The sequence below is a fragment of the Myxine glutinosa genome, chromosome 7, assembly GCF_964187855.1.
Source record: "Myxine glutinosa chromosome 7, kmMyxGlut1.1, whole genome shotgun sequence".
In the NCBI taxonomy this organism is placed as follows: domain Eukaryota; kingdom Metazoa; phylum Chordata; class Myxini; order Myxiniformes; family Myxinidae; genus Myxine; species Myxine glutinosa.
In genome coordinates this window covers 166,071,897-166,216,075 of record NC_136267.1, presented here as the reverse complement: position 1 = coordinate 166,216,075, position 144,179 = coordinate 166,071,897, and the positions used below count along the sequence as shown (strand labels likewise).

The window sequence follows — 144,179 nt, the reverse complement described above, 5'->3', positions numbered from 1 at the left end:
GCGCAGCATCGATGTCATTCACACACTTGTCATACATCCCGTCACGATAGAAGACGAGGGCAGCTACACATGTGAGACAGATGGTGATTGCACAGAGGCAAGGCTCCTCGTGGAACCTGCTGATTGAGGAGCGATACCCAGATGCTTTGTGGACATGCTTAGCCAAACTGCACTATGCAAAAAAATGTCATGTTTTGCTCTCAAAGTACGCATGTACAATATTTATATGAATGAACACTGAAGTCAGGAAGAAAAAAGCAATATGTCCTATCTAGTCTGTAATGGCAACAATAAAAGGTTATTATGGTTTTACTTCCTTTGAGGTTTTACTTCCTTTGAAGAAAAGTCATATTGTTCATATTGAAAAGATATTTTGTTCACTACAGAAGTCGATGCTCATGGAAGAGCCAGATAATGGTATTATGCAAGTAAGCATACCGACAATGAAATAAAGAATAGGCAGATACGGAATGTACAGATAATGTTACCGAGAACTGAAAATGTCGCAGGTATGGTATGTATGGCACTTGACCTAAAGAAACAATGTCAAAAGATACAAACTTAAGGTTTTGTACCAACCTTTGTGTGACTCACAACACAGAAAGTAGATGTCTTACAAATGTATAATTATATATTCATACAGCACAATACATATGACTGGCAAAACTAGATGGACAGAGCCCACTGAAGCATTGTCACCTAACATTTGGTCTGACAAGTTAATAAATTGATTTAGTCATGTTGCTAGGGATGGCAGGCTATATTTGAGGTATCTGCACTTGCCTCTGAACTGTCCAGTCTGGGTGTAAATGTCTGCCCAGCTATAAACTTTCATTCTGGTGTTTCACATCAAAGGCGACGCATCAATGTGTGTGCCATTCCTACGATGGAAGTTAAACTGGGCATCCCATCTCCAAGCATTGGTTTGTGGACGTTAAAGATCACATGGTGCCGGTCGTGAAGAGTAGCTGTCGCCAGCATGGTGAACAAATTCCAAATTCCAAATTCCAGCATACTCAGCCTGGGAAGCCTTGCCAAGAATCGGCTTCAGCAGAACCCACACACTGTATGGAGTATGGGTCTAGTCATGCTGCTTCAATGAAATGTAATACTTTTCGGTCTGGATGGTTCACGAGAGATCCATATTTCAGTCCGAAACATGTACTCAGGCTTCTGTAACAGGAATCTGGCCTTTGCTTAACCATGAGACGTTCGCTGGACTATCCCCACAGCCTATATATACTGTATATATACATACATATATATATATATATAGATATATATATATATCATAGTATAGGTACCGGGCATTGCATTTTGAAAAAACTACATTTTAGGTGGGTTTTTTTCTATTTTTTTCTATTATATATGTTTTACACTTCCCTACACCCACAAAAGAATGGGATCAGGGATCATTTTATATTACCTTTCATATAGATACAAAGGCTTAGGCACTAATTAATGAGTGATTTTAAAATACATAAATAAATAAAAAATGCAACTTTTTTTTTTTAAAACTTTTTTTTTTCGGCAAAAACACTCCCGGCACTCACTAATGGACCTCTGAAAGTTTGACAAATTTCCGTTCAGCCACCTCTCAGGAAAATGGCGACACAGACACAGACAGACACACAAATGGCTCTCATTAAGTCTACCTGTAGCGGTACTTGGCATTTTTCACTCTTTATGGTGACTGTTGCACAGTGTATTTTTTGTGGGAGCCTAAAACACTTCCCAAAACCCACTGAGGAGTGTGATTGGGGATCATTTAATATCACCACAAAGGCTAAGGCATTAATTATAATGATTAAAAAAAAAAATCAACTTTTTTTCAATTTTTTTTTTTTTTCTTTGCCAAAACACTCCGCATCACTCATTGACGAACCTCTGAATGTTTGACAAAGATCCGTTTAGCCATCTCTGAGAAAAATGGCGCTACAAGAAACTTGGTAAGTGAACACACCCCAGATTTATAACATGGCGATGAGGATAAACAACTGGACTTTGAGGGTGGGGTTGGGGTTGGGAGGAAGGAGTGAGGGGAATTGTGTGGGTGTGATTCCTGAGGGAGGGGAGTGGCAGAAGGAGTGAGGGGAAAGCTGGGGTGGGGTGAGAGGAGTCAGGAGGGAGGGTGGGTGGTGTCGTGGAACAATTTGTGTACATAAACCAAGTCATGCCCACTCATTGAATACTTGTAAAATTTAATAACACTGGAAATTGAATAACCTTGTTTAAGGCGAATTTCAGTAAACAAATGAAAAAAACAGTAAGACATTTTTGAATTATTGACGTGCATAAACATCATTGTTCATAAACAGCTGTCAATCATCGGGTAACAGGTAAAAAAAAAAAGCCTCGGTAATTTGGAAAACATGTTGATAGAGCAAAACGTCAGAAATCGGGTGTTATTGAGTTTATTTTGCTTTGAAACTCACAAGGAGAAACAACAAACTTTTCCAAAGCGTACCCAATTGATATAAATTAACCAATTACTTTAAAAACAGCCACAAGGATAAAGACTTAAAGTAAAACACCAAAGCTTGTACCGTACTCTACACTACTTGCTGGAAAGGTGCGTTTTAACGTCATACGTTCGAGAAAGAGGCTGAATTTATTTTTCCACATTTCAAAGGCGGACGGACAGTATTCTGCGCCACCAATCAAAAGGATCACATTATTTGGAATTATTTTCTGATTCACCTGATTGATCAAACTTTGGCCGATCGATTTACTTACTGCATATGAACGTTGTTCGGAACGGAATCCCTTTGTAACCCGGGGACACACTGCACAGTATTTTGTATAAAACTTGCTTTTCACACAACCAGACGAGCATAAAACGCTTCATTTTATATCTGTCAATAGCTTATCGAATGAACCCACAGTAGCTCATCGTTCATTTAAAAAGGACAGGATGCTTTGCCGTTCAATTCACCAATCCATTGGACAGGGATTTAAAATGTATCGATTCACAGCGACTTAATAACATCAATATCGGGCACGGCACTTATCGGGTATCAACTTTGTGTGCGCACAATGCACTATAACGTCATTATTTATCACTGTATAATCAAAATTGGCATATTTTTTCTTTTAAATCGGTTGTCGTCAAATTTCCTATCCTGCACTACTATATATATATATATATATATATATATATATATATATATATATATATATATATATATATATATATATATATATACAGTCATGTGAAAAAGTAAATACATCCCATGTAAAGTTTTGACTTTTTCAACATACAGCTATTTGATCTTCATTTCAACAATATTGATAGATAAAGGTGATATAATATAACAAATATCATGAAACATTTACATTTTGTAGTCCATTGTATAATTTAAATAAACATAAATGCAAATTTCGCATGTGGAAAAAGTAATACACCCCGATATTTATCACTACTTCAAATACCTAAAATTAGAATAAGGTGCACCAGCTCAGGTACAAATGATTAGAACATCGTTAGAGAGGATCTTGGAGGAACCTGTCTTATTTAAACCTCAGACATTTAGTTTGGTTTGCTCTTTGTTGTTGAAGTGTGCGGCGTCACCATGCCTAGATCAAAAGAGCTCTCTGAGGCCTTCAGAAAGAAGGTTATAGATGCCTACGAGTCTGGGAAGGGATTTTAAAAGATATCCAAACAATTTGAAATCAATCATTCGACTGTCCGGAAGATAATCTACAAGTGGAGAATATTCCACACAACTGCCAACTTGTTCAGGCCAGGCCGCCCCAGCAAGTTCAGCCCGAGAGCAGACCGCAAGATGCTGAAAGAAGTCTTTAAGAACCCCAGAAAGTAATCACGGGACCTACAGGTATCTCTTGCCACTGTTGATGTCAAAGTGCATGAGGCTACCATTAGAAAGAGGCTGCACAAATTTGATCGACATGGGAGGTGTGCCAGGAGGAAACCTTTGCTGTCCAGAAAGAACATCAGGGCAAGACTAAAGTTTACCAATGAACACCTAGGCAAAGACCAGCACTTCTGGAACAATGTGCTCTGGACAGATGAGTCAAAGGTAGAGCTATTTGGCCACAGTACCAGAAGACATGTTTGGCGAAAACCAAAGACAGCATTTGACCACAAGAACCTGATACCAACTGTAAAGCATGGTGGTGGAAATATTATGGTTTGGGGCAGCTTTGCTGCATCAGGGCCTGGGCAACTCACCATCATATAATCCACTATGAAATCTTCATTGCACCAGAGCGTGCTTGAGGATAATGTGAGGCCATCTGTCGGAAAGTCGAAGCTCAACCGAAGGTGGACCTTGCAACATGACAATGACCCTAAACATACCAGTAAATCCACCAAGGAATGGCTGAAAAGAAAGAAATGGAGGGTTCTGGAATGGCCAAGTCAAAGCCCGGATCTAAATCCCATCAAAATGTTGTGGGGGGATTTGAAACGAGCTGTGCATGCAAGAAATCCCTCAAACATCGCACAGGTGAAAGAATTCTGCATGGAGTAGTGGGAAAAAATTTCTCCCAGTCGATGTCAGAGACTGGTAGACAGTTATAAGAAACGCCTACTTGAGGTTGTTTCTGCCAAAGGGGGCAATAGCACCTGTTTGAGTCAAGGGTGTACTTACTTTTTCCACATGCAAAATTTGCATTTATGTTTATTTAAATTATACAATGCACTACAAAATGTAAATGTTTCACGATATTTGTTATATTATATCACCTTTATCTATCAATATTGTTCAAATGAAGATCAAATAGCTGTATGCTGAAATATGTTGAAAAAGTCAAAACTTTACATGGGGTGTACTTACTTTTTCACGTGACTGTATATATATATGTATATATATATTTTTATATATATATATATATATATATATATATATATATATATATATATATATATATATTGTTGCGGTTTTGCCATAAAGTCAAACCCCCTATAGTTAATTGCAAGACAACATGTCGCCTGCAGTGGTTATTTATTTCTTATTGAATGTAAAGATTAGCCCCCTCTCCATTGTGTAATAATCGAGACCAAATATGCGTTGATTTAGGCAGGATTTCAAACCTCGGTGTGGTTGAGGGAAGACATTTGAATGTACAGGAAGGCGTGGCCAAAGGCACAGGCCATGTGACCAACAAACGGCAAAGGACACGTCACCAGCAAGCGACCACTGGGTTGTGAAACCTCCCTGTATGAAAGAGGGAAGAAGGAATGAAACCTTCCTAGGGGGAGGAAGGATGAATGGCCGCATGTGACCAACCTCAGCCAATGGGAGGCTGTGGAACATTCTGGAAGCTTTTCGGGTCTGATAAACCCCCCTCCCCCCACCCATCGCATTTTCCCCCTCTTGCTTCGCCGACGCCCCTCTTGCTTCGACGACGCTCCTCTCGTTTCGCCGCCGCCCCTCTCGTTTTGCCGACGCCCCTCACAGCTCTGACTTCGCCGACGCCCTTGGTCTCTTCACTGACCTGCAATTGTTGATCTCACTCTGATCCGGCCTCCTTCTCTGACCTGCAAGCGGACATGCTGTCTTTGCATTGACCTCTCCCACGATTTTTTTTTTTTTTTTTTTTTTTTGTATACAAGATCGAGGCTCGTGAAAGAGCGAACATTAATCACACAGAAAGACAAACAGACACACAAAACAAATAACATCGGGAGCGGTAGACAAGATGGGGAGAGAGGGGGAAGGACACAAACACAACATTTGAGAGCAGGGACCGAGAGACATGGAGACATCGAGAGAACTGTGGGAGGGAGAGGGCTTTGGGGGGAAGGCATGGGAAGGGGGGGGGGTGGGAGAGGTATAAAACATATGGACACTGCCAAGACTTCCAGGAAAGAAGTTGGAATTTCAAACAAGGTGGATCTGGGGTGAATTAGTGGGGGTAGAAAAGATCAAGGTTTTGGATGGGGGAAGATAAGAGATGGTGGTGAACAGCTGTTTTGAAGACCTGGAGGGAGGAGTGTGATTGAAGTGAGTGTGGGAGTTTGTTCCAGAGGCGGGAGAAAAGAGGAATGAAAGAGTGAAGGTGAGCAGAGAGCCGAGATTTCGGCAGTTTAACCATCAGAGGGTGGCTGGCAGATCTTGTGCGACCTGTAGGAATATTTGGGGGACAGAGCACAGAGAGAGCTGGGGGAGCAAGGCCGGAGAGGAGTCGGTAGAAGACAGAAAGACCACCTACCTGCCTGCGGTGAGTGAGTGAAAGGCCCTCAGAGATAGCTTCATCGCGGGAGATTCCAATGATTCTGAAAGCTTTGGATTCAACAGCGTGAAGCCGAGCCAGGTGTGAGGCAGGAGCACCAGCCCATAGGGGAGAACAGTATTCCATTGAGCTGCGGATGAAAGCCTTGTATGTGGTGAGGAGCTCAGGTGTGCCTAGGAAGGACTTCGCACGATGGAGGATGCCCAGTCGGCGACTGGCTTTGGAGGCCAGCTTGGAAATGTGGTTTTCCCCAGAAAGATCATGGCAGATGGTGAGACCCAAAAGCTTGAGCGACAGAACTTCTTGGAGAGGATTGTTGAGAAAGTAGATGGGAGGGTTGTCCAGTCGATCTTTTCGGAGAGACATAGTAAGAGTGTGAGATTTGTCAGGATTGAAAGACATGTTCCACATGTTTGACCAGTCTGTGATTTTGTCCAGGTCTTCAGAGAGTGAGGAGGCTGCAGACTGCCGATCTGAGGGAAGAGGAATGGAGCGGTAGAGAGAGGAGTCATCAGCAAAGAGATACAGAGGATTTTCCAGAGAGTCGGAGAGATCATTGATAAAGACCAGAAAAAGCACAGGGCCCAGCACACTGCCTTGGGGAACTCCAGCCTGAACGGGAAGGGGAAATGAGAGAAATCCATTCAGGGCCACACGTTGACTACGACCAGAGAGGAAGTCCGCAAGCCATGCATGGAGATTTCCATGGATACCATAGGAGGAGAGTTTGGTGAGCAGAGCTGGGTGCCAGACCGTATCGAAGGCATGTGATATGTCAAGGGAGACAGCTCTGATTTCCTGTTTGGCATTGAGGACCTCCATCCATTGTTGAGACAGCAGAAGCAGCATGTCCAGAGTAGAGTGACCTGGTCTGAAACCAAATTGATGATCAGAGATCAAGCCATTGGAGAAGAGGAAAGATTTCATATCCGAAGCAATGATGGATTCCATGACTTTGCTGATAATTGGGAGCAGGCTGATTGGTCTGTAGTTGCAAGGATCTGTTTTTGCACCTTTTTTGTGTAAAGCGGTAATGTTTGCTGATTTCCAGGATGCTGGCAGATGACCTTGAGCAAAAGATAGGGTGAAAAGAACAGAGAGAGGGTGAGATAGAGCGGCAGAGCAGGATTTTAGGACCCGTGGGCTGATGCCATCTGGTCCAGTTGCAGAATCAGAGTCGAGGTTTGACAAAAACTCCTCCACCTTGTCAGGAGAGAAGGTCACAGAGTCCAGGAGCAGTTTGGTTCGACTGGGAAAGGTGGGAACAGAGAGAGATGGGTTTGGGACTAAGGATTTTGAGGCAAACACAGAGTTGAGGCATTCGGCTTTGTCACGTGCGATGTCAACTGTGTGGCCATTTGAGGTAAGGGAGGGGATGGAGGGGGAACAAACACCAGAAACGGATTTGACCAGACGCCACCAGGATTTGGAGGAAGGAGACAGGTTTGAGAGTTCATTCTTGAGTGAGGAGAGATAGTGCTTCCTGGCACTCCTGAGGGTAGACACACACTTGTTCCGAGCTTGGTGGAAGGAACTGAGATTTCCTTCAGTTGGATTAGCCTTCCAAGAGGCAAAGGCAAGTTGTTTCAGGGCAACTGCCTCACCACAAGATTCAGTGTACCATGGACGGGAGGAAGGGTAAGACAACTGAAGGCGAGATGGGATAAATCTGTGCATGAGAGAGATCAGTTTGCTTTGGAAGAATTCCCAGGAAGAATTGATGTCAGAGGCAGTGGAGATGGGAGACCAATCCAGACGATTGATGGCTGCTTGAAGACCGTCCCAGTTGGCCTGAGTGAAATGCCAGACTCGTCGACGCTGAGGAGGCTCTCTGAGAATGGCCAGAGAGATGTCCACTTTGACAAGCACATGATCAGAAGAACCGATTGGAGCAGAAGAAGAGCAGCAGACATTAGCAGGGAAGTTTGTCATAACCAAGTCTAGAAGAGAAGATACTCCATTGGCTGAGATCCGGGTCGGGAAATTGACAGATTGTGTCAATCCCAGTGAGTCACAGAAGTCCTTTGCTGAGGTGCCATGACTGGTGAGAGAGGAACCCACACCAAACCAGGTGGCATGATGACAATTGAAGTCACCACATATGAGGAAGAGAGAGTTGGGATGAGTGGATAGAAGTTGGTCCATGTTGTCAGACAGTGAAATGTAGATGGAGTCATCACTGTTTGGGGGACGGTACAGCACACATATGAACAAAAGGTGGGAGCGGAGAGGAAGCCGTAGCCAGAGGTACTCCTGGGGGTGAGGAGGAGAGAGGGCAGTGCAAGGAGAGTGAGGAAGAGAGTTTTTGATAAAGATAGCCACCCCACCACCAGGCCGAGGCTCAGGTCTATCATACCGGAGGAGGGAGTAACCAGGAAGAGATATTAAGGAATCAGAGACATCTTGAAGGAGGAAAGTCTCTGTTAAGCAGATCAAGTCTGGATTGTCAGAAGCAACCTGTATGGAGAGATCAGTCAGGTTTGAGCGAAGGCCCCGGATGTTTGAGGTCCATACCATTAATGAAGAGAGAGGGGGAGCATCGGTTACAGGACAGGGGAGGGGAGGAGTAGGGTAAGATGAAGGATGAGAGGGGGAGGTAGGGAGAGCAGTTGTTAGTGTGTCAGCGATTGCAGAAGAGTTCCAAGAAAGGGAAGGATGAGGAGGATGAAAGGTTTGAAGGTGAAGGGATGAGGCACAGTGAGGGGTTGTTTGAGGGGGGGCAGAGGACAGAAGAAGGTTGGGGGGGGTGGAGGTATGAGATAGAAGGGAGACGAAGTGGGGAGGAGGCAGCTTTGAGGAGGAGGGGAGAGGAGGGAGAATTGGAGAGGAATGGTATGGGGGGAGATTTGAATGGGAGGGGTTGGGGGGGAGTTTTGAAGGGGAGGAGTGAGGGGGGAGTTTAGGAGGGGAAGGGCAAGGGGGGAGTTCAGGAGTGGAAGGGCAAGGGGGGAGTTCAGGAGTGGAGGGGTAGGGGGGGAGTTTAAGAGTGGCGGGGCAAGGGGGGAGTTTAGGAGTGTAGGTGCAAGGGGAGGGATTTGGATGGGAGGGGCAAGAGGGGAGTTTAGAAAGTGGATGATTAATGAAAGACGAACATTGAAAACAAATTGGGTTTGTTGTGATTTTCAAGTTAGCAATCCGGTTCAGAATGATGGAGGAGGGATGGAATGAATGTGAATTTAGACCATGTAGTGAGGGAGACGTATAAGATATTGAATTTCTTTTTTTTGAGGTGGAATGAGTTGGAGAGGAAATTGAGAAAAGCCTTTTAAATCGGAAGAAAAACAGCGTGTTGTAAAATACCACTGAGTAAAACACTGAAGGGGAAAGGTTATACATATTTAAATAATATTTAAACAGAACCGTGAACAATCTTATGTGCACAAAAATACCAAAGGGGGGAGAGCCGAGAGGGACCACCACGAGTCACGTGAAGGGCAAACGGTGGATGGCAAGGAGTTAATCAAGAGTCGAGATTCGATTCTGCTCGAAGCTGGCTGAAAGGTGTGGTGGGGGCTCATAGCATGGAGAACTAGGGGAGTATTGTACCCCCACATGGGGGGTGTGGTGGTGTGACCATTACCCACAATGGGGGGCCCATGAGCACTAGTTTTGGGGGATAGCATTGTTAGGCCCATGGAGGGGATAGCATTGTTAGGCCCATGGAGGGGATAGCATTGTTAGGCGCATGGAGGGGCTAGCAATGGTTGCCTCCATGGGGGCACCGAAGTACTAGCTGAGGGAGGGCTAGAATAATTGTTAGGGATCTAGAGAGACCATAGGGACCGAGATTTAAGTAGTGACCATGAACTATGGAGGGGACGTAGAGAGTTTAGTGGTTGTCAACAAATGGTGTGCGTAGTTTAAAGGGACGACGAGGGAAGCATGAGTTATAGGGGAAATCAGTTAGATAGATGATGCTGTGTGTGTGAGTATGAAATGGAATTGTGTTGTGGTGTGGAAATAATTGGTGTGGAATGCATGGTGTGAAAATAATTGGTGTGGAATACATGTTGCGAAGGATTCAAATGGGGGTTTGGGAGGGGGGACCCATTCATGGAGGCCCGGGTGCTTAATGTAGAGTTAGATAGAGGGTGTAGGTAAATTACAACTGATATTGACACCTGTGGTGCTGATGGTAGAATGTAGTGTTTTGTGAGGTGCAGGAGGCAGTGGAATGGCTGGGCGTGTGGTTTATTGCTGGATAGTTAGCTGAGGCACCCTGCCGGTCACTGGGAGCTCGTTGGCCAGCTAAGGCCGTAGGTAGGCTCAGGGAGCCAGTTAGGTTAGTGTATGAGTGGGGCCCGAGGATCCAGGGAAAGGACTCGGGTTACCCAAATGCCAAGGTGGGCATCAGTTGGGAAGTGCCAAGGAGGGCCTTCCCCAGATAGGTTAGGGTGAGGAGTAGGCGAGCTCGGGAGACAGCACTGGTGGACGAGGGGTGCAAGCAGGTAAACCTGCTGGTGAAGCCACACGACCCAGCCCCGAAATTGTGCAAGGGCACAGATAGAAAAATCGTGGGGTGAGACCCAAATTCGGAAGGCACCACAGTGTGGGCAATGGGAACTGGTTTTTAGAACCGCATAGTTTAAAGATGCCAATTGGCAGGGCAAGACCCCGGGGAGATTAAATGTGTAATGATGTTAGTGTAGTTAGGATTTTGTGAAGACCCCCCTTCACACCATCCACAACCAGCCACAAGGGGGTGAATTTTGCACCACGGGGGTCAATGTTTGATTGGTGAGATACATCACGACGTGGGTATAAAACATTGTGTTCATTTCACCTTTCCTTTCTGTGAGAACCTGGGGGAGTTGAGGACAAATTTGGTATAAAGAGGGGACATGGGAGACAAGACGTAGAGACGAATTGTAAATACAAGGAGGGCTAGGGTAGTGTAGTTAATGGTGGGGGTACGTACGGTAGGGCTGGGCTCGAGTTCACTCTGCCAGTGTTCCTCTCACCCGCTTCTGTTGCCTTTGTTTTGCGTGTGCCACCATGCCCTTTCCTTGTGCTCGTTGTGCTTTCTCTTCCTCCCCGATCCAGGACCATCAAGAGGACTCACCTTGCCGCCGCAGCATCTTGCTGCCATCCATCACTCACTCCCATCATCCCATCACTCACCCATTATGGACCACTAGCTCTGTGGCCACACGCATTTCCATTGTTGCACCTCCTGGCTGCACCATCGTCTTGCTACATGGACCACCTGTTGGGTGGCATTGCCTCCACACATGGATCTCCTGTTGGGTGGCATTGACGCCACACATGGATCACCTGTTGGGTGGCATTGATGCCACACATGGATCACCTGTTGGGTGGCATTGACGCCACACATGGATCACCTGTTGGGTGGCATTGACGCCACACATGGATCACCTGTTGGGTGGCATTGATGCCATACATTTGGGGCACGTGTCGAGTGGCCCTGTTCATGAATGAAAAGTGCTCCATGTGTGCAATTATGAAGAATTAGATGGCCCTGATCTTGAAATGGCCTGTACACTGGTCAGGGCCAGCCAGTTTTGTTAGCCAGCCGACCAAGGCAAGAAGCCACAAGATGATGCCAGCAACAAGTCCTGCATTCTTTATTCCTTGAGTCCAGGTCCTGGGTCATAGTTTTTGTAAATAAATTATGTGTGGTGTAAAATGTAAAAATGTTGCCCACCGGTTATGTGTTTAGTTTCAAAATTCCGGCAATACGCGAACAGTATAAGGTTGTGGGTGTGAATCTGTTAGGTAGTTTCTCAACGCATTAGGAGGGACATATTTAGTTTGAAAATGTACATTTAAATGTTTGTTTTTTTAAAGAAAAAAATGTCACACACATTGGGATTAGAGTTTAAAATGTTAGGGGAATCACATCTACATGTCACACTAATAGTAATGTTTAAATGAATGCCAGCTCACCTTAGCCGCTCCATGTGGACAACTCGGGTCGAGTCTCGGTGAGAGGAGGGGGGTAGTGTTGCGGTTTTGCCTTAAAGGCAAACCCCCTATAGTTAATTGCATGACAACATGTAGCCTGCAGTAGTTAGTTATTTCTTATTGAATGTAAAGATTAGCTCCCTTTCCATTGTGTAATAATCGAGACCAAATATGCGTTGATTTAGGCAGGATTTCAAACCTCGGTGTGGTTGAGGGAAGACAGTTGAATGTGCAGGAAGGCGTGGCCAAAAGCACAGGCCATATGACCAACAAACGGCAAAGGACACGTCACCAGCAAGCGACCAATGGGTTGTGAAACCTCCCCGAATGAAAGAGGGAAGGACGAATGAAGCCTTCCTAAGGGGAGGAAGGATGAATGCCCGCACGTGACCAACCTCAACAAATGGGAGGCTGTGGAATGTTCTGGAAGCTTTTTGGGTCTGATAAAACCCCTGCCCATCACATTTTCCCCCTCTTGCTTCTCCGACGCCACTCTTGCTTCGCCGACGCTCCTTTCATTTCGCCGACGCCCCTCTCAGCTCTGACTTCGCCGACGCCCTTTGTCTCTTCACCGACCTGCAAGTGTTGATCTCGCTCTGATCCGGCCGCCTTGTCTGACCTGCAAGCGAACTCGCTCTCTTGGCGTTGACCTCCCACGATTCTGCTCGAAGCTGGCTGTCCAAAGTGTTGGTACATCTTTCTTGGGCAGTAATTCATTCGAGCTGAAACTCGTCCAACCTGTGCTTCAACCTGTCGTTCGTGCTGACTTCGAGGCGGTGGTTCGTCTTTCGGACCTTACTTCACCCAGGCTGCACGTCCGGATCAAACTGCGCATTGCGCACAACAAGCGGCCACCCTCGAGTCAGTCCCTGCACGTACATCGGTACGACATTAACCGGTATGTGTGTGTGTGTGTGTGTGTGTGTGTGTGTGTTGTGTGTGTGTGTGTGTGTGTGTGTGTGTGTGTGTGTGTGTGTGTGTGTGTGTGTGTGTGCCTGTTGGGTTTATAAAGGTAAGGAATTGATGAGGTTGCATCTTCGTCTCTTTTTCTCTGGGGTTAGACTTGGGGTTTGGGCGAAGGGGTTGATGACTTGGGATTTGTGAGGTAAAGATTGTCGTGAGTACCATTGTCGGATGTCACTTGAAGTCATATTGCCAGATGCTCTGTGGGTACCAGCTGCTATACAATAGGCCGAGACACACAAACGTTTTAACAAATTGAAATCAAATTTATCTCCGATAATTTCAGGAGGATATACGAGTACAATTTTAGTGATGGAATAATTGGGTGAAGTATTGAATAATTATATTGGATCGATTCTTTCAACTATACAGGACAAACAAGACGGAAGGATTCTCAAAACTTGATGAACTCACAGCCAACCCCCCATGGCGTCATGGAACTTTGGCCTGACATGTAACTGGTAAAAGAGTGGGAGTGTGCGGATGGAGAAGATGTTCCGTTAGCGACGCAGAAGCCTGAGCTGTGCAGTGTGACAGAGCCTGTCCTTGTATGGCTATTTAGGACAACCCTGTGCACTTTCTGGGAACGCAGCCAGAACCACAGCTGCTATGTTAGCCAAAGCAGGCGAGACCACTCATCGATTTGCAAAACGTGGAGAAACAAAATAATCATGTGGGATTCAACGTTAATATTAAAATGGAAAACAAATCGTTTGATGTGTGTGTGTGTGTGTGTGTGTGTGTGTGTGTGTGTGTGTGTGTGTGTGTGTGTGTGTCAATATATATACACATACAGTATATATACATATATACAGTGCCTATAGAAAGTCTACAACCCCCTTTCAAATTTTCACCTTTTGTTTCCTTATAGCCTGGAGTTGAAAATTAAATCATACTTTTTTCCCCTTTATTTACACATCGTAACCCACAACTTCCAAGTGGAAAACAAATCCTACAAATTTCAGAAAATTAATTAAAAATACAAAACTAGAATATCTAGGTTGCGTAAGTGGCTAACCTCCTGAGTTAATACTTGGTGGAAGCATCTTTAGCAGCAATTACAGTTGTGAGTCTGTTGGGATAGGTTTCTCCCCCAACTTTTCACACCTTGATTGGGAAATATTTGCCCATTCTTTTGTACAAAACTGTTCAAGCTCAGTCAAGTTGCGTGGGGAGTGTTGATGGACAGCAATCTACAAGTCGTGCCACGGATTTTCAATTGGATTTAGGTCGGCGCTCTGACTGGGCTACTCAATGACATTTATCTTTTTGTTCCTTAGCCAATCCAATGTAGCTTTGGCTGTGTGCCTCGGGTCGTTGTTGTGAAAGGTGAACTGTTTTTTGTTTTTTTGTATATAACATCGAGGCTCCTGAAAGAGCTAACATTAATCACACAAAAAGTCAAACCGACACATAAAACACATAATAAGGGGAGCGGTAGACAAGATGGTGAGAGAGGGGGAAGGACACAAACAACATTTGAGAGCAGAGACATCGAGAGAAATGTGGAAGGGAGAGGGCTTGGGGGGAGGTGGGAGAGGTATACAACATATGGACACTGCAAGGACTTCCAGGAAATAAATTGGAATTTCAAAAAAGTGTATCTGGGGTGAATTAGCGGGGGTAGAAAAGATCAAGGTTTTGGATGAGGGAAGATAAGAGATGGTTGTGAACAGCTGTTTTAAAGACCTGGAGGGAGGAGTGGGATTGAAGGGAGGGGGGGAGTTTGTTCCAGGGGTGGGAGAAAAGGGGAATGAAAGAGCGAAGGTGAGCAGAGAGCCTAGATTTTGGCAGTTTAACCACAAGAGGGTCGCTGGTAGATCTTGTGCGACCTGTAGGAATATTTGGGGAACAGAGCACAGAGAGAGCTTGGGGGGGGGGGGGGGGGAAGGCCGGAGAGGAGTCGGTAGAAGACAGAAAGACCACCAACCTGCCTGCGGTGAGTGAGTTAAAGGCCCTCGGCGTTAGCTTCAACGCAGGAGATTCCAATGATTCTGAAAGCTTTGGTTTCAGCAGTGTGAAGCCGAGCTAGGTGTGAGGCAGGAGCACCAGCCCAAAGGGGGGAACAGTATTCCATTGAGCTGCGGATGAAAGCCTTGTATGTGGTGAGGAGCTCAGGTGTGCCAAGGAAGGACTTCGCACGACGGAGGATGCCCAGCCGGCGACTGGCTTTGGAGACCAGCTTGGAAATGTGGTTTTCCCAAGAAAGATCATGAGACCCAAAAGCTTGAGCGACAGAACTTCTTGGAGAGGATTGTTGAGAAAGTAGATGGGAGGGTTTTCCAGTCTGTCTTTTCGGAGAGACATAGTAAGAGTGTGAGATTTGTCCGGATTGAAAGACATGTTCCACTTGTGATTTGTGTTCCACTTGTGATTCCACAAACACCAGTTTGTGATGTTATCCAGGTCTGCAGAGAGTGAGGAGGCTGCAGACTGCCGATCTGAGGGATGAGGTATGGAGCGGCAGAGAGTGGAGTCATCAGCAAAGAGATAGAGGGGATTTTTTCAGAGAGTCAGAGAGATCATTGATGAAGACCAGAAATAGCACAGGACCCAGAACACTACCTTGGGGAACTCCAGCCACAACAGGAAGGGGAGGTGAGAGAAATCCATTCAGGGCCACACGTTGCTTATGATCAGAGAGGAAGTTCGCAAGCCATGAGTGGAGATTTCCATGGATACTATAGGAGGAGAGTTTGGTGAGCAGAGCTGGGTGCCAGACTGTAATCGAAGGCACGTGATATGTCAAGGGAGACAGCTCTGATTTCATGTTTGGCATTGAGAACCTCCATCCATTGTTGAGACAGCAGAAGCAACATGTCCAGAGTAGAATGACCTGGTCTGAATCCAAATTGATGATCAGACATCAAGCCATTGGAGAAGAGGAAGGATTTGATATCCGAATTTCCGTTCCAATTTCAGCTTTCTTGCAGAGGGTGTCCGGTTTTTCTGTAGGATTTTTCTGTATTTTGCTCCATCCATTTTCCCTTCTATCCTGACAAGTGCCCCAGTCCCTGATGATGAAAAACATCCCCATAACATGATGCTGCCACGACCATGCTTCACAGTAGGCATGGTGTTCTTTGGATGATGTGCTGTTCGGTTTACGCAAAACGTAATATTTTGAATTGAGGCCAAAAAGTTCCATCAGACCATAAAACTTTTTGCCACATAGCTTCAGAATCTCCAAAGTGTTTTTTTTTCATACCTCAAACCGGACTCAAGCAAGTTAGGTTTTTTTGAGGAATGGCTTCCTTCTTGCCACTCTACCATTTACGCTAGATATGTGGAGTGCTTGGAATATTGTCACATGCACTCAGTGACCAGTCTTTGCCACAAAGGCCTGTAGCTCTTTCAAAGTTGCCATTGGCCACTTGGTGGCCTCTCTGATCAGTCTCCTCCTTGCTTGGTTCATCCAGTTTGGAGGGACGGCCCAATCTAAGCAAGGTTGGTGGTACCATACACCTTCCACTTCTAAATGATTGTCTTGACTGTGCTCCAAGGGATGTTCAAGGCCTTTGAATTTTTTTATAGCCATCCCTGATCTGTGCCTTTCCACAACTTTATCCCGGAGGTCTTTTGAAAGCTCCTTGGTGATCATGGTTGAGTCTTTGCTGCGAAATACAATATCCTGAAGAAGAAACCTACTGGAATAGCTGATTTTATTCTGAAATAATCAGAATCACTACCATTTAACACAGGTGGAGGACAATTAACTTGGTGTGCTATTTTGAAGGTGACTGTTTACACCTGAGCTAATTTACAATTGCTATAATGAGGGGGGTGGACACTTATCCAACCAGGATAAACTAGTTTTGCATTTTTAATTACTTTTCCGAAATTTGTAGAATTTATTTTTCACTTGTGGGTTACGATGTGTAAATAAAGGTGGAAAAAGTCTGATTTAATGCATTTTAATTCCAGCCTATAAGCCAATAAAAGGTAAAAACGTTCTATAGGCACTGTGTGTGTGTGTGTGTGTGTGTGTGTGTGTGTGTGTGTGTGTGTGTGTGTGTGTGTGTGTGTGTGTGTGTGTGTGTGTGTGTGTGTGTGTGTGTGTGTGTGTGTATATATATATATATATATATATTTATTTTTTTGTATACTGAATCGAAGCTCGAGAAAGAGCTAACATTTACTTCACAAACAAATCAACCAGACAAACAAAATATATAAAAAGAGGGAGCGGAAGACAAGATGGGGAGAGAAGGGGAAGCACACAAACACAACATTTGAAGGAGATGTAAGGTAGGGAGGGGGGTTGGGGGGAGGAGGCATGGGAAGGGGGGGGGAGGGAGAAGTATAAAACACAAGGACACCAAGGACTTCCAGGACAGAACTTGGTATTTCAAAAAAGTGGAATTGGAGTGAAATTAGCGGGGGTAGAAAAGATCAAGGTTTTGGATGGGGGAAGATAAGAGATGGTGGTGAACAGCTGTTTTAAAGACCTGGAGGGTGGAGTGGGATTGAAGAGAGTGAGGGAGTTTGTTCCAGAGGTGGGAGAAAAGAGGAATGAAGGAGTGATGGTGAGCAGAGAGTCTTGATTTTGGCAGTTTAACCACAAGAGGGTTGCAGGCAGATCTTGTGCGACCTGTAGGAATATTTGCGGGACAGAGCCCAGAGAGAGCTGGGGGGGCAAGGCCAGAGAGGAGTCGGTAGAAGACGGAAAGACCACCAACCTGCCTGCGGTGAGTGAGTGAGAAGCCCTTGGAGTTAGCTTCATCGCGGGAGATTCCAATGATTCTGAATGCTTTGGTTTCAACAGCATGAAGACGAGCTAGGTGTGAGGCAGGAGCACCAGCCCAGAGGGGAGAGCAGTATTCCATTGAGCTGCAGATGAAAGCCTTGTATGTGGTGAGGAGCTCAGGTGTGCGAAGGAAGGACTTCACACAACGGAGGATGCCCAGTCGGCGACTGGCTTTGGAGGCCAGATTTGAAATGTGGTTTTCCCAGGAAAGATCATGGCAGATAGTGAGACCCAAAAGCTTGAGTGACAGAACTTCTTGGAGAGGATTATTCAGAAAGTGGATGGGAGGGTTGTCCAGTCGGTCTTTTCGGAGAGACATCGTAAGAGTGTGAGATTTGTCAGGATTGAAAGACATGTTCCACTTGTTTGCCCAGTCTGTGATTTTGTCCAGGTCTGCAGAGAGTGAGGAGGCTGCAGACTGCCGATCTGAGGGATGAAGAATGGAGCGACAGAGAGTAGAGTCATCAGCAAAGAGATAGAGAGGATTTTCAAGAGAGTCAGAGAGATCATTGATGAAGACCAGAAAAAGCACAGGACCCAGAACACTGCCTTGGGGAACTCCAGCCTGAACAGGAAGAGGAGATGCGAGAAACCCATTCAGGGCCACACGTTGACTACAACTAGAGAGGGAGTCCGCCAGCCATGCATGGAGATTTCCATGGATACCAAAAGAGGAGAGTTTGTTGAGCAGAGCGGGGTGCCAGACCGTATCAAAGGCACGTGATATGTCAAGGGAGACTGCTCTAATTTCCTGTTTGGCATTGAGGACCTCCATCCATTGTTGAGAAAGCAGAAGCAGCATGTCCAGAGTACAGTGACCAGGTCTGAAACCAAATTGATGATCAGAGATCAAGCCATTGGAGAAGAGGAAAGATTTCATATCTGAAGCAATGATGGATTCCTTGACTTTGCTGATATTTGGGAGAAGGCTGATTGGTCTGTAGTTGCTGGGATCTGTTTTTGCACCTTTTTTGTGCAAAGCGGTGATGTTCGCAGATTTCCAAGCAGATGGAAGGTGACCTTGGGCAAAAGAGAGGGTGAAGAGAACAGAGAGAGGGAGTGATAGAGCGGAAGAACAGGATTTTAGGACCCGTGGGCTGATGCCGTCAGGTCCAGTTGCAGAATCAGAGTCGAGGGTTGACAGAAACTTTTCCACCTTGTCAGGAGGAAAGGACACAGAGTCCAGGAGCAGCTGAGTTCGACTGGGTACGGTGGGTACAGAGAGGGATGGGTTTGGGACACAAGATTTAGAGGCAAACACAGAGTTGAGGCATTCAGCTTTTTCATGTGAGGAATCAGCCATGTGGGCATTTGAGGTGAGGGAGGGATGGAGGGGGAACAAACACCAGAAACAGATTTGACCAGACGCCACCAGGATTTGGAAGAGGGAGACAGATAAGAGAGTTCGGTCCTGAGAATGGAGAGATATTGTTTCCTGGCTCTCCTGAGGGTGGACACACACTTGTTTCGGGCTTTGTGAAAGGAAATGAAATTTCCTTCCGTTGGATTTGCTTTCCAGGAGATGAAAGCAAGTTGTTTCTGGGCAATAGCCTCACCACAAGATTCCGTGTACCATGGACGGGAGGAAGGGTATGACAACTGAAGACGAGATGGGATAAATCTGTGCATGAGAGAGAGCAATTTACTTTGGAAGAATTCCCAGGATGAGTTGATGTCAGAGGCGGTAGAGATGGGAGACCAGTCCAGATGATTGATGGCTGCTTCAAGACCGTGCCAGTTGGCCTGAGTGAAATGCCAGACTCGTCGACGCTGAGGAGGCTCTCTGAGAATGGTCAGAGAGATGTCCACTTTAACAAGCACATGATCAGAAGAGCCGATTGGAGCAGAAGAAGAGCAGCATACATTTTCAGGGAAGTTAGTCATAACCAAGTCTAGAAGAGAAGATGCTCCGTTGACTGAGATTCGGGTCGGGAAATTGACAGATTGTGTCAGTCCCAGTGAGTCGCAGAAATCTTTTGCTGAAGAGCCATGGCTGGTTAGAGAGGTACCCACACCCAGCCAACTGGCATGGTGACAGTTGAAATCACCACATATGAGGAAGAGAGAGAGTTGGGATGGGTAGATAGAAGTTGGTCCATATTCTCAGACAGCGAGATGTAGATGGAGTCATCACTGTTTGGTGGACGGTACAACACACATATGAACAAAAGGTGGGAGCGAAGGGGAAGCCGTAGCCAAAGGTATTTCTGGGGGTGAGGTGGAGAGAGGGCAGTGCAGGGCGAGTGAGGAAGAGAGTTTTTTTTATAAAGATGGCAACCCCACCTCCAGGACGAGGCTCATGTCTATCATACCAGAGGAGGGAGTAACCTGGGAGAGATGCCAAGGAATCAGAGACATCATGAAGGAGGAAAGTTTCTGTTAAGCAGATCACGTCTGGTTTGTCAGAAGCAACCTGTATGGAGAAATCAGTCAAGTTTGAGTGAAGGCCCCGGATGTTTGAGGACCATATTGTTAAGGAAGAGTAAGGGGGAGCATCGGATATAGAACAGGGGGGGGGGGGGTGCGGTAGGGTAAGATGTGGAAGAGGAGGAAGAGGTAGGGAGAGCTGTTGAAGGTGTGTCAGAGATTTCAGAATAGCTTGGAGAAAGGGAAGAATGGGGCAGACAAAAGGTTTGATGGTGATTGGGTGAGGCGCAGTGAGGTGTTATTTGAGGAGGGGGAAGAGTGAGGCAGAAGGTTGAGGGAGATGAAGGTGAAAGTTGGAAGGGGGAAGAAGCGGGGAGGACGCTTTGAGGAGGAGGGGTGAGAGGGGAGTCTAGGAGGGGAGGAGCGAGGGAGAGTCTCGGAGGGGAGGGGTGTGGGGGGAGTTTAGGAGGGAAGGGGCAAGGGGGGAGATTTGAAAGGGATGGGTGATGGGGAGGATTTGGAGGGGAGGGGCAAGGGGGAAGATTTTAAAGAGATGGGTGATGGGGATGATTTGGAGCGGAGGGGCAAGGGGGTAGATTTAGAGGGGAGGGGTGATGGGGAAGTTTTGGAGGGAAGTGGTGATGGAGAAGATTTGGAGGGGAGGGGCAAGGGGGAATATTTGAAAGTGATGGGGAAGATTTGGAGGGAAGGGGCAAGGGGGAATATTTGAAAGAGATGGGTGATGGGGAAGATTTGGAGGGGAGGGGCAAGGGGGTAGATTTGGAGGGGAGGGGTGATGGGGAAGTTTTGAAGGGGAGGGGTGATGGGGAAGATTTGGAGGGAAGGGGTAATGGGGAAGTTTTGGAGGGAAGGGGTGATGGGGAAGATTTGGAGGGGAGGGGTGAGATTGGATTTTGAAAAGTCTACGATTAATGGGAAACGAACATTTATTGCAAAATGAGTTTCTTGAGACATTCGAGTCAAAAATACGTTTGAGGACACTGAAGGATGGGTGGAGTGCTGGAGAGTTTAGGGAATGAATGAAAGATGCACTATAAGAGATGGAATTTTTTTTTGGAGTGAATAGATTTGGTGAGCAAGTCGAAAGTATCCTTTTATAGAAGAAGAAGAAGAAAAAGGTGTTATAGAATACGACAGAATACAGTTCTTCAGGGGACAGATTAAACATTTTTTAACAACGTGATCACGTGATCACAAACAACGTGGTCGAAGAACAAACGAACAAATAAGAACGAACAAACGGATAAGACCAGAGAAGGAAAATATTTTTTTTGGTTTTTTTTTTAGGAGATTTTAAAACAAGGAAGTATGGGGGTGAAAAGACCGGGAAAACCAGAGACCGAAAGTAATTGCTGCGCGATCGAAGAACCGCTGAGACAAAAACAAAGCATCAAGCCAAGGTCGGACACGGTAGCCTACTAGTACTACACTAGGCCTCAGAATACGCGACACCAAAGAACCGACGATTCTGTACACAGGTATGAAAAACCAACACCGAGAATCCTATTAAAGACACCCCAATAGGTACATACACCAAAAGAAAGATACAGTTTCGACAAAAACACAATTGTGAAAAATTACTTAACTTCGAAAGCGTGGTAGCAGGGCAGCTTTGAATAGACGTGACCTCCAATCTTGCGCATGCGCAGTCCATCGGGTGGGGGGGGGGGGGGGAATCGTGAAATATAAATTGTGAAACACGTGAAAAACTAAGTACACCCCATGTAAAGTTTTGACTTTTTCAACATATTTCAACATACAGCTATTTGATCTTAATTTCTACAATATTGATAGATAAAGGTGATATAATATAACAAATATCATGAAACATTTACATTTTGTAGTCCATTGTATAATTTAAACAAACATAAATGCAAATTTCGCATGTGGAAAAAGTAGGTACACCCCCTACATTTATCACTACTTCAAATACCTAAAATTAGAATCAGGTGCACCAGCTCAGGTGCAAATGATTAGAACATCGTGAGAGAGGATCTTGGAGGAACCTGTCTCATTTGAACCTCAGACATTTAGTTTGGTTGGCTCTTTTTTTTCTTTTTTTTTTTTGTATACAAGATCGAGGCTCGTGAAAGAGCGAACATTAATCACACAGAAAGACAAACAGACACACAAAACAAATAACATCGGGAGCGGTAGACAAGATGGGGAGAGAGGGGGAAGGACACAAACACAACATTTGAGAGCAGGGACCGAGAGACATGGAGACATCGAGAGAACTGTGGAAGGGAGAGGGCTTTGGTGGGGAGGCATGGGAAGGGGGGGGGGGGTGGGAGAGGTATAAAACATATGGACACTGCCAAGACTTCCAGGAAAGAAGTTGGAATTTCAAACAAGGTGGATCTGGGGTGAATTAGTGGGGGTAGAAAACATCAAGGTTTTGGATGGGGGAAGATAAGAGATGGTGGTGAACAGCTGTTTTGAAGACCTGGAGGGAGGAGAGTGATTGAAGTGAGTGTGGGAGTTTGTTCCAGAGGCGGGAGAAAAGAGGAATGAAAGAGTGAAGGTGAGCAGAGAGCCGAGATTTCGGCAGTTTAACCATCAGAGGGTGGCTGGCAGATCTTGTGCGACCTGTAGGAATATTTGGGGGACAGAGCACAGAGAGAGCTGGGGGAGCAAGGCCGGAGAGGAGTCGGTAGAAGACAGAAAGACCACCTACCTGCCTGCGGTGAGTGAGTGAAAGGTCCTCAGAGATAGCTTCATCGCGGGAGATTCCAATGATTCTGAAAGCTTTGGATTCAACAGCGTGAAGCCGAGCCAGGTGTGAGGCAGGAGCACCAGCCCATAGGGGAGAACAGTATTCCATTGAGCTGCGGATGAAAGCCTTGTATGTGGTGAGCAGCTCAGGTGTGCCTAGGAAGGACTTCGCACGACGGAGGATGCCCAGTCGGCGACTGGCTTTGGAGGCCAGCATGGAAATGTGGTTTTCCCAAGAAAGATCATGGCAGATGGTGAGACCCAAAAGCTTGAGCGACAGAACTTCTTGGAGAGGATTGTTGAGAAAGTATATGGGAGGGTTGTCCAGTCGATCTTTTCGGAGAGACATAGTAAGAGTGTGAGATTTGTCAGGATTGAAAGACATGTTCCACATGTTTGACCAGTCTGTGATTTTGTCCAGGTCTTCAGAGAGTGAGGAGGCTGCAGACTGCCGATCTGAGGGAAGAGGAATGGAGCGGCAGAGAGTGGAGTCATCAGCAAAGAGATACAGAGGATTTTCCAGAGAGTCGGAGAGATCATTGATAAAGACCAGAAAAAGCACAGGGCCCAGCACACTGCCTTGGGGAACTCCAGCCTGAACGGGAAGGGGAGATGAGAGAAATCCATTCAGGGCCACACGTTGACTACGACCAGAGAGGAAGTCTGCAAGCCATGCATGGAGATTTCCATGGATACCATAGGAGGAGAGTTTGGTGAGCAGAGCTGGGTGCCAGACCGTATCGAAGGCACGTGATATGTCAAGGGAGACAGCTCTGATTTCCTGTTTGGCATTGAGGACCTCCATCCATTGTTGAGACAGCAGAAGCAGCATGTCCAGAGTAGCGTGACCTGGTCTGAAACTAAATTTTTTTTTTTTTTTTTTTTTTTTTTGTATACAAGGTCGAGGCTCGTGAAAGAGCGAACATTAATCACACAGAAAGACAAACCGACACATAAAACATATAACATAGGGAGCGGTAGACAAGATGGGGAGAGAGGGGGAAGGACACAAACACAACATTTGAGAGCAGGGACCGAGAGACATGGAGACATCGAGAGATCTGAGAGAGGGCGAGGGCTTTGGGGGGGGGGGCGTGGGAAGGGGGCGGTGGGAGAGGTATAAAACATATGGACACTGCCAGGACTTCCAGGAAAGAAGTTGGAATTTCAAACAAGGTGGATCTGGGGTGAATTAGCGGGGGTAGAAAAGATCAAGGTTTTGGATGGGGGAAGATAAGAGATGGTGGTGAACAGCTGTTTTAAAGACCTGGAGGGAGGAGTGGGATTGAAGGGAGTGAGGGAGTTTGTTCCAGAGGCGGGAGAAAAGAGGAATGAAAGAGTGAAGGTGAGCAGAGAGCCGAGATTTCGGCAGTTTAACCATCAGAGGGTTGCTGGCAGATCTTGTGCGACCTGCAGGAATATTTGGGGGACAGAGCACAGAGAGAGCTGGGGGTGCAAGGCCGGAGAGGAGTCGGTAGAAGACAGAAAGACCACCTACCTGCCTGCGGTGAGTGAGTGAAAGGCCCTCAGAGATAGCTTCATCGCGGGAGATTCCAATAATTCTGAAAGCTTTGGTTTCAACAGCGTGAAGCCGAGCTAGGTGTGAGGCAGGAGCACCGGCCCATAGGGGAGAACAGTATTCCATTGAGCTGCGGATGAAAGCCTTGTATGTGGTGAGGAGCTCAGGTTGATGATCAATCAACCTCAGGATCAATTGATGATCAGAGATCAAGCCATTGGAGAAGAGGAAAGATTTAAGTTGAAGTTGTTGAGTTGAAGCTCAACCGAAGATGGACCTTTGTTGTTGAAGTGTGCGGCGTCACCATGCCTAGATCAAAAGAGCTCTCTGAGGCCTTCATAAAGAAGGTTATAGATGCCTACGAGTCTGGGAGGGGATTTAAAAAGATCTCCAAACAATTTGAAATCAATCATTCGTCTGTCTGGAAGATCATCTACAAGTGGAGAAGAATCCAAACAACTGCCATCTTGTTCAGGCCAGGCCGCCCCAGCAAGTTCAGCCCGAGAGCAGACCGCGAGATGCTGAAAGAAGTCTTTAAGAACCCCAGAATGTCATTATGGGACCTACAGGTAGCTCTTGCGACTGTTGATGTCAAAGTGCACGAGTCTACCATTAGAAAGAGGCTGCACAAATTTGATCCACATGGGAGGTGTGCCAGGAGGAAACCGTTGCTGTCCAGAAAGAACATCAGGGCAAGACTAAAGTTTGCCAATGAACACCTAGGCAAAGACCAGCACTTCTGGAACAATGTGCTCTGGACAGATGAGTCAAAGGTAGAGCTATTTGGCCACAGTACCAGAAGACATGTTTTGCGAAAACCAAAGACAGCATTTGACCACAAGAACCTGATACCAACTGTAAAGCATGGTGGTGGAAATATTATGGTTTGGGGCAGCTTTGCTGCATCAGGGCCTGGGCAGCTCACCATCATATAATCGACTATGAATTCTTCATTGTACCAGAGGGTGCTTGAGGATAATGTGAGGCCATCTGTTGGAAAGTTGAAGCTCAACCGAAGATGGACCTTGCAACATGACAATGACCCGAAACATACCAGTAAATCCACCAAGGAATGGCTGAAAATAAAGAAATGGAGGGTTCTGGAATGGCGAAGTCAAAGCCCGGATCTAAATCCCATTGAGATGTTGTGAGGGGTTTTGAAACGAGCTGTGCATGCAAGAACCCCCTCAAACATCGCACAGCTGAAAGAATTCTGCATGGAGGAGTGGGCAAAAATTTCTCCCAGTCGATGTCAGAGACTGGTAGACAGTTATAAGAAACGCCTACTTGAGGTTGTGTTACGTGGTCCCCTCGGTGAATACCTGGTCTCGGTGACCCCCGGACCGTGAGAGGAACTTCGCCAGAAAGCTGTATTATATATGCGCTTTCGCCACGCAATCCATATGAATTTCACCCAAGAGACAACTGTTGTTCAAGGATATATTTCAATGGTAATGATACCATACAATTTCAATGATACAACCACGGAGATTTTCCCCGAGCAATCAACAATACACAACCATCACCAATTCCCAACCCACAATCAATTCCCTATGATTAAGATGGCCATCTTATATACGTGTGTCCCGGTGAGTACTCACGACACCCTTTTGGTCTCGGTCCCGCACAATGTCTCTGGGCCCCTCCTGACCAAGATGATGGTCGGCGTCGCCGCACTCGGGCGGTTGAACGAACCCCGGGTGGACGTGTTTCCACCGGGCAGGTATCGTACCCGGCACCCCGGCTACAGCCCCTCGCGGCCACGCGAAGCGGGGACGGGAAAGCAAGCCACAGGCCCCCACGCCGCTTGCCAGGCGTGTTAGGCCCCAACGGGCGACGCGTACGCGTCTTTTTAGACGGTGTCGCGCACGGCGCCAAACGCTGGGTCGGTGCACGGCCACACGACAGTTTGCCGTCCACCGGGCAGGTATCCGTCCCGGTAACTCCTCTCGCCAGACAGGCTCGGGAACGCCGCTTTTCCACACGGCTCAATCAATCCCACCTTTCGTCGGTGCGGGGCGAGGAAGAAGAAACCTCGTCCTTTTTCCTCGTGTCTTTTCCTTCCGTTTCCGGTCACTTCCGTTTCCGGCCACTTTTTCAGAAGGGCTCCTGACCCTCCAACCACAACAACTACACAACAACTTAATATACTGCACACGGATAAGCAAAGACCTGAATGGTAATTCACATACATTCACATAAATATGTAACACTCCCCCCCTTCAAGAAAGAAAGTTTGAACCCAGCGAAAACTTTCTTTGCCGGCCAATTTGGAGAAACAAACCAGATAACTCAACCCCCCCCACATTATCAGTTCCCCCCGGGCACAGTTATCACTTAAAAATAAAGCAACCAAAATTTCACCACAACCCCTCCAGATTACTCACTCTGGACTAAGCACCAGCCACGACATTGTCCCTGCCAAATCACACTCCATCTCATGACCCTCTGACTTTGACCGTCAGTTTCTTGTGAATGAAGGTTAAGGGGTTGATCAAAGATCCAAAGTTAAGCCACTCGATAGCACTTTTTCCGGGAGGCCAAGCCGAGTATTCACTACATGGATGCCTTTAGGAATGTGGAGTTCACGGTTAGTCCATGCAGGAAAGTTCTCTACATGGGCGCCTTGAGGAACGTGGAGTTCACGGTTAGTCCGTGCATGAAAGTTCACTACCTGGACGCCTTTAGGAACGGCGTTCACGGTTAATCCGTGTAGGAATCTTGGCTCGGCGGCTCCGCCGCATTCAGTGCTTCAACTTCTCAGAACTTCCCTAATACTTAGGGTGGGACCACTTGTCCCTGTAGTCCCATGAATAGCGGTCTCCTTCTCGGCCACTACTTTGCCAATCCTTCCTTCGGGAGCGGCCGTAACTCAGGGAGCCTCCATAATAATATTGATTGCGGCCACCACCAAAACTACCGCCCAGTTGTCCTCTCCTGTAGACCTCTCGACGTCTATGAAATGCCTTCCCTACTGTTATGGTCCGACCCTCCAAATCCTTGCCATTCCAATTCTTCTCTGCCTCTCTGGCGTCTTTTGTGCTGGCAAACGTGACAAAGCCGAACCCTCTTGACTGTTGCGTTTCCCAGTCTCTTACCAACCGCACTTCCACCAGCGGCCCATATCTGTTGAAGACAGAGGTCAGAACTTCTTCCTCTGTTTTGAAGTTCAGTCCCCCTACAAATAACTTGGCACTTTTGTCGCCATCCCGAGCTGGTGTGGCGTTATTTTCCCTGCTGGGCTCTTTACCAACCCTCAGGTTACCATAAACTTGACCCCCGGCCAAATCATTCCCGATAACCACAGATACACCCTCTACAGGAAGCGTGGCTTGTAAACCGACGGTGACCGGTCCTGACACCAAATCGGACTCCAAATGGATGACATGAAGGGGAGCACTAACACCGCCCCCGATCCCCTGTAAACGAACACTATCCCCCGTTGCCGTCTCCTCGGAACATGGCAAAATGCCTTCAAGCATTAAAGATTGATGTGCCCCTGTGTCCCTCAATATCCTAACCGGTTTCCGGTTAGTCGAGGCTCCATCCCGTGACACAAACCCCTCTGAAATAAATGGTTGGTAACCCTTTTGATGGCGATTTCTCACAATGGCCATTGCGTTTGGAGTCGTAGTAGTCGGACTCCGCTCTGGGTCTTCGCTTTTCATGCGGTAACAACTGGACATCAAGTGTCCAGGTTTCTTGCAAAAAGCGCAAGTAGGCCCGGAGGAAAAACTCGTGGTCTGCCTCGGGCCCCCCGAACTATAAGTTTGTCTTGGGCCCGCCTCGCTCTGATTTCGAACAGGTGGGGTATCATAGTTGTCCCCATAATCATCTCGAGGCCGCCGCCATGTATGGTCGTTCTCCGCACCTGCTGTTCCCCACCTCCCCTGCGGAGATCTAGGCGAGGAGTTAGGTTCGTGGACCCCTATTCGGTGGGTTAAGGCATAATCATCTGCCATGGTGGCTGCGTCCCACAACTTTGGTACCTTCTTTTCCTGCAGGTACACTTTGATGTCCTCGTGGACACACTGCTGGAATTCCTCCACCAGGATCAAGTCCCGCAATGTCTCGAAGTCTTTCCCGACTCCTTTTGACTCACACCACCGATCAAACATGTTTTCTTTCACTCTGGCAAACTCCACATGGGTCTCACTCTCCCTCTTCCTGGCATTCCTGAATTTTTGCCTGTAAGCTTCCGGAACCAACTCATACGCTTTGAGGATGTGCGTCTTCAGTACCTCATAATCTGCACATTGGTCCATTGGTAGCGCCGAATAAATTTCCTGAGCTTTCCCCACCAGCACACTTTGCACGAGTATGGTCCAGGCCTCCTCCGGCCAGTTTAATTGTCGAGCCACTTTCTCAAAGTGTGGAAAAAATTTCGCGACTTCTTTTTCACTGAACGGTGGAACCAGCCTCACATGTCTGCCCACATCCCAGGTTTTCTGGTTAGGTGTCGACCCCGTCAGCAAGGGTGGTGCCTCTCCCCGTTCTCTCATTAACTCCAGCTCCTTGAATTTGATTTCTTGCTGAAGCTCCATGTCACGTTCCTTTAATTCCCTTTCCGCTTTTCTCTCCTCTGCTTCGAGGTCCCTTGCAGCTCTCCTCTCCTCCGCTTTTCTCCCTTCTAACCTTTCTTGGAGTTCTCTTTCCACTCTCCTTTCCTCTGCTTGTTTCTCTTCTCTCCTCTCTTCTGCTTTCCTTTCCTCTTCTGATCTTTCCTTTTCTGCTTTCCTTTCTTCTTCTGCTAACCTTTCCTGGAGTTCTCTTTCCACTCTCCTTTCCTCTGCTTGTTTCGCTTCTCTCCTCGCTTCTGCTTTCCTTTCCTCTTCTTTTAACCTTTCCTGGAGTTCTCGTTCCACTCTCCTTTCCTCTGCTTGTTTCTCTTCTCTCCTCTCTTCTGCTTTCCTTTCTTCTTCTTTAATCCGTTCCTGGCTCCGTAATTGCAACTCCAGTTTCCGGAGCTCAACGTCTTCTGGTTCTTCGGGTAGCCACTCCCAGGCTAACTCGTCCCATGTTCCTAATCCCACCAAAGATTCTATCACCGTGGCCTGCAACTCTGCCTTCCTCAAATTAGTTCGGACCTCCAAGTTAAAATGTTTGGCCAATTTCAAGAGGTCCGACTTTAGCAACGCTCGGAACTGTGCCTCACTCGGGGTTACCACAAAGTTCTGTGCCACAAACGCCATGGTGCCTATCGTTAACACCTGTTAACCTTCACCCAAGACTTTACCCCAATTTCTCCAAAAAAAAATTACCAATTAATAATTAATTAATAAATTTTAATTAATAAAAAATTATTATTTTATTATGTTATACAATTTTAAATCCCGGACGTAGACCCAATTGCGAAACCGCAAATCGTAATTTGGACGAGCCCCCAATTCTGTTACGTGGTCCCCTCGGTGAATACCTGGTCTCGGTGACCCCCGGACCGTGAGAGGAACTTCGCCAGAAAGCTGTATTATATATGCGCTTTCGCCACGCAATCCATATGAATTTCACCCAAGAGACAACTGTTGTTCAAGGATATATTTCAATGGTAATGATACCATACAATTTCAATGATACAACCACGGAGATTTTCCCCGAGCAATCAACAATACACAACCATCACCAATTCCCAACCCACAATCAATTCCCTATGATTAAGATGGCCATCTTATATACGTGTGTCCCGGTGAGTACTCACGACACCCTTTTGGTCTCGGTCCCGCACAATGTCTCTGGGCCCCTCCTGACCAAGATGATGGTCGGCGTCGCCGCACTCGGGCGGTTGAACGAACCCCGGGTGGACGTGTTTCCACCGGGCAGGTATCGTACCCGGCACCCCGGCTACAGCCCCTCGCGGCCACGCGAAGCGGGGACGGCAAAGCAAGCCACAGGCCCCACGCCGCTTGCCAGGCGTGTTAGGCCCCAACGGGCGACCCGTACGCGTCTTTTTAGACGGTGTCGCGCACGGCGCCAAACGCTGGGTCGGTGCACGGCCACACGACAGTTTGCCGTCCACCGGGCAGGTACCCGTCCCGGTAACTCCTCTCGCCAGACAGGCTCGGGAACGCCGCTTTTCCACACGGCTCAATCAATCCCACCTTTCGTCGGTGCGGGGCGAGGAAGAAGAAACCTCGTCCTTTTTCCTCGTGTCTTTTCCTTCCGTTTCCGGTCACTTCCGTTTCCGGCCACTTTTTCAGAAGGGCTCCTGACCCTCCAACCACAACAACTACACAACAACTTAATATACTGCACACGGATAAGCAAAGACCTGAATGGTAATTCACATACATTCACATAAATATGTAACAGTTGTTTCTGCCAAAGGGGGCAATACCACCTATTAGAGCCAAGGGTGTACTTACTTTTTCCACAAAAGGAAATGGCATCTCTGTTAATTTTTTGTTGAATAAATTATTGCAAAGTCAACTTGTCATTGTTGTTTGTTCAATTAGATCACCTTTATCTATAGATACTGTTTAAATGAAGATCAAATATTGATATGTCCACATATGTTGAAAAGATTTTAAAAAACATTTCATGGGGTGTACTTACTTTTTCCACAGGCGAAATTTGCATTTATGTTTATTTAAATTATACAATGGACGAGAAAATGTAAATGTTTCATGATATTTGTTATATTATATCACCTTTATCTATCAATATTGTTGAAATGAAGATCAAATAGCTGTATGTTGAAATATGTTGAAAAAGTCAAAACTTTACATGGGGTGTAATTTTTCACATGACTGTATGTCAATATATATCTATATTATAAAACAGGAGTGTCTGTCTGTCTGGCTGTCCGTCCATCCCCAAACTACTATCTCAGTTTGGGGGCTAGTCCTGCCAAACCTCCTGTGGGACGTTTTGGGGTCCCAACGGATGTTGTAAGGGAGGTAGGGGAATTTCATAAATTCCTCAATAAAATTATGATATTTAAAATTGACTCTATACGAACCTGCCCCGAATCCGGGAAGTGAACACATGACGAAAATGAGCTGGTTTGATATTATCTCAATGCAATCGTCATTTAACACAGTATTTTGTTATAGTATCAATTTAGGATTGGAATGATGCTGTTTGGAATTGAGTGAATACAATTATTATTTTGAATTCCCAACCGTACAGAACTCCTACATATCTGGATGTAACGTCAGCATGGATTTAAATATTTGTTTATGTAACGAGTGGTTGTAAAATTTATTTTTTATACTAATGCTATTTAATTTGTGATTGGAGTTATGTTGTTTGGAATGAACATAGAGATGTTGAGTTCAAATGAATGAGGAAATGACGTGAGGGTTTATACTTTCTAACCATGACATTCGCAGATTCGCCATTGACTGGGTATAGAGCCATTCAAACAGGTACGTTTTATTGTGCAAGTCTTTCACGAACATGCTGTCCATGTCTGACGTGCGACTGAAGGTGGCACAGGAATGTGGAATTTATTGGTTCCATGTCAGCATTCTCCGTTTCTGCATTGTTTGTTTGCTTTCGGCTCCCCACCCCTCCGTAGCACGGGTACCTCGCGAGTATATCAATATATTGTCGTGTGACTGCTCTCAGTTAACACCGGGAGAGTCACGGAGGGCAATCGTGTGTTACTCCGAGGCATTCAGTTCAAATGCGGATTTTTATACACAGGGGAAGAAAGGGAAGGGAAAACCGAAAACCTGTTGCGATCGCCGGCAGATCCTGAACCTGCGAAAAATAAACTCAAACAAACGGGTTTATATGTATAACAAGTACAAAAAGTTTTAATTAAAACAAAAGCCGCGTCGATGTTACACAATGCCTAGATGCAGCTGTGCCTATAACGTCGATGTTATAGGCACAGGACATTCCTATTGATTCGATTACTTGATGTTATTTTTGTGCAAAGTGAAAATATATCTCGGCAATTTCCCGTGTGTGGCGACGAATTTTTAATATATCTCGGCATTTTCCCATCTGTTATTTCAGGCGGTGTATAACTGACCATGCCGCGATTTTAAAAAATTATATCTCGGCAATTTCCCGTATGTGGCGACACGTGAACGAAGCTATGCTCCTCTCTCCACATTATTGTGACGACGTATAAATTAAATATTTCATCGTGACGATTGTCATCAAATGGACGAATTTTTAATATATCTCGGCATTTTCCCATCTGTTATTTCGGGCGGTGTATGACTGACCATGCCGCGATTTAAAAAAATTAATATCTCAATGGACTTGAAGTTACAGGCCTTTGAGAATTCATTTCGTTCTACAAAGGGCAACTTTCATCGGATTTTCTTCCCATTTTCTTTCAACCGAGTCTAAAACTATGTTAGCGACTGTGAAAAATGAAATGATATATCGAATTTGATTTGAAATAAAACTGTGTGAGAGAGGAAGACACCACGGGCCTACAAAACAGGCCTCAAAGCTATGCGAGTTAATAAAATGGTGGATATTTGTTTATATGAAGCCTCTCCCAGAATGGGTGGAGCTATGGTTCCCAGAATGGGTGGAGCTTTGAGGTTTTGTCTTCTCTGCAAGAACAAGAAGAAGAAGAAGAACAACAACAACAGCAGAGAGCACTCTATTAGCAGCGTCTGCGACGCGGCTAAAAAGAAACAGATTTATTAAAACGGATGCCGATACCAAGAAAACGCGACGGTAAACTAAGTTTCTAAATGGGATGTCCCCAACACCAGACTTGAACACAGACGAAGGGAAGAATAACCTGGAACATAATGGTGAGTTTTATCATGGCACTTAGCTCAACTTGGCCATGCATCTCGCCTGAATTCTTCCAGGCCCTGGCGTGCAGTCTCGACATGGCTCTGGTGTTGGTGGGAAACCGCTCGTCGGTTGGCGCGCGCACACGTGCGCAAAGCCAGGCCTCGCTGCACGGTCCGCTCACTCCCTGCCCGGTGCGCGAAGTGAACGAGCAGGCATGCGATTCGCTTTTCCACATGCGCCTGTCTTCGTCGTCCTTGCGCGTCAAACTCCTGGCTGCGATGAAGCCTTCCTCGTGAACAAAGGACCACCGTCAGAGCAAAGAGCCAAGAGTAGAACCAAGAAGCGAGAGAGGTGAGGGGCAAGAGGAAGGCGTGAGGGCAAGACGAAAGCTTGAGGGGCAAGAAGAAGAGAGAAAATGTCGGTCCGAGTCTCTTTTATTGATCGTATCGTGCCTCCCTACCAATGCCCGCAGGCCAACGCTACATTGTTCAGTTTTCCACCAATCCACACGCAGTCTGCCCTGGTGATGCAGTCCTACTCGCCCTTCCCTCTACCAACCAGCGAGTTGCTTCTTACCCCAGCCTTCCTGTTGGTCAACTCCCGCCCAATCACTGTCCTTCTGGGCATGTCTTCGGCCTGCTCGACCTTCGTGGTGATGTAGATGGTGGTGTCCTATCGGCAGTGCTCAGAACTGGCTTCCGGTTGGTTTTATTGTTATTTCCTGTAGTTAATGGGCATTTCCTTCATGACTGTCTATCGTGCGGTGCCAAAAGAGATAAAGGATAAATCACATAGGGAACGACGAACAGGGAATTACTTAACCTATATAGATGTATATATATATATATATATGTATATATATATATATATATATATATATATATATATATATATATATATATATATATATATATATATATATATATTGTTACGGTTTTGAAAGTGTAAATATAACATCATTAAAGGTTAACGGTTTGCCCCCACAGTTAGTCCACAAGCAACACGTAGGCCCCTTAGAACATTAGTTATGTCATAGTATGTGTGAGGATAAGGCCATTTCCACTGGTGATACCTGCGTTGTGTAAATAAATAATAAGCTTAGGTCCTTTCATTTTGGGGCCACCCTCCAATCTACCTCGTTGGGCAGCATCCATCCCGCGCCCCGATTCGGCTAATCCACCTCGTTTGCCAGCAGCGTTCGCTGCCCTTGGTTTCGCTCGAAACCAGTCAAATGCCATGAGGTTGGCCTGGAAAGGGGGAGGAGCGCGAGGACGAGGTGTGGCCACATCAAGCAGCATGTCAGAAGGCAGAAACGGTAAGGGCAACAACCAACCAGGGCTCGGTGGGCATGGCTTAAGAGGGCGTGGTAAGGGTGCATTTAGCAAGTGCTGGAAGGTTCGCTGAAAAGGCTATATAAGCGCGCGCACAAAGCCCTTGAACAGGACTGGCACGATTTGCGCATGTAAAAGGACTGAGAGCTGTAAAGGACTCGTTGGGAGAGGGCTTTGTGAAAGGACTGTCGAGGACTCGCATGTTTGGGCTTGCGCATGGTAAAGGATTCGTTGAAGGAGAACTTGCAGAGGATACGCGCTATGTATAAGGACGGTGCTAAAAGGACTTCTGCAGGAGAGGCGCTTTGCCAGTGGGAGCGCATATAAAGGGAGTATTGGGAGCGCATATAAAGCCGGGTCATCTATTACGTATGTGGCCGTAACCGCAAGTATAACCGCCAAGCCCGGTTCATCTATTACGTACGCGATCGTGGTCACAAGTAACTGCCCAGCCAGTCTTACCTTTCGATCCGCACCAACGACACGCGGAGAGCTTCTGCCGCCCTGACCATCTGCTTCACGGTGCGAGTCGGGGACCGGAGCGGACTGCCTGGACATCATCCCTGGACCATCAACCTGACCATCTACAACCCCGTGTGAGTGTGTCTGAGTGTGAAATGGGCCCATGTCCTGGGATAAGTATAAGACTGTATAAGCTGCACTGTGTGTTCTTCTTCTCCTTCCTGTACAAATTGTAAATAAACCAATCTGTTGTTCCTGTCTTTCCTAATTCGACCGTATCAGTGATTTCCTCCATTGGGTAAGCGTGGCACGATCAGAACCGCTCGGATCGGGTTTAGTCCTTGTTAACGGCCTGGGTCACGGTTCACTATCGCTCGGCGTTTCCACCTATAACCATGATTCGGGCGGGGTTTATTTTCTTGCTTCCTGGGCGGCGTTGGTACTTAGGTAATAGGAATTCGGCCTACCACCCTATTCAACGCCGTCCGGAAGGAACGTCATAGCCCCGGATCCCGTCGGCTAGTAAAAGACAAGGGGACTAATCCCCCCTTGGTAAGGGGAAAGGCCGACCAGGAGATCCGCAACAATATATATATATATATATATATATATATATATATATTGTTACAGACGCGGTTTTGGATGTTAGTTTACCGAGCGGTTTGGTATGACCGCGTCTGCACAGTTTACCCGATTCCACTCGAACGTTGACTAAGTCGCGATATGCTAGATCAATGAAGGAAAGGACACAACGGCTGGGTTAGATGACACGACACCAGGGGTACAGTTCTCAAGACCTCCGGAGGAGGTTATAATATTTGTATGCGGAACGTTTAGATTACAAGGACAAGAGATACAGCATAGGAAGGTAGGCACTTAGACACACTTATCTTATTCCCGACAGACCACAGATAAACGGGACAAGACTGACTCACACAGGGATTGATGGCAAGGAAGGGCAGGTAGTCGATGGACAGCACAAGGTGCACCTTGGCTTAGGGACAGGATAGCGCGGTCCAAAAGATGCAGGGAGGTATCGTCGCGCTGGAGGTGGTGTCTGGTTCTCTTCAGGCTGGGGGCGCATCTTACGTCACGTCCGGTAAGTGGCTGCGTATATCCAGCGGGGAGTGACACGCCCTCGGCTCGTTAGCTCCGCCCCAGATGGAATCGGCCCGCCGCTTCTTATTGGGTGCGGGGGGTTACCGGGCTCCGCCCTTGACGAGGAGCTGACAGGGAGCCCCTATTTGGTAACCCCGTCGAGCACATGGGCAATGGCGGCTAACCAAGCCGGAGTGAGGATGCACACTCCCCGCGTGCTGTTGTTGTAGTTGTTGTTGTTGTAGTAGTTTCATGAGGAAGATGGGAGGAGGTATGGGGAGGTCCTAAACTCACTATTGGTGCCATACAATCACATTCTGGTGCAACGAAGAGTCAGAATTAATGGAAACGAGTCCTTAACTGACATAGACTAAGAATAACTAGCAAGATGTCCTATAGTTGTCTACGTGAGATGCGGGGAACCTGGGCACGACAGTTAATGGGGGAAAAAGGGGAAGGTCGGTTCTACAGAGTGTTGTTTACAGACAATGGGACTAGGGAATGGGGGATTGGGGATAGTTGGGGAGTATTGGGGAAATAGGGGAATATTTACAAGCGGATATGGATGGAGGCCAAATCCCATATCCGCAACAATATATATATATATATATATATATATATATATATATATATATATATATATATGTATATATATATATATATATATATATATATATATATATATTGCTACGGTTTTGAGATTGGCACATTGAAGTCATTAAAGGTTAAAGGGTTGCCCCCCATAGTTAGTCACACGAGCAACATAGGCCCTTTGTAGTATAGTTATGTCTTAGTATGTGTAAGAATAGGCCATTTCCCCTCTTCGTGCCTGCGTTGTGTAAAGACAGGAAAATAGGCTTTACTTGCCACCGATTTCCCAGCCACCCTAGCCTCGACCAGTTTGTTAAGCATTGGCTGCCCACTAGTCGAGTAACACGAGGTAGGCCTGAGAAGGAGGAGCGCGGGGTCGGGGTGGGTGGCGTTGAGATCGGAGCGGCAGAGGCGATGACGGTAAGAGCCACCAGCCAATCAGGGCTCTAGCGGCATGGCGTGAGAGGGCGTGGTGATGCGCGTCTGGTGAGTTCGAGAAGGTTCGCGGGGCGTGCCTATATAAGTCGCTGCGCAAAGCCCTTGAAAGGACTCGCACGCCAGGACTCACAGAGGAGAGAGAAAGGATTCGGACTTGCAAGATAAGCGCGTTGTTTGGCGAACTTGCGGAGTATACGCGCGTTGTTTAAGGACTTGCGCAGCGAGAGAGAAGAAGAGGCGTTGAACTGTGCCAAGTACGCAGGCACAGCGAGACGCGCCGGTAACGCTTATTGCGCTTTCCAGCCACGCGAGTAAGCGCGACCATAGCCGCAAGTGAATAACCGCCAGCTGCGTCAAAGTCCGCTCCCTACCAATTCGCCCCATGATAACTCGCTCCATTCAGACGACACGCGGAGAGCTCCTGCCTTCACCTACTCCAAAGGACGTGCCGGGGACCGGAGAGAACTACACGAGAGCCATCCCTGGGCGAGCTGGTGAACATCGTCCTGCCATCTACAATCCCCGTGTGAGTGTGTGTGTGAGACGGACCCGTGTCCTTGGGATTAAGTATAAGACTGTTTTAAGGATTGCTCTGTGTCTCTGTTTCTTCTACCATTGTACATTGTAAATAATAATAATTAAACCTGTTATTCCTTTGCTTTCCAATTTGATCGCCTTTGTGATTTCTCCATTGACTAAGCGTGGTACGAATAAGAACCGCTTGAATCGGGGTCTAGTAAGTGATAACGGCGCAGATCGCGTGTACGCAACCGCTCGGCATATCAACACACGTGGTTCGTGCAGGGCTTATCACCTCGCTTCAGGGCAGAGCGAGTATTTAGGTAATAGCGAATTTGGTCCTGATACCCTATTTCGTGCTGTCCGGAATGGACGTCATAGGTCCCGGGTCGCGCCAGGTCAGTCAAAGACAAGGGGACTAATCCCCCCTTGGTAAGGGTAGAAGGCTGGCGACAGATCCGCAACAATATATATATGTATATTTTGACAACACCAAAAAAAATATTCAGTTTATATAAAATATATACTGTGCAGTTATGCACAAATATAATACGCATGCGCACACACACATACACACACACGCAGACACACAGACGGACAGACAGACAGACACACACACACATGGATGTGGACACTTTGAGAACCTGGGAAGGCTCTGTTCAACATTTTGAAACCCACAATATGGAGACCACACCCAACGATACACACACACACACACTCACACACACCCACTTCATCAGTTGATAGTTGGCAAAGGCGAACTAGCAGTAGTTGGAGGCAAATAAAGAATCTTTGGGATGCAGACTTGGAAGAGATTTGCCTCCCACAGCTAGCGGATCACTTTGACCTTCGTGAAGTTTCAGTTGATAAACCTGTCGTTCGCATTGTCCTCTAACGCAGAACAACGCAATATTCATCAATGCATTGATAGACCTGTATCTCCATAGCAAAGTTTATTTCAATTCAGGACATGCTAGCAATGGATGCAATGCACGAATAAAGAGAGAAACTTTCGGCGAAGTTTGCTTTATTTCCATGGGGTTGCATACTGAAGGTATATGATCCACACATGGTGGTGGTGGTGGTGGTGGTCCACACATGATTGAGTATTTCGATTCATTTTGCCACCACTCCACCGCCATGACCTATCCCAGTTTATTCTTGGCTTTTACAAAACCTCGTTCGATGAGCTAAGAATAGCACACATAAGCTCCTTGGTTGAAACATAGAAACACGTAAACATATTTGCTTTAATGACTGAGTAATAGAGGACCAGCGCCGACTTCATAAAGAACAAGGTGACACCTCGCAGCGTGACATCCACCTGTGCGGAGCCCTCTGGAGCACCTGGCGCGGCTTTCGCCATGAGGAGCACGCAGCGGGCGACCTTGAACATCGCCGTGAGGGACACGACCCCAGGACCTCCGACTTACCGCAACCCGTTGTCTTCCGACTACCTGGGTCAGCCGATGGTGCTGCACTTCGCGAGCTCTGCCTTCGCCAGGCTGTGTTTGGGCCTGCGCCCCCACTTCTCCTGGACGTTCAGCCACTTCGACCGTTACTTCGCACCGAGTAGCGAGCCCTGGCATGTTCCCCCAGGACCCACACCCAACTCGGACTTCACGGTCGAGTACCTGGACGACTCGGACGTCGAAGACTCCGATTGTGAGATGACGGACTGCGTCGTCGAGTTTGGTGATTCCAACAGTGAGTCGGAACTCTCGGACACAGAAAACCCTCGGGACCATCTTGATACCTGGTGCGACTCTAGTGAGACTTATGGAGAACCTTCATGTGATCCCTCCACCCAGGATCTGAGCACGGAAGAGCTGAGACATGGAAATGAACATGACGATGGTGTTGAAGACGACAATAAAGAGAGTTATTCTGATGATGATGATGATGATGATTATGATGATTATGATGATTATAATGATGAGCCAATAGAAATAACGGCTCTTCAGACCGTACTGAAAAAGCCGTGCATCTCCGAAGATCGACATGTCTCCGAAAAAGCCCGGACAGAAGCGCATCTTATGGTGACCTCAACGGAAGTGTAATCATTGGAGAAAAATCCAATTGGATCTCAAGGCAGGACAGCTCAGGAACGAGGACTTACATCAGTGAAGCAGCGCTCATGGTGAGCGCTACCAATGACTACTGTTCGAACTTGTGTCTCGATCTCGGACGCTCGGACAGCCAAAGTCCAAGACAGCAGGCTGTGGTACGCTAGTGTGTACAAAATGCTGCAGCCAAGATCACTAGGTGTGTGTACCCAGTGGTGCGTTCGGTGGGTTCATTATATACCATTATGCATCATACAATGAGTATGAGGTTAAATAGTCAGCATTATATGACATGACTGAGAAGTCAATGTATGACAAAAAAAAAAAAGATTGAGGCTTTTATTTTAATAACACAGATGTGAAAGAACAGAGTGATTCATATATATATATATATATATACATACATACATATATATATATATATATATATATATATATATATATATATATATATACTATATATATGTATATATATATATATATATATATATATATATATATATATATATATTATATATATATATATATATATATATATATATATATGAATATATAGAAATATATATAGAAATATATTATATATTATATATTATATATATATATATGTAAATATATATATGTAAATTATATATATATATGTAAATATATATATATATATATGTAAATATATAAATGTAAATATATATATATATATATATATATATAAAAATAATTATATATATATAAATAATTATATATATATATTCCCTAACGTGCAGAGATGTTGCACCTGTAAATATTCCTTGCATCCAATGTACTTGTGACCTTTGTGTGTATATAAAAGCATAGTTTGTGATTATGCATTTTAAAAATTGTTAAATGCACAATTTTGTTAATTGTAAATAATAATTTAGCACTAAGTATTGCTGTAGCTAGGTGGAAACCTATGTTTGCAAAATTATTATTAATGGGAAACAATGTGTTGTTGCCTAGAGGTATGCATACTCACCTCTAAGCTGTCTCGCCTGGTTGCAAATCTCAGCCCAAACTATAAACTACCATCCCGGTGTTTTACCGGCATGAAAGTGTGTTCCGCCCCTCGGATGGACGTTAAACAGGCGTCCCGTCTGCCAGCATTAGTTGGTGCACGTTAAAGATCCCATGGTGTCCTTCACGAAGAGTAGGCGAGGTATCACCGGCACCATAGACAAGTTATAAATTACTGCCCTAACCAACAGAGGGCACTGCATCAGAAGCACATCCACGCTTGTTGTTGTTGTTGTTGTTTTCGTATGCAGTCTGTGGCTGCTGGTTGCATTATTTTTTTGGCTGTGCCGCTGATGCAGTGCCCCTGTTACCAGTAAGCTAGTACTCTTTTTGCCCACCTCAAAAGGATGACAGGCTGACTCAACCCACCTGGTGTTATTTCAATTGCACAGCAGGGGCTCAAACTCAAGACCTATTTTTGTCTTTGTCTTTGTATAAAGAATCGAGGCTCGTGTAAAAGCTAAAAACTCCACCTTCATGTGTAAGGGCTTCACCTTAACCTTGAAGCCCACAACAGGCTTCTCAGCTGCGCTCTCAGCCAATGATGCTGCACCGCAGCCTTGCGCTGAGTACGAATAATTGAATGTGTTGTTTTCTCGAGGTGGAGTTTATCATTTCATTATACCACTAATCATGTTTGTTTGCTTTTTTTCCACCAAAATTGCCACGTGTTATATCCGTTGTGGAATCATGGAGGACTGGAATAACAAGTTTGCTTTTATCTATTCTATACGTGTTTCACAGTGTGCGCACGCACGCACGCACACACACACACACACACACACACACACACACACACACACACACACAAACATACACACACACACACACACACATTCTTACAAAATTTCATTCAATATGCAACTTCATGAGTTATTATTGTTTTTTCAACTCTCTAAAATGTGTATCAAATAAAAAATGCATTATAAGATAACCAAAAGCAACACTAATTTGTTAATGTATGAATCTGAGGTGCTTTTGCTCTTTCTAAATTTGGTGTAATTTTTTTCATAATTTCACAACGTACTGCATTTACTTGTATTGTGGAATAAAAATGCTAATCTTCAGCCTCCACTTTTATCCATGTGTGCTGTATTATGGATCCTCTTGCACCGAGAAATTCCATCAGATATGTCTGGCAAGTTGGCACAGCGCAGTCATTCCAAAGTAGACCTGCTGCCCTGTCTGCAAATGTCACTGATATTTTGCTTGAGTATTTTCCAACACATCATCAACTTTTTCTCAATTATTGACAAATAGCTCTATAGCTAAAGCACGAAGTTCAGGTTCAATCGATACCAGCATGGAAATAATGATACTCTTATGTTGGTGGGGTAGTGATATGTAGAGTCAGGGAGATTTGTGTCGGTAACATGCTCCGACTGTCGTGAAGAAGAAGAACCACCACCATGTAAGAAGTAGAGGACCTGTTTAGCCCGGATGTCGGATTAAGGTGTATATTTGTCCCCATTACGAGGAATGGGGAATGTTAACTGGTTATAGGGATTATGTTAATTCCCCTGTTCGTCAAACCTCAGTGATGTATTTCCTTTGTCCTTTATGGCACCGCACCATATACACTAGTTAGAATTGCCATTAAACTACACTAAATAACAATAAATAAATAAACCAACCGGAAGCCAGGCATCAAGCACAATGGCTAACCACCCCGCCTGGCAGACACACATCACTCAGGCAGGCCAAGAGCCACGCCCAGAAGGACAGTGATTGGGCGGGAGTTGACCAACAGGAGGGCCGGGGTAGGAAGGGACGCGCTGATTGGCAAGGTTCAAACAATGACGTCAGAAGTGGACTGCGTGTGGATTGGTGGAGAGCTGAGCATGCAGTGGTGGCCTGCGGACATTGGTAGAGAGGCACAGATGACGTCACGAGACGGTCAATAAAAGAACTCTCGGATCAACATTTTCTCTCTCTTGCCTCTCTTGCCTTCTCTCTTGCCTTCTCTTGCCTTCTTCTTGCCTTCTCTCTCTCTTGCCCCTCACACCTTCCTCTGCCCTCGACTCCCTCCTCTTTGTTCCGGACTTTGTTGGAAGACGGCTGTGTTTAGACGACGGGCTCCAGGAAGTGATCGGACCAATTGGGTTCAGAGGCGCCATCGGGAGACGTGCAGATGGAGCCGGAAGAGCCGCGGCCCAAGAACTGCGCTTCTCAATGTGTGGACGAGTGTACGAGCGCTGCAGCGCAAACGGGCACAACGAGGCCCGGTTCCCACCAACGTGCGTGCTTCGCGCACAATGCTACCAGCGCCCCGGACTCGTTCGCAGACCCTGACGAGACCTCACCAGTGATCAAAGCACACACATGCACACACATTTATTTTCATTATCTTTCCGTGTCTGGGTCCATTGCGGGAGCGCTCCGTTTAGGAATTTAGTTTACCGTCACGTTTCTTGTTATCGGCATGCGTTTTTTAAACCCTTTTGTTATTTTCCCTGTACATTTTAAAATCCGGTTTCGTTTTGAGTTATTTTCTTTGAAGGCTTTGGGACTGCCGGTGGAAAACAGGTAAGCTTCACCTTCCCCTCCCCTTTCTTCCCCCGCATATATAAAATCCGCATTTGATCAATGCCTCGGAGTTAAAGCTTGCTTTGGCTATTCGTGATCTCTGTGGTGTTCACCTAGGGAATCATGCGACAATACCATTCAATCCCAGATGGGTCTGACATGACGGTGCAGAGGGAGCACACCTCCCTGTGAGCTGTCTCATCTGCATTAGAATCCCCAACCGGCCATAAGTTGTAGGTAGGATGTTGCATGACAAAGTATATGCCGTCCCTCCAATGATCATTAAGCCGGTTGTCCCGTCTGCTACCACATTCGCCGGCACCCTGAAAAAATTGCAAATCTCCGACCTGTATTACTGCTGGGAAGGCATCGCCAAACCGCCCACCATAACCCACGCCAACAATCTACTTTTGGCAGCACCAATGTTCCATCAAGAGTATGTAGTACATTGATGGATATGGTCATCCTAGTATTAATATGCAATTGGTCACTGGCTGTTGTCCTGGCTGTAGCATGTGTCCCTAACATGTGTCCATAACATCAGTGGCACAGGACATGTAACTGTCCCTAACAACTCTGACACCAATACAAGTTCTTATTTCGTAGCATTAAGGCATCAAAAAGCTACATATATCGAACTAACAATTTCAAACGGAGCACCTCACCATTAGAGCATTTAAATTGCATCAAAATGTGGCAATAAATCCCAATTGTTGCTCCCAGCTTGCCGGCTCGATGACAGAAGAGGCCATTTGCATTTTGCCGCTTCCATCCCTACCCCGTTTTGAATCCTGTGCAGGCACGGGCAACAATTGCTAGTTAGTTCAGTACGGTGAAAGCAATGCCAAACCAAGCATTGTATTCCTTGCCATGAGACTACATCCACAGCATCGACCATCATGAGTTCAATTTCGTTTTTATGGAGTAAAATAAGAAATTTCCCAGGGTAAAGACCCCGAGCGAGTTTGGCCTTTTTCGGACACCTTGGTCCCCTTTTTTGAAGCAATGTTTTATGGTTGGATGCTCTTCCTGCCGCCAACCCTGTTAGTTGCCTCTTGCAGTGAACTGGTGCTCAATTTGCCGACCTCAGAAGGATGACAGGCTGTCAACCCCCCTGGTATTAATTCAGCGATCGCCCGGGATTCGAACCCAGGATCCCAAGCTGGCACCCCAACCGCTTAGCCAACACCAGGCTGGGTTGGCCATACACAATGATCTCCCCCCCCCTTACCCCTCCCCCCCCAAAAAAAAACCAAAAGATCCAAATTAAACTGAAACAAAGAACACACGTGATATCTCAATAAACCCACCATTAATGAGGAACTAATCTAATGAATGAATGAATGAATGAATGATCGTTTTAAAGGCCATTTTCCCTGCTAGAGCAGGGGTTAGCCTTGCGGGCCCCATGACAATCATGGTTCCCTGTTTGAGGCAATGTTTTTATGGCCGGATGCCCTTCGTGATGCCAACCCTTTTTCATGCTCTTACGATGCGCAGGGATACGGTGTACCTATTCTAAATCAGGGTACACACCGGGATCATTCACCCCAGCAAGCTGGTACTCAATTTGCCGACCTCGGAAGGATGACAGGCTGAGTCAACTCCCCTGACGTTAATTCAGCGATCAACCGGGATTACGAACTCAGGACCCTAGGATCTCCAAGCCGGCACCCTAACTGCTAAGCCAACACCAGGCTCCCAAAATTAGGGGTAGGTGAAATAAAAATGTTTTTAAAAATATCTATTATCAATAAAACCAATTGTGCTGGATATCATTAGAAAGGTCTTGGGCCAGGCTACAAACCGGTCCCACGCAAACCCCGATGACGTCACCGACGACGCCATCAGAGGTCAAAAGGCCACGAAGTTGAAGGGGAAGTGAAAATGGGGGTACCCCTGCAGTAAAAGGGTTAATATCCAAAAACGCAAAGAGAATTAAAAAAGAAAACTGACACACATTTTAGAGGGACTATATAGGAAGCTTTTAATATCAAGAAACTTTGCAAATATATTAGCATTACGGTATTAACCCCTCCTGTTCCAGAGACAAACCCTGAGAAAATGGTAAAAAAAAAATGGGGATTTTGAGATATTTCTGAACAATGCTACAAAGCTGACTTTGAATCAGGGAAGAAAACCAAACCAGGGTATCTTAATGATCCAATCAATCTACTGTATAAGTGCTAAATGCCTCTTCCAACCCTCCGTATGACAATATTAACCCCTTTTTGCCCTTTGCATAAAATTCAAATACTTTATAAAGCAATCAAATTGTATTTCGTACGTCGTATATATACACATATATGCATTCAGGTGAGGGATGAATGATGTTAATTATTATACTTCGCCTTTTTCGCCCTTTGTCCGATTTAATGGCAAACTTTGAATGAGGCCCTCATTGGTGAAAGGGAAAATGCCACAGTAATTGGCTATGGACCATTCTTTCCCCTCTCACCCACTAATCCTGATGTAGTACAGGAATCTCTTGATTATTGCGTGAATGTTTCAGAACACCTCGGACAGGATTATTGTATACTCACGTGTGATCAGGCAATCTATGAGATAGTACTTGCTTTAAAGAATAAGCATCCTGTAAAATACAATAAACTCATCATTCGGATGGGGCGGCTTTCATATTGCTCAGAATTTTCTGGGAGCGATTGGACACTTGATGAAGGGAACAGGATTGGAAGACATCCTTGTGGAAGGAGATGTTTGTTTACAAGGGACTGTCAACAAACTTATGGATGGTAAAGACTATTATCAAATGTTGCGGGCACATACTCTAGCCGAAAATGCCATTCACCTACTCCTTTGGGAAGCCTTTGAGGACTGGATGTTGCTGGGGGGCCATGACGTCGAGGACCTTTCTTCTTTCTCTGGAAAACTGAGTGTCTTCTGCGATGCTATCAACAATTTCAAGGTCCACACTAGTCCCGAGCAGGTTCAAAGGGCATGCAAAGAAGCTGAGGACGGTATGAGCTTGGTGTGAGCAAAGATGCTGGAATTTCTCAGGACAGATACTACCCCAACCACCAAACTGTAGCTGATGTACCTTGAAATGGTCAACGTTCTGAGAAAATATGTACATGCCGAAAGAACTGGGAACTGGAATCTCCACATCACACCAGTTGAGCAAATGCTTCCATACTTAGTTGCTGCTGGTCATCACAAGTATGTTTGATGTGTCCCGCATTACATCCAGGCCATGAAACATCTACCAGCAAGTGTTGAAGCTGAATTCAGAAGAGGAAACTTTGTGGTTAGGCAAAGAGATGGCAAATATAATGGCGCTTGAACAGACCTAATAATGTAATATTGTAATTGATTATGAGGATAAATAATACGATGAATCTTGTCTTCGCAAGTTTCAAATTTATCATTTGATCTTGTGGATGAAGCATTGAGGCTTCCAAATGTGAGCTTAACATGACCAGGACTGATTTTTTCCCCCAAAATCCCATTGGGATATTTCCACTTCAAATAATTAGGGGCTCCTTGAGAATTTCGAGAAAACATACTTGTTAAGAAATTTAAGCACCACCAATCTTAAGTAAGACCGAATGTATACGCGGTGGGGACGGGTGATATAAAGAAGGGCAATTCCCATAATAGCAGCTCACTTAGTTGCACAGGGAAGGCACCCCTCCACACGCAGCTGTTCCGGTCTGGATCAGCTCTAACATTAGCATCCCCTGCAAACTGCACGGTGCGTCGATTCAGGGCAGCTCTTTACCCGTGCGTAAGGAGAGAGAACCGAGCTTTTTAGAGCATTTCCGAGCGGCGCCTGAAGTCTACCACAATCTCCACTCTCTGCGCCGCTTTCCTTCGCGCCCTGATCACCGTTTCCTGGGATTTGGAGGGCACTGGGCGGCGCCGGCAGCGATGGAGGCTTCGAACGATCCACCAGGACCTGCTAAGGCCGAACCCGAAGAAAGTTCGGCAAAACCAAGCAAGTATTCGTGTGAAGTCCAATCGAGCAGGCAACCCCCAGCTACCTAGCGTTGCGCAGATCGGGTCCGTGCTCATGATTCATCGAATTGTACTCTCCATTTATGGAACCTTGTTACCTTGTCTATGTATAACGTAGTCGGTAAACTACGGCAGTTGTTTCGGGAGACCGTGTGTGATGATCATGTCCCTTTCCAGTTACCTTGTCAATATGGAATGGTTACCCTCTCTCGTCGAGGATGGCTCATGGTGGTCACATGGAACATGCAAACTACGTGATGGTTTTTTGTTTGTAGTTCAGAAGCTGCTAACAGAGAGCGACCACTTTCTAACTGTGTATAAGCAAGCAGTGTATAATCTGTCATCAAGGAACCAGCAGGAAGACCCGAACACTTGCTCCCCGCAGTCCAGGCAAGAATAAGTAATTTGTTCAACGTGCTCACTAGATCTCACCTACTCTTAGCGAAGGACACCGAAGGGGTCTTTAACATCCATCAGTGACCATTGCTTGCTGTTCTGGCTTAACGTCTCTCCGATAGACGGGCACACATTCATGTATCGCCCTCCATGCAAAAAATTCAGGTTGAATACATTTGCATTTATATGTATTACATCATACATTTATAGTGGGAGGGGGGGGGGAGAGGGGGGAAAACAGGGGAAGGGGGGAAGGGGAGGGGAGGGGGGGCAGGAGAGGAAGGGGGTTCATATACATGCTGGTGGGTGAATGTGGCATTCAGCACGTTTCTGAGTTAAGTGTGATGCCGATCAGGAAGAAGAAGAAGAAGAAGCCGTATTACCAACTTCGTACACTTCAGGAATTGTTTGATTTATTTGTATTCAAATGTCTGGTGATTGTTTTGTATTTATTTATGCGAATGTGTACTTGTATATAACTGTCATTAATTTTTAAAAGCTTAGGCACTATCGAGCGATTTTTTTTTTTAACGCCAAAAATTTCTCATAATTTCAAATATCATAATCTCAAAAAATTCTCATAATTTTTTTTTTGCCTAAAACACTCCCAGGCACTCACTGATGAACCTGAAAGTTTGACGAAGATCCGTTCAGCCATCTCTGAGAAAAATTTCGACACACAGACAGACAGACAGATACACACACAGACAGACATCTCTCTTTTATAGTAGATAGAGATTCTAAGCCAGAATAGACAACATAGTCAGGGTCACTATGTCAATAAATTATATTTCGTTCAAAATCATGGTAGTTTAGCAAACCTATACATTTTTGGAAAGGTTATAGCATAAGGAAACTAAAAATCAATGTTTACATTTGGAGAGATACCTGTATGGCGGCCATTTTGGATTTTCAAAATGGCCACTGTAAAATACGTATTTTGTTCTATTTCTGCCTCTAATTACCCTAAAAACTTTTAAAAATATACTAAACCTATATTTTCAGGGACAAGGAATCCAATGAAAGTATCAAATTAGTGTTATGGGGAATGGTAAGACACGAATCAAAGGTTTTGAATTGCAAAATACTGTCTTTATATTCACGATAAGTTGCATAATCAAATACATGTTATCATTTTGTACAGGCAGTTAATAACATCAAAATGTGTCACAATAATTCATATCACCAAACATACACAGGCAGTCAGCAAAATCATATATACACATGCAGTCGGTATAACTTCACATCTACACAGGCAGTCAATGACAAAATATACACAGGCAGTCAATGGCATCAAACATACACGATTACAGAATATGCCATTTAGAGTTCGTCATCACTGTCCTGTGTGTCGTATCCGACAATATAGTCCGCATCGTTTTCACAGTCCGTTCCACACAAGCAAAGGTCGGTCAAATTGATTGGCAAATCGAATTGGTCGAATGGTCGATCGAATCGAATCGAATCGAATCGATCGAATTGGTCGAATGGTCGATGGAAGCGATTGGTCGAATGGTCGAATTGGTCGAATGGAATTGGTCGATTGGTCGAATTGGTCGAATTGGTCGAATCGAATTGGTCGGAATTGGCAAATGTAAACATTGATTTTCAGATTTTCCATGTAATAACGTTCCCAAAAATGTATAGGTTTGCTAATCTACCATGATTTTGAACGAAAAAACATAGTGAACCTGACAAACAGCTCAGAAGTGAGTGTGCTTAACTCTCGGTTACTACCAACTGCTTGTTAATATACAAAACAAAATATACAGTGACAGACATAGACAGACAGCCTTCTCTCTCATAGTATAGATACTGAGGCGAGGTTCATGGAAGAGCGAGAATTTTAGTTTCCCTGCTTGATCCATCCCACTTTAACGAATAAGCTTGATGTAAACATTAAAGATCCCACAGTGGGTGAAATTGACAGCACATTGATTGCGGTATGCTAACCACTGTGTGAAGGAGGGAAGAAGTTCATGTTTCTGGACTTTATATATTAACTCATTTTGCTCCGATGAAGGATGCATGGTTGCCTGGAGATGGAGAAAGGGAATGAGAGGAGTACATGTCAAAGCACATGCATTTCCTCACTCTCTCCCCATGGCCACCTCCTCCTCCTCTACACTGCTTCTCTTATCTACACATAAACCGATATGTCATCCCAGCCTCATCATTATTCCTCTGGATGTAACCGATCTTTCCTTACTCTCCTCTCCTTTCCTCGGGTGACTCGTTCTTCATTAGAACTCTTCATGAGTGCCAAGTCCTTTGGCTGCTTTCCAGCATATTCTGGGCTCTCTTTTCCCCCTTGCATTGATAAAATTGTTATGTTGCACACATGAAGCGAAAAGCAGGGGTAAGCGATTGGTTCATGTCCGTCTGTCTGTCCGATTTATCAGAATATGATCGTCCGCTTATGATTGAGGAGCAACTTATTTAAATCGAAAGTTATATTTTTTACACGAATCGGAACATGAAAAGGAAAACAAGTTTTTAGTTCCCTCTGGATTCGGAGGCTCTTTTTGAGCAGTCTCTCTGGATTCGGAGGCTCTTTTTGAGCAGTCTCTCTGGATTCGGAGGCTCTTTTTGAGCAGTCTCTCTGGATTCGTAGACTCTTTTTGAGCAGTCTTTCTGGATTCGGAGGCTCTTTTTGAGCAGTCTTTCTGGATTCGGAGGCTCTTTTTGAGCAGTCTCTCTGGATTCGGAGGCTCTTTTTGAGCAGTCTCTCTGGATTCGGAGGCTCTTTTTGAGCAGTCTCTCTGGATTCGGAGGCTCTTTTTGAGCAGTCTTTCTGGATTCGGAGGCTCTTTTTGAGCAGTCTTTCTGGATTCGGAGGCTCTTTTTGAGCAGTCTCTCTGGATTCGGAGGCTCTTTTTGAGCAGTCTCTCTGGATTCGTAGACTCTTTTTGAGCAGTCTTTCTGGATTCGGAGGCTCTTTTTGAGCAGTCTTTCTGGATTCGGAGGCTCTTTTTGAGCAGTCTCTCTGGATTCGGAGGCTCTTTTTGAGCAGTCTCTCTGGATTCGGAGGCTCTTTTTGAGCAGTCCCTCTGGAATCCGAGGATTTATAAAGCAGTCTCTCTGGATTCGGAGGCTCTTTTTGAGCAGTCTCTCTGGATTCGGAGGCTCTTTTTGAGAAGTCTCTCTGGATTCGGAGGCTCTTTTTGAGCAGTCTTTCTGGATTCGGAGGCTCTTTTTGAGCAGTCTTTCTGGATACGGAGGCTCTTTTTGAGCAGTCTTTCTGGATGCGGAGGCTCTTTTTGAGCAGTCTTTCTGGATTCGGAGGCTCTTTTTGAGCAGTCTCTCTGGGTTCGGAGGCTCTTTTTGAGCAGTCTCTCTGGATTCGTAGGCACTTTTTGAGCATTCTCTCGAGATTCGGAGACTCTTTTTGAGCAGTCTCTCTGGATTCGGAGGCTCTTTTTGAGCAGTCTCTCTGGATTCGGAGGCTTTTTTTGAGCAGTCTTTCTGGATTCGGAGGCTCTTTTTGAGCAGTCTCTCTGGATTCGGAGGCTCTTTTTGAGCAGTCTCTCTGGATTCGGAGGCTCTTTTTGAGCAGTCTCTCTGGATTCGGAGGCTCTTTTTGAGCAGTCTCTCTTGATTCGGAGGCTCTTTTTGAGCAGTCTCTCTGGATTCTGAGGCTCTTTTTGAGCAGTCTCTCTGGATTCGGAGGCTCTTTTTGAGCAGTCTCTCTGGATTCGGAGGCTCTTTTTGAGCAGTCTCTCTGGATTCGGAGGCTCTTTTTGAGCAGCCTCTCTGGATTCGGAGGCTCTTTTTGAGCAGTCTTTCTGGATTCGGAGGCTCCTTTTGAGCAGTCTCTCTGGATTCGGAGGCTTTTTTGAGCAGTCTCTCTGGATTCAGAGGCTCTTTATGAGCAGTCTCTCTGGATTCGGAGGCTCTTTTTGAGCAGTCTCTCTGGATTCGGAGGCTCTTTTTGAGCAGTCTCTCTGGAGTCGGAGGCTCTTTTTGAGCAGTCTTTCTGGTTTCGGAGGCTCTTTTTGAGCAGTCTCTCTGGATTCGGAGGCTCTTTTTGAGCAGTCTCTCTGGATTCGGAGGCTCTTTTTGAGCAGTCTTTCTGGATTCGGAGGCTCTTTTTGAGCAGTCTTTCTGGATTCGGAGGCTCTTTTTGAGCAGTCTTTCTGGATTCGGAGGCTCTTTTTGAGCAGTCTTTCTGGATTCGGAGGCTCTTTTTGAGCAGTCTTTCTGGATTCGGAGGCTCTTTTTGAGCAGTCTCTCTGGATTCGGAGGCTCTTTTTGAGCAGTCTCTCTGGATTCGTAGACTCTTTTTGAGCAGTCTTTCTGGATTCGGAGGCTCTTTTTGAGCAGTCTTTCTGGATTCGGAGGCTCTTTTTGAGCAGTCTCTCTGGATTCGGAGACTCTTTTTGAGCAGTCTCTCTGGATTCGGAGGCTCTTTTTGAGCAGTCTCTCTGGATTCGGAGGCTCTTTTTGAGCAGTCTCTCTGGATTCGGAGGCTCTTTTTGAGCAGTCTCTCTGGATTCGGAGGCTCTTTTTGAGCAGTCCCTCTGGAATCCGAGGATTTATAAAGCAGTCTCTCTGGATTCGGAGGCTCTTTTTGAGCAGTCTCTCTGGATTCGGAGGCTCCTTTTGAGCAGTCTCTCTGGATTCGGAGGCTCTTTTTGAGCAGTCTCTCTGGATTCGGAGGCTCTTTTTGAGCAGTCTTTCTGGATTCGGAGGCTCTTTTTGAGCAGTCTTTCTGGATACGGAGGCTCTTTTTGAGCAGTCTTTCTGGATGCGGAGGCTCTTTTTGAGCAGTCTTTCTGGATTCGGAGGCTCTTTTTGAGCAGTCTCTCTGGATTCGGAGGCTCTTTTTGAGCAGTCTCTCTGGATTCGGAGGCTCTTTTCGAGCAGTCTCTCTGGATTCGGAGGCTCTTTTTGAGCAGTCTCTCTGGATTCGGAGGCTCTTTTCGAGCAGTCTCTCTGGATTCGGAGGCTCTTTTCGAGCAGTCTCTCTGGATTCGGAGTCTTCTTTGGAGCAGTCTCTCTGGATTCGGAGGTTATTTTGGAGCAGTCTCTCTGGATTCGGAGGCTCTTTTGGAGCAGTCTCTCTGGATTCGGAGGCTTCTTTGGAGCAGTCTCTCTGGATTCGGAGGTTCTTTTGGAGCAGTCTCTCTGGATTCGGAGGCTCTTTTCGAGCAGTCTCTCTGGATTCGGAGTCTTCTTTGGAGCAGTCTCTCTGGATTCGGAGGTTATTTTGGAGCAGTCTCTCTGGATTCGGAGGCTCTTTTGGAGCAGTCTCTCTGGATTCGGAGGCTTCTTTGGAGCAGTCTCTCTGGATTCGGAGGTTCTTTTGGAGCAGTCTCTCTGGATTCGGAGGCTCTTTTGGAGCAGTCTCTCTGGATTCGGAGGCTCTTTTTGAGCAGTCTCTCTGGATTCGGAGGCTCTTTTTGAGCAGTCTCTCTGGATTCGGAGGCTCTTTTTGAGCAGTCTCTCTGGATTCGGAGGCTCTATTTGAGCAGTCTCTCTGGATTCGGAGGCTCTTTTTGAGCAGTCTCTCTGGATTCGGAGGCTCTTTTTGAGCAGTCTCTCTGGATTCAGAGGCTCTTTTTGAGCAGTCTCTCTGGATTCGGAGGCTCTTTTTGAGCAGTCTTTCTGGATTCGGAGGCTCTTTTTGAGCAGTCTTTCTGGATTCGGAGGCTCTTTTTGAGCAGTCTTTCTGGATTCGGAGGCTCTTTTGGAGCAGTCTCTCTGGATTCGGAGGCTCTTTTTGAGCAGTCTCTCTGGATTCGGAGGCTCTTTTTGAGCAGTCTCTCTGGATTCGGAGGCTCTTTTTGAGCAGTCTCTCTGGATTCGGAGGCTCTTTTTGAGCAGTCTCTCTGGATTCAGAGGCTCTTTTTGAGCAGTCTCTCTGGATTCGGAGGCTCTTTTTGAGCAGTCTCTCTGGATTCGGAGGCTCTTTTTGAGCAGTCTCTCTGGATTCGGAGGCTCTTTTTGAGCAGTCTTTCTGGATTCGGAGGCTCTTTTTGAGCAGTCTTTCTGGATTCGGAGGCTCTTTTTGAGCAGTCTTTCTGGATTCGGAGGCTCTTTTTGAGCAGTCTTTCTGGATTCGGAGGCTCTTTTTGAGCAGTCTTTCTGGATTCGGAGGCTCTTTTTGAGCAGTCTCTCTGGATTCGGAGGCTCTTTTTGAGCAGTCTCTCTGGATTCGTAGACTCTTATTGAGCAGTCTTTCTGGATTCGGAGGCTCTTTTTGAGCAGTCTTTCTGGATTCGGAGGCTCTTTTTGAGCAGTCTTTCTGGATTCGGAGGCTCTTTTTGAGCAGTCTTTCTGGATTCGGAGGCTCTTTTTGAGCAGTCTCTCTGGATTCGGAGACTCTTTTTGAGCAGTCTCTCTGGATTCGGAGGCTCTTTTTGAGCAGTCTCTCTGGATTCGGAGGCTCTTTTTGAGCAGTCTCTCTGGATTCGGAGGCTCTTTTTGAGCAGTCTCTCTGGATTCGGAGGCTCTTTTTGAGCAGTCCCTCTGGAATCCGAGGATTTATAAAGCAGTCTCTCTGGATTCGGAGGCTCTTTTTGAGCAGTCTCTCTGGATTCGGAGGCTCCTTTTGAGCAGTCTCTCTGGATTCGGAGGCTCTTTTTGAGCAGTCTCTCTGGATTCGGAGGCTCTTTTTGAGCAGTCTTTCTGGATTCGGAGGCTCTTTTTGAGCAGTCTTTCTGGATACGGAGGCTCTTTTTGAGCAGTCTTTCTGGATGCGGAGGCTCTTTTTGAGCAGTCTTTCTGGATTCGGAGGCTCTTTTTGAGCAGTCTCTCTGGATTCGGAGGCTCTTTTTGAGCAGTCTCTCTGGATTCGGAGGCTCTTTTCGAGCAGTCTCTCTGGATTCGGAGGCTCTTTTTGAGCAGTCTCTCTGGATTCGGAGGCTCTTTTCGAGCAGTCTCTCTGGATTCGGAGTCTTCTTTGGAGCAGTCTCTCTGGATTCGGAGGTTATTTTGGAGCAGTCTCTCTGGATTCGGAGGTTCTTTTGGAGCAGTCTCTCTGGATTCGGAGGCTCTTTTCGAGCAGTCTCTCTGGATTCGGAGGCTTCTTTGGAGCAGTCTCTCTGGATTCGGAGGTTCTTTGGAGCAGTCTCTCTGGATTCGGAGGCTCTTTTTGAGCAGTCTCTCTGGATTCGGAGGCTCTTTTTGAGCAGTCTCTCTGGATTCGGAGGCTCTTTTTGAGCAGTCTCTCTGGATTCGGAGGCTCTTTTTGAGCAGTCTTTCTGGATTCGGAGGCTCTTTTTGAGCAGTCTTTCTGGATACGGAGGCTCTTTTTGAGCAGTCTTTCTGGATTCGGAGGCTCTTTTTGAGCAGTCTCTCTGGATTCTGAGGCTCTTTTTGAGCAGTCTCTCTGGATTCGGAGGCTCTTTTTGAGCAGTCTCTCTGGATTCGGAGGCTCTTTTTGAGCAGTCTCTCTGGATTCGGAGGCTCTTTTTGAGCAGTCTCTCTTGATTCGGAGGCTCTTTTTGAGCAGTCTCTCTGGATTCTGAGGCTCTTTTTGAGCAGTCTCTCTGGATTCGGAGGCTCTTTTTGAGCAGTCTCTCTGGATTCGGAGGCTCTTTTTGAGCAGTCTCTCTGGATTCGGAGGCTCTTTTTGAGCAGCCTCTCTGGATTCGGAGGCTCTTTTTGAGCAGTCTTTCTGGATTCGGAGGCTCCTTTTGAGCAGTCTCTCTGGATTCGGAGGCTTTTTTGAGCAGTCTCTCTGGATTCAGAGGCTCTTTATGAGCAGTCTCTCTGGATTCGGAGGCTCTTTTTGAGCAGTCTCTCTGGATTCGGAGGCTCTTTTTGAGCAGTCTCTCTGGAGTCGGAGGCTCTTTTTGAGCAGTCTTTCTGGTTTCGGAGGCTCTTTTTGAGCAGTCTCTCTGGATTCGGAGGCTCTTTTTGAGCAGTCTCTCTGGATTCGGAGGCTCTTTTTGAGCAGTCTTTCTGGATTCGGAGGCTCTTTTTGAGCAGTCTTTCTGGATTCGGAGGCTCTTTTTGAGCAGTCTTTCTGGATTCGGAGGCTCTTTTTGAGCAGTCTTTCTGGATTCGGAGGCTCTTTTTGAGCAGTCTTTCTGGATTCGGAGGCTCTTTTTGAGCAGTCTCTCTGGATTCGGAGGCTCTTTTTGAGCAGTCTCTCTGGATTCGTAGACTCTTTTTGAGCAGTCTTTCTGGATTCGGAGGCTCTTTTTGAGCAGTCTTTCTGGATTCGGAGGCTCTTTTTGAGCAGTCTCTCTGGATTCGGAGACTCTTTTTGAGCAGTCTCTCTGGATTCGGAGGCTCTTTTTGAGCAGTCTCTCTGGATTCGGAGGCTCTTTTTGAGCAGTCTCTCTGGATTCGGAGGCTCTTTTTGAGCAGTCTCTCTGGATTCGGAGGCTCTTTTTGAGCAGTCCCTCTGGAATCCGAGGATTTATAAAGCAGTCTCTCTGGATTCGGAGGCTCTTTTTGAGCAGTCTCTCTGGATTCGGAGGCTCCTTTTGAGCAGTCTCTCTGGATTCGGAGGCTCTTTTTGAGCAGTCTCTCTGGATTCGGAGGCTCTTTTTGAGCAGTCTTTCTGGATTCGGAGGCTCTTTTTGAGCAGTCTTTCTGGATACGGAGGCTCTTTTTGAGCAGTCTTTCTGGATGCGGAGGCTCTTTTTGAGCAGTCTTTCTGGATTCGGAGGCTCTTTTTGAGCAGTCTCTCTGGATTCGGAGGCTCTTTTTGAGCAGTCTCTCTGGATTCGGAGGCTCTTTTCGAGCAGTCTCTCTGGATTCGGAGGCTCTTTTTGAGCAGTCTCTCTGGATTCGGAGGCTCTTTTCGAGCAGTCTCTCTGGATTCGGAGGCTCTTTTCGAGCAGTCTCTCTGGATTCGGAGTCTTCTTTGGAGCAGTCTCTCTGGATTCGGAGGTTATTTTGGAGCAGTCTCTCTGGATTCGGAGGCTCTTTTGGAGCAGTCTCTCTGGATTCGGAGGCTTCTTTGGAGCAGTCTCTCTGGATTCGGAGGTTCTTTTGGAGCAGTCTCTCTGGATTCGGAGGCTCTTTTCGAGCAGTCTCTCTGGATTCGGAGTCTTCTTTGGAGCAGTCTCTCTGGATTCGGAGGTTATTTTGGAGCAGTCTCTCTGGATTCGGAGGCTCTTTTGGAGCAGTCTCTCTGGATTCGGAGGCTTCTTTGGAGCAGTCTCTCTGGATTCGGAGGTTCTTTTGGAGCAGTCTCTCTGGATTCGGAGGCTCTTTTGGAGCAGTCTCTCTGGATTCGGAGGCTCTTTTGGAGCAGTCTCTCTGGATTCGGAGGCTCTTTTTGAGCAGTCTCTCTGGATTCGGAGGCTCTTTTTGAGCAGTCTCTCTGGATTCGGAGGCTCTTTTTGAGCAGTCTCTCTGGATTCGGAGGCTCTATTTGAGCAGTCTCTCTGGATTCGGAGGCTCTTTTTGAGCAGTCTCTCTGGATTCGGAGGCTCTTTTTGAGCAGTCTCTCTGGATTCGGAGGCTCTTTTTGAGCAGTCTCTCTGGATTCGGAGGCTCTTTTTGAGCAGTCTTTCTGGATTCGGAGGCTCTTTTTGAGCAGTCTTTCTGGATTCGGAGGCTCTTTTTGAGCAGTCTTTCTGGATTCGGAGGCTCTTTTGGAGCAGTCTCTCTGGATTCGGAGGCTCTTTTTGAGCAGTCTCTCTGGATTCGGAGGCTCTTTTTGAGCAGTCTCTCTGGATTCGGAGGCTCTTTTTGAGCAGTCTCTCTGGATTCGGAGGCTCTTTTTGAGCAGTCTCTCTGGATTCGGAGGCTCTTTTTGAGCAGTCTCTCTGGATTCGGAGGCTCTTTTTGAGCAGTCTCTCTGGATTCGGAGGCTCTTTTTGAGCAGTCTCTCTGGATTCGGAGGCTCTTTTTGAGCAGTCTTTCTGGATTCGGAGGCTCTTTTTGAGCAGTCTTTCTGGATTCGGAGGCTCTTTTTGAGCAGTCTTTCTGGATTCGGAGGCTCTTTTTGAGCAGTCTTTCTGGATTCGGAGGCTCTTTTTGAGCAGTCTTTCTGGATTCGGAGGCTCTTTTTGAGCAGTCTCTCTGGATTCGGAGGCTCTTTTTGAGCAGTCTCTCTGGATTCGTAGACTCTTATTGAGCAGTCTTTCTGGATTCGGAGGCTCTTTTTGAGCAGTCTTTCTGGATTCGGAGGCTCTTTTTGAGCAGTCTTTCTGGATTCGGAGGCTCTTTTTGAGCAGTCTTTCTGGATTCGGAGGCTCTTTTTGAGCAGTCTCTCTGGATTCGGAGACTCTTTTTGAGCAGTCTCTCTGGATTCGGAGGCTCTTTTTGAGCAGTCTCTCTGGATTCGGAGGCTCTTTTTGAGCAGTCTCTCTGGATTCGGAGGCTCTTTTTGAGCAGTCTCTCTGGATTCGGAGGCTCTTTTTGAGCAGTCCCTCTGGAATCCGAGGATTTATAAAGCAGTCTCTCTGGATTCGGAGGCTCTTTTTGAGCAGTCTCTCTGGATTCGGAGGCTCCTTTTGAGCAGTCTCTCTGGATTCGGAGGCTCTTTTTGAGCAGTCTCTCTGGATTCGGAGGCTCTTTTTGAGCAGTCTTTCTGGATTCGGAGGCTCTTTTTGAGCAGTCTTTCTGGATACGGAGGCTCTTTTTGAGCAGTCTTTCTGGATGCGGAGGCTCTTTTTGAGCAGTCTTTCTGGATTCGGAGGCTCTTTTTGAGCAGTCTCTCTGGATTCGGAGGCTCTTTTTGAGCAGTCTCTCTGGATTCGGAGGCTCTTTTCGAGCAGTCTCTCTGGATTCGGAGGCTCTTTTTGAGCAGTCTCTCTGGATTCGGAGGCTCTTTTCGAGCAGTCTCTCTGGATTCGGAGTCTTCTTTGGAGCAGTCTCTCTGGATTCGGAGGTTATTTTGGAGCAGTCTCTCTGGATTCGGAGGTTCTTTTGGAGCAGTCTCTCTGGATTCGGAGGCTCTTTTCGAGCAGTCTCTCTGGATTCGGAGGCTTCTTTGGAGCAGTCTCTCTGGATTCGGAGGTTCTTTGGAGCAGTCTCTCTGGATTCGGAGGCTCTTTTTGAGCAGTCTCTCTGGATTCGGAGGCTCTTTTTGAGCAGTCTCTCTGGATTCGGAGGCTCTTTTTGAGCAGTCTCTCTGGATTCGGAGGCTCTTTTTGAGCAGTCTTTCTGGATTCGGAGGCTCTTTTTGAGCAGTCTTTCTGGATACGGAGGCTCTTTTTGAGCAGTCTTTCTGGATGCGGAGGCTCTTTTTGAGCAGTCTTTCTGGATTCGGAGGCTCTTTTTGAGCAGTCTCTCTGGATTCGGAGGCTCTTTTTGAGCAGTCTCTCTGGATTCGGAGGCTCTTTTCGAGCAGTCTCTCTGGATTCGGAGGCTCTTTTTGAGCAGTCTCTCTGGATTCGGAGGCTCTTTTCGAGCAGTCTCTCTGGATTCGGAGGCTCTTTTCGAGCAGTCTCTCTGGATTCGGAGTCTTCTTTGGAGCAGTCTCTCTGGATTCGGAGGTTATTTTGGAGCAGTCTCTCTGGATTCGGAGGTTCTTTTGGAGCAGTCTCTCTGGATTCGGAGGCTCTTTTCGAGCAGTCTCTCTGGATTCGGAGGCTTCTTTGGAGCAGTCTCTCTGGATTCGGAGGTTCTTTTGGAGCAGTCTCTCTGGATTCGGAGGCTCTTTTTGAGCAGTCTCTCTGGATTCGGAGGCTCTTTTTGAGCAGTCTCTCTGGATTCGGAGGCTCTTTTTGAGCAGTCTCTCTGGATTCGGAGGCTCTTTTTGAGCAGTCTCTCTGGATTCGGAGGCTCTTTTTGAGCAGTCTCTCTGGATTCGGAGGCTCTTTTTGAGCAGTCTCTCTGGATTCGGAGGCTCTATTTGAGCAGTCTCTCTGGATTCGGAGGCTCTTTTTGAGCAGTCTCTCTGGATTCGGAGGCTCTTTTTGAGCAGTCTCTCTGGATTCGGAGGCTCTTTTTGAGCAGTCTCTCTGGATTTGGAGGCTCTATTTGAGCAGTCTCTCTGGATTCGGAGGCTCTTTTTGAGCAGTCTCTCTGGATTCGGAGGCTCTTTTTGAGCAGTCTCTCTGGATTCGGAGGCTCTTTTTGAGCAGTCTCTCTGGATTTGGAGGCTCTATTTGAGCAGTCTCTCTGGATTCGGAGGCTCTTTTTGAGCAGTCCCTCTGGAATCCGAGGATTTATAAAGCAGTCTCTCTGGATTTGGAGGCTCTTTTTGAGCAGTCTCTCTGGATTTGGAGGCTCTTTAAGAGCAGCGTCTCTGGATTCGGAGGCTCTTGAGGCGCAATGAGCCAAGTGAGTGAGGCCTTTGTCAGGCCATGCATTAGGTAAGCTGATCATGCCAAATCCTGAGGGGATTTGGCATGTATTAAGCCATAAGAGCCTTTTTCAAATTAAAAATTTTCCTAGCTGCTCCCAGAACTATTTGGTGTACCAAACACAGGTTAATGTGTGGCAGGCATTTCCTGTATGTCAGGATGATTGTAGCAATAGCTGCATGTGGCACTTGCCTCCTTGTTCCCACTATTGTAATGGGACCTTATTATGACTATATATATATACATACATACATACATATACACACAAGGGAGTGTCTTCGGGTGTGTCTAAATTTCGAAGTTTCGAAATGAATAATGACCAGGTTGTCGTTGTGTTCCACTTGGAGAAACAATGATATTTGCCAACTTAGACGAAAATCGGAGTAGATTTAGAACTTGCGCAAAGGCCAGGAAGATTTACCACATAGAGCAAAATGAGAAATATTGTAATTTTCAAAGTGCAGGTACAAATAACAAACGATCCTAACAAATTCAAATCCATCTAAAACATCAAAAAAATGACATAAAAGCGAAAGAAGAACATTCAATGATTCATTCCCTTCACTGAATTTGGGAATTTGATTCGGTGCTACTCGACCATTTGCAGAACAAATTGCTTCTGCTCCTCATTTCGGACCAGGGCTTCCTTGAAGGACTGCATGAGGACTACTCCTCTCTCCACCAAATCGTTCATCACTCGTAGGGCGGAAACGATGTCTTTTGCCTCATTGTATGATTGTTCCGCCTCCCATTGTGGCGGGTGTCGGTGAAGAAAAGTTTCACCCAATGCCAGGATCTGGAAAATCTTGATGGTGGGTGGAAGTGGTGACAAAGTCGGGTAGTGCCTTAGATCCTTTTACATATATATATATATATATATATATATATATATATATATATATATATATATATATATATATATATATATATATATATATATATATATATATATATATTGTTGTGGATATGAGGATTGTGTTTTTTTATTGCTTTATTGTGGACCCTCCTGCCTCCAGTTGTGTATAAAGGTCAAAGGTCGTTCCGTAGTTATTTCATAAGCACCCACGTAGCCAATAATAGATTTCCTCCTTGTTGACAGTTATTTCCTTATTCTGTGTATTAGGCTAAGGATTTGTCTTCCATTAATTGACACTACATTGCACCGAATTCAAATAAATAGATCCCCTTTCATTCCCATTCCCAAAGCCTTTCCTGCCAACCACATTTGCTGCAGCTGTGGGTTGCTGTTTTCACCGCGACTCCATTAGCCACGAGGTAGGCTCGGAGAAGAAGGGGGAGGAGCTGCCGAATCCTGGGCGTGCCCGCCCATCGTCATCAAGGGTGGAGCCAGAGGGCCCGTGCCGACCAATCAGGGCCGAGGCGAGCTCACCGATGGGCGTGTCGTGGAGGCCGGAGGCTTGATTTGCCCGCGGCGTTATAAAAAGCGCACGCGGAAGCCTTTGATAGGAGTGATGAGAAGGAAGCCTCTGAGATAAGTGCGCAAAAGTGATGAGAAGGAGGCCAAGAGAAGTGCAAAAAATAGAGTTGCGCCAGAGAAGAGTCCAGACGAGCTTGGTAAAGGGAGAGGAAGGGATCCCCACGGAGAGTTGCACCCGTTCAGTGTTGGCTCCACCAGCAGTTTTGACTCCACCAGGCAGCTTTGACCCGTTACCCCGCGGGAACCGGATTGCGGTGGCATCGGTGGCCGTCGAGGTCCAGCCCGACGTCCCGTGCGGGATCAAGCCCGAACCATCTGCCCCAGCTGAACCTTCCCATTCCTCCTTCCAGTCATTCCTACCTGCAAATTCCCCATTCGTGTGAGTCCGTCTTTGTTTGTTCTGTCCTGGGTTAATTAAGACTGTAGGTAAGCTAGCATTGCACTGTGTCTCCTTGATTTCTTCTGTAAATTATTTTATTATCCTTCCTTCTCCTTGGTTACTTTTGGTTGTAAATAGCAAATAAATTATATTCGTATTCCCTACTTCTGTCTTCCTCTTCTTCACATCCGTGTCGCCTTTGTCTTTTCCCCATTGAATATCTGTGGCACGATTTGGCCCACGTTTAAGGAATCGGGTCTTAGTCATTGTTAATAGTTCGGGCCGCGGCGCCATCCACTCGGCAAATTAACATCTTATCCGCGGTCCGTAACAATATATATATATATATATATATATATATATATATATATATATATATATATATATATATATATATATACAGTATATATATATTATATATAAATTTATAAGGACAGAGCAGAGGTTTTTAAGATGGATGTGTGGTATTTCATTGAAAGATAAAAGGTGGAGTGAAGATCTTACAAATACACGAAATATTTGCAGTATAGTGATCAAATTGACAAAGAGTCAGCTTTGATGGTTCAGTCAATTAGCGAGAAGGATGGATGATGAACCTATTAAGATGATAAGTAAGTTTTGAGGCAAATGACAAGAAGACCAAGGGATGTCTGTCCCCTGGACAGGCCAAATAAAACATGGCAGGATCATGTGAACAACAACATGAAAACATTAGGTGTGAGGGAAGAAGATGCCAATGAAAGAAGTAAATGGAGATGGAGTGTGCAATCAATCAACCAGACGCCTAAAATAGAGGAAAGGTGACATACCTTGTATCCTAGCATCTCGAGCTATGTATTCAGATATATTATATTTATACAAGTTAAAAATAAATTCCAGGGGAGGTGTTGATATAATGTTGTGAAAAACCATGTAACCATTGAACACTGCCCATTTTGGTTTGACTATGTATTTTGTTCGTATGAATTTTAAAATGGTGGGGTCGAAGGTTGTCAGACATTTGTTTATTTTGTCTCTTGTTTCCAGGGTGAGTACATTCTATGCCCAAGCCCCTAAAATGGACATGGACAGGGTTTGTGGTGGGAGCCTTGCCCCCATGCCCTGTGTGGCACTTCAGTTAATCATTTTCTCTTTATCATAATGTCATGGTATGACAATTCAGGAATTTAAATTGGCACTTCAGGGTTTGGATCCATAAATAGGATGGATGAGTGGCAGGGACCTCCTTTTGGTCAGAACCCTTGCAGTAATTGCGAGTATGGCAAAATATTTCAAATTCACCATTCCCATGAAGAGGAGCTATTTGCGACAGAAATTATTATCTCTGTTTCAGGTCAAATTCAGATTGTAAAACTGTAAGACTGGCATTTGGTAATCCTTAAGGTGGTTTTCAAAAGTTGCTTGATGGGTGAAGGTCAAAAGTGGCTTACAAACTCATGGACTTTTGATATCAGAGAGTACGCTAGTACTCTCCATGTAGGGATGGCACGGAAAAAAACGAGTTGTTAGGGTTAGGGTTTTTTTTGTTTTTTTTGTTTTTTTTTGTATACAAGATCGAGGCTCGTGAAAGAGCTAAAATTAGGGTTATATACACTGTCTGGATGAGAAAAATGCCCGCCGTAGACGAAAGGAATCACCACTGTGAGAGGAAGAGCAATTACAGCAGTTTTAGCAAGGGAGTGTTCGATAAAATTACAAACTCCAACTGTTTAAGACAAAAAAAATTCAAAAAGATAATTAAGATAATATATGATACGAGTATTACAAGTAAAAAGCCCGTCCAAAATGATAGATTTGAACAGTTTATTCGATGGTGCAGCCTCGTGAGCATGCCAAAGTCTGAAGCCTCGGCCTTGTGTACAACAAAACAACAACAGGCATTTTAAGGCCATTTTCCCTGCTAGAGCGGGGGTTAGCCTTTCGGTCCCCATGACAATCTTCTCCAATCCTTGTGTCAGGTGTGCTTTTATCTTCTTAATTTATTAGACATCATATGGATGTAAATGAACACTCATTTTACTCTGTGTGATTTGTACATCACGTGAAGCGAACTTCACTTCACTGCACCATTGTATTTATTGTTATTTAAAATTAAAAAAAACGCTTCCGTACACCGCCCTTGAGGCTCGGTTTGCAAGGCACCATCTACAATTCCAACAGAAGGGACATAATTATTTTTTAAGGAAAATGTTTTTCGAGTTTGTTTTATCCTCAAAAATAGACCGTAGTGAACACACATTCGTGTTAAAAGATTGGCCTTTAAAAAACCTACCCTTATGAAGGGGGACAGACATCTGTACAAGCACACAAACTGACATCGTGTTTGATATGATATATGTGAAAAGTGTTGTCTGTCCGTGTGTTAATGTGCGTTTGGCTGTCTCCCGTTTCGGGCGGCTGCTTCCAGTGCTGCTTTTGAAAAGCTCTGCAGGCAACTAATGCTCAATATTCAACCAGGATAAATGCATCAAACCAAACGAAGATCCATTTTAAACAAATAAATACAACATGCCGTTGTGATTTGTACAGTGCATTAAAAGATATGACATCAGCTGACACTATTTCCTCACCTCTAGCTGTCTAGCCTGCGTCCTGACCTAGCTAGAAATCTGTCATCCCAGTGTTCCACAGACTGGGTAAATCATCAATATGTGTGCAGTCCCTCCTATGGACGTTAAACTTGGCGTCCCATTGACAAACATTAGTTGCAGTAAATCCCCACGGTGTCCTTCGCGAAGACTATAGGCGAGCTATCACTGCCACTGTGGCCAAATTACAAATTCCTTCCCGAACTACTGCTGGGAAGGTAAAGGCGAACCACACAGTATAACCATTACTCAGTAATGTGCCTCAGCGGCACCAACGCTCTGTGACAGAGTACACTAAACATTTGGAAAGGATAGAGCACGGACATAAAGAGATGGAGGAGGAAATGGGGTGGGGGAGAGGGGATAGTTGTAATCGTGTACACAAATACTACACTCCGATGCTACACATTTAATAATTAAATATCTATCCTACTTTACTCCTTTTAACCCATATCATCACATCCCCACAACAATATATGTGTATATATATATATATATATATATATATATATATATATATATATATATATATATATATAATCAACGAACATAACAGCGTGACGAGCGCTGTCCCGATCTCCTGTGGACCGAAGTCCTAGACCAAAGCGTCACCTCCGACCCAAAGGGTCTTCTGGAGGCTTCAGCCCGGCCACTCTGTCAACAGACAGAGATTTATTCATTGGTCCCCATTGGCTAAACATCAAGCAGAGCCGCCAATCCAGATTTCGGGCTTATTAACTGGTTTAGGGCCCCAGTGAAGGCCTGCCTTTTTTGCTTGTGAAAAAAGGTAAAAAGTCAAACATTCGAACAGCCTCGGACGTGCACCTTGACCCCATGGCCAAGGCACAACGTCAAGAAGGCTGTCCCCATAACAATACACATGTGCCTCAACCCCAAGGGGGAAGCGCATGGTCATTCAAACGCATGCATCATGCCCCCGAAGGGCCACAATGCATGGTCATACAATTGGGACCACTCCTCTTAATAGGAGTGAGACCCCTTAATCCACCGGCAGGGCATTACTCCTGCCAGGTCCGATTTGCATGCAGTTCTTCACACCGCCACAGGACGGCATACTGCAAAAAATCTAACCAATGAGGACCAAAATCGTCTATTAAGATGATCGATGATAAGATGATTTTTTGCAGTATGCCGTCCTGACGAGGGTTAATAAGCCCGAAATCTGGATTGGCGGCTCTGCTTGATGTTTAGCCAATGGGGACCAATGAATAAATCTCTGTCTGTTGACAGAGTGGCCGGGCTGAAGCCTCCAGAAGACCCTTTGGGTCGGAGGTGACGCTTTGGTCTAGGACTTCGGTCCACAGGAGATCGGGACAGCGCTCGTCACGCTGTTATGTTCGTTGATTATTATCCCCGCCGATCGCACCGCACCCCCTGGTTTTGGTTTGCACTGGTGGGAACGATGGTCTGTGTGGCAGACAGGCTGTTGGTTCCTTGCGGGTTATGCGGTATTTACCGTGTGAGACATAATTCGTGGCTGGTGCTCACCATTAAAGCTAGGAGGTGCCTTGATCATCTTAATAGACGATTTTGGTCCTCATTGGTTAGATTTTTCGCAGTGTGCCGCCCTGTGGCGGTAAATAAAACTGCATGCAAATCGGACCTGGCAGGAGTAATTCCCTGCCGGTGGATTAAGGGGTCTCACTCCTATTAAGAGGAGTGGTCCCACCTGTATGACCATGCATTGTGGCCCTTTGGGGGGCATGATGCATGCGTTTGAATGACCATGCGCTTCCCCCTCGGGGTTGAGGCGCATGTGTATTGTTTTGGGGACAGCCTTGTTGACGATGTGCCTTGACCATGGGGTCAAGGTGCACGTCCAAGGCTGTTCAAATGTTTGAATTTTTACCTTTTTTCTTTGTAAAAAAGGCAGGGCTTCCCTGTGGCCCCCAATACAGGTAAATAAAACTGCATGGAAATCGGACCTGGCAGGAGTAATTCCCTGCCGGTGGATTAAGGGGTCTCACTCCTATTAAGAGGAGTGGTCCCACCTGTATGACCATGCATTGTGGCCCTTTGGGGGGCATGATGCATGCGTTTGAATGACCATGCGCTTCCCCCTCGGGGTTGAGGCGCATGTGTATTGTTTTGGGGACAGCCTTGTTGACGATGTGCCTTGACCATGGGGTCAAGGTGCACGTCCAAGGCTGTTCAAATGTTTGAATTTTTACCTTTTTTCACACGTAAAAAAGGCAGGCCCTGACTGTGGCCCTAAACCAGTAAATAAAACTGCATGCAAATCGGACCTGGCAGGAGTAATTCCCTGCCGGTGGATTAAGGGGTCTCACTCCTATTAAGAGGAGTGGTCCCACCTGTATGACCATGCATTGTGGCCCTTTGGGGGGCATGATGCATGCGTTTGAATGACCATGCGCTTCCCCCTCGGGGTTGAGGCGCATGTGTATTGTTTTGGGGACAGCCTTGTTGACGATGTGCCTTGACCATGGGGTCAAGGTGCACGTCCAAGGCTGTTCAAATGTTTGAATTTTTACCTTTTTTCTTTGTAAAAAAGGCAGGGCTTCCCTGTGGCCCCCAATACAGGTAAATAAAACTGCATGCAAATCTGACCTGGCAGGAGTAATTCCCTGCCGGTGGATTAAGGGGTCTCACTCCTATTAAGAGGAGTGGTCCCACCTGTATGACCATGCATTGTGGCCCTTTGGGGGGCATGATGCATGCGTTTGAATGACCATGCGCTTCCCCCTCGGGGTTGAGGCGCATGTGTATTGTTTTGGGGACAGCCTTGTTGACGATGTGCCTTGACCATGGGGTCAAGGTGCACGTCCAAGGCTGTTCAAATGTTTGAATTTTTACCTTTTTTCTTTGTAAAAAAGGCAGGGCTTCCCTGTGGCCCCCAATACAGGTAAATAAAACTGCATGCAAATCGGACCTGGCAGGAGTAATGCCCTGCCGGTGGATTAAGGGGTCTCACTCCTATTAAGAGGAGTGGTCCCAACTGTATGACCATGCATTGTGGCCCTTTGGGGGGCATGATGCATGCGTTTGAATGACCATGCGTTTCCCCCTCGGGGTTGAGGCGCATGTGTATTGTTATGGGGACAGCCTTGTTGACGATGTGCCTTGACCATGGGGTCAAGGTGCACGTCCAAGGCTGTTCAAATGTTTGACTTTTTACCTTTTTTCTTGTAAAAAAGGCAGGGCTTCCCTGTGGCCCCCAATACAGGTAAATAAAACTGCATGCAAATCGGACCTGGCAGGAGTAATTCCCTGCCGGTGGATTAAGGGGTCTCACTCCTATTAAGAGGAGTGGTCCCAACTGTATGACCATGCATTGTGGCCCTTTGGGGGGCATGATGCATGCGTTTGAATGACCATGCGTTTCCCCCTCGGGGTTGAGGCGCATGTGTATTGTTATGGGGACAGCCTTGTTGACGATGTGCCTTGACCATGGGGTCAAGGTGCACGTCCAAGGCTGTTCAAATGTTTGACTTTTTACCTTTTTTCTTGTAAAAAAGGCAGGGCTTCCCTGTGGCCCCCAATACAGGTAAATAAAACTGCATGCAAATCGGACCTGGCAGGAGTAATGCCCTGCCGGTGGATTAAGGGGTCTCACTCCTATTAAGAGGAGTGGTCCCAACTGTATGACCATGCATTGTGGCCCTTTGGGGGGCATGATGCATGCGTTTGAATGACCATGCGTTTCCCCCTCGGGGTTGAGGCGCATGTGTATTGTTATGGGGACAGCCTTGTTGACGATGTGCCTTGACCATGGGGTCAAGGTGCACGTCCAAGGCTGTTCAAATGTTTGACTTTTTACCTTTTTTCTTGTAAAAAAGGCAGGGCTTCCCTGTGGCCCCCAATACAGGCAAAAACTGCATGGAAATCGGACCTGGCAGGAGTAATTCCCTGCCGGTGGATTAAGGGGTCTCACTCCTATTAAGAGGAGTGGTCCCACCTGTATGACCATGCATTGTGGCCCTTTGGGGGGCATGATGCATGCGTTTGAATGACCATGCGCTTCCCCCTCGGGGTTGAGGCGCATGTGTATTGTTTTGGGGACAGCCTTGTTGACGATGTGCCTTGACCATGGGGTCAAGGTGCACGTCCAAGGCTGTTCAAATGTTTGAATTTTTACCTTTTTTCACACGTAAAAAAGGCAGGCCCTGACTGTGGCCCTAAACCAGTTGGCAAAAACTGCATGCAAATCGGACCTGGCAGGAGTAATGCCCTGCCGGTGGATTAAGGGGTCTCACTCCTATTAAGAGGAGTGGTCCCAACTGTATGACCATGCATTGTGGCCCTTCGGGGGCATGATGCATGCGTTTGAATGACCATGTGCTTCCCCCTCGGGGTTGAGGCGCATGTGTATTGTTATGGGGACAGCCTTGTTGACGTTGTGTCTTGGCCATGGGGTCAAGGTGCACGTCTGAGGCTGTTCAAATGTTTGGACTTTTTACCTTTTTTCACACGTAAAAAAGGCAGACCCTGACTGCGGCCCTAAACCAGTTGGCAAAAACTGCATGCAAATCGGACCTGGCAGGAGTAATGCCCTGCCGGTGGATTAAGGGGTCTCACTCCTATTAAGAGGAGTGGTCCCACCTGTATGACCATGCATTGTGGCCCTTCGGGGGCATGATGCATGCGTTTGAATGACCATGTGCTTCCCCCTCGGGGTTGAGGCGCATGTGTATTGTTTTGGGGACAGCCTTGTTGACGATGTGCCTTGACCATGGGGTCAAGGTGCACGTCCAAGGCTGTTCAAATGTTTGAGTTTTTACCTTTTTTCACTGCAAAAAAGGCAGGCCTTCGCGCGGGCCCTAAATGTGCACAAGTACTGCATGGAAATCGGACCTGGCAGGAGTAATTCCCTGCCAGTGGATTAAGGGGTCTCACTCCTATTAAGAGGAGTGGTCCCACCTGTATGACCATGCATTGTGGCCCTTCGGGGGCATGATGCATGCGTTTGAATGACCATGTGCTTCCCCCTCGGGGTTGAGGCGCATGTGTATTGTTTTGGGGACAGCCTTGTTGACGATGTGCCTTGACCATGGGGTCAAGGTGCACGTCCAAGGCTGTTCAAATGTTTGAGTTTTTACCTTTTTTCACTGCAAAAAAGGCAGGCCTTCTGTGCGGGCCCTAAATGTGCACAAGTACTGCATGGAAATCGGACCTGGCAGGAGTAATTCCCTGCCAGTGGATTAAGGGGTCTCACTCCTATTAAGAGGAGTGGTCCCACCTGTATGACCATGCATTGTGGCCCTTCGGGGGCATGATGCATGCGTTTGAATGACCATGTGCTTCCCCCTCGGGGTTGAGGCGCATGTGTATTGTTTTGGGGACAGCCTTGTTGACGATGTGCCTTGACCATGGGGTCAAGGTGCACGTCCAAGGCTGTTCAAATGTTTGACTTTTTACCTTTTTTCTTTGTAAAAAAGGCAGGCCCTGTCCGGGGCCCTAAAACGGACAAATAACTGCATGCAAATCGGACCTGGCAGGAGTAATTCCCTGCCGGTGGATTAAGGGGTCTCACTCCTATTAAGAGGAGTGGTCCCAATTGTATGACCATGCATTGTGGCCCTTCGGGGGGCATGATGCATGCGTTTGAATGACCATGCGCTTCCCCTTCGGGGTTGAGGCGCATGTGTATTGTTATGGGGACAGCCTTGTTGACGATGTGCCTTGACCATGGGGTCAAGGTGCACGTCCAAGGCTGTTCAAATGTTTGACTTTTTACCTTTTTTCTTTGTAAAAAAGGCAGGCCCTGTCCGGGGCCCTAAAACAAACGGATGCGAAAAACTGCATGGAAATCGGACCTGGCAGGAGTAACTCCCTGCCGGTGGATTAAGGGGTCTCACTCCTATTAAGAGGAGTGGTCCCACCTGTATGACCATGCATTGTGGCCCTTCGGGGGGCATGATGCATGCGTTTGAATGACCATGCGCTTCCCCCTCGGGGTTGAGGCGCATGTGTATTGTTATGGGGACAGCCTTGTTGACGATGTGCCTTGACCATGGGGTCAAGGTGCACGTCCAAGGCTGTTCAAATGTTTGACTTTTTACCTTTTTTCTTGTAAAAAAGGCAGGCCCTGTCCGGGGCCCTAAAATGGACGATCAAGCCTGCATGCAAATCGGACCTGGCAGGAGTAATTCCCTGCCGGTGGATTAAGGGGTCTCACTCCTATTAAGAGGAGTGGTCCCAACTGTATGACCATGCATTGTGGCCCTTTGGGGGGCATGATGCATGTGTTTGAATGACCATGCGTTTCCCCCTCGGGGTTGAGGCGCATGTGTATTGTTATGGGGACAGCCTTGTTGACGATGTGCCTTGACCATGGGGTCAAGGTGCACGTCCAAGGCTGTTCAAATGTTTGACTTTTTACCTTTTTTCTTGTAAAAAAGGCAGGCCCTGTCCGGGGCCCTAAAACGGATGCGAAAAACTGCATGCAAATCGGACCTGGCAGGAGTAATGCCCTGCCGGTGGATTAAGGGGTCTCACTCCTATTAAGAGGAGTGGTCCCAATTGTATGACCATGCATTGTGGCCCTTTGGGGGGCATGATGCATGCGTTTGAATGACCATGCACTTCCCCCTCGGGGTTGAGGTGCATGTGTATTGTTATGGGGACAGCCTTGTTGACGATGTGCCTTGACCATGGGGTCAAGGTGCACGTCCAAGGCTGTTCAAATGTTTGACTTTTTACCTTTTTTCTTGTAAAAAAGGCAGGCCCTGTCCGGGGCCCTAAAACGGACGCGAAAACTGCATGCAAATCGGACCTGGCAGGAGTAATGCCCTGCCGGTGGATTAAGGGGTCTCACTCCTATTAAGAGGAGTGGTCCCACCTGTATGACCATGCATTGTGGCCCTTCGGGGGGCATGATGCATGCGTTTGAATGACCATGCGCTTCCCCCTCGGGGTTGAGGCGCATGTGTATTGTTATGGGGACAGCCTTGTTGACGATGTGCCTTGACCATGGGGTCAAGGTGCACGTCCAAGGCTGTTCAAATGTTTGACTTTTTACCTTTTTTCTTGTAAAAAAGGCAGGCCCTGTCCGGGGCCCTAAAACGGACGCGAAAACTGCATGCAAATCGGACCTGGCAGGAGTAATTCCCTGCCGGTGGATTAAGGGGTCTCACTCCTATTAAGAGGAGTGGTCCCAATTGTATGACCATGCATTGTGGCCCTTCGGGGGGCATGATTTATGCGTTTGAATGACCATGCGCTTCCCGCTCGGGGTTGAGGCGCATGTGTATTGTTATGGGGACAGCCTTGTTGACGATGTGCCTTGACCATGGGGTCAAGGTGCACGTCCAAGGCTGTTCAAATGTTTGACTTTTTACCTTTTTTCTAGTAAAAAAGGCAGGCCCTGTCCGGGGCCCTAAAACGGACGCGAAAACTGCATGCAAATCGGACCTGGCAGGAGTAATGCCCTGCCGGTGGATTAAGGGGTCTCACTCCTATTAAGAGGAGTGGTCCCAATTGTATGACCATGCATTGTGGCCCTTCGGGGGGCATGAGGCATGCGTTTGAATGACCATGCGCTTCCCCCTCGGGGTTGAGGCGCATGTGTATTGTTATGGGGACAGCCTTGTTGACGATGTGCCTTGACCATGGGGTCAAGGTGCACGTCCAAGGCTGTTCAAATGTTTGACTTTTTACCTTTTTTCTTGTAAAAAAGGCAGGCCCTGTCCGGGGCCCTAAAACGGACGCGAAAACTGCATGCAAATCGGACCTGGCAGGAGTAATGCCCTGCCGGTGGATTAAGGGGTCTCACTCCTATTAAGAGGAGTGGTCCCACCTGTATGACCATGCATTGTGGCCCTTCGGGGGGCATGATGCATGCGTTTGAATGACCATGCGCTTCCCCCTCGGGGTTGAGGCGCATGTGTATTGTTATGGGGACAGCCTTGTTGACGATGTGCCTTGACCATGGGGTCAAGGTGCACGTCCAAGGCTGTTCAAATGTTTGACTTTTTACCTTTTTTCTTGTAAAAAAGGCAGGCCCTGTCCGGGGCCCTAAAACGGACGCGAAAACTGCATGCAAATCGGACCTGGCAGGAGTAATTCCCTGCCGGTGGATTAAGGGGTCTCACTCCTATTAAGAGGAGTGGTCCCAATTGTATGACCATGCATTGTGGCCCTTCGGGGGGCATGATTTATGCGTTTGAATGACCATGCGCTTCCCCCTCGGGGTTGAGGCGCATGTGTATTGTTATGGGGACAGCCTTGTTGACGATGTGCCTTGACCATGGGGTCAAGGTGCACGTCCAAGGCTGTTCAAATGTTTGACTTTTTACCTTTTTTCTTGTAAAAAAGGCAGGCCCTGTCCGGGGCCCTAAAACGGACGCGAAAACTGCATGCAAATCGGACCTGGCAGGAGTAATTCCCTGCCGGTGGATTAAGGGGTCTCACTCCTATTAAGAGGAGTGGTCCCAATTGTATGACCATGCATTGTGGCCCTTCGGGGGGCATGATGCATGCGTTTGAATGACCATGCGCTTCCCCCTCGGGGTTGAGGCGCATGGATTGTTATGGGGACAGCCTTGTTGACGATGTGCCTTGACCATGGGGTCAAGGTGCACGTCCAAGGCTGTTCAAATGTTTGACTTTTTACCTTTTTTCTAGTAAAAAAGGCAGGCCCTGTCCGGGGCCCTAAAACGGACGCGAAAACTGCATGCAAATCGGACCTGGCAGGAGTAATGCCCTGCCGGTGGATTAAGGGGTCTCACTCCTATTAAGAGGAGTGGTCCCAATTGTATGACCATGCATTGTGGCCCTTCGGGGGGCATGAGGCATGCGTTTGAATGACCATGCGCTTCCCCCTCGGGGTTGAGGCGCATGTGTATTGTTATGGGGACAGCCTTGTTGACGATGTGCCTTGACCATGGGGTCAAGGTGCATGTCCAAGGCTGTTCAAATGTTTGACTTTTTACCTTTTTTCTTGTAAAAAAGGCAGGCCCTGTCCGGGGCCCTAAAACGGGCGCGAAAACTGCATGCAAATCGGACCTGGCAGGAGTAATGCCCTGCCGGTGGATTAAGGGGTCTCACTCCTATTAAGAGGAGTGGTCCCAATTGTATGAACATGCATTGTGGCCCTTCGGGGGGCATGATGCATGCGTTTGAATGACCATGTGCTTCCCCCCCGGGGTTGAGGCGCATGTGTATTGTTATGGGGACAGCCTTGTTGACGATGTGCCTTGACCATGGGGTCAAGGTGCACGTCCAAGGCTGTTCAAATGTTTGACTTTTTACCTTTTTTCTAGTAAAAAAGGCAGGCCCTGTCCGGGGCCCTAAAACGGACGCGAAAATTGCATGCAAATCGGACCTGGCAGGAGTAATGCCCTGCCGGTGGATTAAGGGGTCTCACTCCTATTAAGAGGAGTGGTCCCAATTGTATGACCATGCATTGTGGCCCTTCGGGGGGCATGAGGCATGCGTTTGAATGACCATGCGCTTCCCCTCGGGGTTGAGGCGCATGTGTATTGTTATGGGGACAGCCTTGTTGACGATGTGCCTTGACCATGGGGTCAAGGTGCACGTCCAAGGCTGTTCAAATGTTTGACTTTTTACCTTTTTTCTTGTAAAAAAGGCAGGCCCTGTCCGGGGCCCTAAAACGGGCGCGAAAACTGCATGCAAATCGGACCTGGCAGGAGTAATGCCCTGCCGGTGGATTAAGGGGTCTCACTCCTATTAAGAGGAGTGGTCCCAATTGTATGACCATGCATTGTGGCCCTTCGGGGGGCATGATGCATGCGTTTGAATGACCATGTGCTTCCCCCGCGGGGTTGAGGCGCATGTGTATTGTTATGGGGACAGCCTTGTTGACGATGTGCCTTGACCATGGGGTCAAGGTGCACGTCCAAGGCTGTTCAAATGTTTGACTTTTTACCTTTTTTCTTGTAAAAAAGGCAGGCCCTGTCCGGGGCCCTAAAACGGACGCGAAAACTGCATGCAAATCGGACCTGGCAGGAGTAATGCCCTGCCGGTGGATTAAGGGGTCTCACTCCTATTAAGAGGAGTGGTCCCAATTGTATGACCATGCATTGTGGCCCTTCGGGGGGCATGATGCATGCGTTTGAATGACCATGCGCTTCCCCCTCGGGGTTGAGGCGCATGTGTATTGTTATGGGGACAGCCTTGTTGACGATGTGCCTTGACCATGGGGTCAAGGTGCACGTCCAAGGCTGTTCAAATGTTTGACTTTTTACCTTTTTTCTTGTAAAAAAGGCAGGCCCTGTCCGGGGCCCTAAAACGGGTGCACAAGTACTGCATGGAAATCGGACCTGGCAGGAGTAATTCCCTGCCAGTGGATTAAGGGGTCTCACTCCTATTAAGAGGAGTGGTCCCACCTGTATGACCATGCATTGTGGCCCTTCGGGGGCATGATGCATGCGTTTGAATGACCATGTGCTTCCCCCTCGGGGTTGAGGCGCATGTGTATTGTTTTGGGGACAGCCTTGTTGACGATGTGCCTTGACCATGGGGTCAAGGTGCACGTCCAAGGCTGTTCAAATGTTTGAGTTTTTACCTTTTTTCACTGCAAAAAAGGCAGGCCTTCGCGGCGGGCCCAAAACGCTGCACAAGTACTGCATGCAAATCGGACCTGGCAGGAGTAATTCCCTGCCAGTGGATTAAGGGGTTTCACTCCTATTAAGAGGAGTGGTCCCACCTGTATGACCATGCATTGTGGCCCTTCAGGGGCATGATGCATGCGTTTGAATGACCATGCGCTTCCCCCTCGGGGTTGAGGCGCATGTGTATTGTAATCGGGACAGCCTTGTTGACGATGTGCCTTGACCATGGGGTCAAGGTGTATGTCCAAGGCTGTTCAAATGTTTGACTTTTTACCTTTTTTCTTGCAAAAAAGGCAGGGCTTCCCTGTGGCCCCCAATACAGGCAAATAACTGCATGCAAATCGGACCTGGCAGGAGTAATGCCCTGCCGGTGGATTAAGGGGTCTCACTCCTATTAAGAGGAGTGGTCCCACCTGTATGACCATGCATTGTGGCCCTTCGGGGGCATGATGCATGCGTTTGAATGACCATGTGCTTCCCCCTCGGGGTTGAGGCGCATGTGTATTGTTATGGGGACAGCCTTGTTGACGATGTGCCTTGACCATGGGGTCAAGGTGCACGTCCAAGGCTGTTCAAATGTTTGACTTTCTACCTTTTTTCACTGTAAAAAAGGCAGGCCTTCGCGGCGGGCCCAAAACGCTGCACAAGTACTGCATGCAAATCGGACCTGGCAGGAGTAATTCCCTGCCAGTGGATTAAGGGGTCTCACTCCTATTAAGAGGAGTGGTCCCACCTGTATGACCATGCATTGTGGCCCTTCGGGGGCATGATGCATGCGTTTGAATGACCATGCGCTTCCCCCTCGGGGTTGAGGCGCATGTGTATTGTTATGGGGACAGCCTTGTTGACGATGTGCCTTGACCATTGGGTCAAGGTGCACGTCCAAGGCTGTTCAAATGTTTGACTTTTTACCTTTTTTCACTGTAAAAAAGGCAGGCCTTCGCGGCGGGCCCAAAACGCTGCACAAGTACTGCATGCAAATCGGACCTGGCAGGAGTAATTCCCTGCCGGTGGATTAAGGGGTCTCACTCCTATTAAGAGGAGTGGTCCCACCTGTATGACCATGCATTGTGGCCCTTCGGGGGCATGATGCATGCGTTTGAATGACCATGCGCTTCCCCCTCGGGGTTGAGGCGCATGTGTATTGTTATGGGGACAGCCTTGTTGACGTTGTGCCTTGACCATGGGGTCAAGGTGCACGTCCAAGGCTGTTCAAATGTTTAACTTTTTACCTTTTTTCACTGTAAAAAAGGCAGGCCTTCGCGGCGGGCCCAAAACGCTGCACAAGTACTGCATGCAAATCGGACCTGGCAGGAGTAATTCCCTGCCGGTGGATTAAGGGGTCTCACTCCTATTAAGAGGAGTGGTCCCACCTGTATGACCATGCATTGTGGCCCTTCGGGGGCATGATGCATGCGTTTGAATGACCATGCGCTTCCCCCTCGGGGTTGAGGCGCATGTGTATTGTTATGGGGACAGCCATGTTGACGTTGTGCCTTGACCATGGGGTCAAGGTGCACGTCCAAGGCTGTTCAAATGTTTGACTTTTTACCTTTTTTCACTGTAAAAAAGGCAGGCCTTCGCGGCGGGCCCAAAACGCTGCACAAGTACTGCATGCAAATCGGACCTGGCAGGAGTAATTCCCTGCCGGTGGATTAAGGGGTCTCACTCCTATTAAGAGGAGTGGTCCCACCTGTATGACCATGCATTGTGGCCCTTCGGGGGCATGATGCATGCGTTTGAATGACCATGCGCTTCCCCCTCGGGGTTGAGGTGCATGTGTATTGTTATGGGGACAGCCTTGTTGACGTTGTGCCTTGACCATGGGGTCAAGGTGCACGTCCAAGGCTGTTCAAATGTTTGACTTTTTACCTTTTTTCACTGTAAAAAAGGCAGGCCTTCGCGGCGGGCCCAAAACGCTGCACAAGTACTGCATGCAAATCGGACCTGGCAGGAGTAATTCCCTGCCGGTGGATTAAGGGGTCTCACTCCTATTAAGAGGAGTGGTCCCACCTGTATGACCATGCATTGTGGCCCTTTGGGGGGCATGATGCATGCGTTTGAATGACCATGTGCTTCCCCCTCGGGGTTGAGGCACATGTGTATTGTTATGGGGACAGCCTTGTTGACGTTGTGCCTTGACCATGGGGTCAAGGTGCACGTCCAAGGCTGTTCAAATGTTTGACTTTTTACCTTTTTTCACTGTAAAAAAGGCAGGCCTTCGCGGCGGGCCCAAAACGCTGCACAAGTACTGCATGCAAATCGGACCTGGCAGGAGTAATTCCCTGCCGGTGGATTAAGGGGTCTCACTCCTATTAAGAGGAGTGGTCTCACCTGTATGACCATGCATTGTGGCCCTTCGGGGGCATGATGCATGCGTTTGAATGACCATGCGCTTCCCCCTCGGGGTTGAGGCGCATGTGTATTGTTATGGGGACAGCCTTGTTGACGATGTGCCTTGACCATGGGGTCAAGGTGCACGTCCAAGGCTGTTCAAATATTTGACTTTTTACCTTTTTTCACTGTAAAAAAGGCAGGCCTTCGCGGCGGGCCCAAAACGCTGCACAAGTACTGCATGCAAATCGGACCTGGCAGGAGTAATTCCCTGCCGGTGGATTAAGGGGTCTCACTCCTATTAAGAGGAGTGGTCCCACCTGTATGACCATGCATTGTGGCCCTCCGGGGGCATGATGCATGCGTTTGAATGACCATGCGCTTCCCCCTCGGGGTTGAGGCGCATGTGTATTGTTATGGGGACAGCCTTGTTGACGATGTGCCTTGACCATGGGGTCAAGGTGCACGTCCAAGGCTGTTCAAATGTTTGACTTTTTACCTTTTTTCAGTGCAAAAAAGGCAGGCCTTCTCGTGCGGGCCCTAAACGCCGAAGCAAAGAACTGCATGCAAATCGGACCTGGCAGGAGTAATGCCCTGCCGGTGGATTAAGGGGTCTCACTCCTATTAAGAGGAGTGGTCCCAATTGTATGACCATGCATTGTGGCCCTTCGGGGGGCATGATGCATGCGTTTGAATGACCATGCGCTTCCCCCTCGGGGTTGAGGCGCATGTGTATTGTTATGGGGACAGCCTTGTTGACGATGTGCCTTGACCATGGGGTCAAGGTGCACGTCCAAGGCTGTTCAAATGTTTGACTTTTTACCTTTTTTCAGTGCAAAAAAGGCAGGCCTTCTCGTGCGGGCCCTAAACGCCGAAGCAAAGAACTGCATGCAAATCGGACCTGGCAGGAGTAATGCCCTGCCGGTGGATTAAGGGGTCTCACTCCTATTGAGAGGAGTGGTCCCAATTGTATGACCATGCATTGTGGCCCTTCGGGGGGCATGATGCATGCGTTTGAATGACCATGCGCTTCCCCCTCGGGGTTGAGGCGCATGTGTATTGTTATGGGGACAGCCTTGTTGACGATGTGCCTTGACCATGGGGTCAAGGTGCACGTCCAAGGCTGTTCAAATGTTTGACTTTTTACCTTTTTTCAGTGTAAAAAAGGCTGGCCTTTTCGCGCGGGCCCTAAACGCGAAGCGTAAAACTGCATGCAAATCGGACCTGGCAGGAGTAATGCCCTGCCGGTGGATTAAGGGGTCTCTCTCCTATTAAGAGGAGTGGTCCCAACTGTATGACCATGCATTGTGGCCCTTCGGGGGGCATGATGCATGCGTTGGAATGACCATGCGCTTCCCCCTCGGGGTTGAGGCGCATGTGTATTGTTATGGGGACAACCTTGTTGACGTTGTGCCTTGACCATGGGGTCAAGGTGCACGTCCAAGGCTGTTCAAATGTTTGACTTTTTACCTTTTTTCATAGTAAAAAAGGCAGGGCTTCCCTGTGGCCCCCAATACAGGGTTAATAAGCCCGAAATCTGGATTGGCGGCTCTGCTTGATGTTTAGCCAATGGGGACCAATGAATAAATCTCTGTCTGTTGACAGAGTGGCCGGGCTGAAGCCTCCAGAAGACCCTTTGGGTCGGAGGTGACGCTTTGGTCTAGGACTTCGGTCCACAGGAGATCGGGACAGCGCTCGTCACGCTGTTATGTTCGTTGATTATTATCCCCGCCGATCGCACCGCACCCCCTGGTTTTGGTTTGCACTGGTGGGAACGATGGTCTGTGTGGCAGACAGGCTGTTGGTTCCTTGCGGGTTATGCGGTATTTACCGTGTGAGACATAATTCGTGGCTAGTGCTCACCATTAAAGCTAGGAGGTGCCTTGATCATATATATATATATATATATATATATATATATATATATATATATATATATATATATATATATATATATATATATATATATATATATATATATATATATATATATATATATATATATATACGCATATATATATATATATATATACGCATATATATATATATATACGCATATATATATATATACGCATATATATATATATACGCATATATATATATATACGCATATATATATATACACACATATATATACCTGTATATACACATATATATATATACACATATATATATATATCCATATATATATATACACATATATATATATACACATATATATATATATACACATATATATATATATATACATATATAAATATATAAATATATATATATATATATATATATATATATATATATATATATCTATCTATATATATATATATATATATATATATATATATATATATATATGTATACTAGCAGAAGTACCTGGCATTGGCGGGCGGGGGAGGGGAGGGGAGGGGAACGGGGGGGAGGGGAGGGGAGGGTAACGGGGGGGAGGGGAGAGGAGGGGGAGGGGGAGAGGGGAGAAGAGGGGGGGGAGGGTGAGGGGTGGGGGAGGGTGAGGGGTGGGAGGGGGGAAGGGAGGGAGGGAGGGGGGGACCCGGCAGAAGTACCCGGCATTGCTGGGCGGGGGAGGGGAGGGGAACGGGGGGGGAGGGGAGAAGAGGGGGGGAGGGGAGAAGGGTGGGGGAGGGGAGGGGGAGGGGAGAAGGGTGGGGGAGGGGAGGGGGAGGGGAGGGGGTAGAGTGGAGGGGGTAGGGTGGAGGGGGAAGGGGAAAGGGAGGGGGAAGGGGAAAGGGAGGGGGGAGGGGGAAAGGGAGGGGGAGGGGGGAGGAGGAAAAGGGAGGGGGAGGGGGAAAAGGGAGGGGGAGGGGAGAAGGGGAGGGGGGAGGGGAGGGGTAGGGTGGAGGGGGAAGGGAAGGGGGGATGGAGTGGGGAGGGGGAAGGGGGAGGGAAGGGGATGGCCAGTCAACAATGACGTTGCAGTTCTCATGGTCGGAGAGCAGCACAACAATCGGACATATAGTGGGGGGGCCAATGTAGCAGATTGAAATGCCCGGTGAAATTGCTTGTTAATTTTTGGACACTGGTTGGGCTGTCTTTAGGGATGATATAAGTTCTAGAAAAAATATGTCTCCAATTGTTTCAAGTTCTTTATGGCGGCCATTTTGGATTTTCAAAATGGCGGATGTCGAAAACGTAAAATTCCATTATCTTGGCTTCTAAATGACCTAGAGTTTCGATTCTGGTGTCCAGTTGTACATTTTTGGGGATAGAGAATTGAATGAAACCTTCTTTAATAACCTACAAGGGATAAAAATAGGTTTTTATGGCACAGCCGAACCAGTGTCCAAAATCTAACTTAATGCACATCTATCTTAATTGTTATTTGTTATTTGTATGTTCCAGATTCGTGACCCTGAGCTATGATGGAGCCAAAAAGCAAGAAAACCAAGAAAGAAACTGATTTCACACTTTGCATTCAGTGCCAGGATCCCCAAGGTGCACTAGTGACTGAGCCAGCACTGGGCTCATATGCAAAGTTTCTCCAGTTCATCCAGGAGAGGGCACGATATGGTGATGCCGACTTCAAACAGATCAGCGAACGATTAAGCTGTTTCACTGCCACTGACTTGAGGAACAATAAAGCAAAGTGGCACCGGGCATGTTATGGATCTACATGCAACACTGCTCACCTGGAGCGTGCTAGAGTTCGCCACCAGAAAGCCTGCGAACATGGCGACACCCAGCATCTTCATAAGAGGTGTGGACGTCCTTCTTCTGCACCTGCCGCTGCAAGTACCTCAGGTTCTATGCAAGACGAGACTCTTCGCTTCACACGTTCATCATCAACTCCATTCAACAGAGACCTTTGTTTCTTCTGTCAAGAGGTCACTAAGGAAAGTGTACATGTTGTATGCACGTTCAACGCAGGTAAACAGCTGAAGAAAGCTGTTGAAGAAGGCAGCAACCACAAGTGGAAAGTTCAGCTGAGTGCTGCCATCAGTGCACATGATGCTCATGCGATCGACGTCAAGTATCATCTCCCATGCTGGGTGCAGAATGTCCAACGTGCTCCCAAGAGTGGGACATCAAGTGATGACAAAGAACACATACTGCAAGAAACTAATGTTATCAAAATAGCCGCAGACATTGAGTTTGTCAGCCTTGTTCGCTCTCTACTCCAAGCTGGTGAAATTCTCAACATGTCTGACCTGAAGTCGGTTTACTCCAGGATTCTTGACAATAATGGTGTGCACAATGTCCCATCACCTACTACCCAAGGCATGAAGGAGAAAATCAACTCTCACATTGATGACGTTCACTTCATGAAACCAAAACGTCGAAACGAGTCAGACTGTGTATTCTCCACTGCCGTGCGTGATGCAGCTGTCGAAGATGCAATGACGAAGACAAATGAAAAAAACATCGAACAACTGTTTGAGAGTGCCTCTGTTCTCCGCAGTGCCATTGCTTGTCAGAACAAGCACCCATGGCAATTTGAAGGAGAAATGAACACTGATGATGCTGAAAAGCATGTACCCAAAGTACTCTATGCTTTCCTCCGCTGGCTACTGGAAGGACCAGCCACGAGCATTGAGCCAGAGACTATGCGCTCAGCCACTATTCATCGAGATGTTATAACCATCAGTCAGAACATCATGTACGGCTACAAGTCAAAACGCCAAGTCACGTACAAGCCCAAAGAGCCAGATGCACCATTCCGCCATCGCTTAGAATGGCCACAGCAGCTTGCCGTTGCCATTGTAGTCCATCAGTCCACCAGAAACAAGAAGCTTCTGGATTTCCTGCATGGGTTCGGTCTGTCTGTTGATTATAGTCGGATCTTGCGGTTGGAGACACAGCTGGCCAACTCAGTCATAGAGTCTACGACAGAACAGGGTGTATACTTTCCAAGAACCATGCGCATAGGGACGTTTGTCTTCTTTGCAGTGGACAACAGTGACTTCAATGAAGACACACCTGATGGGAAGCGGACACTCCATGCTACAGCCTGGGCACTCTACCAACGACGGGAACATGCACCCTCCACAGATGAACATAGAACACTGACACTACATGACCGAAAGGCCAGACACCGCTCACTCAAGGTTCTGACTGCTCCAGACTTTGTTCCTTGCCAAGCACCAAACAAACAATCTGCCACAGGTACCACGTATAGCTTCAAGACACGGTCAAACCCAGATGTCACCAAGCCGTACTCTGCGACGGACACAGTGTGGCTACTTTCACGCACAATCATGCGAACAGCTGAAGCTGAGGACGTACAAGACGACATCATCCCACCAGATGACCAGCTGCAAGCTGCAGAACCCCAGCATGCTGACCCTGTTGGGTCACTCGTCCACGATCCAAAACAACCACCTGGCAGTAGGATCAAGCATCACGATATCCCAACTTGGACAGCCTACAACTCACTGCTCTCCTCTTCGAAGCCTCTGACAGAGGTCAACGCCCTGCCATTGGTAGCAGCACCAGCCCATGAATGGCAAACACTGATAACAGTCTTGAAACAGACACAGCAAATCAACTGCATGGTCATGGGTCCCGATAGGAAGACAGTGATCACCTTAGACATGGCCCTGTATGAGCGAGCCAAACAGCTGGAGATGACCAGAGATGACTGCAAAGGCAAGTGGGTACTGCGACTAGGGGAGATGCACACTGTGATGGCTGCACTGAGGGCTGCTGGGAATGCCATAGAGGACAGTGGTCTTGACGAGGCTTGGTCTGAGGCTGATATCTATGGCCCAACAACGACCAGACAAATACTGGAAGCCAAGCACATGAAGAGGGCTTTGGAGGCCCACATCACCACTGTCCAAGCCCTCTTCGACCTCTATGTGGACGAATTGTTCCAAGAGCATCCCCATCTGAGGGGCCCATGTACCCAGTCAGCAGAACAGTTGCCCAGAGCTGTCATCTACACAACCGAGAGGAGATGACAAGCGCGCAGAACAACATGCTAGCTGTCCTCGAGTCAAACGAAGTCCTGGAGGCCATGGAAAAGTTTGATTTTGCAATGGCTGGGACACTACTACCATGCACAGACAAAAGCAAGCTCATGGGCATCCTAGAAGATCTACCCAAGAAGTCAACTGGCACTGGTCAGCAGCCAGACGACGACAATCCTGAACATACTCCACCCCCTCCCAAGAAGGTGACTGTCATAGACGGCATGGCATTAGTGCAAGCAATGGGTAAGCCACAATGGGTCAAAACATGTGCCCAGTGGGCTGGCCATTTCAATGCAACACTGGACTGCAAGACCAACGGGTATGATGAAGTCCACCTCGTGTTTGACCGATATGATCTGCCAAATTCACTGAAAGAGGCCACACGGGAGAGGCGCCAAGGTGGCAAGCCGCCCACTGCTTACCACGTTCAAGACAGCACCCCGATTGGGAAACTGACAGCAAAACAGTTCCTGTCGCACACCAACACCAAAGATGAGCTAACTGTCTATCTGGCAAAGAAAGCTCTGTGTCACTTTGAGGGGACTACCAAGGTCTTCATCGTCACTTCAAGGCAGGATGTCTTCTCCAACTGCATGGATGTACAGCATCTCCGTAGCTCCCAGGAGGAGGCTGATACGAGGATCTTTCTTCACAGTCTAGATGCCGTCCGAAGAGGTGCAACACAGCTGTACATTCAGTCACCTGATACTGATGTATTCATCCTAGCACTCCACCGGTACCATGAACTATGCAAAGACACATACTTCATCACGGGTGTGGGGAACAAGAAGAGGCAAATCTCACTGGAACCAATAGTACATGAACTTGGTGTCAGGAAGGCTGCAGCCCTACCAGGATTCCATGCATTCACGGGAGCAGACCAGACTGGTCGGTTTGCCGGCAAGGGAAAGCTCACATGTTGGCAAGCCCTCAATAGGTGCTCTGTTGAGGTGGTATCTGCGTTTCATGACCTTGGGGCCTCTGAGGAGCTGAGAGCTGACACAGAAAGTGACATTGAGGCATTTGTATGCCAGCTGTATGAGCCTCGTACTACAGTTGTGGATGTGGGCAAGCTGAGGTGGAGACTGTTTACCAAGAAACAGCTAGAGGTACAGAAGCTGCCACCAACACGGGGAGCTTTACATGAAGCCATTGCTCGTGCACATTTCCAGGCCATGGTGTGGCATCAGGCTGATGTACCGGACCCCCAGCTTCCACAACCAACAGAACATGGATGGAGAGCAGAAGGAGATCAGCTGGTGCCCATCACAACCAAGGACCCTCCAGCCCCAGCTGCCATCACACATCTAATCAAATGTAACTGCAAGAAGACCCAATGCATGTCTCACTGCTCATGCAGGTCTCAGCATCTCAACTGTTCTGAGATGTGTATGTGTGGGGCAGATGAAGAGGTGTGTGGTAACACGGGTCAGGAGCGCCCCATGGGAATCGATAACACTGATGATGAGGAGGATGGAGATCCTTCAATGTAACAATGAACACTGCCAACTAAAAATATTGCACAAAGACATTATAAGTGTACATTTGAACACTAAAGTCCAGCCTTTATGTGATTTAGAAGTGAAAATGATGGAAAAAAATATATATATGTGTTGGCATAAGTGCGTGAAAATCCAAGATGGCTGCCATAAGAACCCTTTTGATCATATGTAGGTGTATAAATGTGTGTTTATTGGATTAAGTATCCGCAAATATGTACATTTGGACACCAAAATTAACACTCTAGGTCATTTAGAAGCCAAGATAATGACAATTTCGGTTTTCAACAAACGCCATTTTGATAATCCAAAATGGCCGCTATAAAGAACTTGAAAAAAATGGAGACATATTTTTTCTACAACTTCTATCATCCCTAAAGACAACCCAACCAGTGTCCACAAATTAACATTTGAATTCAACGGGAAAACATTGGCCCCCCCACTAATAGTCCTGCATATTCGCAACAGCACGAAGCTGATTTTGGAGACTCACCGATCCTGTGACGTCCTCCAGTACCGGCGTTGCCGGGCGGGGGAAGGGAGACCCGTACATTCCCAACCCGTACATTCGCCCTCTCGACTCAAGCTCACTCGGACAAAAGCCTCTCACAAATTACACCGTGAAGGCCCAATGGTCATGTCTATGCCACAAATCACGGGCGCACTGAATTGAAAATATATAGAATGCTCATACTCCGTGAAAAGTGAAGCCGCCGTGTCGCCATCTTGGTCAGCACAACTCGACCAACTCACTTCGCGGATCTCGTTTTGTGCGGCAAGAAACTGCTCCAATCGGTTACGGAAGGGTTGTGGAAAGATGTTTCACAGCTGTTTCAAAGACATTTAATTCATATCGCACAAAATCGATACAAAACACGATCGCATAAAAGGTGAAGTGACGTGTGACGGGATGGAACATCACGTGATGGCTCTGAGCGAATCAGTCTGGCGGCGGGAATGGAACATCACGTGATCGCTCTGAGCGAATCAGCGAGCTGCTCTGGAACCGGCTGAGATTAGCGGGTACTTCACTGAAATGCGCTGAGGTAAATATGAATAAAAAATATGAATCGTCAAATATTTTGAGTTCGGCCATGCTCGTCCCACGCTCAATGGCCATGTCTATGTCAAATATCAAGCACGTAAGCCTCTCCGTTTAGGAGTCTATCGGTAACATTACACACACACACACAAACTGTTTTATATATTTAGATATATATATATATATTGTTGCGGTTTTTAGAACCCTCCACTTTGTAAATATTGTAATATCCCTTATAAATAATCCTCTGTAAATATTCCCATTTTGGTGTAAAAGGTCAAAGGTCGCACCCTAGTTAGGCCACGAGCAACACGTAGCACACCATAGGATCTTCTTTAGTTATTTCATTTGTGTGTTTTTCAGGTAAGGATCTGTTCCCAATAGTTTGACTCTGCGTTGCATTAATCAAATAACCTAGGCCCCTTTTTCCAATCCTATTCATATTGCAGCGTAGCCTTCCTCCAAATTGGACTCCCTTGCTTACCAGTAGCGTTCGCTGCCTGGCTCAGCTGCCATTACGCATGGGGTCAAGCTGGAGAGGAAGGGCGGAGCGCCAGGAACGAAGGCGTGGCCCCTCAATGCCCCATCAAGGGGCGGCCCGGTGAGCGCTCGCGACCACTCAGAGGCGAGGCCAGCTCACCGGTAGGCGGATCCAAAAGGCAAGCGGCTTGATACGCGAGTGGGCAATATAAGCGGGTGCATGGGACTACTTCGAGAGATGAGCCAGAGAGATGAGAGGAGATGAGCCAGAGAGATGAGTGAGAGAAGAGAGGTGCCCAGGAGAACGATTTGAACCGATGCGAAAGGAGTCCTTGCTTGCCGTTTATGAACTATTGGAGGCGCACAACTGGCGAAGGCTAAGGGACAATTTGTTGCATACGCCGCATCCCAGTCTTTCCCCCGCGATATAATTGTCCGCTCACGTTAAAACGCCCCGCGAAGCTGCCGGTCGCTTGCCGCGGTACGAGTGAATACCCGGAGCGTGGACCAGAGCGGAGCGTGAACCTGGGGCCGGACCTCGACGCCTAGCATCTGCTTGGACCCTTCTCTTCCTTCCTTCCTACCATTACCAACTCCCGTGTAAGTCTGTCTGTATTGTCCTGGGCGTGTTAATTAAGAGTGTTTAAGGTTGCCCTGTGTCCTTTTATTTCCTCCTTTTGTATATTCTTACTCTTTCGTTTCCTCTTCATTATTGTACAATAAATTCGGTGTTCTTCCTTTATCTGATTTCTTCTCATCCGATCGCTTTCGTCCTGTCCCCAATTGAATATCGGTGGCACGATATAGGAACCGCTTATAATCGGGTTTAGACGACCGCTAACGGCTCGAGCTTCGGATTGCTAAACCGCTCGGCAATCTTCCATCTTGTTTGTGGTTCGAGCAGAAGTATCGCCCTACTTTGAGGAGAGGTTGGCAGAGGTATCTGGGAACCCGTTGACCAGTCACCCTGGTCAATCTCAACCCCGCAAAGGAGCGCGATATCTTCTAGGACTCGGACGGCCAGCTTAATAGACGAGGGGATTAACCCCCCCTCGGTAAGGGGAGCGCCATACTCCGAGATCCGCAACAATATATATATATATATATATATATATATATATATATATATATATATATATATATATATATATAAATAAATATATATATATATATACATATATATATATATATATATATATATATATATATATATATATATATATATATATATATATATATATATATATATACACAGTGCATTCAGAAAGTATTCAGACCCCTTCACTTTTTTCACATTTTGTTATGTTGCAGCCTTATGCTGAAATCGTTTAAATTCATTTTTTCCCTCATCAATCTACACTCAATACCCCATAATGACAAAGAGAAAACAGGATTTTAGAAAGTTTTGCAAATTTATTAAAAAGAAAAAACTGAAATATCACATTGACATAAGTATTCAGACCCTTTGCTATGACACTTGAAATTTAGCTCAGGTGCCTCCCATTTCTCTTGAACATCTTTGAAATGTTTCTACACCTTGATTGGAGTCTGCCTGTGGTCAATTCAATTGACTGGACATGATTTGGAAAGGCACACAACTGTCAATGCATATCAGAGCAAAAACCAAGCCATGAGGTCGAAGGAACTGCCTGCAGAGCTCAGAGACAGGATTGTGTCGAGGCACAGACCTGGGGAAGCCTACAAAAAAATTCTGCTGCATTGAAGGTTCCCAAGAGCAAAGTTGCCTCCATAATTCTTAAATGGAAGAAGTTTGGAACAACCAGGACTCTTCCTAGAGTTGGCCACCCAGCCAAACTGTGCAATCGGGGGAGAAGGGCCTTGGTAAGAGAGGTGACCAAGAACCCGATGATCACTCTGGCTGAGCTCCAGAGATCCTGTGTGAAGATGGGAGAAACTTCCAGAAGGACAACCATCACTGCAACAATCCACCGATCTGGGCTTTATGGCAGAGTGGCCAGACGGAAGCCTCTCCTAAGTGAAAGGCACATGAAAGCCCACTTGGAGTTTGCAAAAAAGCACCTAAAGGACTGTCAGACTGTGGAAAACAAGATTCTGTGGTCTGATGAAACCAAGATTGAACTGTTTGGCCTCAATTCTAAGCGTCATGTCTGGAGGAAACCAGACACCGCTCATTACCTGCCCAATACCATCCCAACGGTGAAGCATGATGGTGGTGGCAGCATCATGCTGTGGGGGTGTTTTTCAGCAGCAGGGACTGGGGGACTGGTCAGGATTGAGGGAACAATGAATGGAGCAAAGCACAGAGATATCCTTAATGAAAACCTGAAACAGAGCGCTCAAGACCTCAGACTGGGCCGAAGGTTCACCTTCCAACAGGACAATGACCCTAAGCACACTACCAAAACAACGCAGGAGTGGCTTAGGGACAACTCCGTGAAGGTCCTTGAGTGGCCGAGCCAGAGCACAGACTTGAACCCAATCAAACATCTCTGGAGAGACCTGAAAATGGCTGTCCACCGACGATCCCCATCCAACCTGAGAGAGCTTGAGAGGATCTGCAGAGAAAAATGGCAGAAAATCCCCAAATCCAGGTGTGCAAAGCTTGTCGCGTCATACCCAAGAACACTCGAGGCTGTAATCGCTGCCAAAGGTGCTTCAACTAAGTACTGAGTTAAGGGTACTAGCAACAGTACCCGCCCTATGGGCGGGGCTTCAATTGGGAGGCCCAAATGAAAAGGCTAAATATCAGAAATTGAAGTCTTTTTTTATTTTAAACGATTTATATAAACATCTGTTAAATCTCGATCGGTGCAGCCGTTTGTGCAGCACCTGGGAAAATAACGTCATGCGGGAGCAATTATCAGCAGGATGTGGCAGTGTGGGGGTCCACGTTTCTGATCCTCCTTCATGCCGAAGGTGCCCACCACTTCTCCAAGCATTCCGCTCTTCAGATCCGTCATGACAGATTTAAGCTTGATACTGAAGACGCGTGCAGTTAGTCCTCCCGATGTCGTATGTGCTACTGATACGTGTTTCCTTCATTGTAAAAACTTCCAAATCAACAGTTAAAAGGATTTTGAGCCGATAGCTGTTACGGCCTTGGCAAGATCGATGGAGACAGCGATCTGTTAGCGTATTCACCACCCAAATAGCTATGTGGAATTCTCTCATGTAGAGATTAAACTAATCGTGTTCACAATCGTTATGTCGTATGTACTCCCAATACATGTTTCCTTCAGTTGAAATGGGTTAGAATTCTCTCAAGCAGGGATTCAACCCATGTCCTTATAAAAGGTCTTTGTCTGAGGTCACCGAGTTCGATCGGTGCAGCCGTGCAGTGATCGGTGCAGCCGTTTGTGCGGCACCCGGGAAAACAACATCGTCACAATGAGAACAATGAACGTTATGCGAACGCGAATGTTATGCTAGCAACGGTACCTGCCCTACAGGCGGGGCTTCAATTGGGAGGCCCAAATGAAAAGGCAAAATATCAGAAATTGAAGGTTTTTTTATTTTAAACAAATCATATAAACATCCGTTGAATCATATCACACGCAAATCATCAAAATCTAAACAGTATCTTTAGAATTTCAATAAAAGCCACATCACTGTTCATATTGGTAAATATTATTCCATCGTGTTTCAAATCGTGATCGATACACTATAATCGTGATCGTGATCGTGAATCGTGATCGATAATCGTGTTCACAATCGCTATGTCATATGTACTCCCGATACGTGTACCAAATTCACGATACGTGTAACTGTACCAAATCAACAGTTAAAAGGATTTTGAACCGATAGCTGGTACGGCCTTGGCAAGATCGATGGAGACAGCGATGTGTTAGCGATCGATGGAGACATGTTGCTTTCCCGGGTGCCGCACAAACGGCTGCACCGATCGCGTGGCACCCGGGAAAGCAACATCGTCACAATGAGAACAATGAACGTTATGCGAACATGAATGTTATTCGGGAGTCCAAACCTGAGAATGCTGGAGACCAAAGCTGAATTTGGGAAAAACGAAATAGCCTATTTTACTCCTGGAGATCCCAGGATTACCCACCCAAAATATCGTTTCGATCGGTTCAGCAGTTTTTACGGTACCTTCGAACAGACAGACAGACGGACATTTGGTGAATTATAGTAAGATGAATACTTATGTCAATGTGATATTTCAGTTTTTTCTTTTTAATAAATTTGCAAAACTTTCTAAAATCCTGTTTTCTCTTTGTCATTATGGGGTATTGAGTGTATATTGATGAGGGAAAAATAATTCAAACGATTTCAGTATAAGGCTGCAACATAATAAAATGTGAAAAAGTGAAGTGGTCTGAATACTTTCTGAATGCACTGTAAAAATAATTTATCCCACATTTAAAATTGTCCCTGTTTTTACAAATAATAAATCCCTTGTTGACGTTCCTTTCCCATCTGTGCTGTGTCCATCCTTTTCTCCATTGAACCAGCGTTGTTCGCACTTAGGTTAGCCTGGGAGGTTATAATTCCCCAACAAATTGGCTCATTCAGTCCGGCATGCATCAGCAGTGAAGATCAGAAGCCCTAATTAAGATCCAATTAATATAAGATTGGTGCATAGCTAAGGGTGCGTCCCGATTGGAAAACCACGTGGCACAGGTAAACGGTGGTCAGAAGGAGAACCCTGAAATTGGTGGACCAATTGGCGTTCGCGGTTGGCTTTCAACCTGACATGGTACGAAGTTTTTTGTGCTCAGTAGCCTCAGGCCCGGTAAGTACAAGGAGAACCAAGGATTCCCACTCTTAGTACAGCCAAAACTCTTGGCCGTAACAATATAATATATACGTATATATTACATTTGTCCATTGTCTACTCGTCTAATGTCACCTTAATTCATATAAAAGGACACTAATGTCTACTAAAGTCTTTCACCTGCATGAAATGTATGTACATGCTCCTCCATGAGCCTTAAATCAATGTATAAGAATGATGTTAAATTTCACGTTGCATTCTATCTGTGAGGTAGCGGGCTCTAAATCATTGCATGAAAAAGCCAGCCAAGTGCTGATCGTAGACTGGATGAAGGATTGCAAGGTTGAGTGTCATTCATTTTGATTCAACCAAAAAAAGTGTTCCGGATGCATTTACAACAGATGTGATATTCCTTTTTTTTCCAGTCCATGTTTCTTACTACATGAACAATGGGGTTTTGAGTGTACGTGAAACAGATCTGAAAGATGCATACGAATTGAAAGAAGAGATAAGGAGGTGAGAGCATCGGTGTCTAATTTATTTCACAAATAGTTATTGTGTTTAACGTCTCTTTCATATTCAAGTGCAAAACTCCATTAGTGATGATGATGACACTAAAGCAATTTGGCTGAATGAATCCCAGGTGATTTGCCTCATCTTGCTGGTTTCATTTGGGGTTTGCCTCATATTTTCTTCAATATTGCATGACATTTGCTCATGAATAAGTTCCTTTGTCTGAATGTCATACTGCAATCAGTGTTGACTAGTGCTTGCTCAACACCACAAGTGAATTGCCAATCATTAAGAAGAACCTGTTGGCATTATATCCATATTCCTCATGTTATCCACAAAGGATTTATGCACATTTCACATCTTCTTGAGTAAGGGTTAGCCAGACTATTTTGTAGTTATCTGCTTCTCAACCAGTCAAAAGAGGCAATTCGGGGATATTTATCAATTCCATTTTAACACCCGTCTGCAAAATACAAAGCATGATGTTTAAACAGTGCAACCAAACTTTGCATGGCCTACTCTTTCATGCAGAGGAAGGTCGGGGATAAAAAACAACATTTGGATAAAAAATTGACCCCAGATAAAACCAGATAATTGGCCTTCATGCCTCAATCGGGTGTTGTGCTTTATACACGGCCTGCGTTTTGCTTTCCTGGGAGCGATCGAGTAATACGTATTGTGAAGATCGTATGTTGAGGTTGCAGTGATTTATTGGCAACAACACAAATTTAATTAAAATCGTGTTTACAGAAGCTCCAGTTATTATAAAGATTGGTTTGTATATGTTTATTATAAGCACCTCAGTGTTCAGGCCTCGAGTGAGTACATGCATTGCTTATACACTGCCAGGGTTTTTAACCCAGAAGCGATACAACAACAACAACAACAACATGCATTTTAAGGCCATTTTCCCTGCCAGAGCGGGGGTTAGCCTTGCGGTCCCCATGACAATCTTCTCCATTTTGCCCTATTTTCTGCATCTCTCCTTGTTAGCCCCGTGCCCACATTTCTTCTTCCACCATCTTTAGCCAAGTCTTTCTCGGTCTTCCCCGTCCTCTACTTCCTTCTACATTCATTTCCATCACTCTTCTCAACCAGCCACTTTCATCCTTCCTCAACACATGACCAAACCATCTCAAACTGTTCCTCTTCACAGCATCAATCACAGGCTCTATTCCCATCATCTTTCGCAATCTAACCCAGATCTAACCCGGAAGCAATCAAGTTATATATTTTGCGATTGGCATGCAATGAATATTTTAATAAATATTTCATTTCATTCCTCCGGGCAACACTTCAGCTTGTACATGTATATATATGTATATATATATATATATATATATATATATATATATATATATATATATATATATATATATATATATATATACAGTGAAACCTTGACTTACGAGTTTAATTCGTTCTGTGACCGAGCTCGTAACTCAATTTGCTCGTTTCTCAAATTAAATTTCCCCATTAAAATGAATTGAAATGCTATTAATCCGTTCCAGCCCCCCAAAAACCACTCCAATTTTTTTTGAAATATATATATATAAATATCTCGCTCTTTATATTTCACCTGTATGCAGCATACAAGTTGGCAGGATGGCCTGGACTGGAGGTACGCACACTTGACTCTAAACTGTCCAGCCTGGGTTTGAATCCCGACCCAGCTATAACCTGTCATGTCGGTGTTTCACAGGCAGGGTGATTCATCAATGTGTGTGCCGCTAAACTGGGCGCCCCGTTTGCGTCCCATTAGTTGTTGGATGTTAAGGATCTGTGTAGTGTTCTGGTAGTGTTCTGGGCCCTGTGCTATTTCTGGTCTTCATCAATGACCTCATCGAAATGAGGATCTGTGTAGTGTTCTGGTAGTGTTCTGGGCCCTGTGCTATTTCTGGTCTTCATCAATGACCTCATCGAAATGACCTCATCAATGACCCATCGAAAACCTTGCTATTTTCTACCCCCGGTAATTCACCCCAGAGTCCTTGCAGTGTTCATATGTTTTATTCCTCTCCCACCTCCCCCCAAGTCCTCCCGATGTCCCTGCTCTCAAATGTTGTGTTTGTGTCCTTCCCCCTCTCTCCCCATCTTGTCTGCCGCTCCCCTTGTTTTTTGTGTTTTGTGTGTCGGTTTGTCTTTTTGTGTGATTAATGTTGGCTCTTTCACGAGCCTCGATCTTGTATACAAAAAAATAATAATAATAATAAATCTCACCGTGTCTTCCACAAAGAGAAGGCGAGCTATCGCCGGCACTCTGAACAAGTTGTGGCCTGGCATGCTCTTCTCCTCTGCCGTTATATACGTCCTCCTCGGCATCTTTTTCCAGAAGAGCCCTGTCTCGTCACAGTTGAAGATTTGCTGGGGGATGTATCCTTCGGCTTCTATCAGTTCGGCAAAAGTTATAATAAAATCTTCAGCTGCCTTCACATCCGAGCTTGCTGCCTCACCATGCCTGACGACAGAGTGAATGCCGGTCCTCTTCTTAAAATTATCAAACCATCCCCGACTGGCTTTGAATGACTCTTCCGATGCCTCGTCCGTTGATGTTCCCGCCGTCTGCTGCACCAAATCCCCGTAAATGTCTCGTGCCTTCTCACAGATGATGCTCTCGGTCACGGTATCTCCTGCGAGCTGCTTCTCCGTCAACCACACAAACAACAACTTCTCCATCTCTTCATGGACGGAGGTCCGGAGCTTTGAAATAATTGTAACGCCCTTGGCTGGCGTTATAGCCTTTATCGACTCCTTCTGCTTCAAAATCGTACATATCGTAGAAGTACTACGATCGTACTGCCTCGCCAAGTCGACAACACGCACACCTCGCTCATGTTTTTCGACGATTGCATGTTTTATATCCAAGCACATCATCCTCTTCTTCTTCTCAGCACTTGCCCTTGGCACTCAATTTCTTAGGACCCATGGTTAAAACTAGGAAATTTTCCAAAATAACAAAAATGCGAAAACAAAGCAACAGCGATATACGGCAGAGATGCTTGCATGGCAAGATAACCATGTGACCTGAACGCTCGTTGGGCCACCTAGTGGCGGGTGGCGTAAGCTCGTAACTCAGATCTCGGCTCGCATCACAAAGCAAAAAATGCCCGAGCGACGGCTCGTATCTCGGAAAACTCGTAAGTTGGTGCACTCGTAAGTCAAGGTTTCACTGTATATATATATATATATATATATATATATATATATATATATATATATATATATATATATATATATATATATATATATATATATATATATATATATATATATATATATATATATATATATATTGTTACGGACACGGCTAAAGATGTTGCTTGACCGAGCGGAATGGCCACCGTGTTCATACAGTTAACCCGATTACCCCGAACGTTGGCCAAATCGCGTCACAGATATTCAATTGGGGAAAACTCTAAAGCGATCGAATGGAAAGAGGAAGAAGAGGACGAAGACGTACAGAAGAGGAACAGGATTTATTATTTATATCACACAAACGAAAAGGAGCAGTCAAGGTTATTTACAGCAGGTGACACAGTGCAAAGATTAGCTTATCTAACTGGCTTACTTAGCCCCAGACAGACCACGGACAAACGGACAAGGCTGACTCACACAGGGATTGATGGCCGGTAGACCGATGGCACAAGGTGCACCTTGGCTCGGGGACAGGATACAGCTCAGTCTTTGGGAGGTCTTTCTTAATGGCAGAGGTCTCTCGGCGCTCGGAGGGTGCGTCCTTTCTCCTTCAGCTCTGCGCGCATCTGACGTCACCACTCCCTCTCTTGCGCATGCTCAACGGGGAGTGACACGCCCTCGGCTGGTTGGTTCCACCCCAACTGGGGGCCGGTCCGCCGCTTCCATTGGGTGCGGGGATCACCGGGCTCCGCCCTTGACGAGGGGCCGACAGGGAGCCCCTGTTTGTTAACCCCGTCGAGCACATGGCCAACCAAACCAAGCCAACCAAGCTGGATTGAGGACGTGCACTCCCCGCGCTCGTGGTTGTTGTTGTTGTTGCTGCTGTTGTAGTTGTTGTTACTGAGAACTGTGAGGAAGAGCTGCGGGGAGGTATTGGGAGGTTCTAAACTTCCTAACGGTGCCATACAATCACATTCTGGTGCAACGAAGGGTCAGAATAAATGGAAACGAATCCTTAACTGACATAGACTAAGAATAACTAGCAAGATGTCCTATAGTTGTCTACGTGAGATGCGGTGGACCTGGATGCGACATTTAATGGGGGGAAATAGGGGGAGGTCGGGTCTACAGAGTGTTGGTTACAGAAAGTGGGACTAGGGATTGAGGGATTGGGGAGAGTTGGGGAGTATTGAGGAAATAGGGGAATATTTACAAGCGGATATGGATGGATGTAAATCCCATATCCGCAACACTGCACCCTTCTCTACCTCGGGGCTTCCCGACCCGATAAATTTTTACCTACTTTAGTGTGGCACTCAGATTTAGTTCCCTCTACTATTAACTCAACCCTGAGTGCGACAGTTTTACAGATATTCACAAATGAGTAAATATGTCCCCCTGCGACGTTGCACCCTTCTCCTAACAGAAACACACCCACAGGATAACCGAATCGCGGAATGGTCTTCAAACTATACATTGACGGTGGGGAGCATTATTTACTTTATTTACAAAACTAACCCAGGACCTGCGATTGTTCTTTCTGGGGGGAGACAGTCTGCTTTGCATCGACGCACCATGAAAACACCCAAAACGCACCAATACATTCTCAAGCACCAATCAGTGCAGTCACCACTGTTCATCAATAAAATAAAACCAACAACCCCTAACCCTGCAGGTGATCTCTTGCTCTTCGTCTCCCTCTGCTGGTTATTATTATTTGTTCTTCCAGATGTTGTCATTCTTTCATTTTCTTACTGGCGGCCTATTTGCAATAAAGTATGCCCAATGTGTCCATTTTTATTTTCTTTATTTATGGCCCACAGGGCTGACTACGTGTGGTTCACCTGTGGGGCATCGGTGCCCTGTGGCCAAGGTCCGCCAGCAAGATTTCGGGCCCTCATGGCCGGTTCCAGCAGAGGGGCCATGCCCCAACCCATGGGGTCCATCAGTGGTGCTCGGCCACAGACATGTGGTCCATAATGTGGTGCATCGATGCAGACAGCTGGTTCTGAGAGTTCCGGGCGCACAATGGCCGACTCACGCACGCTCCCCTCGGCGCCCAATGGCACACAGGTCCTCATGTGGGAGACAAAAAGGGGGAACAAGACAGATGAGCGAGGGGTAAGGTCTCAAGGGTACACATCCATAAAGGCAATGCAAGGTGAAGTGCGTACGGAGAGCGAAGTGAGAAAAGCTCGTCCCTACCGTACGTCACCCCCCTTGTCACCTACCCTACCCTTGCCCTTACCCCATATTTACAAAAATCTACATCTTTACAAATTCGTCACTACTGTCACGTCTTCCCCATTTTTCTCCTATACCAAATTCGTTACCACAATCCCTCTAACCAAACTTTGCTCTCACCAATTCATCATCAATCCTCATAAGGAGGGAGAGATGGAACAACAAAGAACAATGTCACACCCACGTCATGATGCGTCTCACATTCCAAACATTTGCATCAAAAATAATAAAACAACCTGGCATGGTGTGGAGTACCTGTCACCTCAGGTGAGTGGATGCAGATGGTGCGAGGAGACTCCAATCCTAACTATCCTCTAAATGACATTAACACACTTTACACTACCCAGGGTCTTTCCCTGCCAATCCATTGGCCACTTACACTATGGGTTCTAATAACCAATTCCCATTGACCAAACTGTGGTGCTGCTCAATTTGGGGTCTCACTCCCCCGATTCATCTCCCGGTGCCCTTGCACAATTTCTGGGCTGTGACGTGTAGCTCTCCCAGCAGGTCTACCCACCTGCACACCTCCACCACTGCAGTTGCCTCCCGAGCTTACCTGCTCCTCACCCTAACCTATCTAACTGGGGAAGGCCCCAACTGGCTCTGTCACCCCTTGGTGCCCTCTGGCACTGGGCTACCCGGGTCCGTCCTCCGGATCCTCGGGCCCCATCCACAACTACCGGCTCCCAGAGCCCACCTGCGGCCTCACCTGGCCGACATCCTCACAGTGGTGGAGTGCCCAATCCAACTACACACACTAACAGGCTACACGCCCAGCCATTTCCACAACACTAATGCACCCATCCAATCACCATTCTTCCACCCGCACCACAGATGCCAATATCCAACCACAATTTACCTATACCCTCTACCTAACACTTACACTACCCGCCCCGGGTATCCGTGATGGGGGTCCACTCTTCCCCCATTCACACCTCCGCACCATCCACTCCACTCCACAATTTCCACCATACTCACTCCACGACCATCCATTCCAATACTCCAGATATTCCGCATGGTGTATTCCACACAACCATTCTCCATTCACCTGTTGTTGCACACCTGTGCAATCATACCTGGTGCCACCTGCACCCTCCTTCTCCCTGGACCATTTGGTCAGCACAACTCATCACTAACACTCCTACTCATACACTGCTCCACACACCTGTCCAGTTGCACACCTGTGCAATCACACCTGTTTAATCGCACCTGTTCAATCTCACCTGTTCAATCCTCAAACACACGGCATCATCTGAACTACCTGTTGCCCTGCTAACTTAGTGCTCCCCGTCTTCCCTTTAAACTAAGCACATACCACGTCATTATCATCCACTCTAATCTACCTGCGTCCCCACTACAGGTATCATTGTCACTAACTAATCTTAACGTCACCTAATGTCATCTTCTAGGGCCCTACACACAATATCCTAACCCACCCGGGCTAGTTTTCACTGCCATCAACCCCATAAGCTAGTGCTCCTTTGCCCCCCCTCCCCCCCCCCCCCCCGCTGTGAGGGATGGCAAGGTTGCCATCCCACCACATCGGGGAGGTCCCACTATAAATTTTGCACACCTAATCCAACAAATCAAAAATTTGCCAATCATCTGCCAATCACTGTACCATTACCAATCACTCTGCCAATCCTTTGCCAATCATTAAATTTTGCCTTTTTCTAATTTTGGGGCCAAAACACTAACCTCATCACCCGTCTACTTATTAGATCCTCTCGGTGCGCCAATGCACTTCGAAAGCTCGGCTTCGTTCAGCCGAGCAATGAATGCGGGTTCTTTGGTGCCGGCGGCTAGATGCGTCCGGCACTCGGTGCAGGGACGGGGGCTTACCCGTGCCGAGATCCCACGCACCACCTCGGCGCGGAGCCATCCAATTGCCCGATCTCGACCTGCCGGAACGTCTCCACAAAAGGGGGTCGCCATGACGACCCTCCCTATCGGGATGCCCGCTCCGCCTAGTGGAGCATGGACGCGGCCGTTCGAAACGCGGCCCAGCGTGGATCACGTACGGCGTACCTTTCGAACCCGCCGTGCTTCGGACCCCCGCTGGTTCTCGCGGCACGCGAAGCCCGGCATGCACCGAGGGCCCGATTCGGCTATAAGTCGCTCTAACCGCTAACCCAGTTACCGTCGATGCCTCACCTGCATGCTTACACGCATACGCTACCCCTTTCTTGCTCATACCTCCAGCTGTTCCCATGCTCCTCGTACCTTTCCTTACACACCTCGGTACACTCATTCCGCTCACCGACTTGGTCACACACCTGACCACCGAACACCTTGGCACACATTCGTCGCTCGCACACCTCACCAACACACCTCTTCGCGCCCCCTCCTCGGTCACCTCCTTTGTGACAATCACAGGTGTGCTCTCACTCGCACACCCAACCACGTGCCTCACGACCAACTCAAGTGTGCATTCCCACACACGCTCTACCATTCCAGGTGTGCATCCTTCCATTCCAGGTGTACATCCTCGCTCACCTGTCACAACCAACTCACGCTCCGTGTCACTCTCACTACTCTCACCTCCACTCTCGGTCGCGCACTCACCCTTACTCTCGACAGCGCACTCTTCCCTCATGCACCTGTCCGTTACACACCTTTCTCGTGCACGCTCTTGCGCACACTCTCCCGTTACACCCTCTGTAACACTCACCACAGGCGTGCATTCCCCCTTACTCTTGACAGCGCACTCTTTCCCCATGCACCTGTCCGTTACACACCTTTCTCGCGCATCCTCTTGCGCACACTCTTTCGTTACTTCCTCCGTAACACTTACCACACTGCGCTTCCATGTACCCCCTCGCACACGCGCTTCGACCAACTCACTCTTGACGGCACACTCACTCGTTACATCCTCTGTAACACTCCTCACTGCGCGCTTCCATGTGCTCCCTCGCACACGCGCTACGACCGACTCACTCTCGACAGCACACTCATTCCTTGGCGCTTTTTCCTCACACACCCCAGAGTCGGACTTTCTCGCACACCTCTTTTTTCGTACACCAGACCTGTCGCACACTTCACCAACGGCCTCTCACGAACACCCGGGTCTAAATCAACCCCCAAGCCGACTGAAGCTTTCCTCACATCATATACATTTTCTCGTATATCGCCACTCACCTTGGCACCTCGTCTCCTCACCTCCTTTGCCACCTGCAAACTCTTGATTTGGTTAGTGAGTACATCATTATGAGTTGAGCACCGACCTTGTACATATTCCATCACCTCCTCCTGGATTTCTCTTTTAGTTTCTGTCCGTCTCTTCTTAATTTCACTCACGTCTTCTTCCACTTCCTCTAATTTTTGCTTCACCTCTTTTATTTCCCGGTGCATCTCCTCAAGTTCGTCCTCTAAGGCTACCTTGACCGTTTCTATGTGCGTCCTCACCTGCCGGTCCTTCGTCTTCATTACCTCTGTCACCTCGTCCAACCTCATTGTCAGTCCCTCACGTACCATCTGACATTGCCTCTGTGTCGCTATTAATTCGTTCTTAATGTCTTTTTGTGTCGCCTTTAACCCTCCTAGTACCGCAGTGTTCCTTTGAACCTGCTCCACTAACTCCGTTTGTCCCTCTGTCAGCTGTTCCACCTCCTCCGTCAGATCTTCTATGCCCCCCTGTAACCTAGCCGTATTATTCCTCACCTCTTTCTCTATACGCTTTTCGCCTTGCTTTATCTCCTCGCGTACCCCCGAGACCTCCTCACTTACACCTCGTCGTATCTCCTCCTTCATCTCCTCCATCTGGTTCCCCATCTGTTCGATTTCCCGGGCGGATTGCTCCCCTATTTCCCGTAATTTGTCTTCCATCCTATTTTCTAACCCCATTAACCCATTTTTCACCCCCTCTAACTCATTCTCCTGGGCAGCCATTCTATTTTCCACCCCCGTTAACCCATTCTTTACCTCTTTTATCCCATTGTCTAACCCCTCAATTTTAGCTTCTAGCCGTTCCCCCATTTCTCCCATTTTGCCCCCCATCTCTCCCATTTTGCCCCCCATTACCCCCAATTGCTCACTCTGAGCCCTTATTTGCTCACTCTGAGCATCCATTCGGTTCCCCATTTGCTCACTCTGAGCTTTCATTTGCTCACTCTGAGCCTTCATTTGCTCACTCTGAGCATCCATAAGGGCCTTCATTTGGATCATAAAAAGGCCCCAATCCATAGGCGGCGCTGTTACGGTCACGGGCGTGGCTAAATTTGGCGCCACAATAACCATGTGCGCGAGGCCGCCATTTTGTGCACCTGAAGCCTCGTGCGCGAGGACGCCATTTTGTGCGTCTGATACCCCCTCAACCGCCTCCTCATTGCTCTCCTCCATTTCTCCCCTCTGATCCTGGGTTACCCCTAACCCGTCTATCTCCCCCACCGACATCCGATCGCCTTGATTGTCCATGGCGCGATTTCAAAATTCGGGTTTTTATTTTAAAACAAAACAAATTTCACAGTTAATAATTTCGAGCGCGTGAAGCACGCTTCGGGTCCAATCTCACTTCCTGACACCAAATTGTTACGGACACGGCTAAAGATGTTGCTTGACCGAGCGGAATGGCCGCCGTGTTCGTACAGTTAACCCGATTACCCCGAACGTTGGCCAAATCGCGTCACAGATATTCAATTGGGGAAAACTCTAAAGCGATCGAATGGAAAGAGGAAGAAGAGGACGAAGACGTACAGAAGAGGAACAGGATTTATTATTTATATCACACAAACGAAAAGGAGCAGTCAAGGTTATTTACAGCAGGTGACAGTGCAAAGATTAGCTTATCTAACTGGCTTACTTAGTCCCAGACAGACCACGGACAAACGGACAAGGCTGACTCACACAGGGATTGATGGCCGGTAGACCGATGGCACAAGGTGCACCTTGGCTCGGGGACAGGATACAGCTCAGTCTTTGGGAGGTCTTTCTTAATGGCAGAGGTCTCTCGGCGCTCGGAGGGTGCGTCCTTTCTCCTTCAGCTCTGCGCGCATTTGACGTCACCACTCCCTCTCTTGTGCATGCTCAACGGGGAGTGACACGCCCTCGGCTGGTTGGTTCCGCCCCAACTGGGGGCCGGTCCGCCGCTTCCATTGGGTGCGGGGATTACCCGGCTCCGCCCTTGACGAGGGGCCGACAGGGAGCCCCTGTTTGTTAACCCCGTCGAGCACATGGCCAACCAAACCAAGCCAACCAAGCCGGAGTGAGGACGCGCACTCCCCGCGCTCGTGGTTGTTGTTGTTGTTGTTGTTGTTGCTGTTGTTGTTGTTGTTACTGAGAACTGTGAGGAAGAGCTGCGGGGAGGTATTGGGAGGTCCTAAACTTCCTAACGGTGCCATACAATCACATTCTGGTGCAACGAAGGGTCAGAATAAATGGAAACGAATCCTTAACTGACATAGACTAAGAATAACTAGCAAGATGTCCTATAGTTGTCTACGTGAGATGCGGTGGACCTGGATGTGACATTTAATGGGGGGAAATAGGGGGAGGTCGGGTCTACAGAGTGTTGGTTACAGAAAGTGGGACTAGGGATTGAGGGATTGGGGAGAGTTGGGGAGTATTGAGGAAATAGGGGAATATTTACAAGCGGATATGGATGGATGTAAATCCCATATCCGCAACAATATATATATATTGTAACGGTTTTGAGAAGTGTAACGAATTTGAGAAGTGTAACGGTTTTTGAGAAGTGTAACAATTTTGGAGGAAGTGTAACGAATGTGAAAAGTATGGTTTTGTTGTTTGTAACATCCTCGTAATGTAAATAATGGTCGCAGCCGTCCTCCTAGTTAATTCCATGAAACTTACACACAGGCCACGATATATCTTTTTAAATAGTGTATTTCCTTATTCTATGTAGACTAAATATGTGTTTCCCACTAGATTGACTTTGCATTGTATCAAACAAAATAAGCGTAGGCCCTTTCAATTTCCCCAAACATCTCCGCTCTCCAAAGTTCCTTCCAAAAGGGGTGCGAGTGGTGTTCACTCCCGCAAGCCGCCATTGCCCATGTGCTAATCTTGGAGAAGAAAGGCGTGTCTCCACCTCGTCATAGAGGGGAGGAGTGAGCCAACCCCACTTGGCCAACCAGCACCGCGGTTAGCGACCCGGTAGGCGTGCCCTCGCAGCCGGCGGCTTGATTCCGCCCGGAGTAATAAAAGCGACTGGAAGGGACTGCTTCACCAGATGAGATGGGAGATGAGAGATGAGCGAAGAGGTGACATACGAAAAGGAGCTGTGAGCTGAGCTGTGAGCGGTGAGAGGCGAGACGCTCCAAGCCAAAGAGGAGAGGAAACCAGCTTTGGAGAGACGCGCTGAGAGGAGGGAGACGGCTCCACCAGAAGGAGAGGAGCAGGTGTGACCGAGCCAGCGCGTGACGTCTACAGCATCGGCAGCGGATACGCGACGGAGGGTTTTCCCGCCAAAACCGCGAGGAATTGAGAGCTGCTGCCTCCGACCCTGCCTCCCTCTCCAGCAATCCACCTCAAGCCCTACTTGCCTGCAATATCCCCCGTGTAAGTGTGAACGTCGTCTGTCCTACTCGTCTTGGGGTTAAGTAAAATGAATAGTTTAAGCTAACGATGCACTATGTGACTGCTTCTTCCATCCATTGCTGTAAATAATTTTGGTTGCTCTTTCTTTTTGCTTGTGTGTGTATAATAAATCTGTTCTTCCTCCATACTCTGTCTTCTTCTCTTTTCATTCTCTTTCGGTCGCTTTAGAGGTTTCCCGATTGAATATCTGCGGTGCGATCTGGTCAACGTCGGGTGGAATCGGGTTCTAATCGGGGAGTAACTGTTCGGACGCGGTAATACCAACCGCTCGGTAAAATAACATCTTTAATCCGCGATCCGTAACAATTGGTGTCAGGAGTGGGATTCGGACCTGGGACTAAATTTGTTAGGCCCAAATTTTGGAACACCAATTGTACTATTAGAGTAACAATTGGTGTCTGGGAATGAGATTCGGGGCCCGAACCAAATTTTTTTTAAAACATCTAGAAAAAATTTGGTCAAAATTACAAGCTGCCGAAATTTGTTTTGTTTTATAAAACCCGAATTTTGGAGATCGCGCCATGGACAATCAAGGCGATCGGATGTCGGTGGGGGAGATAGACGGGTTAGGGGTAACCCAGGACTTAGGGGAAGAAAGGGAGGAGGGGAGCAATGAGGTGGTTGAGGGTGTATCAGACGCACAAAATGGCGTCCTCGCGCACGAGGTTGCGGGTGCGCAAAATGGCACCTTGCACATGGCTACGGCGGCCGCACCCGCTGCACAAGTGGGAGGGATGGCCCAAATGCAGGCCCTCATGGAGCAATTTATGGTACAAATGCAGGCGTCCCTCAACCTGCAGAGTGAGCAAATGAGGGCTCAGAGTGAGCAAATGGGGGTAATGGGGAACCGGATAGATGCTCGGAGTGAGCAATTGGGAAACCAAATTGAAGCAATAACCAACAGAATGGGTGACCGCATGAAAAAATGTGGGGAGACCATGGATCGCATGGTGGGCGAGGGGGTCCCAGGGGTGCACGAGGAGGTAACGCGGATCGAGAAGCACTGGTTGAACGAAGCGGAGAAAAGCACGGGTACAATGACCGGGGTAGAAATCGCGACCCGGGGTTTGGAAAAGCCGGCGACCGATGAGGTAGAGGGAATTTTATTAAAGCCAACGGTCGTCGAGGTGAACAAAGAAATTATGGGTATAGTTGAAATTGGAGAGACCGGGGACTTAAAGTTAAAAGAGCAACAATCGGAGGAAGGAATGGAAATTGCTCAAAGTCTAAATGCACATCCTGATGCTGTACTCGCTAATCCAAATGGAAGTTTGCAGGTTTTGGTGCAGGGAGGAAGAAGAACCCCGAAGGTGAGACGTGCTGTTGTGTATTGTGCTGGGAGATTTTCTAAGAGGATGTTTAGCGACAAAAGAATTGTCGCGCGCTTGGGATCGAGGAAGCATCCGGGCGTTGGTGAAGGGTCCCGTGTGAGTGGAAATGGCACGCGTGTGGAAAAAAGTGTGTGTCAAGGGGTGAGCTTGTTACGAAGCGCGAGTGTGATACCGAGTGCGAGCGAGAATGCACGTCGGGGTGTACGGAGTGTGACACGAATGGTGAGTTGGTGATGGCGCAGGTGCGAGAGGGCACATCGGAGCGCGAGTGTGAAACTGAGTGCGAGCGAGAATGCACGTCGGGGTGTACGAAGTGTGACACGGATAGTAAGGTGGTGGTGGAACGTGTGCGAGGAAGCACACCTGAGTTGGTGGTAGCGCGGGTGTGGGAGAGCCCATGTGAGCGCGTTAGTGGGTGGATGCAAGAGTGCACGCCCATGGTGAGTGTTACAGAGGACGTAACGGAGGAGAGGTGTGGACCAAAGTGTGCGCAAGAGTGTGCGCGAGAGGTGTGGTGTGTAACAGGGAGAGCGTTGGTGGAATGTACGGACGGCGTTGGAACGCCGGGTTTTGTGAGGGTGAAAGGGGTAGCGTATGCGTGTGAGCATGCAAGTGAAGCATCGACGGTAACCGGGTTAGTGGTTAGGGCGACGGATAGCCGATGCGAGCACTCGGGGCGCGGTGTGCTTGGTTGGGTGCGAGGCCCGGCACGGATCGATGCTGCGTCGCTTCTCTTCGAAGCGTCGTTGTCGATTCGGGCTTGGCCCCGCCCCGCATGGTCGAGTCCGGGCCTTGGCGGGCGAGGCGACCGGTCCGGTTCAAGGGCGAGTGGGAGGAAGCGGTACGGTGCCCCCTCGTGGGGACAGGGTTCCGACCAGGGGAGATTGAGCCATCGGGCCTGGGACCGCAAGGTGCCGCGCCGAGATGGTGCGTGGAACCTCGGTCCAACCAAACCACCTCCCTTGAACCGAAAGCCGGACGGATTCAACCTGCAGGCGACCAAACCACCCGAATTCATTGCTCGGCTTTACGAACCGAGTTTAATGATGTCACGACGCACCGAGGCTAGGATATAGTGGACTGTGATGATGGTGATAGTGATAGTGATCGTGATTTGATACGAAATTTATAATAGTGGGTAGAATTGGCAGTAAATGGCAAATTTTTGAATTGGTTGGAATTTGGACGAGCGAAATTGATAGTAGGACCTCCCCGATGTGGTGGGATGGCAAATCCACCATCCCTCACAGGGTGGGGCAAATGCGCTATAGTTTATGGGGTGATGGCAGTGAAAACTAGCCCGGGTGGGTTAGGTTATATTGATAGGGATCTAGCGAAGATGACATTAGGTAACGTTAAGGTTAGTTAGTGACTGATACCTGTAGTGGGGACGCAGGTAGATTAGTGTGGATAATAATGACGTGGGAGCGCAATAGTTTAAAGGGGAGACTGGGAAGCGCAAGTTTCAGAGGGGAGTAGTTAGAAGAGATGATGCCGTGTGTGTGAGGATTGAACAGGGGTGATTGAACAGGTGTGATTGCACAGGTGTGCAACTGAACAGGTGTGAGGAGCAGTGTATGAGGGAGTAGTGGTGATTGCGTGTTGTGATGACCAAATGGTCCAGGAAGAAAGGAGGGTGCAGGTGGCACCAGGTGTGAGGGCACAGGTGTGCAACAACAGGTGTATGTGGCTGTGTGGAATAAATGGTAGTGTGGAATAAATGCAGTATTGGAATGGATGGTCGTGGAGTGAGTATGGTGGAAATTGTGGAGTGGATGGTGCGAAGGTGTGAATGGGGGAAGAGTGGACCCCCATCACGGATACCCGGGGCGGGTAGTGTAAGTGTTAGGTAAAGGGTATAGGTAAATTGTGGTTGGATATTGGCATCTGTGGTGCGGGTGAAAGAATGGTCTTTGGATGGGTGCATTAGTGTTGTGGAAATGGCTGGGCGTGTAGCCTGTTAGTGTGTGTAGTTGGTTGGGCGCTCCACCACTGTGAGGATGTCGGCCAGGTGAGGCCGCAGGTGGGCTCTGGGAGCCGGTAGTAGTTGTTGTGGATGGGGCCCGAGGATCCGGAGGACGGACCCGGGTAGCCCAGTGCCAGAGGGCACCAAGTGGGGTGACAGAGCCAGGAGGGGCTGTCCCCAGTTAGTTAGGTTAGGGTGAGGAGCTAGGTAAGCTCGGGTGGCAACTACAGTGGTAGAGGTGTGCAGGTGGGTAGACCTGCTGGGAGAGCTACACGTCACAGCCCAGAAATTGTGCAAGGGCACCGGGAGATGAATCGGGGGAGTGAGACCCCAAATTGAGAAGCACCACAGTTTGGTCAATGGGAATTGGTTGTTAGAACCCATAGTGTAAGTGGCCAATGGATTGGCAGGGAAAGACCCCGGGTAGTGTAAAGTGTGTTAAAGTCATTTAGAGGATAGTTAGGAAGAAGGATCTCCTCGCACCATCTGCATCCACTCACCTGAGGTGACAGGTACTCCACACCATGCCATGGTTTGATTATTTTTTATGATGCAAATGTTTGGATTGTGAGACGCATCATGACGTGGGTGTGACATTGTGCTTTGTTGTTCCATCTCTTCCTCCTTATGAGGATTGATGATGAATTGGGTGATGGCAAATTTTGGATAGAGGGATTGTGGTGACGAATTTGGTATAGAGGAAATATGGGGAGACGAATATGGAGTATGGAGTAGTGACGAATTTGTAAATGGGTAGATTTTTGTACATATGGGGTAAGGGCAAGGGTAGTGTAGGTGACAGGGGGGTGACGTATGGTAGGGACGAGCTTTCTCACTTCGCCCTCCGTACGCATTTCGCCTTGCATTGCCTTATTGATGTGTACCCTTGTGACCTTACCCCTCGCTCAATTGTCTCTTTTGTCTCCCACATGACCTGTGCGCCATTGGGGGCCGAGGGGAGCGTGCGTGAGGAGGCCATTGTGCGCACGAGATTCCCAGAACCAGCATGCATTACGTTGATGTACCACTTTATGGACCGCTGTTCTGCGGCCAAGTACCACTTGATGGACCCCAGGTTCTGGGGCAGGGCACCTCTGTTGGAGACCGGCCATAGTGGCCAGGGAATCTTGCTTGCGGACCTCGGTAAGGTGGCACCTATGCCAAACAGGTGGACCACCCTTAGTTGGCCCCTGTTGCCCTAAATAAAAATGGACACGGTTTGTGCTTTTTTATATTTCCAAGATGGCCGCATGAAGCCAGAAGACGTCGGGAAGAACATCGGCCCAGCAGAGAAAGAGAAGACCACCACCAGTTGTTTTGTTGTGTTTATTATGAACCATGGTGACTGCGCACCTAGTGGTGCTTTTGGTGCTTTGTGGTGCTGGTGGTGCTTTTGGTGCTTTTGGGTGCTTTGGTGGTATTGGTACTGGTGCATCGATGCAATGCGTGCTGTCTCCTCCTTCCCAACAGGAATTTCTTTTTTTCTTGTTCCCTAAAAAAAACAAAAAAAAAAAACACAGGTCCTGGGTTGCGTTGTAAATAAGAAATAACGTCATTGTAAATAATGCTCCCCACCGTAAATGTATAGTTTGAGAATAATTCCGTAATTCGGTTAGCTGTGGGCTTGAGTCTGTTAGACAGGGTGCAATGCAATAGGGGGACATACTTATTTGTGTTTTAAGATTGTCACACTCAGGGTCAGGTTAAAAGTAGAGGGAATTACACCTACGTGTCACACTAAGTTAAAGCTTTGTAGGCCCGAGGGCGGGCCTGAAGAAAGGAGGGTGCAGTGTAACGGTTTTGAGAAGTGTAACAATTTTGGAGGAAGTGTAACGAATGTGAAAAGTATGGTTTTGTTGTGTGTAACACCCTCGTAATGTAAATAATGGTCGCAGCCGTCTTCCTAGTTAATTCCATGAAACTTACACACAGGCCACGATATATCTTTTTAAATAGTGTATTTCCTTATTCTATGTAGGCTAAATATGTGTTTCCCACTAGATTGACTTTGCATTGTATCAAACAAAATAAGCATAGGCCCTTTCAATTTCCCCAAACATCTCCGCTCTCCAAAGTTCCTTCCAAAAGGGGTGCGAGTGGTGTTCACTCCCGCAAGCCGCCATTGCCCATGTGCTAATCTCGGAGAAGAAAGGCGTGTCTCCACCTCGTCATAGAGGGGAGGAGTGAGCCAACCCCACTTGGCCAACCAGCACCGCGGTTAGCGACCCGGTAGGCGTGCCCTCGCAGCCGGCGGCTTGATTCCGCCCGGAGTAATAAAAGCGACTGGAAGGGACTGCTTCACCAGATGAGATGGGAGATGAGAGATGAGCGAAGAGGTGACATACGAAAAGGAGCTGTGAGCTGAGCTGTGAGCGGTGAGAGGCGAGACGCTCCAAGCCAAAGAGGAGAGGAAACCAGCTTTGGAGAGACGCGCTGAGAGGAGGGAGACGGCTCCACCAGAAGGAGAGGAGCAGGTGTGACCGAGCCAGCACGTGACATCTACAGCATCGGCAGCGGATACGCGACGGAGGGTTTTCCCGCCAAAACCGCGAGGAATTGAGAGCTGCTGCCTCCGACCCTGCCTCCCTCTCCAGCAATCCACCTCAAGCCCTACCTGCCTGCAATATCCCCCGTGTAAGTGTGAACGTCGTCTGTCCTACTCGTTGTCTTGGGGTTAAGTAAAATGAATAGTTTAAGCTAACGATGCACTGTGTGACTGCTTCTTCCATCCATTGCTGTAAATAATTTTGGTCGCTCTTTCTTTTTGCTTGTGTGTGTATAATAAATCTGTTCTTCCTCCGTACTCTGTCTTCTTCTCTTTTCATTCTCTTTCGGTCGCTTTAGAGGTTTCCCGATTGAATATCTGCGGTGCGATCTGGTCAACGTCGGGTGGAATCGGGTTCTAATCGGGGAGTAACTGTTCGGACGCGGTAATACCAACCGCTCGGTAAAATAACATCTTTAATCCGCGTCCGCAACAATATATATATATATATATATATATATTTTTTTTTTTTTTTTTTTTTTTTTTTTTTTTCAAGCGTTCGTGCATTTGCATGTTATTCTTTCATATCATAACCGAACCATAGCACCGAGAGGCCCCAAAATTGGGATAAAGATACTTCAGACTCTGGGCAAGGTTTTAAGCTACTGCATGTTGGCGTTGACGTCTGGTTTGAGGTCACCAAAGGTTGCTATGAAGTGGATATCGGGATGTGAGGTCAGGCAGTGTTGCCACTGGCTCAAAGGGCAAAAGGGAACCACCACGAGGCCAATAACTCCATTACTTTTCAATGACCAATCCATCCCAAAACCACCACCGGGAAAAGATTACCCAGCCTGGGCAATGCCACCTTTTTCCCCCTACTCCCCCTCCCCCCCCCCGTCCCCCCCCACCCCCATTCAGAGCAGCCCCTGCTAGTTAATTAATATGACTTCACCCTTATTGATGAAGATGATAAGTCAGAACGTCATTGTCCTGGGGAGGTTTTGACATAAGCTTCTGAAAAACAATGTCACTTTTGCACACTGCTTCTTTCGGGAGGTGGTCCATGGTCCTGCCTTGTTGAGATCCTTATACAATGTGTATGGGGATGACAGGATGGCCTAGAGGTATGCACATTGCCTCTAACATGTCTAGCCTAGGTTTGAATCCAGACCCAGCTGTAAACTGTCATCCTGATAGTACACATGCAGGGCAATCCATTAATGGGTGTGCTGTCTCTCAGATAGACATGAAACAGGCGTCCTGTCTGCCAACATTTGTTGGTGGATGTTAAAGATGCTATGGTGCCCTTCGTGAAGAGTCGGCAAGCTATCGCTGGCACCATGGCCAAATTACAAATTCCTGCCCTGACCTACAGAGGGCACTGCGTCAGTGGAACAGCTGTGCCCTCAGACAATGATGCTACCCCGCAGTCTTGTGCTGCATGAACTAACAATCTGTATGCACATGCTTTCTGTGTCAATGATATTGCAGTAAGGGTTATATAGCTTTCTAGAACTGATGACTTATTTCCCAGAAAGGCAGTCAATGTTATTGCTGAGAGAGTTATAGCTTTGCAGTGCAAATGGAATAAACTGCAACATCACTTCTTCTTTTCTTTTTATAACCTTCTCCGCATTTTTTATCAGGTCGACTATTTGGGTCTCCTACCTCAAGAGTTCTTTGCCCTCAATCAATTTTTCAATCACATTACATTCCTCCATCTTTTCTCTAATCTTGAATAACCACAGGTCAAATCTATCTATAATTCCAGCAATCTCTGTGTGTCTGTCTGTGTGTCTGTGTGTCTGTGTGTTTGTCTGTGACCGCTGTTTCTCGACAACCACGGGTCCGATATACTTGAAACTTGCCAGGTATATTGCTGGGGACCCGAGGATGTGCCTTTTCAAGGTTTGTAATTAATCGGACAAGTACCTACCGAGCTATGTCCAAAAAACGCTTCAACCAATCAGAGAGCAGCGAGCTATCACGTGTGCCGAACCGTTAATGCAATGCAAGCGTTAATGCGTTAATGCAAGGCTTTTCTTTTTTTCCCTCTTCTCTTTCTACTTTTCCTTGCGATTAAATTGCAAACAGCCAAAATACGTTGGCGCTAATTGAATAATTGGCCATTAACACTAAAATAATCGTAACTGCGATATGCCAACTTCCGGACAGTGCAGCCTTCCATGTTGTTGTTGTTTGCAGCAGCTGTTTGCAGCAAGGCAAGGCTTTTCTTTTTTTCCCTCTTCTCTTTCTACTTTGCCTTGCGATTAAATTGCAAACAGCCAAAATACGTTGGCGCTAATTGAATAATTGGGCATTATGTTTTACAACTAATAAAAACGAATTTGCGATTCATTCGCTTTCCTGCGCGTTTGTGTACGCGATGGCGATTTCTTTACCAAACTCCGGAAGCCGTTCGCTTTGGACCGAACCATTGCATGTAAATTGTAAATAGAGGGGGGGGATTGTCACCACTCGCAAGCCGTTCGCTTTGGACCAAACCATTTCATGTAAATAGGGGGGGGGATATAATTTTAGATATATATATAGTACGGGCATGCCCTAGTATATATAAAACCGAAAAAAACAGTCCATGAAGCCTTGAGCCGGTGAAGCCGCATGGCTATATATCTAATAATTACGTACTGTTTGAACAGTGGTTGCATCCTGTCTATTAATTATGTACGTCTATCAATTATCTTCTGTTGGAATACACCTTTCAAGACTTTAGACTCCTGAGACCCCTTAGACCTTTGAAGACTCGAAGTCCCCCATGATCCATAACACTTCCAAGACACCTAAAGGCCCTAAAGACCCAGAGGATCCAAAATAACCCGAAGACCCAAAAGACCCTGAGGACCCAAAATACACCGAAGATATAAAAAACCCAAAGACCCTGAAGATTGCAAAGACCCAAAATACTCCGAACACCCAAAATAACCCAAAGACCCAGAGGCCCCAAAAGACCCCGTCGACTCAAAAGACCCAAAAGACATAAAGACCCTGGAGACAAATAAAGACCATTGAGACCCTTAAGAGCCTAAAGACCCGTAAGACACTTTACACCATTTAGACCAGCGTGGATCCTTGACCATTTAGAGCATTAGACCACTTGGACCTTTTTAGATTACAAATAAATTACAAATAAATAATATCACTAATATTACAAATCAATTTGTACAAAAAAAATTGTTTGTATTATGATTGGTGTAAATCATGACAACACAGCAACTCATGCACAGTCATTATCCTCAGTTAATACAAGCCCGTGCCTCTGTAGCGACACGTGGTGAGCCGATCCACGCTAGTAATATTGATAACTGGCCAAAAAAAGTTTACAGAACTTTGCTTTTTTTATCCATTGTTCTGCTCCAACCATTAATGCATCCAGTGATATGAATGTATTTTGCAGGGGTGATTTTGGGCCTGTTTTCAAGGTGGTGCAGCGCACAACTGGTCAAGCAGCTGAAGCAAAGTTCAAGCGGCTTCCACGCTTTGTGCGTCGGCAAGAGGCTTTGCGAGAGATTGAGATGCTGTTTCTCTTTGCTCCTCACCCCAATTTGCTGCTTCTTCATGATGCCTACCAAATGTTGGATTCCAAAGAGATTGTCCTCATCACTGAACCGTGAGTCCTCCAGAATTTCAAGTGTATTTCTTTTATTTATGTAATTATTTATGCCAAAGAGAAGTGTTTCACATGTGAAAAATCTGCCTGACAACACCGAACTGTTGCATCCTACTATAAGTCACCAAATGTCCGTCTGTCCGTTCGAAGGTACCGCAAAAACGGCTGAACCGATCGCAACGATATTTTGGGTGGGTATTCCTGGGACCCCCTGGAGTACAATAGGCTATATTGTTTTTCCAATTTTTTAAATTTTCCAATTTTCCAGTTTTTCCAAACACGATGGAATAATATTTACCGATACTAACAGTGATGTGGCTTTTGTTGAAATTCTACGTACCAGGAGAGAGTAGATCAATTCCTGACGAACTCTTCCGATATAAACGTGCAGCTCCGAAGTAACACGACAGCGTGTGCAAAGCGACTGAGAAACAGGTGTAGCGGCCGCTTCCGTGTTACAGATTCGGCGCGCACTCTTCACACATAAACGTGCGACCGAGAAAGACGTGTAGCGGCCGCTTCCGTTTTGCAGAATTCAATCTTTTTTCAAAATGGGCGCCATGTACTGTTTAGATTTTAATGGTTTGCGTGTGATATGATTCAACGGATGTTTATATGAATCGTTTAAAATAAAAAAGCCTTCAATTTCTGATATTTTGCCTTTTCATTTGGGCCTCCCAATTGAAGCCCCGCCCATATGGCGGGTACCGTTGCCAGTTACTATAATCGCCACTACAAATGTACCAGACAACGTAGGAGACAATTATCTCACCTTATAACTGTTTACTATCTAAATTAATGTTGCCATGTTATACGCTTATGGGTGAAATTTATACAACACATAACCAACACATAACCATGGGAAAGAATTTTCATGATGTTCACCTGGATATTCATGAGTTAGATTAACGTCAGTCCTGAGGCATCCTCTAATACACCAGAAGTATTACCGGAGCGACTGGGATTGCATTAGATGCTGTTTAAATATTTATTTTAAGCAAAGATGGCCAAGTATGCATAAAATAATTGTTTACATGACACAAGCTGCGAGGACCTTCCTTATTGCGTGCAATGGCACATACAGTAGCTTCTCAATAATTCAAATACGTGTACCTCCTAGTTTGAATGGAATAATCCAAATAGTGGAGGAAGCAGAAGACACTGAGACACAGATGGATGGGAGTGCCAGAAGCAGAAGTTAGGTTGGTGGAAGGGATGTACAAGGGAGCGAAGGGAAGAGTTTTGGTTGGTCCAGGGATGTCAGAGAAGTTCAGTGTGAACATCGGTTTGAGGCAGGGAAGCGCTCTCAGCCCACTCATGTTTATCATGGCGATGGAGCTGGTAAGCAGGAAGGTAAAGATGAAAGATATTCTGAAGAGGATATTGCATGCAGACGATCTCTGGATGTTGAGGTGGAGAGTGGGCAGGAGATGCATCAAGGTCTGGGGAAGTGCAAGGAGGCATTTGAGAAACGGGCTGAAAATGAGCATGGAGAAGACGGAAGAGATGTGAGTAGGGCAGGAGAGAAAATAAATTAATATAATGTTAGAGCGGAAGGAGATCAGACAGGGAAATAGGTTTGAGTATCTGGGGTGAACAGTGACCGGGGGTGGTAAGTCGGAGGCAGAGGTGCGGATGAGGATTCAGGTGGATGGGAATGCATAGAGGAGGATGGAGGGAGTAATGGCAGATATAACTAGAACGGCACTCAGTAGAGCGCATACCTCCCTCCGCCTGGTGAACATTTTGCGTTTTGTATCCCACTGAAAGGCCGGATCTGGATTCGGACCTGAACCAAAATATAATCTGCTTGTTCTCGTCACTGAACCAACTCGTCCACCAAGTTTATTCATAACTCGGCCATAACTTTTTTCAATATCATGTTATGTAATCGCTTTTTACCCGATCTCTCAATGGTGAAGAATCACCTAAAAATTAAATAATTCTCGTATCCGAATCCATATTCAGAACTTCACCAAAATCGAAACGATCAGTACTTGTTACACACACAACCTGTCCACCAAGTTTCGTCCAAATCCATCCATAACTTTTTGAGATATCCTGCTATATGTCGGTTTTGGCACTTTCACCCAATGGTGAAGAATCCCTTGAAGAATTAAATAATTCTCATATCTGAATCGATATTCAGATATTCACCGGAATCGAATCGAATCGTCCTTGTCACACACCCAACCTGTCCACCAAGTTTCCTCCAAATCTGTCCACAACTTTTTGAGATATCCTGATATACATCGATTTTGGCCCTATCTCCCAATGGTGAAGAATCACTTTTAAAATTCTCGTAGCCGGATCCGAATCTTCACCAAAATCATTCACGGATCACTTTTGGGCCTTGTGGTTGTAGAGATATCCTGGACGAACCGCGAGACGAAGTTTAGTTTCCAAAAAATCGATTCGTATGTACGTAGGACACGTATTTCAGAATCACGTGATGACGTCATGACGTAAACGGATCACATTTGGGCCTTGTGGTTGTAGAGATATCCTTAAATACTGTAGAGATATACTGTTGAAATCATTTCGTCCTTGTCACATACGCTACATCTCTGCCAAATTTCGTCCGAATCCGTTCACAACTTTGAGTTATTTTGTTCACAAACGGACAGACAGGCAGTGGTGAAAACATAACCTCCATCCACCTTTGGTGGCGGAGGTGAAGATATCAAGGAAATTGAAAGGAAATGTTTTGATGCCGTGTGTAATGCTGGCCTGTTTTTTGGTCTGGAATGGTGGCACTGACAGAGAGACAACAACAGACGCTGCAAGTCTGAGAGAATGTCGAAGAGAGTGGATAGTTGTGAAGGAGGAACGTATGAGGAAAATAGGAAGACCACGGTTGAGATGGGAGGATTGTGTGTATCGGGATATTAGTAAGGTGGGTGTGGTTGGAGGGTGGATCGAGTTGGCTGAGGACACAGGGAAGTGGAGAAGTATCGCGGTCAAGGCAGAGCAGAAGCTTGGTGCCATCAAACCTCACCCCTTATAAAGGAGCCAGGAGGAGAAGAAGAGGCCGATTACTGTACCTTACAGTGTTCAGGTTAACATTAAATACACCATCAACTCCCTTCGGGTGAAACTTACAAATTCCAAAGTCACCTCCACTCTTTTATTATTTTTTTGTATACAAGATCGAGGCTCGTGAAAGAGCTAACATCAATCACAAAAAAAAAAATCGCACGTACAAAACATACAATAAAGGGAGCGGTAGACAAGATGGGGAGAGAGAGGGAAGCACACAAACACAACATTTGAGAGCAGGGACATCGGGAGATTTGTGGGAGGGAGAGGGTTTGCGGGGAGGAGGCGTGGGAAGGGGGGGGGGGGGGGGAGAAGTATAAAACACAAGGACACTGCAAGGACTTCCAGGAAAAAAGTTGGTATTTCAAAAAAGTGGATCTGGGGTGAAATTACCCGGGGTGGAAAATATCAAGGTTTTGGATGGGGGAAGATAAGAGATGGTGGTGAACAGCTGTTTTAAAGACCAGGAGGGAGGAGTGGGATTGAAGGGAGTGGGGGAGTTTGTTCCAGAGGCGGGAGAAAAGAGGAATGAAGGAGTGAAGGTGAATCGAGAGTCTTGATTTTGACAGTTTAACCATAAGAGGGTTGCAGGCAGATCTTGTGCGACCTGGAGGAATATTTGCGGGACAGAGCCCAGAGAGAGGGGGGGGGGGGCAAGGCCAGAGAGGAGTCGGTAGAAGACGGAAAGACCACCAACCTGCATGCGGTGAGTGAGTGAGAGGCCCTTGGGGTTAGCTTCATCACGGGAGATTCCAATGATTCTGAATGCTTTGGTTTCAACAGCGTGAAGACGAGCTAGGTGTGAGGCAGGAGCACCAGCCCAGAGGGGAGAGCAGTATTCCATTGAGCTGCGGATGAAAGCCTTGTATGTGGTGAGGAGCTCAGGTGTGCCAAGGAAGGACTTCGCACGACGGAGGATGCCCAGTCGGCGACTGGCTTTGGAGGCCAGCTTGGAAATGTGGTTTTCCCAGGAAAGATCATGGCAGATAGTGAGACCCAAAAGCTTGAGTGACAGAACTTCTTGGAGAGGATTATTCAGAAAGTAGATGGGTGGGTTGTCCAGTCGGTCTTTTCGGAGAGACATCGTAAGAGTGTGAGATTTGTCAGGATTGAAAGACATGTTCCACTTGTTTGCCCAGTCTGTGATTTTGTCCAGGTCTGCAGAGAATGAGGAGGCTGCAGACTGCCGATCTGAGGGATGAGGAATGGAGCAGCAGATAGTGGAGTCATCAGCCAAGAGATAGAGAGGATTTTCAAGAGAGTCAGAGAGATCATTGATGAAGACCAGAAAAAGCACAGGGCACAGAACACTGCCTTGGGGAACTCCAGCCTGAACAGGAAGAGGTGATGAGAGAAACCCATTCAGGGCCACACGTTGACTACGACTAGAGAGGAAGTCCGCCAGCCATACGTGGAGATTTCCATGGATACCAACAGAGGAGAGTTTGGTGAGCAGAGCGGGGTGCCAGACCGTATGGAAGGCACGTGATATGTCAAGGGAGACAGCTCTAATTTCCTGTTTGGCATTGAGGACCTCCATCCATTGTTGAGAAAGCAGAAGCAGCATGTCCAGAGTAGAGTGACCAGGTCTGAATCCAAATTGATGATCAGAGATCAAGCCATTGGAGAAGAGGAAAGATTTCATATCTGAAGCAATGATGGATTCCATGACTTTGCTGATAATTGGGAGAAGGCTGATTGGTCTGTAGTTGCTGGGATCTGTTTTTGCACCTTTTTAAAGCAAAGCGGTGATGTTGGCAGATTTCCAAGCAGATGGCAGATGACCTTGAGCAAAAGAGAGGGTGAAGAGAACAGAGAGAGGGAGTGAAAGAGCAGAAGAACAAGATTTTAGGACCTGTGGGCTGATGCCGTCAGGTCCAGTTGCAGAATCAGAGTCGAGGGTTGACAGAAACTTTTCCACCTTGTCAGGAGGAAAGGACACAGAGTCCAGGAGCAGCTGGGTACGACTGGGTACGGTGGGTACAGAGAGGGATGGGTTTGGGACACAAGATTTAGAGGCAAACACAGAGTTGAGGCATTCAGCTTTTTCACGTGCGTAGTCAGCCGTGTGGTCGTTTGAGGTGAGGGAGGGGATGGAGGGCGAACAAACACCAGAAACAGATTTGACCAGACGCCACCAGGATTTGGAAGAGGGAGACAGATAAGAGAGTTCTGTCCTGAGAACGGAGAGATATTGTTTCCTGGCTCTCCTGAGGGTGGACACACACTTGTTTCGGGCTTTGTGAAAGGAAATGAGATTTCCTTCTGTTGGATTTGCTTTCCAGGAGACGAAAGCAAGTTGTTTCTGGGCAATAGCCTCACCACAAGATTCCGTGTACCATGGACGGGAGGAAGGGTATGACAACTGAAGACGAGATGGGATAAATCTGTGCATGAGAGAGAGCAATTTACTTTGGAAGAATTCCCAGGATAAGTTGATGTCAGAGGCGGTAGAGATGGGAGACCAGTCCAGATGATTGATGGCTGCTTGAAGACCGTGCCAGTTGGCCTGAGTGAAATGCCAGACTCGTCGACGCTGAAGAGGCTCTCTGAGAATGGTCAGAGAGATGTCCACTTTAACAAACACATGATCAGATGAGCCGATTGGAGCAGAAGAAGAGCAGCAGACATTTTCAGGGAAGTTAGTCATAACCAAGTCCAGAAGGGAAGATGCTCCGTTGACTGAGATCCGGGTCAGGAAATTGACAGATTGTGTCAGTCCCAGTAAGTCACAGAAGTCCTTTGCTGAAGAGCCATGGCTGGTGAGAGAGGTACCCACACCCAGCCAACTGGCATCGTGACAATTGAAATCACCACATATGAGGAAGAGAGAGTTGGGATGGGTAGATAGAGGGTGACTTAAAGTCTGGTTTTACCTTGCTCATGTGAAGGAACATATTACAGAAAGAGAGTTTACTGTATTGTTGGGAATATGCTAAAGTGAAAGAGTGTGATGTTAAGTATGATGAGTGTTGTGGTCTGATAGATTACAGGGCTGTTCACTCCTTGAGTGGTTGGTGAGTGGCAAGGAGCGGGTTACTGAACGGATATGTGCTGGATACCTGAGACAGCTCTGCAGTGCCCTGAAACACCTGCATGCTGCCTCAATAATGCATCTGGATCTCAAGGTAAGCCCAAGTCTGAACACCACAAAAGATTTGTATGATCGGAATTTGTTTGCTTGTGAAAATTAGGTAATGTGCTGTTTTCTCAGAGGGATCAACCAGGTAGGATTCCAATGCATTGTCCTTGTCAAAGAAAACAATTGAGACTATCACAGAAGTTGTGGTGTTTAGGGAATTCACCCTCTTCCGCCTGTGCTGTTGGAGTCGACTGGACTCTCATCCACCAGATGTGCAGAGCCATCTGCCATTTAACCCTGGTAAGGGGGGCTGACAGGTACTACACCTTGCCCACAGGTGACCTGGGATTATGCAAGGCAGGGGCATCCATCTCCCTGAGGTATCAGAAGACACCCGCATACCAGAAAGAAAATAATGTTCTTGAGTGGCCCTGTCAAAGTCCTGACTTTAACCCAATTTAACATTTATGGCGAGACCTGAAGATTGCAGGCCATCGACGATCCTCATCAAAGTTGCCAGAACTAGAGCAATTTTCACGTGAAGAGCGGAAACTATTTCACCATCTCACTGTATAAAGCAGGTAGAGGCCTACCAAAAAGGCTCGTAGTAGTCATTGCTGCAAAAGGTGATTCCACCAAGTACTGACCTAAGGGGCTGAATACTTTTTCAATCAGTGAATTTTGATTTGTACTTGATTTTTGCAGGTATTCCTGACATGTGACCTCCTTCAACTATAACAGTGTTTAGTTTGATCTCTTCAGTTATGAATAAAAAAGTTATTAGAAAAATTGTTTCTACATAATTCGTAATTCATCTAAATGAGGCATTATTGGTAAGGGGTGAATACTTTTGTAGGCCACTGCAAAGTGCCGAATATAACTAGCATTTTGAAGCGTGAGGAGGTGGAAGTGAAGAATACAGGAAAAGGAAAAAGGATTTCTCCACAAACATCACAGCAATACCATCTAGGCCGAACTTTTAAGGTCGCCAATGCAAAAGTATTATTGTCAATTGGTGTGGACGTGACAATGTTTATTATAAACTAGCCGAAACCCGTGGAACATCCACGGAAGGGAGGATGTGGTGTATGGATAGAGTGTACCATTATGGATGGCATAGGGGATTTTCTTTTCCGAGTAAGAGTTAGGAAGAAAGATGAGAATGAAGAGTGCGTATATGAACAACGATCGCCGACACCGGCACAAATGCATGCTCTGGATTGTCCACTCAGTGGACGGCTTGCTGTCGCCTTCGCCTGTCCAATCAGCGGACGGCTTGTTTCGCCTTCGCCTAGCAGACGCCAATACGATGGCGTCGTAAGATGGCGTCGTATCGGCAGTTAATCGGATGCTTTTGGGCCCCAACGTCGGCTAATTCAGATTTTTCGAGTATGGCTGTCGGTGATAAACAAAGAGCGCGGTTCGTAGATCGTAAATCTATTCGTGCCGTGGGCATCGGGTCCCTGGGTGCGGCGTAAAAGGGATAACAAAGTCGAGTCCTTACGCTATTATTATATAGATGTTACATTCATAGGTTTCACCTGTTTTGATGCTTTTGTCTTTTTCTTATCACCATTAATGCCCGATAAACATGAGGAACAACTGAAGTGAAAAACTCTGACTCGTCATATGGGCCAGAGCTCTTTCCCGGCCTCTGGCGTGAACAGCCGGAGAGCCTGCAGTTGGCGTGCAGTGGTGAGCTGAAACTGACGGGGTTTGCGGTGGCACGGCGTTGTGGCGAGGAGCCGTCTTTGCTTCGTGGAGATGCAGAGTTTAGTGCTCCAGAGCAGCTTGGTTCAGAAGCTGCAACAATCAACACGGATATGTGGCCAGTGGGTCTGCTGGCGATAGTTGTGTACGTATATACAGTATATTCATTAAAATGTAGTATTTATTACTCCCGCCAGGGACCAATGCATTCGATCGTGTCCGTCCGTGTGTGTGTGTGTGTTCGTGTGATTGTGAACAAGATATCTGGAAAAGTTCTGAACGGATTTGGATGAAAGTTGGTGGGATGATTGCCCTTGGGATAAGGAAGAATTCATTAGTTTTTCGTGAAGCTCAGGATATTATTCCGGATCCAGGAAGTTTTTGAAGGATTGTTTACCATTGGAAGATAGGGCTCATTTTTTTTTTAACATTATCTTCTATATATTCTATATTTAACATTGTGATATGAAAATAGTTTTCATATTTGTTGTAAATGTAGTTTAAACTCGTGGTTATGCGTTAGAGCGGTGTATTTTTTTTAGCAGCGTCGTCTTCAATGTTCATTTTTTTCTTTCTAATAAAGATATATTCTGTCATTTTAAAACCACCAAAGTGTGTATTCGGTTTCCCCGTTCCATAAAATGTATCGTTTGATACGTATAATGCTTTAAAACTGTTTTTTTTTTTTTTTAAACCTCAGAAGAGATCAACGTTTACCTCAGCGAATATCAATCGCGGTGTCAGTATTTGAAGAACTTATAAACTATAAAGACTTAGGTGAGTTATAAGTGTGACAAACATGTGCACGGGATTCTTCCCAGAAGAATGAGTGGTCGCATTGGCTTGTACGACTTAAAATGAGCGAGTTTTGTTTTGACGTTTGGGCCAGTTTTACATGTTGTATCCCTAAGGAATGAAACGAACGTTTTTCCTGGCTTACAATTTTATTTGAAGTCACACATGCCTCAAAATACACTCACTTATGGAGAATTGAACGCTGAATCCGAAAATGTAAGTGAAATTGCCTTGTTTTTTTTTTAACATTATCTTCTATATATTCTAAATGTATATATCTGTGCAGTGTCTGTCTTGTGTTGTCACTGAACTACTCCATCAAACTTTTGTGAAATCGTACTATTCCAACTTGACCCACGGCGGGAGTATGCGCTGTACTGAGTGGCGTTCTAGTTACTCCCGCTAGGGAGTAATGCATTCGCTCGTGTCCGTCCGTGTGTGTGTATGTGTGTTCGTGAACAAGATATCTGGAAAAGTTCTGAACGGATTTGGATGAAAGTTGGTGGGATGATTGCCCTTGGGATAAGGAAGAATTGATTAGTTTTTGGCGAAGCTCAGGATATTATTCCGGATCCAGGAATTTTTTGGGGATTTTTTTTTTCTATTTTACTGCATTAAAGCTTTTATTCTTATTCTTAAATGATGTTTTTCTCCTCTAATTCCGAGATATATCAAAATAAATTCTCTGACAGTTAGGGCTTACTTTCTTTTTCATTTATTGTTTTGGGGAGAGGGGATGTTAAACAAAACGTATTATTCCAATTAAACCCACGGCGGGAGTATGCGCTCTACTGAGTGCCGTTCTAGTTTGGTTATTATCTTTACCTCCGCCACAAAAGGAGGATGGAGGTTATGTTTTCACCCCTGTCTGTCTGTTTTTGTCTGTCTGTGAACAAGATATCTCAAAAAGTTATGGACAGATTCGGACGAGATTTGGCAGAGATGTAGCGTATGTGAGAGGACGAAATGATTAGATTTTGGTGAAGATTCGGATCCCGCTAGTAGAATTTTTTAAGTGATTCTTCACCATTGGGAGATGGGGCCAAAAACTATATATAGCAGGATATCTCAAAAAGTTGTGGAGGGATTTTGACGAGACTTGGTAGACTGGTTGTGTGTGTGACAAGGACAAATAGATTCGATTTTGGTGAAGATCTGAATATGGATTCGGATACGAGAATTATTTAATTTTCAAGTGATTCTTCAGCATTGAGAGATCGGGTGAAAAAGCAATATATAACATGATATTTTAAAAGTTGTGGATGACTAACGACTAAACTTGGTGGATGAGTTGTTTTGGTGACAAGAACAAGCTGATTAGATTTTGGTTCAGGTCCGAATCCAGATCCGGCCTATCAGTGGATACAAAACATAAACATTTCACCAGGCGGAGGTGTGCTCTCTACTGAGTGCCGTTCTAGTTTATATGCTGTTTTTGGTAGAACTGTTCTTCATATTGTTGTTTCTATCCTGCTATTTCTTATTTTTCTTTCGTTTTCTCCCATATTTACTTGGGAATTCACCACAATGCTGGTAAGATCATCCTCTACCATCTTCTCCTGTTAATCACTCGTTTGTCTTCCAATCCCACGACTTCTAAATCTCTCACCGTATCCTCCCATCTGCTTTTAGGCCTTCCTCTGCTTCTTCCTGGCAGTCCCATCGCCATCACTGGCCTCACCACTTCTCTTCTTTCTCTTCTCTTCTCTCTCTCTCCCTCTCTCTCCCTCTCTTCTTCTCTCTCTATCCCCTCATCAGATGACCAAATCAACTTAATCTCTTCTCGGATAATTTATTTGATGCTTCCACAAGCTTCAATGACCCCCCCTGACATACTGGTTCCTAAACTTGTCCTTTCATGTCAATCCACACATCCGTCTCAGCATCCGGATTACATTTACCTCCAGTTTGTGTTCTTCTTTGACGTTTCCCAAGTTTCCACATTGTATAACAAAGCCGGTCTCACAACTTCCTTTCAGTTTCAGCAGTACTTTAATATCACACAGGACTCCACTGCACTTCCTCCAATTATTCCAACGAGAACTAATCCGTTGATTACTTTTCATTCCACTATTTCCATCTTATGCCACCAGTGACCACAGATACTTGAAGCTGCCCACTTTCTCCAGATCTTCACCCATAATATTTGTATTTCCAGGCTGATCCTCTTCCCTCAGCTCAAACTGATAATCCATATGTTGAGTCTTTGGGCTCATATTCATACCCCTATCTTCCAGCACTTTTCTCCATTTCCCGATACCGAGTCATATTCACATCATCTCTACCACACAGCTCAATGACATCTGCACACAACATTGACCATGGCATTTCTGGTCACACTTAGAACATCCATGACAATCAGGAAGAGGAAGGGACTTAGTGCCGATCCTCGGTGCAATCCAACTTTAACTTCAAAACTCTCACTCTCTCCCAAACTGCTTCTTACTCTTATCGGACACTCCTTACATGTTCTGTAATTGTCGTACATACTTCTCAGAGGCTCCACAAATTCTAGCACATCTCCAGACTTCCTCCCGAGGCACCCGATCGTCCTGGTATTTCTCCATCACTTGTCTCAAAACAATAATGGCATCCGTGGTGCTTCTTCCAGGCATTAATCCGAATTGACCTCCATGGATTTCCACTATTTTTCTTATCCTCTGATCTATAACTCCCTCTCCCATATCTTAAAGATGGTTTGTCACCTCTCCCATATCGCTGCCTCACTTTGATTTCATCCTTTCACAAGAGTTACACCATCTGCATCCTTAATTGTCTGGACATCTCCCATATCGTTTGTTAATCTATCTCGAGTCACTGCTATTCCGAAGATGTCTTTTGTCCCTCTTTAATATCAATACTTTCATACATTTATTCCATGGCCTGAGATCTTTCTCTACCAATCATTTTCTTCACATTCCTTTTTTGGACTGTTCTTTATCTTCTTCAAGACCTGACTGTTTCCACCTCTTTAACACTGCCTTATTTTCTCTAACTGCACTTTCCGTGTTTTCATTCCACCACCAAGTTTCTTTTCCAGCATTCCCCCTCCCTGAGGATCTTCTACACACTTCTTCACCAGTTTTCCTAATCCTATCTGCCGCAAGGTTCCACAAGTCTTCTATGATGTCTGTCAGAACCTCTTCGATTTCACTTAGCCACCATCTCTCCATCTACTCTCGAAATTTCTCCTTCAGTTCCAGATCTTTGAGCTTCCACCACTTAATGTTCTGCCTACCTCTTGTCTTCTGCTTTATGAGTGTGTTGGGTGGTGAGTGTCTCTTTTGGGAAGACTTAGCAATTCTTTGCTAAGTCCTTTACCCGATACCGATAATCCTTCCTTTACATAACTGTTTTTCTACCACCAACTGTTGTAGGTTATAAGGTGGTCCGACGTTTTTGATATCAAGTGTTGAGTATCAGCAGCTGGTACGGCACAGTGGACTCCAAGATCTTGGCTCCTTCTTTCATTTACTCCTCCATGACCATGTCCCCCATGGATATTCTCGTATCCCACTCTTTCTCTTCCCACATATCCATTTAGGTCACCTGCCACCACTAATCTGTCACTACTTGGTACTGCTTTTATGACATTGTCCGTCTGTTCTGAGAATTCTTCTTTCTACTCAGGTCCACACCCAATCTGTGGTGCATAACAATTGACTATGTTCCACATTTCACCTCCGATTTCTAAATTTACTTTAATGATTCTGTCACTAATTACATCCACTTCCAGCACCTTGGTCACCTTTTCACCTCTCCTAACGTTCTTCTTTGGCCAAGCTCATCCACTTGATGGTAGCCCATTCCTTCTTTTCTCACAGGGTTTGAGTGGGGACTTCACGCGTCACTTACACTTACTAGCATGGGTGCCATTCCCATTCATATCAACCATCACTTGGATTCGGTGGGTGCTTGTACAGCCGGATACCTTTCCTGCTGCTAACCCTCCCAATGTATCCAGGTTTCGGACGGGTGCTGATAAAGACTACCTTGCCTGCACAAGTGTCTGGGTTGATTACATTGACCAGATAACCAGATTACATTGCAATAGCAGACAAAGATATAGAATCTGAACTAGAGCAAAAGTACCAACCATTGCCAGCTCCCATTAGTTTTCATGGTGACCTTATTGCTAGAGCATGTCATGAGAGCAATATAACTTTGCAAGACATCACCCTAAGATCACTCCACAAAGTCAATTAGATGAAGCCAATTGACCAGGTCAACAATAACCTAACGGACAATACCATACGTATTTGCCTGGGACCAGAAAGTTCTGAAAATGGTGTCCTTGGAACCCAAGTTAATTTTTGTATTCAGTCATTGCACCGTCACCAGTTTGTGCTTCTAATCACTCAGTTATTTGAGCCGTTGATTGGCTCCCTACAGCGGGAGCGTGGCATCAACTGATGGAGAGTAGATTTGCGGTGGCCATCTTATGGTGTCATGGCTTTGCCCACCAATGCACGTGAACCTTCTTGATACCTTTAGCCACATTGTATTCATAAAGTTGTACACCTAAAATGGAAGCAAAAATAATTGCTTCAAATTGAAAAAAATTATTGTTAGTTTATATTATCTTTGTTTATATTGTGTTTCTTTCTGTGGCTGTGTGCAGATTAAGTGGAGTGTCTCCATTCTGGGCAAGTACTAAGGAAGAAATGGTGCAAAAGGTGATATCTGCCACCTGGGTCTTTCCTGACAGTTTCAGCAGCATCTCAAAAGGAGCCAAAGACTTCATCTCCAAACTCGTCAAAAAATCTGCTGAGTATGTTCAAGAGAAAGTGTTGTGGAGAACAAAGGGAACCTGGATACAACTGGTTTGTCTGTAGAGAAATGAGAAGGATATCACAAGGGGAGTAGAAAAAGCACCTAAATACCCATGTGGTGACATGTCAGGGGAGGGGCGAGAATAGGGGTGGGGTGGAGTACAACAAGTTGATAAAGAAATACATGGCAGGAATATAGAAGCAGAGTAAGAATTGGAGGTCTGTGTCTGTAATACCTACAGAAAAAATGTACAATAGTTATGTCTCTCGGGACAGTGTGTCATGAACCTTCTCAAAGTCCGCAGACCCTAATACCTAATATCCCCCCCCCCCCCAACCCCTTGCATCTGCAACATATTCCCCAACAACTATCTCGGTGTAAATATCCCATCCATCGTCCCCCGCTGCACTTTCTAAACCCCTGTTGTTATTCGCCAATCTCGTACTCAACCCATTTCCTTATCCTCAAAAACAGAATCCTCTCCAGTGACTTCATACAATATCTTACAAGCATGATGCATCAGTACCTCCCCAGATGTTGTACGTCTTCCTTCTTCCACATTAGAACAATTATACCAGTCCGCCACTCCTCCGGAATCTTACCCTCTCTCATACACACAATGAACAGCCTCTTCGGCCAACTGACTCCACCTCCTTCTACTGCAATTATCATGTCCACAAGTATTTAATCAATGCTAGGCACCCTCCTCCTCTTCACCTTTAATGGTGTCTGCACCTCCTCTTCGGTAATCTCCACTACTTCCACATTCCCTTCTACATAGCTCGGACGCTCCCGCTTGCCGTTGCTTCCTCTCCACTTCAACAGCTCCTTGAAATAGCCTTCCCATACCTTCATAACCTCTCCACTCTCCCTCACTAATTACCCATCTCCATCCTTGATCACCATTCTCACTTCACATTCTTAATGCCCCCATCCCTGCCTTGTCCAATTTATAAATCATCATCCCCCCAACATCCTCGTCTCAATTGCTGAGCACATTCGTTTCCACATCTTTCTTCACCTTATTCACGTTATGCTTTGCTGGTTTCTTCTTCTTTCTGCACAAGTGCAGCAAACCTGCATCCGGTTGTCCTCCTCTATCCTTTATTTTCTCTCTCCTCTTCCACACCTCCTTCTTACCGACCGCCTTCGCTACTTCCTCCATCTACCATACCTGGTTTCTCTTCCTTGACTTCATACAATTTCCTGATGTTCTTCCACACAAAACTTCTGCAATTCCCCTAAATGCCTCTTTGGGATTAAGGGGGCAAAGTATGGAAAGAGCAGGGAGGTGGTAGAAGACAGAGAGACCACCGAACTTGTCTGCGATGGGAAAGTGATATTGGCCCATAGACTCAGCTTCAGAGTGGTAGATTCCAGTGATCCTGAAGGCCTTTGTTTTCATGGAATCAAGCTGAGCAAGGTGTGAGACAGGGGCACCAGCCCAGATTGGAGAGCAGTACTCTATAAAGCTGCGGATGAAGGCCTTATATGTGTGTAGGAGTTCGGGTGTGCCAAGGAATAACTTTGTTATTCCCTAAAAAAAAAAAAATTATCCCCAAAAAAATAGCGTTTCATAATTTTTGAAAGGCCGTACATTGGGTTTAAGCAATCCGTGACCCTGTGACAGTTCAGCTCGTTCTGATATAACCGTGGCGGAGTATAATTTGGATGGCAGGTGTCGAGTTAATTATTTAATAGCGCATTAAATGTGTTTCCCAATCGCGCTTTTCATCTTTTACGGGTGCTTTAAATGCGCGTTTCCCAATCGGCCAGTTACCGGATTTTGCAGCAGGTTGTGACCAGTGCGGTCATTCTTGTTCTGAATCTGTCTCCTGATGAAAATCCTATCCAATGTTCCCCTTCCTTAGATGAATCCATACTTCAGGCTTCACAAGCCTGATGTCTACAATCCTCTCTTGTATCTTCATAGCATGATCCATCAATTTCATCCCTCTGTAGTTTCGAAAGTCTAAAATGTGCCTTTTCTTTTGAAAATCGATATTATTAGGATCCTGTCCAATCATCTGGTATTTTCTCCTCACTCCAAGGTTTCCTCACCAACTCCACCGTCCGCTTAACTCAATCAGTTCCCACCGTCTTCACGAACTCACCTGCAACTTCAATGATCCAAAGAGTTTTCCTCAATCCATTTTCTCAAGTGCTTTTCTAATGTCCTCTTTTTGAACCTCCCTCAGTTTTCCTTGCCTCCATCAGGGTCTATCTCTCTCATTTTCCACATTCAGTATTCTTTCAAAGCACTCTTTCCATCCCCTTTTAATTTCCACCTCTCCATGGAGTATCTGTCCAGCATCATTTTTTACTGCACACATTTTTTTACAGCCTGGTGTTGGCTTAGTGGTTAGGGTGCCCGCTTGGGATCCTAGGATCTTGGGTTTCAAATCCCGGTCGATCACCCAATTAATGCCGGGGGGGGGGGCTTACTCAGCCTGTCATCCTTCCGAGGTCCACAGATTGAGTACCAGTTTACTGGTAATTCCCTGTGTGTCGCAAGAGGCGACCAACAAGGTTGGTGGCAGGAAGGGCATCCAGCCATAAAACATTGCTTCAAAAAGGGGACCATGGTGCCCGAAAAAGGCCAAACCCTGCTCTATGGGTAAAAATGGCCTCTAAAGATGGTTCCTACACTCCCCCCAAGTCCTGCGTTTTATTCCGCTATGCTTTTGATATTCTGTAGATAATATTCTCACCCTCTGGTGTTTCCAAATCACCATACCGTTCTTATGCTGCTTCCCCTCTTGCCTTCCCTACTGTTTTCTTCGCCTCACCATTTATAGTCTTAGATCGCTCTCTCGCTTGGTCTTCTCCTGGAGTTTTCCATTCTTTATATGCCATCTTTTTAAATCACATCTTGTCTGACCTCATTCCACCACCATGTCTACATTTATTTGGGTTTTCCTCCCTTCATTCTCCCCATTGTCTTCTCAGCCACAATGACGAGGGTTTCTTTCATATTCCTTCGACTTCTCCATCCTCGTTTAACTCACTCTGCTTTCTCTGGACTTCCTCTTTGAAGAGGACCAGAATTGCATGCCCCTTACTAACAGCCGATGTTGGCTCACTCCTGCTTCGCCCAATACAACCTTGCAATTCATAACCTGATTCTTGGCTCTCAGTCTTACCAAGATGTAATCAATCTAGCTATACTATTAATATTTCCATGTTTATAGGTCAACAGATGTTCCTCCTACTTTAAGAACCCTGTATTCACAGAAAATAGCTCAATGCTCTGGGCAATCACAAGAATCCTCTCCCCATCTTCATTTATCCTGCCATATCCATTTCTTCCATGTTCCAATTTATATCCACACACGTCTTGTCCTACATGACCATTTAAGTCTGCACCAATTATAACCTTCTCTCCAGCTGGTACCCGCCTGATTAGGTCTTCTAACTGATCTCTGAATGCCTCTTTATCCTAGTTTGAACACCCAGATTGTGGCGCGTATGCTGGGATTATATTCACCGATCCATTCTCCGACCACCAACTTCAATAGCGTCAACTTATCACAAATTATTTTAACTCACTCGCCCTGCACTGCACTCTCTCCACCTCACCCCCAGGAATACCTCTGGCTACGGCTTCCCCTTCGCTCCCACCTCTTGTTCATATGTGTGTTGTACCGTCCACCAAACAGTGATGACTCAATCTACATCTCGCTGTCTGATGATATGGACCAACTTCTATCTACTCATCCCAACTCTCTCTTCCTCATATGTGGTGATTTCAACTGTCATCATGCCAGTTGGCTGGGTGTGGGTACCTCTCTCACCAGCCATGGCTCCTCAGCAAAGGACTTCTGCGACTCACTGGGACTGACACAATCTGTCAATTTCCCGACCCGGATCTCAGTCAACGGAACATCTTCTCTTCTGGACTTGGTTATGACTAACTTCCCTGAAAATGTCTGCTGCTCTTCTTCTGCTCCGATCGGATCATCTGATCATGTCCTTGTTAAAGTGGACATCTCTCTGACCATCCTCAGGGAGCCTGCTCAGCGTCGACGAGTCTGGCATTTCACTCAGGCCAACTGGCACGGTCTTCAAGCAGCCATCAATCATCTGGACTGGTCTCCCATCTCTACCACCTCTGACATCAACTCATCCTGGGAATTCTTCCAAAGTAAATTGCTCTCTCTCATGCACAGATTTATCCCATCTCGTCTTCAGTTGTCATACCCTTCCTCCCGTCCATGGTACACGGAATCTTGTGGTGAGGCTGTTGCCCAGAAACAACTTGCCTTCGTCTCCTGGAAAGCAAATCCAACGGAAGGAAATTTCATTTCCTTTCACAAAGCCCGAAACAAGTGTGTGTCCACCCTCAGGAGAGCCAGGAAACAATATCTCTCCGTTCTCAAGACCGAACTCTCTTATCTGTCTCCCTCTTCCAAATCCTGGTGGCGTCTGGTCAAATCCGTTTCTGGTGTTTGTTCCCCCTCCATCCCCTCCCTTACCTCAAACGGCTACACAGCTGACTCCGCACGTGAAAAAGCTGAATGCCTCAACTCTGTGTTTGCCTCTAAATCTTGTGTCCCAAACCCATCCCTCTCTGTACCCACCATACCCAGTCATACCCTGCTGCTCCTGGACTCCGTGTCCTTTCCTCCTGACAAGGTGGAAAAGTTTCTGTCAACCCTCGACTCTGATTCTGCAACTGGACCCGACGGCATCAGCCCACGGGTCCTAAAATCCTGCTCTGCTGCTCTGTCTCACCCTCTCTCTGTTCTCTTCACCCTCTCTTTTGCTCAAGGTCAACTGTCATCTGCTTGGAAATCAGCCAACATCACCGCTTTGCACAAAAAAGGTGCAAAAACAGATCCTAGCAACTACAGACCAATCAGCCTTCTCCCAATTTATCAGCAAAGTCATGGAATCCACCATTGCTTCGGATATGAAATCTTTCCTCTTCTCCAATGGCTTGATCTCTGATCATCAATTTGGTTTCAGACCAGGTCACTCTACTCTGGACATGCTGCTTCTGCTGTCTCAACAATGGATGGAGGTCCTCAATGCCAAACAGGAAATTAGAGCTGTCTCCCTCGACATATCACGTGCCTTCGACACGGTCTGGCACCCCGCTCTGCTCACCAAACTCTCCTCCTTTGGTATCCATGGAAATCTCCACGCATGGCTGGCGGACTTCCTCTCTAGTCGTCGTCAATGTGTGGCCCTGAATGGGTTTCTCTCATCTCCTCTTCCTGTTCAGGCTGGAGTTCCCCAAGGCAGTGTTCTGGGCCCCGTGCTTTTTCTGGTCTTCATCAATGATCTCTCTGACTCTCTCGAAAATCCTCTCTATCTCTTTGCTGATGACTCCACTCTCTGCCGCTCCATTCCTCTTCCCTCAGATCGGCAGTCTGCTGCCTCCTCACTCTCTGAAGACCTGGACAAAATCACAGACTGGTCAAACAAGTGGAACATGTCTTTCAATCCTGACAAATCTCACACTCTTACTATGTCTCTCCGAAAAGATCGACTGGACAACCCTCCCATCTACTTTCTCAACAATCCTCTCCAAGAAGTTCTGTCACTCAAGATTTTGGGTCTCACTATCTGCCATGATCTTTCTTGGGAAAACCACATTTCCAAGCTGGCCTCCAAAGCCAGTCGCCGACTGGGCATCCTCCGTCGTGCGAAGTCCTTCCTCGGCACACCTGAGCTCCTCACCACATACAAGGCTTTCATCCGCAGCTCAATGGAATACTGTTCTCCCCTATGGGCCGGTGCTCCTGCCTCACACCGAGCTCGGCTTCACGCTGTTGAAACCAAAGCTTTCAGAATTATTGGAATCTCCCGCGATGAAGCTATCTCTGAGGGCCTTTCACTCACTCACCGCAGGCAGGTAGGTGGTCTTTCTGTCTTCTACCGACTCCTCTCCAGCCTTGCACCCCCAGCTCTCTCTGTGCTCTGTCCCCCAAATATTCCTACAAGTCGCACAAGATCTGCCAGCAACCCTCTGATGGTTAAACTGCCGAAATCTCGGCTCTCTGCTCACCTTCACTCTTTCATTCCTCTTTTCTCCCGCCTCTGGAACAAACTCCCTCACTCCCTTCAATCCCACTCCTCCCTCCAGGTCTTTAAAACAGCTGTTCACCACCATCTCTTATCTTCCCCCATCCAAAACCTTGATCTTTTCTACCCCCGCTAATTCACCCCAGATCCACCTTGTTTGAAATTCCAACTTCTTTCCTGGAAGTCCTGGCAGTGTCCATATGTTTTATACCTCTCCCACCGCCCCCTTCCCACGCCCCCCCCCCCCCCAAGCCCTCGCCCTCTCTCAGATCTCTCGATGTCTCCATGTCTCTCGGTCACTGCTCTCAAATGTTGTGTTTGTGTCCTTCCCCCTCTCTCCCCATCTTGTCTACCGCTCCCTATGTTATATGTTTTATGTGTCGGTTTGTCTTTCTGTGTGATTAATGTTCGCTCTTTCACGAGCCTCGACCTTGTATAAAAAAAAAAAAAAAAAAAAAAAAATTCCAGTACTTTCCCTTTCCACTCCTGCTTTAATATGATTCCTGTTGACTCCATTTGTGTTTCTCTGTTTTCCAAAGAAATACAACTTATAGCCTTCTCCAAGTTCTTTTCTGCACTTCCCAGTCCATTTTATATGTATAATTCCCAGTACAGTATATCAACTACTCTTCTCCTCATGGTATCCCCCAACTCTCTCCCCTTGTCTGTCATTGTAAACATTCAATGTTCAATATCCCCCAACTCTCTCCCCTTGTCTGTCATTGTAAACATTCAATGTTCAAACTCTGATGCTCTCGTTTTTCACCACATGCCTCTTTAGCCATGGATTCTGCAGTACCCCATTCCCACTTCTCCCAACAGCTGAGGGTGGCTTGCCGCATAGCTTGAAGGGGGTGCCCTGGCCCTTCCAAAACCAATAGATCCAAGATTCATGTTGGCATTGGACGTTTCCCCGTTCGGACGCCAGTCCTGCCCCGAACCGGTCCAACTGGATGAGTGTTTTTAGGAGACATCATCTCCTTACTGGATTTCGATTGTCCCCCAAGGGGAGCTCTTTCGTCCTTTGTCGTGTGGTGTTTTTAGTCCAGGCAGCGTGTCACAGTTACCCTCCCCACTGGCAAGCCATTGAGGGGAGTCGGCTTAGTCTCCGACAACCCGATCATACGGCAGGTAGCACTGGGTTACATGTTACGACAGGCAGTCCAAAGACCGATCTGACACATTCATGGACTGACAGGACCCAAAAATAAGCCCCCCCCCCCCCCCAAGGCCGGCTGATGCCCACTTGGTGGCTAAAAACAGGTGATAAACCTATTGGGGGCAAAAACTAAAAACAGATCGATGAATACTGGTGCCACGATAAATCTACTCATTTATTACCCTCGCCAGTGGAGAGGGTATTGCATTTGAGTCCGTTTGTTTGTCCGCACAGAATAAATATGATTTTCTCTGCAACCGTTGGTCCGATTGACAGGAAATTTTCAACATAGGTGCAACTCCACCTGTGTAATTTTTTAAATAATAACTATGACGTCAAAGGTCACGTAGTTCGGCCGCCATCTTGGAAAATCGAAAAACTTTGCACCTCTATATCTCCGAAAGTGCTGAATAGAAAAAATTGAGACATGGCTCATTGTAAAGAACTCTCCATGGGGAATAAAATATGTTAATGATGATGTCATAGGTACCTCCATTATGACGTCCTAATTCGACAAGTACAAAACTTCATCCTATCAAGATGAAATTTCTTGAGCGCCATTTAGGCATAAACTGGTGGAGAAAAAAAATAATGATGACGTCATCGATCACTTGGTTCGGCCGCCATCTTGGAAAACCGAAAAACTTTGCACCTCTATATCTCCGAAAGCATTGAATAGAAAAAATTGAGACATGGCTCATTGTAAAGAACTCTCCATGGGAAATAGGATATGTTAATGATGATGTCATAGGTGCCTTCATTATGACGTCATAAATCGACAAGTACAAAACTTCATCCAATCAAGATGAAATTTCTTGAGCATGATCTAGGAATAAATTAGTTTAGAAAAAAAAAGATGACGTCATCGGTCACGTGGTTCGGCCGCCATATTTGTTTTAACACAAAAGCCTTAAAAACCACTGAAAATACATCCTGGTGAGGATTTGCAATCTCTGAATGCTCTTTCTTGTTTACTTTTGCAGTCTCAACAGCATTGCACTATGATTTGTTGTGGGTTTTTTTCCAAGTTGCACTATTATGTAAGAATACACGAAGCTGAGATCTAGCTGTACATTTTTGAAGTGCTTTCATGCTTAAAACTGGGTGGAAATGCTGTGTTAAAATGCAAGAACGTACGTACCCACATGATGGTTAGACACTCATAAAGACAATTTGGCGATGTCAACACAACGATAAAACAATTACCTACTGACTCACAAAAGCACCTTCTCTATGGTGCAGATGAGTGCTTGAAAATCCTTACACATTGATATGCATTCAAAGAAACATTTTGTCTGCAGGAACTTCGAGAAACTCCCTTAGGCCTAAGAACAGTAATTATTGAAGCAGAAACAATTTCCAGCAAGGATGTGAAACTAAATTTCTTTTTCATATTAGGCAACTTCTAGTTAAACAAGCAAAATGAATGAATGACCTGAGGTCTACTATGAAACATTGGAGGAATTATTGCTTTTTGGATGGGTATTTTGATTTCAGGACAAGGATGAGTGCAGCACTGTGTCTGGATCATGCTTGGCTGGATGGAACAGCTGCAGAGAAACCTCTCTCCATGGCTACTCTCAAAGAATTCTGGGGAAGGTACAAATCAGAGGTACAAGTTGAACTGTTGTTCGTGCATCCTTCCAATTTTAAGCATGAGGATTCTACTTGATCATACAACTCAACAGTGCACACACTATGTAGAAAATAAATTGACAAATTCAGCTTACATTTTGCAAATGAAAACAATGAAAGGCTCAACCTAAAGTCAGGTTATGTGTCCATTTTTGTGTTGCAGAAACCGGCTAGCTATGTGCACCGCTTTCCAAAGTCAGAAAAAGGTGTGTTTTGCTTCGTGTGAGAACATTTATCATTCTCAAAGATATCCGTGCGTGTTGTATATAATGGCAGGTGTGTGTATGAGTAATGGCCACTTATCCCACAGATCTGTTTCTCATTCTCTCCATTTGTTATTGTTACTTTAGTATCATTCCCCGTGGTTTTGTGTCATCCTGGGGGCCAACCCACAGTCCCAAGGGACCTAGGGTGTTACAAACTTGGACCGATCAGGCCAGGTGAGTCGTGACCTGCCCAAGCCTTCAGGAGGAGAGGTCGCTAAACAGTGCGACTTAGTGAGTTCTCATGTTGGCCTGAGCTTCATATCACGTTATGAAGGAGGAGTGCCTCAGTACGGAGAAGCTGAAGAGTTTGTGAGCAGTGCTTTGGTGATGACGATGCCCAGGAGCCTGGAGTGGCGGAGTCACCAAACTATAAAGTTGATGGTTCTAGCGGCACATGGAAGCCTGTAGTCCAGCAGTCAGACCATTCTTTTGGGTGAAGTATGCATTAGCATCCGCACAAAGTTTCTTTGCTGCTTCATGACCTTTTGACCCCACAGACAGAGATTCCGCAGGTGCCATCCTGGGACGCTTGAGCATTATTATATATATATATTTTTTTTTTACAAAACCATTAATATGCAAATTAGCTATTACCAATATAGAAATTACTAATTTAGCTTATTACTAAGTTCTTAACCAAACTTCGCAGAAAAGGTCTTTATTCCCACATTTTCAATGTTTACGATTCTTATGAAACAATTAAATCCTTCTTCATTTTACCCTATGAATGTGCAAATTTAATGATGTCATTCATAGAAATAGATAGTGTATTCTCAATGATTCAATACAAATGTTTCCTTTGTTGCAAACTGATGCTACATGTTACTTCAAGCCATGCGGAGGACCAACAGGCAAAGCACTGATCACTGTCGAACGGGATCGCATCCGCAGCATCACTAGCGCAGCAAAATCAAGGCAGGGTGGTCTAGTTGTGGATCTAGAGAGGCGTTCAGAAAGTGACGACCAGGTTACCATTAGATGTCACATGAACTGTGTTTCTTCGTACACTTCAAACAGTCACACACAAAGACTAATGGAATGATCAGGTGAAGCATCCTGTAAACGAACGGTGGTGGGCCGAAACACCTAAATTTTATTTCAATAAATATTGACTGTTTGGTTGGGAATTATGTATAATGGGCATTATTGATGTATAATGTATAATGTATAATGGACCCTCCCTCCTCCCATAGCAAAGCAATCAGAAGATGAGAAGAAATAATGCTCTGAAGACTGAAATATCAACCTGCTGCCATTGGAAAGCATCGTACACACTCTCACACAATACATTACTCTCACACACAAAATACAAAACAGCGATTTTTCTTCATTAGCATATTAAACATTTTGATGATTCTTTGTAACTATCTGTTGTAGAATAGGTTGTTTAGTGACTACAAGCAGGCTGGACTGATAGAATAGCATGCTCGGATGCATAAATAATGGTTTCAGTAAAAGCATTGCTCTTTGTTTGGGTATTAGGCTTGGACTACAAACTTTATCAAAGGTGTGGATTTGAGGAGTGACGTAAAATGGAAATCTGGTCAAACTTTGCCATTTTTTTTTTTTTCAATCATCTGTAACATGCAATCATTTGCATTTCTGGTTCCAAATGTTCCGTCAGATTTTCTTCCACATGGTCTCTGTCTGACATGATGGTGCAGAGGTAACACGCGTAACATTGAGGCATCTACGCTGGCTTTGATGCTAGATCCAGCTACTCATTGTACAGGGTGAGTCAAAAGTCCAGAAACATAGGAAGGCTAGGAAACTTCAGTTCCACAATAAAACTCATAGAAAAAGTTCGGAAAAGAGTTCCGCTCCAAAACATTAATGTCAGTTCAAACCGATCATCCACCGGTCGATTCAGGGTTCAGTCACTGCAAGAGAAAAAAAATGTAACATTAGTCCTGTTTCCAGACTTTTGACTCACTCTGTATATTACTCTGCCATGTACTAGTATGAAGTGTGGTTCAAGTTCATGAATTAAAGCTTCCCATTCTGCTCTTTCATTCATAATGCTCTGAAAATTGATGTACAATCATTTCCACTTATGTTTTTGTTTTGATCTCGTGTTTTTGGATGCCTTTGTTTTGATCTTAGGCCTCCTACTAGTCTGTTCATTAGTGTCTGTATCTGATTATCCAATAGAAAAAACGAGTCCGTAAAATTTGTAACTTCACGTGCAGGACGTAACCAATCAAAAGAAGAAATACCATTCAACAGGTTGTACATATTAGCAACGGTACCCGCCCGACAGGCGAGGCTTCAATTGGGAGGCCCAAATGAAAAGGCAAAATATCAGAAAATTTTTATTTTAAACAATTTATATAAACATCCGTTAAATCATATCACACGCAAATCATCAAAATCTAAACAGCATTTGTAGAATTTCAGTAAAAGCCACATCACTGTTCATATCGGTAAATATTATTCCGTCGTGTTTGGAAAAACTGGAAAATTGGAAAAATTGGAAAAACAATATAGCCTATTTTACTCCAGGTGGTCCCAGGATTACCCAACCAAAATTTTGTTGCGATCGGTTCAGTCATTTTTGCGGTACCTGGGAAGAGACAGACAGACAGACAGACAGACAGACATTTGGTGAAATATAGGAAGATTCTCTGCGACTGCACCTCACTGCGTGTCCAGGCACCACAGCTTTCACAATTGAGGGCTTTCTGACCTCACCTGACTGGGAATTCACAGATAGTGCAAGGTGATGCACAATTCGAACAATGACATTCTTTTAATAATAATAATAATAATACATTTATTTTATATAGCGCTTTTCAAGAAGCCCAAAGACGCTTTGACAGAGTACAAAAAAACAAGTGCAAAAAGACAAAAATCAACAGGTAAATAATCAAAGCAAAAGGAAGGAGAAGGAGAAGAGATAGTCAGGGGTTAAATGCTGTGGATTAAATGTTGAATGCAGTGTTGAACAGGTGGGTCTTGAGTGATGTTTTGAATGTGGTGAGTGAGGAGGAGTCTCTGATGGTATGAGGTAGTGAGTTCCAGAGGGTGGGAGCAGCGATGGAGAAGGCCCTGTCCCCCCAGGATCTGAATTTGGTCCGGATGGGGGGGGGGGGGGGGAGTCAGGAGGTTGGCACCAGCAGAGCGGAGGTTGCGGGTGGGAGTGTGTCTTGAGAGGAGGTCAGTCAGGTAGGATGGGGCCAGGTTATGGAGGGCTTTGTAGGTCAAGAGGAGGATTTTGTACTGGATTCTCTGGGAGATGGGGAGTCAGTGAAGCTTGTAAAGGACGGGGGTGATGTGGTCACGGGTCCGGGAATGGGTGAGTAGACGGGCAGCGGAGTTCTGAATGTATTGGAGTTTATTGGTGATTATTGAGGGTGAACCATAGAGTAGGCTGTTGCAGTAGTCCAGACGGGAGGTGATGAAGGCGTGGATGAGGGTTTCTGCAGCCGTGGAGGAGAGGGATGGACGAAGACGGGCGATGTTTTTCAGGTGAAAGAAGGCTGTCTTTGTGATCTGTTTAGAGTATTTGTCGAAGGCGAGGGTTTGGTCAAAGATGACGCCAAGATTCCGGATGTGAGGGGAGGTGGATACTGGGAAACCGTCGATGTTGAGGGCAAAGTTATGGGTGGATTTGGTGAGCGTTTTTGGGCCAATGATGATTATTTCAGATTTATCATAGTTAAGTTTGAGGAAGTTGATGTGAAGCCAGGATTTTATTTCAGTGATGCAGTTTGTCAGGATAGAGTGGGTGGCCGTAGAGATGGACTTGGTGGAGATGAAAAGCTGGATGTCATCGGTGAAGCAGTGGAATTGGAGACCATGACGGCGGATTAAGTGACCAAGGGGGGACAGGTACAGGATGAAGAGGAGGGGGCCAAGAACTGAACCTTGGGGGACACCTTGGGGGAGGGGAGCAGTGGGGGATTTGCAGTTATTGATGGAGATGAACTGGCGTCTGTCGGAGAGGTATGATTTGATCCAAGAGAGGGCAGTGCCGGTAATGTTAAAGGTGGTTTCAAGTATTTTTTGAATTTGTCTACATTGTTGTTTTTATTTAGTTTTTAGTTTTTTTTTGTACACCCACACAGCTTACATGTTTAGGATGGAAGAAAATAAGTCCGAGACGTTCGGATTCCAAATCAATTCGATACTAAACCGCAGCAGTAAAAACTCCACAAAACCCCTGCTGGGAAACCCTGTTAAGCCAAAGCCAAAGCGTATTCACATATTACAAAACCAAATTCAAAAATTATGCCACCACACTACTCTCCCTCCTAGTGCAGAGGATACAAACAGAACAAGTGCAGTGCAAACAAGTGCAGAAGATTGAACAGAAGAATCAAACAAAATACAATATGGTATAAGTGAGCGGATGAAGACTGTCCATGTAAGACAAAAAAAGTCACAGCAAAGACAAATGGTCAACAAGAAAACTGTACTCATAAATATTGTGCTGGGAAGTGCACATGACTCCCAGAGTGGGTCGTATATGGCAGTAGGGGAAATAACTTTGTCGTAGTTGTTGACCCGTTGGTCAATGGGAGGGTCGGCTCTGGTGCTCCATCTAGAAAAGCTGGCTTCAAGCGATCTACGGGGACTGTATTATGACTACCATTAATATAGAGTATGAAGGTTTTCTCGGAGCATTGTATAACTTTGTAAGGTCCGTCATATGGTTGATGCAAGGTTTTCTGGAGAGCGTCACAATGTACTGGTGTGTGGGTGCAAGTAGCATATTCCTGGGGAATAAAAACCGGGTGTGACAAAGGCGTACTTGTCAGTGTTGCCCGGAGGCCTTGCGTGGCTAAACGAAGTTGGCTGGCATCGTTGGTGGCATCGGGCAAGGTGTCGTCAGATACTGAGAAAAATTCTCCTGGGAGACTAAGTGGGTCAAAAAATACAAGTTTTGCAGTGGAGCATCCAGGAGCATCTTTCAGAGTAGATTGTGTACCAAGGAGTAGATCATGTACCTTTTTGAGTAGATCGTGCACCATACCGTCCATCCAGTGCATAGAGTTGTCCTGCACTTTCAGGGAAAACGTGAGTTGGCAGTGAAAACGCTCCACCATACCATTCGCTACTGGATGGTAAGCGATGCTTCACACATGGCCGGTACCCAGGAGTTGAATTGGATCGCAAAATAGAGCCGATTTAAACTGGCTACCACGATCCATAGTGATGGTTGATGTATCCAGGTGTGGACAAAAGGCCTGATGATGGTAGGTCCAGTAACGTCAGCTATCGGTGCAATACAACGGGTGAAGCAGTCAACACAAGTCAGTAAATAGTGGTGCCCATTTGACGGTGGTAGGGGACCGCCGAGACCCACGTGGACCCTGTTGAAATACCTATCTGTTGTTGAAAACCTACCAAGTGGTGTGACAGTATGACAATGGATATTGGGGCGCTAACATTGAAGACTGCCTGGCCCAATGGCAAGGGAAGGGACAAGGGAAGGAGGACATATTTACCTGGTTGAAGAGTGATTTTACCTCAGTATTGCACAGGTAAAACAGGAAATTGTAATACCCTCTGCCACCACCAGGTGGCGTTACACGGTACACATTTACATAGAAAATTTAGACCCCTCCCGGCACTCCAAAACATCACGTGAGGCCGTGGCTACATAGCCGATGTTACTCCCCAAACAAAGTTGTATTTGTAACTCGAGTTTGGAGTTTGTAACTTGAAAGACGTGGCCGTGCATAGAACACATACATACAGAGAGAGGGAGAGAAACAGAAAGAGAGGGAGAGAAACAGAAAGAGAGGGAGAGATAGAGAGATGTTTTGCCTTTTATAGGTATAGATAAGTAATACAAGTACCTCGGACAAAAGAGGAAATCATTAGGTCCATCAAAGCCTGCACTATTATTACCAAGTTATGTTTTTTGCCTGTGCTTTCCTTTTAAAAGCAAGCAAGCAGCTCATACCATTTAAAAAGTCTTTGGTACAACTCAGTTAGGAGTTCGAACAGCCAATCCTCCAAGATTCAGAGTTGACACCCTAATCATTACACCACTGAGGTTGTTGTAAAGTGTAATAAATAGAAAAACATGAAATAATAACGATGGCTTCTCAAACACCAGAACTACCATTTAATAGAACAGAAACACTTTAAAAGAAGTATTCTTCGTTCGTATGCAACGCAAGGCTGTGGGTAAGCATCATTGGCTGGTATGAGGGCACAGCTGTGCCACTGATGCAGTGCCCTCTGCTGGTTAGGGCAGGAAATTGCAATTTGTTCAGGGTTTGTTTTTTGTTTTTTGTATACTGAATCGAGGCTCGTGAAAGAGCTAACATTTATCACATAAAAAATCAAACAGACACATAAAACATATAACAAGGGGCGCGGTAGACAAGACGGGGAGAGAAGGGGAGGCACACACACACAACATTTGAGAGCAGGGTCATCGGGAGATCTGTGGGAGGGGGAGGGCTTGGGGGGAGGAGGCGTGGGAAGGGGTGGGGGTGGGGGTGGGAGAAGTATAAAACACAAGGACACCAAGGACTTCCAGGACAGAAGTTGGTATTTCAAAAAAGTAGAATTGGGGTGAAATTAGCAGGGATAGAAAAGATCAAGGTTTTGGATGGGGGAAGATAAGAGATGGTGGTGAACAGCTGTTTTAAAGACCTGGAGGGTGGAGTGGGATTGAAGAGAGTGAGGGAGTTTGTTCCAGAGGTGGGAGAAAAGAGGAATGAAAGAGTGAAGGTGAGCAGAGAGCCGAGATTTCGGCAGTTTATCCATAAGAGGGTTGCAGGCAGATCTTGTGCGACCTGTAGGAATATTTGGGGGACAGAGCCCAGAGAGAGCTGGGGGGGCAAGGCCAGAGAGGAGTCGGTAGAAGACGGAAAGACCACCAACCTGCCTGCGGTGAGTGAGTGAGAGGCCCTTGGAGTTAGCTTCATCGCGGGAGATCCAATGATTCTGAATGCTTTGGTTTCAACAGCGTGAAGGACACCTTGGGATCCGGCAATAGCTCGCCTGCTCTTCGCGAAGGACACCTTGGGATCTTTAACGTCCACCAACGAATTCTGGCAGACCGGACGACTGTTTGACGTCTATCCGAGTGACGTCACACACATTAATGAATAACGCTGCCTGTGAAACACTGGGATTACAGTTCGTAGCTGAGCCAGGGTTCGAATCCAGGCTAGACAGCTGAGTGGTGAGTGTGCATCTCTCTAGGTCTAGGCCATCATGTCAGCCCTTTAATTACAGGTTTGGAGTAAAATAATGCATATAAAATTGAAATATTTAAATGATCATGATTACATTGTATGAATTGTACTCTTGACAAATCGCTCGATCCAGGGATGGTACACATCAGTCATCCCAGGCCACCGTATGGACTGCTGGAAACGTTGTCGACAATTCACCGGTCCTCGATGGCATCTATGGTTTCTTTCCATTATGTTGTGGCTCGCATGTTCTCAGGTATTACTCTGCAAGAGTCACACGCTAGCAATCCCTCAAAAAAAAAAAAATCCGACCACTTCTAACAGTATGCAATACAAGGATGCAAGCCTCCATTTTGACTATTTGCACACGTCACATAATTTGTATGTCTTTTCAATGGCTTTCTGTAGTGTAGCAGCATAGCAAACCTGTTGTGCATTTTGTGAGGAAAGCATCAAAATTTGGTACACTAGTAGACTATCATATTATGAAAAGATCTGGATATTGGGCCATCTCAGATTCAGAGATTTGATTTTTGCAAGATTTCGATTCGATTGGGATCGAAGAGAACACCTTCTTCGTCTTCTGTACAGTGAAGTTGCCAGCCCTGAATTATCTGGCTACATCTGGGTGCTTCATTGGGAGTGCAACCGTGTGCCTCAGGTGAACAGGGACCCACCTGGCATAGTGTGTGTGGTCTAAGGCATGGAACCATTGGACCAGTTCCGTCAGGGCATCAAGGTACGTCGTGAATGAAGCCTGCCGCAGAGAACGCACGTAGACCAGTACCAACATCTCTAATTCCAGCACAGTTGCCCAGTACTGAAAGTTGGGAATGTCTTCTCCTCTCTGGTGACACCAGTCTTCGAACTCAGGCAGGTCTTCTGCATCATCAGCATATGTCATACAGTGGCGTTCATACGCACGGTGTTGCAGGATGTGCAGTGCCGCTGCAGTGATTTGATGAGCTCTTCTTGTGCGGGTGACGTGGGCAGCTCGTAGGAAGGAGTCGGCCGTCCCTGGCGTTGCAATCTCAGCTTGCAAAATCTGCAAATCTTGCAAAAATCAAATCTCTGAATCTGAGATGGCCCAATATCCAGATCTTTTCATAATATGATAGTCTACTAGTGTGCCAAATTTGGTGCTTGTATCACAAAATGCACAATTCTTTTGAATATTTGGGCTAAGCCGCCCCACTACTGCAAAAGTCGTAAAGTATGTCTGTGACACTCTGTACTTTATGTAGTTTAAGTTGTCACACATTAGTCCTCCTTCACTCACACAATCCAGTACACTATTGTGTCTCAGCAATGATCTGGACAGGACGTCGGCTATCGGCAAATATTTTGCGGGCAAATTTTGAGCTTTTTGCGATGAACCACATCAACCTTAACAGAAGCCTCTGATGTTTTATTCGGCGGCTTTTGATGCTTCAGTCATTTTTAGGGCCTCTATGGGATTGTGATCCATGCATATTGCAAAGTTTTCCAACCCGCAATGTTACTTGCTCAATTCACATGCCCAAGTGCGGGGCAAACATTCATTTTCAATTTGCGCATTCCTCATTACTGCTCGATTTAGTACTGTTTTCGCAAGAAAGTGGTCTCACGCTTTCCACATGCTGCAACATAATCAAAGCACCAAATTCCATAATTTATAACTAAAGGCATCTTTCTGTCTTCTACCGACTCCTCTCCGGCCTTGCTCCCACAGCTCTCTCTGTGCTCTGTCCCCCAAATATTCCTACAGGTCGCACAAGATCTGCCAGCAACCCTCTGATGGTTAAACTGCCGAAATCTCGGCTCTCTGCTCACCTTCACTCTTTCATTCCTCTTTTCTCCCGCCTCTGGAACAAACTCCCACACTCACTTCAATCACACTCCTCCCTCCAGGTCTTTAAAACAG

The 144,179-nt window shown here is 46.5% G+C and overlaps 2 protein-coding genes across 2 annotated transcripts in view; both read left to right on the top strand.

Annotated features, from left to right (window-relative positions):
• The window catches only part of LOC137413152 (obscurin-like protein 1), a 135,967-nt gene extending 135,655 nt beyond the window's left edge, over positions 1-312 (top strand). Inside the window, exon 18 of the mRNA XM_078782520.1 lies at positions 1-312. This exon is cut by the window's left edge and continues 151 nt beyond it. Within this exon, the coding sequence (XP_078638646.1) occupies positions 1-127 (127 nt within the window). The 3' untranslated portion in view covers positions 128-312.
• Positions 313-46,840: 46,528 nt separating this feature from the next.
• LOC137413153 (death-associated protein kinase 3-like) lies at positions 46,841-137,128 on the top strand. The gene is made up of 9 exons (XM_068098548.2): positions 46,841-47,176; positions 91,190-91,280; positions 112,415-112,627; positions 118,653-118,794; positions 120,416-120,603; positions 125,875-126,024; positions 134,713-134,827; positions 135,014-135,056; positions 136,310-137,128. Exons 1-9 carry the CDS (start codon positions 47,110-47,112, stop codon positions 136,336-136,338), a joined length of 1,038 nt encoding a protein of 345 aa, XP_067954649.1. The 5' UTR covers positions 46,841-47,109; the 3' UTR covers positions 136,339-137,128.
• Positions 137,129-144,179: the final 7,051 nt, after the last annotated feature.

What these genes read in the sequence shown, in the direction of transcription:
- LOC137413153 (XM_068098548.2), top strand. Translation starts at nt 47,110, where the DNA reads ATGGAGGCTTCGAACGATCCACCAGGACCTGCTAAGGCCGAACCCGAA. An exon ending in TAATGCATCTGGATCTCAAG is followed by an intron (nt 118,795 to 120,415) that starts GTAAGCCCAAGT and finishes TGGCGTGAACAG; the next exon opens with CCGGAGAGCCTGCAGTTGGC. An exon ending in GGGGAAGGTACAAATCAGAG is followed by an intron (nt 134,828 to 135,013) that starts GTACAAGTTGAA and finishes TTTGTGTTGCAG; the next exon opens with AAACCGGCTAGCTATGTGCA.